The sequence below is a fragment of the Brachionichthys hirsutus genome, chromosome 2, assembly GCF_040956055.1.
Source record: "Brachionichthys hirsutus isolate HB-005 chromosome 2, CSIRO-AGI_Bhir_v1, whole genome shotgun sequence".
NCBI classification, from domain to species: domain Eukaryota; kingdom Metazoa; phylum Chordata; class Actinopteri; order Lophiiformes; family Brachionichthyidae; genus Brachionichthys; species Brachionichthys hirsutus.
Genome location: NC_090898.1, coordinates 3236216 through 3367215, shown reverse-complemented (window position 1 = coordinate 3367215; position 131000 = coordinate 3236216). Strand labels below are relative to the sequence as shown.

The 131000-nt window shown below is 43.9% G+C and overlaps 3 protein-coding genes across 3 annotated transcripts in view; 2 read left to right on the top strand and 1 right to left on the bottom strand.

Annotated features, from left to right (window-relative positions):
• The first annotated feature begins 15648 nt into the window (after positions 1-15648).
• mtor (mechanistic target of rapamycin kinase) lies at positions 15649-91053 on the top strand. The gene is made up of 58 exons (XM_068752653.1): positions 15649-15670; positions 16100-16242; positions 16428-16536; positions 16617-16849; positions 18073-18273; positions 18356-18490; positions 18573-18848; positions 21582-21690; positions 21872-22055; positions 22274-22402; positions 22590-22834; positions 23688-23897; positions 24100-24305; positions 25953-26075; positions 26568-26651; positions 27433-27525; positions 27915-28049; positions 28901-29030; positions 33597-33847; positions 33951-34037; positions 35561-35728; positions 39137-39249; positions 39672-39834; positions 40274-40366; positions 40715-40861; positions 41364-41506; positions 41883-42045; positions 43738-43883; positions 59567-59642; positions 61245-61384; positions 64177-64277; positions 64748-64863; positions 67088-67165; positions 67872-67979; positions 72452-72577; positions 73030-73161; positions 74049-74164; positions 77618-77735; positions 78015-78212; positions 78362-78462; positions 78630-78726; positions 78930-79028; positions 79106-79228; positions 79520-79702; positions 80258-80392; positions 82568-82742; positions 83908-84043; positions 84148-84295; positions 85829-85951; positions 86205-86287; positions 87411-87483; positions 87565-87639; positions 88078-88213; positions 88468-88533; positions 88629-88709; positions 88927-89007; positions 89844-89949; positions 90621-91053. The coding sequence occupies exons 2-58, from the start codon at positions 16114-16116 to the stop codon at positions 90634-90636; spliced, it is 7551 nt and encodes a 2516-aa protein (XP_068608754.1). The 5' UTR covers positions 15649-15670; positions 16100-16113; the 3' UTR covers positions 90637-91053.
• Positions 46609-49082, bottom strand: angptl7 (angiopoietin-like 7). The gene is made up of 5 exons (XM_068752818.1): positions 48722-49082; positions 47563-47663; positions 47283-47477; positions 46877-47072; positions 46609-46778 (listed from the first exon to the last, which is right to left on the bottom strand). The coding sequence occupies exons 1-5, from the start codon at positions 49080-49082 to the stop codon at positions 46609-46611; spliced, it is 1023 nt and encodes a 340-aa protein (XP_068608919.1).
• A 23905-nt stretch (positions 91054-114958) lies between the features above and the next one.
• The window catches only part of tafa5l (TAFA chemokine like family member 5, like), a 22710-nt gene continuing 6668 nt past the window's right edge, over positions 114959-131000 (top strand). Inside the window, exons 1-2 of the mRNA XM_068750592.1 lie at positions 114959-115055; positions 127044-127193. Coding sequence (XP_068606693.1) covers positions 114959-115055; positions 127044-127193 — 247 coding nt within the window. The remainder of the gene's footprint in view (positions 115056-127043; positions 127194-131000) is intronic.

Below are 131000 nucleotides of genomic sequence, written 5' to 3'. Positions count from 1 at the left end.
AAAAAAAAAAAGTATTATGGCCACGCCCCCAGACACACAGGAAGGCGGCCATATTGGATTGAAACTTAAAAACTCCTGACGGCAGATGGCCATATAATCCAAATAACGATTTGACTAAACTGTGAGCTACTCATGCAGCTCAAATCTAAACACTTGTGAAGCACTCAGGACAAAAGCGGCGTGCGTCGGCGGGTCAGCTCAACGGCCTGTCGGCCGGCGAGGGCCTACAACGCCGCTTGCGGCTTTAATTAGGCCCGAGCGCCTATCCTAGGCGTAAGGGGCTATTGCTTTGCAACGCAGAAGACGGCAAGTTGACGTGCGCAGCTCGTCAACCCTCGGCATCCAACTTTGCCATGCTGTTGAGGACGACCAACACACCCACGCACACACACACCGACACTCAACAGCACACACACACACCCCGACACTAAACAACACACACATACAGACACACACAAACACGAGTTGACGAGCGCAGCGGGTCAACTCGTGTTTGTGTGTGTCTGTGTGCCCCCACAGACGCGTAGCCCTCGTCGAGACCATTCCGAAAATGTATTTTGTGTAATAATCGGGCACTCAGAAAAAAAGCTATATTGTTTTTGCAACAATTCTTTATTAGGCCCGAGCGCCTATCCTAGGCTTTTGCAACGCAGAAGACGACAAGTTGACAAGCGCAGCTCGTCAACCCTCAACAAAGTTGACGAGCTCGGCATCCAACTTTGCCATGCTGTTGAGGATGACCAACACACTCACGCACACACACACCGACACTCAACAGCACACACACACACACAGACATCCACAAACACGAGTTGACGAGCGCAGCGAGTCAACCATCGGGCGACCAACACACCCACGCCCACACACACGACACTCAACAGCACACACCCTGACACAAACATACGTGTTTGTGTGTGTCTGTGTGCACCCACAGACGCGTAGCCCTTGTCAAGACCATTCCGAAAATGTATTTTGTGTAGAAATCGCACACTCAGAAAAAAAGTTCTATTGTTTTTGCAAAAGTCTTTATTGTTTGTTCTGCTGTTTAAACGGCAATTTGACCCCCTGAACATGCTCGAAAACTCACCAAACTTTGAACCAAGCTCAGAACCGGCAAAAAATTAATTATTTTATGTGTTTCAAAATTGGGCATGAAAAAGTGGCGCGCTAGCGCCACCTACAAAAATCACAATGCATTGTGCCTATGGAGGTCCGACGCCAACTTTTTCGGACAGCCACGAAATTAGGTACACACATGCGTCAAGTCAGGGCAAAAAAAAAAAAAATTATGGCCACGCCCCCAGACACACAGGAAGGCGGCCATATTGGATTGAAACTTAAAAACTGCCAAGTCAGCGTTTGCACACACACTCCAATCCAAACCAAATTTTAAACACTTATTGACCCTTCCTCCCTGGACACTTTAAACGGGAAACTTTGACAATCGGCCTTACAGTGCCCCCTAGAGAACAATAACAAAAATTGAATGGGAATTTAAAAAATAGTTTGCCAGAAATGTTTGAAACTAACCAGAAAAGTCCCTCATGTGGTCCCGATCAAAAACCACAATTGTAACCATGTTGTTGTTTTTACGGTGTTGCCGTGGCAATGGCAACCCCTCCTATGGGGAGGGGTCCAACGCCAACTTTGTCGGACAGCCACGAAATTCAGTACAGACACAATTTCATATGGAGGATACTGCTGCACTGGCTTTTTTTTGTATGCATAAAGAAGCCCAGTGCTTTTTACTCAAACTCAAAATAACACTAAATGAGTAGCACTAATTAGTTAGACACATACAGATCTGCTAATTGGATCATGTTCTCATCAAGCTGCTGGATAAATGGTCTAAACTAGGACGTCAAAAAAATTAATCGGCTTCGTATGCAGCAAGGTTATAATAGTTCTGGATCTTTTATTATAGTTTAGTTTTAGTTAGTTTTGAATTAGTTTTCTCTAATTCAGTTAGTTTTAGTTAGTTTTTAGAGTGGATTTGTTCGTTCTTATTAGTTTTAGTGTCACACCTTGAGGCGGGCCTGGCTTCATTCCCCCCAGAGTTCAGCCACACTTTTTGATTAATACTTAATTTGCCGCTGATGATTTATTTGCTCACAGCGTGGACGAGCTTTCTTGCTCTTGATATCAACGAGTCAGTATATTTGGGTGCTTTAGGACAGCGTTCAGGGTGAGCTCAAGGGTGTGAGCCAGACATGGCATCCTCTGGAACTTGTTATCTCCATCGTCAGGTCAAGCTCTGAGCAAAAAGGAGTCAAACAGTTCCACCCTTGGGTGGCAGTATTGTAAAAGGACACTGCAGAAAGTGAGAATAGAAAGCTAAGCTGCGTGTAGGGAATTTCTGTATTAGATGGGATTCCACAACGTAATTACATGCCGACATGACAACATTTAGTTTGCTATTGCTATGACTGATTTTCATTTAACGTCTCACAACAGTGACGTCACACAACACAGATAAACATGGGCTTAGATTGGCTATGGGATTTGCCCCGGCCAAATCAGTCACAGCAATAGCAAGCTAAATGTGGTGCGTTCCTGTTGTCATGTCGGCATGTAATTACGTTGTGGAATCCCATCTAATACGGAAATTCCCGACAACTGGCAACGCATTTTGTGTGTGTGTGTAATGATGAGAGCTCTATGTCATTTTACACTATGCTGCACTACACGCCTTTGGGCCGGTTTATGAGTTCAAGCTGTTCCCCAGGAGGACGTTCACGTGTCCTGAAAGTATCGGTAAGCTCCCAAGGGGGGGGGGCTTCCAGGCTTGGACCACCCGCTGCTATTTGTCACTCTGCTGGGCGGGGCACTCATAGATCGGTTGTGTGTGGTAACACTCAATCTAAGTCCATGTTTATACATGTGCTTAGATTGGCTGGGGAAAAATCCCGCCTTCAGGGGACGGGAATGACGTGTGACGGAGCAGGAAGCGTCTTCATTCTGCCATGAGGCACCTACAAGAAACATGGTGGAATCTCAGCGCTCAATAACACGCACCCACAATGAGAACAAGAACCGGAAGAGGGGTTTAGAAAACCCTTACACAAGGGAGCTGACATAGTATTGGCCCGAATATAACACGGTGTTTTTTGCATTGAAATTAGGCTGAAAAAGTCGGGTCGTGTTATATTCGGGGTCTAGACATTATACCCATTCTGAACGCTAGATGGCGCCAGATATCGTTACAACAAATGGTGAACTGAACTCCCCAGGCCAAAGCGAACACTTATCATTAGTTTATTGCGATGTTTTTCCTTATTCATATGTGGTGAGATTTGTCTGTGTGGATGTGTGTGTGTGTGTGTGTGTGTGTGTGCGCGCGCGCGTCCAGCTGGGGCGTGTCCCGCCAGAGCAAGCGAGTGTGTGAGAGCGCGCAGAGCAGACACAGAGAGAACTCGGAGACAGATATGCGAGCGATAGGAGGAAACAGAGTTTTGTTTAACAGTGCAAGTAAAATAAAGCAGCTTCAGTGATTCAGCACGTCTGGCCGGCGTCCATCTTGTGTTGCTGCCCTTCAGCCTTCGTCCCCAGAGTGAAGTCTGGAAGTTAACCCCGGAGGCGCTGGAGAACAACGATCTCCCCAGTTATACTTCACTTTGATGGTTAATGCAGTTATTGCAATTTTGTTGTTTTGTCACAGTAGATTGGTTTATTTACATTTTAAAAACGAGAAGCCATTCATTTACAAATGTGATTGCACTTTAGTTCACATATTTAAATGTTCAGATATTAAGATGTGAGACAGTTTTTGCATGATTTGATTGAGGCAAAATAACATGCTTTTTCTCTCGAATATATTGTTAGAATCATTTGTTTCAGATGTACTGTAATTATTTTCTGTATAAAAGTTGAATTTGGTCTTCAAAAAGTATTTTCTCAAACTTGAGTCTTGAAAAAGAGGGGGTGGTATTATATCCGGGGTCGTGTTATATTCGGGCCAATACGGTAGTCTGAACCCTGCGATGGGGTTTAATAAAAGACTTGTGTATATTATATACATGTATTTGTTTTCTACTAAGTCTTTTCCACCAAACACGGAACAAAGCCTCTCACAATGATAAAGCGGCCGGTGTCGGGGCGGCAGTGTTCAGGCTCACCACATATTCAAAGACCAGCGTCAGCGTCTCCTTGGTGTGGATGATGTCATGGAGCAGCACGATGTTGGCATGCTTCAGGCCTTTCAGAAGAGACGCTGCAGAGAGAACAGCGAGATAACGCAGCATCCAATCCGACAGGGAACGCAGAGGATGGATTTAATGCGGAATTTTCTCACATCGTATAACACACGGGAAGACACAGGATCGTGTGCCACGTTTAAAGTGACGTTTGACATTGACATTGTTTTTTGTCAACAGGGTCTCCCCCCCAATGGGTGACGGGTCACTAAGACCAGTTCTAAAACCCCTATGATTCACGAAGGTCTTGGGGGAGGGGAGACAGGGGAGACTGGTCTTGAGAGGACAGTGGATCATCCACTATCATCTCAAGAACAGGAGAGGACAGTGGATCTTCCACTGTCATCTCAAGAACGGGAGAGGACAGTGGATCATCCACTGTCATCCCAAGAGCTGTCTCCCCTATGAGCAGAGACTGGCTTGTCTCAATTCACTGGTCTGCATTCTGCAGCATGCTCGCAGGGACTTTCCCATCACCCTTTGTCTTCTTTGCTGTTTTCCGAGTAAATCCGGCCATATTCACATAGTCTATCTTTTTTTTGTGAGGTGTGATGTGCATATGTTTAGCAATCATCAGGTTTTTGGCTGGAGAGGGCTTCTCTGTTATTTGTACCATCGTCCCCGTACCATACTTCTTGGGCTGCTCAATAGGAGGGAGACGTGTCTTCTCAGGAACAATCTTCCCTGTGAGCAGAGACTGGCTTGTCTTAATTGGCTGGTCTGCGTTCTGCAGCATGCTCGCAGGGACTTTCCCATCACCCTTTGTCTTCTTTGCTGTTTTCCGAGTAAATCCGGCCATATTCACATAGTCTATCTTTTTTTTGCGGGGTGTGATGTGCATACATTTAGCAATCAGGTTGTTGGGCTGCTTAATAGGAGGGAGACGTACAGGCCGCAAATTGTTGCGTGGTATGTCGGATATTCTGGGCACTAAAACCTCTTCTTGGGCTGCCTTCACAAAATTCTTCTCTTTGTGAATTATCAGAGGTTTGATGTCCGTGCGCTTGGGAACAGGTGGTTTCCGGACTCTTGGAGACGATGCCACCTCAGGTAACTCAAACTCCTTTGCGTGCTTCTTCAGGTGGTTGGCTGGAGAAGGCTTCTCTGTTATTCGTCCCATTTTCCCCGTATTATACGTCTTGGGCTGCTCAATAGGAGGGAGACGTACAGGCTGCAAATTGGTGCGTGGCATGTAGGTTATTCTGGGCACAACACTGAGATCCCTCAGTTTTTCTCTGGCGGTAATGGTTTTAGAAGTGCCCTGTTCCTCCTTCATCCCAAACAGCCTTTCATTGTGCCTTAGCAGGTACTGAGGAACTTTCCCATAACTCTTCATCGTAATATATTTGGCCGTAATTGCAGGTGGCTTTCCTGTTGCCAAAACCTGTTCTTGGGCTGCCTTCACAAAGTTCTTCTCTTTGTGAATTATAGGTGCGATGTCCGTATGTTTGGGAACAGGTGGTTTTCTGATGGCAAGGGGGTCTAAGACTCTTGGAGACAATTTCACCTCAGGTAACTTGAACTCCTTTGAGTGCTTCTTAAGGTAGTTGGCTGGAGAGGGTTTCTCACCCTTTCGTGGTCCCATTGTCTTAATTTCACACTTCATTAGCTTATCCTGTGGGCTTTTGTTGGTCAGCATTTCCTCGTGTGGACTGACAAGCATATGATGTTTTCAAAATTTGCAGTTGGACAGGTTCAGCATTAATATAAGAAATGGTGGCCTGCCAAGATGAAACCATCACATGATCTTTGATCTTTAATGCAGTATATCCTCCCAGGTGAAGTTGGCTTTGATGTTCCTCTCAAATTCCAGGGCTGTGGCTTTGTTCTTTTTAAATCCGTAAATAATGGTTTTCAACGTTAAAAGTAACAAACGTTTCTGGATTTGATCTGGACGAAATTTGGTTGTAAGATAGAGATCCCCAACCTACACAACTGTGTCAAATTCTATAAATGTCAGTCAATAATCAACCAAGATATTGCAGAATACATTTTGATGCTCCATTGACTGGAATGTTATTGACATTTTCAAACTGCTCTATAATCCAGGATCTCTTCTTTCAATGCTTTGCAATACAGAATTCTGATTAATTGAGCACATATTGTGTGAAATAATTATACTGTTCATTAATTCATAATGGCTTACTGAATGGCCTTATTATCATAGTTGGTCAAATGTAATATATCATGCTGACTGTACCAATGGATTAGATTGACCTTTTTTTTCTTCAAGGTGCTCAGTAATATTCAAAGCACTGCCCATTCTTCTTTCAGTACTTCTTCTATGTACTGTATCTATCTATATGTGTGCCACCTGCAGAGGTGGTCAGTAACAAAGTACATTTACTTAAGAACTGTTGGGCTGCCCTGTCGTACCCCTCTCTTTATGTGGAAAAAATCGGAGCAGTGACCGTTTACACGTATTCTCGACACCGGATCTTTGTTCAGAGTATTGATCCAGTTGATGAAAGTAGAGAACCAACCAATGTTTTTCATTGTCAAGGATCTGAAAAATTGAAGACAATCACTTTTGTAGTTCTCTCCCTTTCTCCTAAGATACAGTATATATGATTGCTGGTTTGTAAACGGCAAAACTACTACTACTACTGTACTTTCGGCTTGTCCTGTGAGGGGTCGCAACAGCAACCCAATGTCTCCACTTCACCCCATCCTTTGCATCGTCCTCCCCAACACCAGCCACTCTCATGTCCTCCCTCACTACGTCCATGTCTCTTCTCCTGGGTCCGTCCTCTAGCCCCATCCTTTGCATCGTCCTCCCCAACACCAGCCACTCTCATGTCCTCCCTCACTACGTCCATGTCTCTTCTCCTGGGTCGTCCTCTAGCCCTGTCCTTTGCTTCGTCCTCCCCAACACCAGCCACTCTCATGTCCTCACTCACTACGTCCGTGTCTCTTCTGGGTCATCCTCTAGTCCTGTTCCCTGGCGGTTCCATCCTCAGCATCCTCAGAGCCACTGTCTCTAAGCCGTCCACCATGGCTGTCCTCACCACTGTCTCTAAGCCGTCCATCATGGCTGTCCTCACCACTGTCTTGTAGACCTGTCCCTTCGTCCTATCACAGAGCACACCCCTGATACTTTCCTCCCCCCGTTCCAGCCTGCCTGCACACGATTCTTCACCTCCTTTCCACATTCTCTCCATCACTCTGCTCTGTTGACCCAGGGTACCTGAAGTCCTCTACCTTCTTTACGTCTATTCCTTGTAGCTTCACTGTCCCCCCTGGGACCTTCTCATTTACACACATGTACTCCCTTTTACTCCTGCTCACCTTCATCCCTCTCTTTTCTAGAGCAGACCTCCACTTCTCTAGATTCTCCTCTACCTGCTCCCTGCTCTCACTGCAGATCACAATGTCATCTGCAAACATCATAGGAATATGATGTTTGATTCAAAAACATGGTTTAAGCAGTCAATAAAAATTCCAACAGTGAAATTATACAGTAAAAGCAATTTCAAACAGATACGTTTTAAAATCTTTTTTAAATGAATTTAGATCCGGGCAGGCTTGTACCAGTTGTGGCAATGTGTTCCAAAGTGTGGGTGCAGCAAGACAAAATATTAAAATCTGTAAACATGTAATGGCTGCAGGTAAAGCCTTGTGTCGCTTTGACGTTTTCTCGTGAGGAGCGACCGAAGCAAAACTTTCATTGGAGATTTGTCGTGTTTCCTCTCAACGTCGCTGCTGTTTTTCAGCATGACTTTCAAATAACTTGTGTCTGTGATTCATCTTGTGCTGTAAAACCAAAGTAGTCACACATTCCGGAGGTGCAGTGTCTTTTATAAACGAGTGGCTCCCTGCTTTCGTATCTTCGTCTCCCTCCATGCTTGTTTTTCCTATGGTGTAGTAGTGTGTACTCCGTACGGAGGACGTAGCGAAGCCGCACCTTCAGACCCATTTAATTAAGGTTGCGCCAGATCGTTCAAAGTGCGTATGTAAATAAATGTGTGATTTATACGTAAATCATTTGAAATTATTGCGCATATTTTTGACATGGATATTGCACGTGCCATTAAAGCCAGAACGATATTTTTTCAATATATCGTGCAGCCCTATCGCTGACTGCATTTTGGTGCCGAAGCCGGATAACCTATTGATTTTGTTTGTTTTGTAAGGTAAATAGCATAACAAAACCAGATGCCCTTGCCCAGAATAGATGACTGATCTCGTCTGCGATCTATAATTTGCGAGCAAATTTGATTTGTTAAATGGGTACTATCACCAGATATTGCTTCATTCGTTAGACCAACTCGACTTTATTCCATTAAACCTGTAACTGTATCTGTGAATTGAAAATTCCTTCACATCACTATTGTATGTGATGTCACAGAATGAGTGCGTGGAGGAAAAAAATGCCATTCATGTGCATGGGGGGGGGGGGGGGGGGCATGGAGACACACGGCGTGACTTGGGCCGACATTCAGGTTGCTTGGTCACTTGGCCTCCGTAGCGCTCGACTCCTCAGCTCCATGACTTCACCTTTGTTGGACATCCTCCTTTTCAAGCGCTGAAGCATCTGCTTTCTGTGTTCTGCCACGTTGCCTGTATCACTCCGCTTCTCCATTGTGTTTCCTCCTACTCTGTGCCCTTCCAGAACCTGCTCCGCGTTAAATAGTAATATAACTTGATCAACCACACGCTTGTAAGTCCTCATTACAGTGTAGGAGAGGACTGATATTTACTGTAGACCTGCGCATCCTTCACGTATATCCTCCTGAGACCCAGCCCGTTGACATGCGTCCTCTGTAATGGACAAATGGATCCATTATACCCTCTGACCTGGATCACCTGGACCCGTTCTACTGGGTTCTGCATCCTTTTTGCATCCTTTTGTTAACGAGCGCAGCGAGTTAACCATCGGGCGACCAACACACCCACGCCCACACACACGACACTCAACAGCACACACACACACACACCCTGACACACAAACACGAGTTGACGAGCGCAGCCCTCGTCTAGACCATTCCGAAAATGTACAGCCACGAAATTCGGTACACACATGCGTCAAGTCAGGGCAAAAAAATATATATATTATGGCCACGCCCCCAGACACACAGGAAGGCGGCCATATTGGATTAAAACTTAAAAACTGCTGAGTCAGCGTTTGCACACATACACTCCAATCCAAACCAGATTTTAAACACTTATTGACCCTTCCTACCTGGACACTAGGGAAACTTTGACAATCAGCCTTACAGCGCCCCCTAGAGAACGATAACAAAAATTGAATGGGAATTTAAAAAATAGTTTGCCAGAAATGATTGAAATTTTCCAGAAAATTCCCTCATGTGGTCCCGATCAAAAAACATAATCGTAACCATGTTGTTGTTTTTATGCTGTTGCCATGGCGATGGCAACCCCTCCTATGGGGAGGGGTCCGACGCCAACTTTGTCGGACAGCCACGAAATTCGGTACAGACATGCGTCATGTCAGGGCAAAAAAAAAAAGTATTATGGCCACGCCCCCAGACACACAGGAAGGCGGCCACATTGGATTGAAACTTAAAAACTGCTGAGTCAGCGTTTGCACACACACACTCCAATCCAAACCAGATTTTAAACACTTATTGACCCTTCCTACCTGGACACTTTAAAAGGGAAACTTTGACAATCGGCTTTACAGCGCCCCCTAGAGAACAATAACAAAAATTGAATGGGAATTTAAAAAATAGTTTGCCAGAAATGATTGAAATTTTCCAGAAAATTCCCTCATGTGGTCCCGATCAAAAAACACAATCGTAACCATGTTGTTGTTTTTACGGTGCTGCCGTGGCGATGCCAACCCCTCCTATGGGGAGGGGTCCGACGCCAACTTTGTCGGACAGCCATGAAATTCGGTACAGACATGCGTCATGTCAGGGCAAAAAAAAAAAGTATTATGGCCACGCCCCCAGACACACAGGAAGGCGACCATATTGGATTGAAACTTAAAAACTCCTGATGGCAGATGGCCATATAATCCAAATAACGATTTGACTAAACTGTGAGCTACTCATGCAGCTCAAATCTAAACACTTGTGAAGCACTCAGGACAAAAGCGGCGTGCGTCGGCAGGTCAGCTCAACGACCTGTCGGCCAGCGAGGGCCTACAACGCCGCTTGCTGCTTTAATTTTATTACTTGTTGCATGCAAATGAAAAGTGAACATGGGCTGCAGTGGGCCCACGCCCCCCCCACCCCCCAAGGTAGATGCCAGAAACGATGAGTGGCGCCTCGGCGGATCCACCAGCCTTCAGTGCTGCGCTCTTCTATTCATGACCTTTTGATGGATAGGAGCTCAGTCACAGAAACGATCCTCATATCCATAGGTCGGACCAAGGTTTCTCTAAAAGTGAATCCTCCAAGAGAAGGACGCATGATTAATAGTTGGACTCTGTGGGCGTATGTGCGTTCTGTCATTTCGGGATCCGATCACTGTGCCAAAGACAACTAGAAAGACAATCAGAGATTGCAGACCCTCGCCTCCAAAAGACTATTCGATCTTGTGAGACAGCAAACAGGGCGTCCGGATCAGAGGGGCCAAACCTGCTCTAGCTTGCTGCTCCGGAATGTACTACAAGCCATCTTCTGGACTCTTTTTCCCATCATGCCATTCGTGTCCTTCCCTCTTAAAGTGACACTCCCATGTTACAGCACAGGCACAATTCCAGATGTAACTAGAAAACGACAATCAGAGATTGCAGACCCTCGCCTCCAAAAGACTGTTGGATCTTGTGAGACAGTAAACAGGGCTTCCGGATCAGAGGGGCCAAACCTGCTCTAGCTTGCTGCTCCAGAACGTACTACAAGACTCCTTCTGGACTCTTTTTCCCATCCTGCCATTTGTGTCCCTCCCTCTTAAAGTGGCAGTTTACAGCACAGGCACAATTCCAGATGTAAAAATAATTCCAGAATCTGGATCCAGATCCGGATCAACGCCATTCTCGGGGAGGACCGAGCCACGAACAGAACCTTGCTTGTTTAAAAATTTCAAGTCGATTGGGTTACTAGTTTTTGATTTATGCGCCCGGACAAACAAACAAACAAACAGCCAGACAGACAAACAAACGCACCGAATTGCAATACCCTCGCCTCCGCTTTGGCGAGGGTAAAAATAATTCTAGAATCTGGATCCAGATCAGGATCAACGCCATTCTCGGGGCCAAGGACAGAACCTTGCTGGTGTAAAAATGTCAAGTCGATTGGGTTACTAGTTTCTGAGTTATGCGCTCGGACAGACAAACAGACAGACAGACAGACAGACAAACAGACAGACAAACAAACAGACAAACGGACCCAATTGTAATACCCTCGCCTCCCCATCGGCGAGGGTAAAAAAAGGACGATGTGGCAGGAAAATGCAGCATCATCACTGCTTCCTCTTTTGCAGTCATGGTACGACCCAAACTGACTGTCCACTTGCATTAGCTAATTGGAGCCCCCACCCCGCCCACACACACACACACACACACACACACACACACACACACACACACATTGTCACCATCCAATTTAATCAGGGCAAGCACTTAATTCTACTGTTACTAATAACCAGAGACTCAGCTGAATCCATAAAAGGACATTTAATATTGATCATCAAACAACCAGCCCGTTGGGTGCAGACTGTTGTGCTATGACTCACATGGTGCTGAAGCTAAAATGTGAGAGGGCTTCATGTTGGCACAATGTCTGTAGAGTGGCAGGAATGGGAAACCTTATATTCCGGGATACAGAGCTGGAATGCAGCCAGGTTAAGGAGGAGAGCCGCCCTCAGCATCAAGAAGCAGAGCTTGATGTGCGTGACAGAGCTCCGGAATGGTGAATGTGGAAAGGATTAAGGGACTGGATGGATAGTTGATGAGTCAACTCCCTAATCCTTTAGTTACCCTCGCCAAAAAGGAGGCGAGGGTATTGCAATTGGGTGCGTTTGTTTGTTTGTTTGTCTGTGTGTTTGTTTGTCTGTCCGAGCGCATAAATCAAAAACTAGTAACCCAATCGACTTGAAATGTTTACACAAGCAAGGTTCTGTCCGTGGCTCGGTCCTCCCCGAGAATGGCGTTGATCTGGATCTGGATCCAGATTCTAGAATTATTTTTACATCTGGAATCGTGCCTGTGCTGTAAACTGCCACTTTAAGAGGGAGGGACACGAATGGCATGATGGGAAAAAGAGTCCAGAAGGAGTCTTGTCGTACGTTCCGGAGCAGCAAGCTAGAGCAGGTTTGGCCCCTCTGATCCGGAAGCCCCGTTTACTGTCTCACAAGATCAAATAGTCTTTTGGAGGCGAGGGTCTGCAATCTCTGATTGACTTTCTAGTTTGAGATAGAGTCCCATCGTAGGGAGCAATATTTCAAAAAGCCCAGCTGAGTGAAGAGGCAGAGCGGAGAAGAAACGGGAGTGATGTCAGGAATGGGAGGATGAAATCGCTCCCAGCGTCTCGTCTGTCACTGAGCAATGGGACGGCCCGTTAGGACAAGGGCCCTTTGCGGCCGCTGCGAGTGGGCATGCGTTTGAGTCGACTGGCTTCCTGCGCGTGTTGAAGTCAGGCGAGTGCATGTGTGCTTCATCTGCTTAAAACACCCCCCTCACTGTTTCCTTTCCCCAGTGAGCGTTCGAGTTGAAGGAGACGGTGAGCGCTGCCGTGGGAGGGACTTGATATCTCATCTGAGAAATAGGTCTGGTTCGGGCAGGCCTGTGAGAGGCAGAGGGGCCCTCGAGTAAAAAAAGAAAGGGATCTTCTCCCCTTCCCCAATGTTGTTACATTTCACCCCCCCCCCCCCCCCCCCATCTCCCTCGCTCTCCCTCTCTCATTTTCTCCATGTAAAGTGCTGTAGGGCTGATGGGACTCTCCTCAGTGTAAAAAACATGTATTGGTGTGGTATGAACGAGACACTGAAAAACACACTTCATTCCTACTGCAGCACCTCCAGAGACTCGACATGTAAGAACCGTCACACATCGAGTCTCTAGAGGTGCTGCGAGACGGGACTGTGTTGTCCCACTAAAAGGAAAAGCAAATGTGCTCAATCTGCCTTTTCCTTTAAAGCTGCACATGAGTGGAATTCCCTCCCAGTGACTGTCAGAAATCCAGACTAAATTTCTACTTAAGCAATGGCTCATTAGCAAACAGTTGTGTCACCACTGAAAGAAGCTCTGCTGTTCAGTTTGTTGTTGTTTACTTGTCACCTACTCTGCTGCTGTTTGGCTACACAATGTTTTAAAATGTTCTCTAAATGTGTATCGTGTGTTTTATGGTTTTAGTTACTATATAAATTGTAAGTCAGGAGACATCATGTTTTAGTGTGACTTGAAAATGTTTTATTTAATATCGTTTTTAATTGTGTGGTTGTTTATTAATGTACACGGTCCCTGTTAAATAAATGAACAAAAATAAAATAAATAAATTCACTGTCGAAGACTGCAAGAAGGTGTATTTTACATACTGGTGGTGTCATACAGTCGTACAATAAAATAAAACATTGCCACCTTTTAAACGTGTAGCGTTTGGCTATTATACTTCACAAGTCCTCCCAGGATGCCGTAGGAGGAATTAGAAATGCATAGATTCATATCTCAGGAGGTTAAAAAAAATACAAATACAAATAAAAGAAGATGATTACCGGTTCTCCACAATTGGAAACATCAACAGCATTTATCTGCGTCTATGAATCAGCAAAGGCAACGTTTGTCGGAGGATACCACATCATGACCTCGATCCAAAGACGGCAGAAATGTCAAAGGAGTTACTAATCATGGTTCAGCTTAATGATGAAAACGCTTTTGACATTTAGGGTCCAATTTCCTTCATCTGACAAATAAGAGGGTGTGTGGCTCTAATTGGTGCTTTGCATTGTGGTAAATGTCAGACATGTTGAGCTCCATGGGAGGTTGCGTCCATCAGCCGGAGTCCGTTGTTTACCGGAACCGTGCTTCCCCCTTCAGGCTGAGAATTCACCGTGGAAGAGAGACAGCCACAGGTGAACGTTCCCTGTTTCACGCAGAAACAACATGACTCTGTCTTCTGCAGAAGAGTAGTGTATGTGTACTTCATGTCTACTGTTTATCATCAATAAATGTATTTTAAATTATTATTCAATTCATGATATTTTACTCTTACTTTTTGGCACTTCTTTTCTGTTTCGTTTCGTTTTATACTGCTGAGTATGTCTTTGATGTCGCCACATACTTCATTCATGACTGCATAACTGGCGCTTTCGGCCAGGAAAAGGTGTCTTCAGGTGGTGTCCAGATATTACTGGAGGTTGCTGGTGATGGAGGCGTGTCGCACGCTGCAGGGAACAGGAACGACATGCAATAGGGATCCAGCCTCCAGAGTTTAGGCCAGGTGAGCTTCTGTTTTGGCAGGTCTGTTTAGTCCAGGCTCCTTGTAATCCAAGTTCCACTGCTCGATACCTCCTCTTCTCCTCCTCCAGGTACCAGACCTAGGCTTGGATTGCGTTTCTTCTCCACCTTGGTTCTGCTCTACCCCACTGCAAGAAATACATGTGAAGGATGAGGCAGAGAGCTAAAAACATCAACGACAGCTTCGTTATAACTAGTTATTTTGCTGTCAATTTTTTAAATCCTTTATACTGGATATATATATATTTTTTTATAGCTAACTGAGATTGGTAACCCTGTGGTGAAAGGCGGCTTGTCCGGGGTGTACCCCGCCTCTTCCCCGTTAACTGCTGGGATAGGCTCCAGAACAACCCGGTAACGGACAAAGCAGTTTGGAAAATGAATGAATGAATGAATGAATGAATGAATGAATGAGCTTCGTAACTGTGGTGTGTTGTATTGAACAGCAGTACATGTTATATTAACTGCAATCTAAAATCATTGCAGGTGAACAAAATGAAAAAAAGATGGAAAAACTCGCATGCTGTAAACCCAACATTAGCCTGTGAAATAATATTTAATCTTTATTCAATTGCTCGTCTCTTACTTAAACTATGATCATCTTTGTATAATATCATTTTATCCACTTGTTTGCTGAGTGAAGTTGTTCATGCAGGGTTCAAATGTTGCTTGTTTGTGTACATGTTTGTGTACATGTTTGTGTACACACTAAAAATGGATTCATTCACACATTTCCGAGAACGATCCATGAATGGGAGCAAAGCGGAAATTCCCTTGGGCGACAGCAAACAATGTAATCTCCATCCACGAACCCGCAACAAGTCGATACATTTTGTTTCCTTTTTGTCGCGGCACATCCGGACGACACGACTCCTGTATCGGTCACGTGGGTTTTTGTTAAAGCGGTACGCACCAATACGGGGTTTCACGCATGCGCCCTCGACACAGTGATGACGCGCCAGTGTTGTTCGTCCCATCTCTCGGAGGGAGGTCTGGCTTAGCATAGCGATACCGTAGCTAACTCACAGTACCCCAGGCGAGCCCGGTTTTCGTGAAATGAGAAATATTCCGCAAAAGCTGAATAGCAACTAGGTGGCCGATATATTCATATAAACACGTAAGTTACGCAAAGCGTCTTTGCTATCTTGCTAATTTGTCACACGAAGTTATCTCGCTTAATTAGCATTAGCTGACTTTGGCAAGGCGCACCAACGCGATGCATTTTAAGGTTCCGGGCTGCTTGTAGTGTACTTACCTGACGTGGAGCACATTGTTGTGTTATTCTATTGTTTTGGACAGAAGGTTGCATTTTCTTTCTCGCTGCTAACTAGCCATGTTGACGATTTGTTTTTGCTAAGGTTAGCAAACTCGACACCATAGCTAGCTATAGCATTAGCTAACAACAACAACAACATTGCCCTGTGTAAACAAACATCACAAAGTGGAGTACTTACGTGGTCCCTGTATTGTATTTTCTGCATCGTATTTGTGTGGACCAGAACGTTTTGTTAATGACAGCACATTTATTTGCTTTCACTGGTTACAGATCGGGCCATCCAAATGGTGATCATGTCGGGCACAGCCACTGTGCTGCAACAGTTTGTCAGCGGGTTGAAGAGTCGAAATGAAGATACCAGAGCGAAATCTGCCAAAGACCTACAGCATTATGTGACGACCGAGCTCAGAGAGGTAACGGCAACAGTACACGTATATCTGAGGGCTGTAGAATTGATTTGATTCTTTACGTACAGGAGAGGGCATGAACCCATAACCCGTCGGTATTGCTTTAATTAGGCAGGGTCCATAGGGAATGCCTTTTTGCAGTAACATTGCATGCAGTTGCTGTCATTGATCTATTTTTGTACCTTCTACAGCTAAGCCAAGACGAAGCCACTACATTCTATGATGAATTAAACCACCACATATTTGAGCTGGTATCCAGCTCAGATGTGAATGAGAAGAAAGGAGGGATCCTTGCTATTGGTGAGACACAAGTACTTTAGTTTATACAGAATATGCGTAATTTAAGAGCATATTGTTCTTAATAAATGCTTTCGTTCCAGTGAGTCTGATCGGAGTCGAGGGTGGAAATGCCACCAGGATCAGCCGCTTTGCGAACTACCTCCGCAACCTGCTTCCCTCCAGTGACCCCGTAGTCATGGAGATGGCCTCTAAAGCTATGGGGCATCTTTCTATGGCGGGGGACACCTTTACTGCTGAGTATGTGGAGTTTGAGGTGAAGAGGGCCCTGGAGTGGCTGGGAGCAGACCGAAACGAAGGCAGACGTCACGCTGCAGTAAGTCGACCACAGACGGCACAGCCTGTAATGTTTGTTGTTGAAATGGCTTCACGACTTGGTGGAGTTTTATGTGGGATGGGATGAGGGAACAGGACAGGTCAACAGGAATAACTTGTGAAGTCTAAAGCAGGAAACATTTTGGTGTTCCAGTAGTTCTTAAATTCAATGAGAGCGTCTCTGATGAGCACTGATTACAAGCATTAGCATTATTAGCATTTATTGGCAGCAAGCAGTAAAATAGAAACAATGACAGTATCATGTTTATATACAGTAGTCCCTCATTTTCCGCGGGGGTTACGTTCCAAAAACAACCCGCAATAAGTGAAATCCGCAATGTAGTAATCTTTATTTATTTTTTAGTTATTATACATGTACATAAATGTTTTAAGGCTGTTAAACCCCTCACCACACACTTTATACACTTTTAACAGTCAGGCATTAATCTAAATAGATTGTTTCAGTATTATAGAATGAAACCAAAGATCAAAACCTTTTCAGAACGAAACATTTGTTGGAGAAATATAAATATATAGTACGTACAGTAAATGTTTTCCTATTAATAATGTTAAGGCGTGCAGGTCGAGGAAAGAGCCGCTTGGAGTGCAGAAGAACAAATATTCTACTCGTGCTGTCTTTAGCCTCTCGTGGGCTGCTTTATTGGATAGCTTAGCACGGCGGAACGGCAGCGGGGCTAGCCGGCTACATATATAAACAGGAAGAACGATACCCATAAGGGACGTGACGTTTATGCTCCTACAAAATAAAAGCTTCTTTTTACACAGAGAATAAGAGCGCTATTAAACAAACGCTTAACAAATAAACATGATAGCTTTTAGAAATAACGAATTTAATTTTAATGATCAACCTCGCGCGTATTTCACAGTTCCTCCGACCGTGCCCCTTCGTCTTGCGTCGTTTCAAGGCGCGTTCAAGTGCAAAAAAAAAATCTGAAATTGCACTAAAAAACTCAGCGAAGCAGCGAAGTCGCGGAAAATGAACCGCATTATATCGAGGGACTACTGTATTTATAACTGGAAGCTCATTTAATAATGCAGCAGGGCAAAACCTTTCCAGTAAAGATTATTTATAAATTAACATTTAGAATACGTGAACAATGTAAGCCCTTTATCTGAATTCACAGATGTGTTTGCATTTCAAAGAAGCAAACTCAACAAGGACGTTTAACGAGGAGTTCTGAATGGATGTTCTGCCTCTTCCAGGTGTTGGTGTTGAGGGAACTCGCAGTGAGTGCCCCCACCTTCTTCTTTCAGCAAGTGCAGCCTTTCTTTGACAACATCTTTTACGCAGTATGGGACCCGAAACAAGCCATTCGAGAAGGCGCCGTGTCTGCACTGAGGGCCTGTCTCATCCTCACCACGCAGAGGGAGACCAAGGAAATGCAGAAACCACAGTGGTACAAAGTAAGGCATTCCGCTGTGTCATGCCGGAACGCATTGCATTGTCCGGGTGGAAAACCAACTTGAAGGTCTGTATCTTTGACAGCAAACGTTTGAGGAGGCGGAGAAAGGCTTTGATGAGACGCTAGCCAAAGAGAAAGGGATGAATCGTGACGACAGGGTCCACGGAGCCCTTCTGATCCTGAATGAGCTGGTCCGGATCAGCAGCATGGAGGGGGAGGTGAGGGTCTGAATTCACTGTGGAAACATTCTCACATTTGCAAGTGACGCCTTCCTCTCACCCGTCGTGCTCCGTGTGGCAGCGCATGCGTGAGGAGATGGAGGAGATCACGCAGCAGCAGCTGGTCCATGATAAGTACTGCAAGGAGCTGATGGGCTTTGGAACCAAGCCCCGACACATCACGCCCTTCACCAGCTTCCAGTCTGTGCAGCCGCAGCAGTCCAACGCCCTCCTGGGCCTGCTGGGCTACAGCACGCCTCAGGGCTTCCTCACCTTCGGAGCCACGCCTGCGCCTGCCAAGAGCTCGCTGGTGGAGAGTCGGTACTGTCGTGAGCTGATGGAAGAGCGATTTGACCAGGTACGTTTGGCAGCAGCAGCAATACGTTTTGCTAGATCCTTGTAGAAGCCAAATGCGTGATGGAATGCGTTTCCAGTGTTGTGCACGGTGTGGCGCTGTGGCCAGAAAGCGGTATATAAGGCAGGGCCAATCAGGCGGTACACAGGTGTTGACCCGGAAGGGCATACAGGTTTTGACCGCTGTGGCGGGATTGTTTTGCCCAGATACGCATGTTTTATTGATTATACTTTTGTTGTGTTTTGTAATAAATGAGGATCATTTTACCTTCTTAAACCGCTTCTGGACTCTCCCTGTTTGGACACGGAGAGACGAAACACGACTTAGCCGCTGGAGCGCGTCTAACCGAGCACTGCCGGCAACACCACAATAGCCCAGCATTGGGCCGGCTATTATAATGCTGATTTGACATTTTTCTTCTAGCTCGAGTGGAAATTGTGCCATTTTCTTTTTTTGTTATGTGTTGCAATCTGGAATTATGGTTATTATGGTTATTGATTTTATATTAGCAGCAGTAAAACTAGCGTAATCACGCAGTGCAAATAGAACAGTGCAAGTTATCGGTTATGAAATGTTCAAGAGTTCGGGACAGAGTTATTAAGTGTTCATGAGTCTTACAGCCGAGGGGAAGAAGCTGTTCTTGTGGCAGGAGGTTCTGGTCCGGATGGACCTTAGCCTCCTGCCTGAGGGGAGAGGGTCAAAGAATCCATGTCCAGGGTGAGAAGGGTCGGCTGTGATCCGACCTGCACGCCTCCGAGTCCTGGAGACATACAGGTCCTGGAGGGATGGCAGCTTGCAGCCGATCACCTTCTCCGCAGCAACTGTGACAAAAGAGTTTTGAACAAAGTTAATGCCATAACTTGTGTTGGATGATATTTTAATTTATTTATTATTTAATATTATTTACTTGATTAAGTTTGATTATCGATCGATGGAATCGTGTGGTTTTATTAACCTGATCAATTGAAATGATTTATGTTATAATAACTGCAATAATCTATCCATATATCTTTACAACTACCGTAATTGCTGAACTATTATGCGCACCCGTGAAAAAGCCGCACCCACTGAATTAAAAAAAATATATATTTTGTACTAAAATAAGCCGCACATATTCGTAAGCCGCAAGTGCATTGAGACAAATGATATTTAACGGAACACGGCTCGTAACGATATCCGCAGCAGGTCTCCAAGGTGAACAGCGTCTGGCATGTTAGAATAAGGGAAGTCGGCAAATCAGATCCGTAACTTCGGGATAAGGATTGGCTCTAAGGGCTGGGTCGGTCGGGCTGGGGTGCGAAGCGGGGCTGGGCTCGAGCCGCGGCTGGGGGAGCAGTCGCCCCGTCGCCCTCCCCTCTCCGCCCGCCGGAGGCTGCGCGGCGCGCGCGCGCCTGGCGGGGTGTCCCCGTCCCCCTTGCCCCCGTGCCCCTCATCCTCCGTCCGCGGGAGCGTGGTGCGGCAGGGGTGGGGACGCCCGGGAGGTCGAGGGGGTGGGTTCCTTCCCCGCTACGCGGCGTCGGACAGGCGGCGGGGACCGGGTACGGCGGTCCGGCGGCGGCGACTCTGGACGAGCGCCGGGCCCTTCTCGCGGATCTCCCCAGCTACCGCAAGCGGGGCTTTCCCTCCGGGCGGGCGGGCGTTAATTTTGTAACGAAAATAAATAGGCTTTAACGAAACACGGCTCGTAAAGAAAGTGGGAAAATATACGTAAATTTGCCGCGTCGTTGCATAAACCGCAAGGTTCAAAATATTGGAAAAAAGTAGCGGCTTGTACACCGGGAATTACGGTATACAATTGAATATGCAATGTTTGTAACTTAAGTAGGGAACTGATCAAACGGAAAAATTCAGCAACATGGCAATAACAATAGCAACACGCTGCAGTCAGGAATTAATAATCTGCTGGAGGTGACTATTGAAAGTTATTTGAACTTTTTTGTTTTTTCCAGCATGTGCTGACATGTTGATCCCGGCTACATATGGCGCTCAGGATCAGCACTGGACAGCTCCACAGGTAGTCGGCTACATATGAGATGTCCAGTGCTGATACTGAAAGTGACGTCTTTTCCGCAGCATTGACTCGGGAATGTTCTTTATCTTGCCCACTTCAGTTTTTTTTTTGGTTTCTGCATGTCCATGACAAGACAAGGTGGTGGCTTTTTGCTTTTGCTTTGATTTTGTATCGATTATCTTTGTTCCTGCGTGATGATTGCATTTGAATGGAACTTTTCCACATTATTAGATGTGTTAATTTATTCCCATCACAAACTTTGGTTCATAATTATGATTTGTCTCATTTACAGTAAGGCTTTATCTCTAACAATTTTTAAGTTACAACCTTTTCAAAAAGTGATATCAAAACTTAATATTTTATTGTAATTACTGAGTTAAATAAAATAAACAAATAGTTATTTAACAGCATGTTAAGGAGTATTTACATTTATTTTACATTAAATTACATTACATTTAGTTACATTTTTACTGTGTTACGGTTTGCATTTGGCCTTTGGAGGGCAAACATAATGCTAATGTCGCCCTTGGAGAAAATGAGTTTGACACCCCTGCCTTATAGAATTAGTCAGATGCTTCGTATCGCTGCATCATAGATTATTGAATAGAAATATTATTTTTTGTTAGTTAAACTTGAGAACCTGGTGGGAGGGTTAACGACACGAGACAGTCCCGATACAGGATCGATCGGCTTTAACATAAACCTTTATTGTGTGTTCTGTTCAGGTGTGTCGGTGGGTACTGAAATACAAAGCCAGTAAAAACCCTCTGATCCAGATGACCATTCTCAACCTGCTGCCGCGCCTGGCTGCCTTTCAGCCGCATATCTTTACAGGTGGGAGTAGCTAATGTCTAACTGTGGCTAGGTCCATTTGAACCTCTCTTTAATACAGTAACATGGAGCTGTTCAATATCACCAGTCAATGTAACCACCGGCTTCTGCCGTTGTTACAAAAAAAAGATCTGTCAAAGGTTCATAGAGCCCCAATGAATAGTTAACCCTTTGCTCTGTGCAGATCAGTACCTCTCTGACACCATGGGCTACCTGCTGGCCTGTCTGAAGAAGGAGAAAGAGAGGACAGCGGCTTTCCAGGCGCTGGGGCTGTTGGTGGTGGCCGTCAGGGTGGAAATTAAGCCGTACCTCAGCAAGATCCTTGAGATCATCAAGGCCGCCCTGCCACCAAAGGACTTTGCACACAAGTCAGTTTTTAACAAACATGGTTGTCTCCCTTATCATCTTCACTTCTGTTATCACACACACATTGTTGTCACAAATGTTGACATGTCATCTTTTCCATCCTGCCCTGATTAATTTAGTTAAGAGTCATTATTTAAATAATCTGAATACTTTTTGGTGGTGTTGTGCTCAGTGAGCGAGACGCTGCTTTTCCAAACCCTGCCGTCTGTCCTGTGTGCAGGAGGCAGAAGACCATGCAGGTGGACGCCACGGTGTTCACCTGCATCAGCATGCTGTCCAGAGCTATGGGACCCAGCATCCAACCGGACATCAAGGAGCTGCTGGAGCCGATGTTGGCTGTGGGACTCAGGTAGGACGCCATTGGTTCCTCAGCATGCTAAAAATGTTTCTGTGGAATGAATGTTGCTTTTTATGTTTTTATTCCAGTCCAGTGTTGTGATTAAAGTTGTAATCATTGATGAACACACCCTTTGCACCCATCTATAAATGGTATCATGAATGATCTGTGGTTGGTTTGTTTTTTCTTCATCATTTAGTCCTGCACTGACGGCGGTGCTGTATGACTTGAGCCGCCAAATCCCCCAGTTGAAGAAGGACATCCAGGACGGTCTCCTGAAGATGCTGTCTCTAGTGTTGATGCATAAGCCGCTGCGGCATCCCGGCATGCCCAAAGGCCTGGCTTACCAGCTGTCGTCGCCAAGCCTCACAAACATCCCCGAAGCCAGTGATGTCGGCAGCATCACCCTGGCTCTACGCACGCTGGGAAGCTTCGAATTCGAAGGCAAGATTCTGGCAAAAGATGCAGCTTTATAGCAGCGCTACTCTCTCTCTCTCTCTCTCTCTTATATATATATATATTATTTATTTCACAAGAATGGAAAAATACAGTGATAAACATGCAAACAATTGACAATGAATGATCTTAAATTTGGTTCTCAATAAAGTGTCGGTAGTAGCGTGCCCAGCCGAACAGAAACACGGCGCATTATGAAAGGAGGGCTGATGGATTTCAGGGCTCGGTGCCTCGTGATGAATGGAGCAAGAACTGGCTAAATTGGTGCTTAATCGTGAGACTTATCTGTTTGTTTTGAAGATATTCCTCTTTAAATTAAGTTCTTATAACCTTTTGTGTGTGTGTGTGTGTGTGTGTGTGTACGCACGCATACACACACACACACACACACACACACACACACACTATTGACAATGACAAGGAATTGGACAATTTCCGTTGCTCTGCCACAAACGGCCTTAGTTGTCTTTGGCATTGAGTGCCGGTTGACAGCTCGGTGCACGTCTCATGGCCTTGACTGTTTGTTACCAAGGTTCGACGATTCCGTGACATTTTTACATGCATGTATATAAAATTGGTTGCCCAGAAGGCTTACTTTCTGTTGCCAGCACCTGGTGCACTGATTAGGATTCTGAATTGGCATTTCCTGGCCTTGAGGTAGGACTCTTACCCGTCATGCAAAAAAAAAGGTCTCCATTTATATCTTTGCATTCATGGTGAAACATTGAAACTTGAAGGGCGGCCATTGCCATGCTGAAAGTTGATTTACTCTTGAAGGCCAAGGATCACAAATGCACCCACCCCAAGTTTTGGAATAATTTTCACTTTGTTCATTCACCAGGACACTCCCTCACTCAGTTTGTGCGTCACTGTGCTGATCACTTCCTGAACAGCGAGCACAAAGAGGTCCGGATGGAGGCAGCTCGGACCTGCTCGCGCCTCCTCACCCCATCCAATCACCTGATCAACGGCCACGTCGTCAGCCAGACTGCTGTGCAGGTCGTTGCAGATGTGCTCAGCAAGCTGCTAGTTGTTGGCATCACTGACCCAGGTATTCCCTTTTTCATTGATAAATGATGTGTTAAGGTCTCTGTAAGAAATGCAAACACAAGTTTCTAAGAATGAGCATTTGACTCAAACATAATAGTGCCTCTGTGGCATGAGAATGGAGATCTGCCGACTTGTTGTTCGCCCATGATGTGTCGATTGAGTGTGGAAATCTCTCAGTTCTTCTCGTCCCACTTCCCCTGTAGATCCAGACATTCGATACTGTGTGCTGGCATCTCTAGATGAGCGTTTCGACACGCACCTCGCCCAGGCCGAGAACTTGCAGGCACTTTTTGTTGCACTGAATGATGAGGTGTTTGAGATCAGAGAGCTGGCCATCTGCACAATCGGCCGGCTGAGCAGCATGAACCCTGCTTTTGTCATGCCCTTCCTACGCAAGATGCTCATCCAGGTAGGGAAAGGCACGGCACGAGACGCAGTCCGGGTCGCCTGGTGATTTAGCCTTTTTCTTTTTCTTTTTCTGTGAATCATCTTGTGTATTAGGGTTGGGCGATATGGACCTCAGCATGTATCACGATATGAAGATATAATTAAATTGGGTGGAGTATTCTATAAAAAGTTACAAATATATTATAATACATATAATTAAATATGGTACACTTGTCTCAAATTGTAAAGCACATTTATTGATTTATTGGTAAAAACTGCCACACAGCAAGTGCATCGTGTTTACCAAACTAGATCAGTGCAAAGTATTCAGAATTCAAGTACCGGTATACAGTTTTGTAGCGACTGCAAATTTCAAAACAGTAATGCAGCTAAATATTGTTTGAACTAACTCCGTAAACTCAACATGAGTTTCAGACTTTATTTAGTATTTTTGACTGGCTCAGTGTCGACGACGTGCTCGCTGACTCCGTCTCACGCATCACGACACACTCTTCGTACTCAACTCTGTGTTTGCGCTTGAGATGGATGAACGATTTTCCCACCTTTTCCCGTCACTGCTGTTTTGCCAAACTTTTGATATTAAGGTTTCTTGCTCCACATCTGTTCTATTAAAACCAAACCACTTCCATATTACAGCGGTACCTCCCCGTTTAGCAACAATTTCTTTGTCCACATTCTCCGCTTCTCCGCCGCTATGCTTTTCTCCGCCACCGCTGGACCATGCCGGCATCAACTCTGCTTTTTTGCCATTTTAAATGATCATTTATACCGGTATAAGTCATTTTCTTATCATTGGAAGAACTTATACAGGTATAGAAAAATTATCGTTCAACCCTATTGTGTATACGTTTGTCTGTAAATTCTGAGTTTTCTGTGGGATTAAAATGGATTACATTGACACTCAACATGTTTGACTTCTAGAATTGCTACTCTCACACGCCAGAAGTCAATGACGGCTGTTAAACAGCAGCAGCAAAGTGATGCATTTTCATTATTACCGGTCATTTTTAGGTCAGGATTATAATTATTACAGTTAATTTACGCAGAGATGGTGAACAAAGCCTCCTTTGGTAAATAATGGGACAAAGTTATGGGTGATATTTTTTGATCCTTGATTTCAGGAAAGTAAAATTAAGGTGAGGTTGCTTAAGAGAAAGAAAAATATTGTATGTCCCGGCTTTGATTCCTGTCTGTCTGGAGTTTGTACGTTCTCCCCATGTCTATGTGGGTTTTGTCCATGTTCTCCGGTTTCCTTCCAACAGCTGTAGACGAGATGATTGAGGTGGTTTCGTCTGCAAGAAAATGGATGGATGGGAGTCCATGTGCACGTTTTTACCAATGACTTGTCTGTCGTTTCAATTAGTCGCCATTAGAGGGCAGCAAAGGATGTTGTATGCTGTCAGACTCCAGTTTGTAAGCCTGAAGTGTCTCTCTTTAAAACTTTATTCCCTATGTCTCCTACATGTGCAAACATTAAGACACTGTAACTTGGAGACTGTTGTCTCTTTGCGTTTTTCATGATTTGGTCTTTCTCCACAAGACGATGATCAACTGTCGTGAACCACTTGCGAGGTCTCAGCCAGGTTTAAATGTATTCTGGGGTTTGGGTTTGTTGTTATTATTAATCGGATTTGAAATTCTGTTGCAGATCTTGACAGAGCTGGAGCACAGTGGCGTTGGCAGGAACAAAGAGCAGAGTGCCCGGATGCTCGGTCACCTCGTCTCCAATGCCCCTCGCCTCATAAGGCCCTACATGGAGCCCATCCTTAAGGTGCAACTCTGCTATAGTTTAAATGTTCTACATATCCTGCTGTTACCTGAGAGGAACACGAGCACTGTCTTTGGACGCGCCCGATGTTTAGTAATAAGTCCATATCTTTTATTGGATTTCAATTGGTGGAGCTGGAGGGTGCCTTCTGTTCCCTCTGATGTAAATGCATATTGTGATGTCATGCTGAGTGAGCCTGAGGACAAGAAGCTTGATAAAGGGGGGAGGAAGCTATGAGCGTAAAACGTTTGCTTGAACCTCGTGGCTGCATTAACATCTGTTAGCATAGCATATTTGAATATGTGACAGAACTGGCATCAGGTAGGAAGTTTGGGTCTTGATAGTCATTTCTTTAACCTCTAAAAACATTCTTCTCTGATTACAAGTTTGTACATTCAGAAATGCTAATTATTTACAAAGAAGGGGAACACTGGGGTTTCATGAGATAATTCGCTTAGTGTAGTTACTTTTTTATTTTTATTTTTATTTTTGCAGGCACTCATCCTGAAGCTTAAAGACCCAGACCCCAACCCTGGAGTGGTTATTAGTGTCCTTGCAACCATTGGTGAATTAGCTCAGGTAAGGTCATCTTTATTGTTTGAAGATTCATTCCAACAATATTAGCCTGTATATAAAAATGTTCTCTACTTAAAAAAACAAACTGGCCGTAACCATTAAGCTTACTTCTTGTATTCTCTTAACTTAATACTTTTAATGCAGACAATCTCAGTCTGTCTTCTCCGGAGGTAGAAAGTTCAGCCTGTCCATGTGGTTCAGCAGTCCCCACAGATGAATTCGGAAAGCCCGGTTAGGGCCAGACAGACTCTGGATTTCAGACAAAGTGTAGAGATTCTCAGGTGGAACAGATGTTCAGGGTCGACTCAGTGCAGGAAGAGGCGAATTTCCAGCTGCCCAGGAACCGACACCAGAGAAACCAAGAGAAAGTAGGAAATACAAAACCGAAACTGATACGCAAGCCTTCAGTCCCATTGTGTCGAGTTCAAACTAATAATATTGCACGGATCAAAAAGGATGCTGTGACCTAATGAATTCAATCCAGTGGGACAGGGACGAATGGACAGAAGCCAAAAGACACATTTTTAGAAACAAATCAAGGTAATTTGAGTCATTTCCCAAGACCTTTAATGGCCTTGACAGAGAGAGGCTGGTGCTGGATCAGGACCCACAGAGTACCTGGGTCTCTCTTCTGTATGTACGTAGCAGGTTGGGTGGGAGTATGGTTTATCCAGGTGTTCTTGGAAAACCAACAGACATAGTTTTAGGTCATGTTAATATTAGTGACAGGAAATTCCCAAGTTTTTCAAACGTTTTGAAGGGTCTCCTGTTCCTACCTTTTCAGGTGAGTGGCCTGGAAATGAGAAAATGGATGGATGAGCTTTTTCCCATCATCATGGACATGCTGCAGGACTCCTCCTCATTGGCCAAACGCCAAGTAAGTCCCAAACAGGAACATCTCTTTCACACGGTTCCAGGTTATATAGCCCCCCCCCCCCCCCACCCAGTACTACTGACAGTTCTCAAAAATATTTTATTTCCTACATTAATGTTTACAGTATCTGTAAGTCACTTTGAAAGCATGTTGAGAATCGTTGTGCTTCTGGTATGCGTTATTTAAACCGGATTGCGTGCCAGGACCGAACAATGAGGTCCAGAAAATAAACCTGAACTGAGAAAAGAGTTTAAGTTTGTGTGTTAGTTTAAACCTGATAATAAATGACTTTTGACACATTCTTTGCATTTTATTACAAGAGCAGGTAAATTAATTCTGCCTCTATATTGCCGGCTTTATTGAAAGGAGACGTGCTTGTGACTCTCCATCAGGTGGCGCTGTGGACGCTGGGCCAGCAGGTGGCCAGTACAGGTTATGTAGTGGAGCCATATCGCAAGTACCCCTCCCTTCTAGAGGTGCTGCTCAACTTCCTCAAGACGGAACAAAACCAGGGCATCAGGAGAGAGGTATGCATGGGCGGCTCAATCTCAGCTCCCAAACGCTTATTTCCCACCGACAGTTTATATCGGCAGCAATTAGGATTCTGTCAGATGCCATGAGGCCAGAATCCTTTCCTGTCAACACACGCTGCAAAAGATGGAGGTCTGTTTACATGAATTATAATCATATGAACACACAGGCTGTGTGAGTGTACACATTTTCCTTTTAGTTAAAAGTAACTTTTTCCTGTAACATTTCCTGTAAACTATTATTGTCCCCCAAAGATTCTTCCCCTGCTGGTAAATTATATCCCATAGAGAACACTGGCTTTGTGTGCTGTGGGTGGTATCTGGACATAAAGTTGTTCCTTTTATCTCACAGATTTAAAATCCTGTTAGGCTCATCGACCATTGGTGGATGCCCCCTTGAATATTTACTCTGGCTCATTCATTTACTCACGTCGTGACATTTTCCATTAAGAAAATAGCCCCCACCAAAGATCGATGCTTTTATTATCATGCGTTCTCCGTCTGCAGGCCTGAACGGTTGCTCTGCTTACTGCTTTGAAGAGGACAGCAGCTGTAGTCAACCTGGATTTACAGCACTATATATCGATTCCAGCGGAAGTCTCAGAACAAAAAAAAAACCCCACAATATCCGCAAAGACCTCATACTCATGAAATCTAGTCTGCATTTTGGGTCTAAAATTAATTAGTGAAACACACTACTTCAGCAAAACGTCACAACCCGGAGCAGGAAAAAGCATCTTGCAACTCAACAAATGTCCGTCCGAAAGTCTTGAGGCTGACAGTATATTCTCGTAGAGGGCAAACAGACAGTTGCTGACGGAGTGTGCTGTGCTGTGTGTCTCCAACAGGCCATCCGTGTGCTGGGTCTCCTTGGAGCCCTCGACCCCTATAAGCACAAGGTGAACATCGGCATGATCGACCAGTCGCGCGACGCCTCCGCTGTCAGTCTGTCTGAGTCCAAGTGCAGCCAGGACTCTGGTAGGCCCATTTATTTCCAATCGCAACTTTGGGGATCAATGTGTTGATCACTTTTCTTCAAGCCTTTTTGTGTTCAGTAACAGGGGTCCTTTAATTCATAGCATAGCATCTGAAAAGTCTCTGAAACTATATTGACTTTTTTACAAGCTTGCTCTGTGGCCATTGAGGACATTGAGCTTGTGTTTGTTTGTGTTTGTTTGTGTGTGTATGTGTGCGCACACACATGTCAAGGCCTCCAGGATGGTATTATATTGTCTGTGTTCAGAGGGCCTGATAGAGTTTTGGATAATACTTAATTTCCTGTTTTGTAACTGATGTTATGCTGCTTTTATAGTAAAACCTATATGTGGGGTCTACAGAGAGACGATCAGATGAGACCTTGACGTGTACATATCTGCAACAAGCAGTCTAGACAGTAACACACATCTTAAATATGAACTGTGAGGTAACTTTAACTCTATCAGTGCCAGCCATTTTCAACTCGGCTCTATACTGAGTGCCCCAGTTTTAGCTCATTTTGCCTGATTTTCCAAGCCCCACAGAATATTCTTTACAATGTCTATGCAAACACCGAGCCTAATGAATCCAAATGAAAGATTAAAGTCTCTTCATTCATCAGGAAAAGAAAGTGTGTTCCGACCATTTTTCGGTCCGGAGTTATTGGCCGTTGAAGAGAGACCGATTTCAATGTCGGGGTTGGCAATGAATGTTAGGGTTATATAAAAAACGTCTTTAGATGTTAATGCCACTGAATGAGTTAAACACACTTGATTTTTTTAGGTCACAGATTTTCAGAAGGGGTTGTGCATTTTAGAACATCATTAAAAAAAAAGCCATCTAACATGAAAAACAAGGCATACGGATTCATCAGTTCTTCTGCCACATTTAGGTTTTGATAAACTGACATTGCATCCACTTAACAACATTTATATAACAACAATTCCGTGTGATTTGATAATTCAACATAACTCGTGCAAATAGAGCAGCCATTTGTGCAGATGTGATCTGTATGCATATTTTCAAGCATGACTGTGCAGACTTCTCCATTAGCTACAACTTAGTGCTCTGGAAAGAGTACAACACCCCTTTGAAGTCCTGCAGGTTTGAACGCACTCGCTCCAGAGAGGATCAGGTTTCATCTTCATTTATTGGAGTTGCTGAATCTGGCTTGAATGAACCAGTGATATTTCTGTCTGCCGACAGCTTGGCTGTTCCACTTTTTAAGTCAACACTTAATTTGAAATAGAGTACAGTGAGGTCATTCCGTATGTCTGCACCTTCAAGTTCAAGCACAATTTCTCAGCAGCTATGCTGTTAGGTTTTTAATTACTTTCAATCCATTTTCTGTCTGACCTGAGCACCAAGTTATAAACCACCCCAATGAGCATCTGCAAGTTTCGAGGGTCATACAATTGCTAAGAATGGAGTGGAGATCTTTAATTCAAGGCGAGCGATGGAAATCGCTTTAATCTCATGCATGGCCTAATAATGATTGATGTGGGATAATTTAACTCTCTGAGTGCCATTCACGTCTAAAGACGTTTTTTGAGCGTGTAAACTGGGGCACTGAATGAGTTAAAAGATATTCAATATTGTTTCACAAATCTTTCGGCACACAACAACCAGACCCTAAAATGGTGGTATTTAATAATATTTTGTTTTTATGTCTCCAAGGTTACAATTTGAGAGTTTCTATGTTGCATAGCTTTTGGTGAAATATACCGTAATATACACATCTTTTTAATATTTTTAGAATAAAATGTACTTTGAAAATTAAGTGTTTTCGCACATGCAGATGGCAAGATTAAAAATTAAATTAAAGACAATTTCATGCCCATATTTATAAATTGACTTGACAAATGCCAGGAATTCCCACATATTCGTGCACAATTTTTGGAGTTCTGCACCGCGCTATTTTCTTTCTCACTCAGATGGGCTCAAATCTACTTTGGCACATGTTAATATAGCTGGACTAAGTCTGTGTGTTTCTTATATGATGAATTCACCCTGCTCACAATCAAATCATTGATACATTGGCATTGTAAAATCCTTTTGGTCAATGAAGAAATGTAACGTCGAAGAGGCCTTGGAAATGGCTGGTAGTGTAGTCGGAGACCAGATGTGTTGACGTCTGCGTGCCGCAACCTGAGCAGATTCAAATGATTTGTCATCAAACATTAGAATCAAACAGAAAATGAAGTACGATATAAATGTGGTAGTAAGATAAAATATCTGCAAGTATGGGAAACGAGGGATGAGTAAGACTGAGAGGTCTGAGGGTGTCATTTTAGCCGGGACCACATCATTTATATTCTGCTGACTGTGATTGCATTGAGACACCCAGTAATTCAAGAAGCTCTGACAATCTTTGAAAGGTGTCTTCCTCTGAAGAGCGTCTGACTTCGGTCGTGTGTGCTGCGTACGGAGCGTACGGGTCTGAACTTGTGTCCTCCGGTCACGTGTCTCAGAATGTGGCCTCGGACAAGATGGTAATGGCTTTACCAGTTTGTTCTGCAGCTAAATGAACTGTGGCCAGACGTGGAGATTGTATGTCTGTTGAGAGACTTGTCAGGGTCACCGTCTGGGGTGCTCGCAGTATTTAACAGCATATTCTTTTTTCGTTACGTGGGAGGTCAACCGATTGCCACCCCCCACCTGACTTCAAACATGGCCAATCACGTCACACCAGTGTCATAAAACCAAGTTGCTGTATTTACATCTATAATTCTAGCTCTTCTTACACAGCTGAGGTCAGGATTACTGCAGTGCTCCTGTTTCAGTCGGCAAACACTAAAGCCTGCTTGTTGGCTGCACAGCTGCATGTGTGGCGATTCATCACTGTCACTTTGTGAAGGCCAGCATGATAAAATATCCAAAAGCAACGCAAACCTCTTAAGTCTGCAAACTGTGCCAGTCTGTTATGCCTCGAGTCCAGACTCCTCTGGAAGACAACTGGAGCAGCTGAAACTGTACTCCTGCAGGCCAGTGAATCGTTGAATACCAGACGTCTACTTTCTCTGATGCCTTGTAAAAACGTAAGAGTTCTCCACACAGACTGACCCCCCATTTATTGATTCTCACAAAAAATTATCTTAAAACCATTCCAAATACTCCTGATCATAAACTTGTGATGCCACAAGTATTTCGGCTCCTCAGAATGTCTTATACTTGAATTTTAAATAGACCCATCACAAACGCTGACAATCAAGTTCGTCTTTCTAGCCAAAAACTTTAAGCTTGAATAGTTACATTTGTCATATTCAGGTTGTTGCTGCGAAGTGTTCCACGTTTACAGCTCTAACTTGTGTATTTGTAATTTTATTAAGATTTTTAAACTGTTACAATAGTTTTCAAAACTCAGAACTCTAGTAGAACTCATGGCTTTGTTTAATAGTTATGGTAAAAAAAACATTTCTATACACAAAGAGAACTCCAAGGATTGGGACTAAACCAGAAGTTATCAGAAGAGCAAGGAAAGGGTCACATAGGCTGAGTCCATATTTACCCTGTTCCAGACTAACGGGCATCAGTGTAAGAAGACAGGTGGATGAAGTAAGGGTGTAAGGTGACTTAACAGGTACCCGAAGGTAGATTTGGCTTACAGCAGTTACACTCTGCTGCTGGTCGCAGCGTGCGCATGCGCCCGGGCAACGCGGGTGAAGTGTCTTGCCTAAGGACACAACGACAGTGTACACATGTGCCCGAGCCGGGCATCAAACCGCCAACCTCTCGGTCGTAGGACGACCCTCTCAACCACTGCGCCACCGTCGCCCCAGTGTTGCACCCGTTATGCCCTAGGCATGATGGGTGGATGAAGTGTTGCACCTGTTATGCCCTAGGCATGATGGGTGGATGAAGTGTTGCGCCCGTTATACCCGTTATGCCCTAGACATGATGGGTGGATGAAGTGTTGCACCTGTTATGCCCTAGACATGATGGGTGGATGAAGTGTTGCACCTGTTAGGCCCTAGGCATGATGGGTGGATGAAGTGTTGCGCCCGTTAGGCCCTAGGCATGATGGGTGGATGAAGTGTTGCGCCCGTTATACCCGTTAGGCCCTAGGCATGATGGGGTGCATGAATCTGTTCAAATGATCAGGTCTACAGCAAATTCAGCAATGCTAGGTGCCTAAAAAACTTTGTGAATCTGACAACCTGAGTACTACCACATTCTAGACCACAACCTTGTCGGAGAAGACTTAATGCAGCAGCCCGAAGCGCCCCTCATCAATACCAAAGCTTGGCCAAATACTAATGCAACTCTGGATGGAAATAAAATGTTGTGTCCTTGCCTAAATTTAAGAACATGATGCCTTGGTGAAATTCAGGACATAATAAAAGCTAAAGGTGGTCCAACAAAACCTCAGTGCGAATTCCTCCCACCTTCCAAAACGTGCACTGTAGATGAATCGATCACTCCAAATTGTCTGTAGTTGTGAGTGTGTGCATGAGTCGTCTGCGTGGCTCCGTCTGTGGGTGGTTCAGTGCTGATCATATCAATTTCCTTTCCTTATGATTAATGTGTAGAAAAAATGAAAACCGAGTCCCTGTTTTTCCCTCCACGCAGCGGACTACAGTACGAGTGAGATGCTAGTCAACATGGGCAACCTGCCCCTGGACGAGTTTTACCCTGCAGTGGCGATTGTCACTCTGATGCGCATCCTAAGGGACCCTTCACTGTCCAACCACCACACTATGGTGGTCCAGGCTGTCACCTTCATATTCAAGTCTCTGGGGCTCAAGTGTGTCCAGTTCCTGCCCCAGGTCATGCCCACTTTCCTGAATGTCATCCGGGTCTGCGACGCCAGTATCCGAGAGGTGGGTCTCACGGTGGAATATCTCTCTACCTTTTCATCAATAAATGACAGTTATTCTCAAAGCAGATCTCTTACCCTTTTTTTGACCCCCCCCCTTTCTCCAGTTCCTTTTCCAACAGATGGGAATGGTGGTGTGCTTTGTGAAGATCCACATCCGTCCCTACATGGATGACATCTTCACCCTCATCAGAGTGAGTCACTGCGTCAACACCTTCCACCCAACTCTAATCCCCAAACATAGAGATCATCCAGCCCTTAGGAAAACGATGTGTGCAGGGCCTTTGAACGGAGCCCCCCCCGCCCCCCCGAATGAGGAATGCTGACATTCAGTTGCATCACATGCTATGGAACAACTGCTTAAGCCATAGCCCTTGCACAAACACTCGTTTCCTACCAACGAGTCGTATAACGAGGCATAAAATATCGTATGACTGTCCTCGTATTGGAATTGTAGGAACACAGTTACAGACTTTTGCGATGGCCATAACTCCTCCGAGCGCCAAAGTAATTGAGCGGGCTGGACCGCTCCGGCCGAGTCCCTTTGAGTTAATAAATGGTAGGTAAAACAAAGAATCTATTCATTTTTGCTCCAGCTCAGCTCCTGCATCCAGATGAGGTGGCTGGAATAGCCATTCAGGATGTACACTCACTTGCTCTCTAGGCAGCTGCCACAGGCAAGGAAAGCAGGAAGTTGGGGGGGGGTGGGGGCTGGTTGAGACTTCTTGTCCCTGACAAAACACCCCTGCCAGATCGTGCAGCTGAAGCCCATTGACTGATTGCGTGACCAAGTATTTAGACGTACTCCAGTTGCTGTTATCTCTAATTTACACACGTTAACTGCGCCTTGATTTTTCAATACGGTGTCCTGAGTCTCAGCGGCGCATAATGTCAGTCCCAGATGACAGGAAATTGTCTTCATTCCTTGCCATCACGTATTGTGACGCTCTTTCATTGCCTCTGGCACATCACAGCGGTGCATTTCTCAGGAGAACAGAGAGTCCAAATGTCTCCCTCACACTCACCTCCTCAACTGTGACACATTTTGACCTAAATTCTAAGATGCACAAAAATCCTCATTACTATACAAGTAAAAAATGGCAGGACATAGTGCCTTTTAAGTGTTTTAGCCTCTGAATTCTGTAAAAACTTAACTTCCAACATTGGAATTGCTTTAATTCTGTAACCTTTTTAGGACAGATTGTAAGTTGACTTACTTTTGTGGGGTGGAAAACAGACATGCCAGCTTCATGCATGCATTACGATGCCATTTGGAAATAGACTGGGCTTACATGCATTGCCAGCTGGCAAAACGGCACTAAAACCTCAGAGAAGACGATAATAATCTAATAAATAATCTAATCTATTCTTAGATTAGATTATTAGACTTAAAAAAAGCAGACAAATGTCTTTGTATAGCTATTTTCAATTTTAGCCCTGAACTATTGAGTTTGACCTTTAAGCATCAACAATAAAAAAAAAAAATGTAATAAAATTATTGATAAAACAGAATGAAAAAAAGATAATGTATGTATTTATTTTGTCTGGTATTGTTCAGGGGGCCGGGCCAAATGTGGAGGCGGGCCGTAGTTTGGGGACCACTGATTTATAGCGTACCATCATTATCTGACAATATTTAAATGCCAGTATGAGCTGTGTATCCTTTTTCAAAGAAATATATTTAATTCATGCAACCATGTTATGTTTTGACCTCTAGGAGTACTGGACACCCAACAACCCCATGCAGAACACCATTATCCTCCTGATCGAGCAGATCGTAGTGGCCTTAGGCGGGGAGTTCAAGCTCTACCTGCCACAACTTATCCCACACATGCTGCGTGTCTTCATGCATGACAACAGCACCGGCCGCAGTGTCAACATGAAGGTGAGTGCGACTCAGATGACAAAAAGGTATCTGTGAATGCATCTGGATTTCCCCCATTTACTTATAATGGAGGCTTTTTCAAAACATAATATATTTTGAAATATTTATTCAATTAATTCACCAAAAATCACAGTCATAAAGGGGTCTGATATGCACCATCATGAAAAAAAGTATTCTGGATCTGAAGTTTTTTTAATTTCAACATTAAACCCCATTTGTGAGGGTTGCTATGGTGACTTTGCTGCAGGTTGATTTCTGCTCCTGCACAGCTGCAGAGGCATCGTTGAACTAAATGAGACGCACCTGTTACACATCTCACCCAATCAGCTCCTGCCTCTCTGGACAGTTCTCTGCCAGAACATCCTCTGTTTCCTCCGTGATTTCAGGCTCTCCCGTATTCCTTCGTCGTCTTGTATTCCCTAGTTCTATCTTTAATACCTGAGGAAACAGATCCAGTTGAAATCGGGTTATATTTTCACAACAAAGCAATTTTATTTTTGGACACGTTCAATAATATCTCTCTGCATTTCCTCTCCACAAAGGAGGTTCTGTTTATGCTGGCCTTTACCAAGACACTGTGGAATTAGTAGTGGAAAAACGGATTTGTTGTTTCATCAAAAGCTACGGATCTGGATCCAGAAGAAACCGCCATTACTGAAAGTGTTCTTCTAAACTAATAATGTGAATCTAATTGCTAAAGGGTTGTTTTCATGGTTAAGGAATCTAAAAATAGAGACAAAATAAATATAGGGCCATTATTTTTGGTGTAAATCACGATATCGGGAGACTGAGGTGCTCGGCGGAGGTCTGCGCTCTGAGTGCTTTTATATATATTTTTTGTGTAACAATTTAAGGCTTAGCCTAACTTTTGTGATTTTTCATATCTTAATATCTTGGCTAAAGTCTAGCCACATCTCAAAAAAATGCTCAATAGAGTGAAGTTTCCCACATTTTGTCGTGAGTCTAAAAGCGTTTATCATTAGTTTCTTCAATTTGCCTATTTTTTACTTTTTTGATTGAGACACTTGAATATAATGAGTGTCGTGTCAGTTTGCCAAATTCATGGGTTTTTCTAGCATCTTTGATTTAACATAACGTTTCTACCTTCTTTAACATTGCAAGAAAAAAAATGTGGTTAAATTCGATAAAAGGGTTTTGTAAGTGTTAGGAAGGACCCATTATATTTTGGAGAGGATCGTGATAAATGTTTCAGAATATTTTTCTGCTTTTTCAATCATTGCAAAATAGGTCTTTTTGCATGCTTAATCTTCTTGAACGTTTACGTGACACTATCTGTGGGTGTGTGGAAGAGTGAAGATTATAACAAAGAGAGAACCACTGAATTTTGGAGTATTTGCACCTTTGCTTTTTTTCTTGGTTGAGGAATATGCTCTTAAGTTCCTATCCATTAATTATTGTTTGTCATAAAACCAGTAAAAGCTGCTGGAGATGACTATGCAGCAAGCAGGGGGCTTTTAGTTTTAATTTGTGTCCCTTCAAATCTCTGTCAAGGTCAAATTTATTTAGAAAGCATGTTTAAATTCCTGAAGGATAACCAAAGTGCTGTACAATTTTGTCTAAAGCAAAGAAATATAGCTATAACATAGAAAGTACACTGTTTAAACACATAGTACATAAAACGTTCCAGTATATATATATATATAAAGTACAAAAAAAAAAAAACTGAAGTAATATGCAGCTCAACCTATTAATAAAATAACAAATCTAGAGTAGAACATGATTGAATTGATTAGGTATGATTTGAGCTATAGGCCGTTTCATTTTCTGTGCGTTGCCGTGACGAGCGTGTGGCTAAACGCTACGCTTCTGGTTCTTTCAGAAGCACTGGGGTTCAGCCCCGAGTTGATTTACAGTAATGGTGTTTTCTGTTTGTGGTTTTCTTCGACATCCATCGAGGCCCTTCAGGTTTCAGACCTTCACTTGTAGCGCAGTGGTGCAGAGACAGAGTAGACGTGTAGCTGACGCCGGCTCGTGTTTCCACGGCCGCAGCCAGCAGCGGTTGCGTTCGCCCTCAAACCCCTAAATCATGGTTTTTGGAGCAGGATATAAAAGCAGAATGGTAAGAAGCATAGTCTTTGAGTGTCTTCTCCCTTGCTGCTGGTTTGTTTCAGAGTCTACAGTATTAGATAACCCATCAACCCACAGTCTGGCCTAAAACTTCGGGGTCTGGAGCCTAATCGTAACCATCATGAAATGTAGGACCTGAGAATCAGGTTTCCCTCCAGGATGAAGAAGAAAAGAAAACACAAGTCCATCATTTTGAGGAGCTGATCTGTCCAGCGAGCAGCACGAGTCGCTGACCCCCCCATCCTTGGATTTGTATTTTGGCACATTCATATAGAGTCAATATAGAATAAATAAGAATAAATAAATACTCAGTTCAGCTTTTTGAGCCAGTATCAAACCGTAGTTTTAGGTCTTCCTCAAACGGCACCCTTTCATATCACACAGTTCATCACGCCTGCACTGTTTTCAGAGTATCTTCTCTAGACACCCTGTGTAAAAAATAATTATACGCCCTCAAAATGCATCAGGCAGACAAACTTCGACACTTTACCGATCGGGAGAGGACGGTCCGGCCAGCAGCTACGTACGATGACCTCTGCCAATCTCCCGTCCCTCAGGACTATTTATTGGTACAGTAGAAGTAGGCGTTTCTTAGCTATTTGCATAGACCCCTACCCCCACAGTAACTGGTAATCTCTGGAGAAGCCCGCGTGGCTCCACCATTTTTAAAGACTCTACTATGTGTGACAATGTAAATGAAAAAATAATTATTCTAACAACTGTCTGCCATGGCATCGCTCTTCATCTTCATCATACACTCATGCATTCACTTTTTATGGCGTACATATTTCCATTATTAACTCATACAATGTCGCCGTTGGATGAGTCGCCAGTGATGTGAGGATGTGTTCAGTCACGGTGATGTTTGCTGACACCATGCTGTCTCACTGTTTTTTTCCAAACAGCGGCGTTCAGGTTGCGTTCAGGTGCTGACTGTCAACGTCGGGTCAATATGCAGCTGCATCGTTTCCTCGCTAAATTGTCTTGCTCAACAACCTGGTTGATTTAGTCTTTTTTTTAATATTTGAATGGAATTTGTTCCTCATTTTGCTTTGCTTTCTTCTCACTACCGTGACAGTATCCCTCCTCCTATCTTCGTCCTTCCTGCTTCGTCTTCCTCATTACATTGTAACAGACTGTGACCACCCACCCTAAAACAGCAATGCTGCCCACAACGCCGTGTGGGTCGTCATTACAGCGTAGGAGAGGTCTGATATTCCCTGAGGACATTTGCAATAAAAGCTTTGGAGTGAGTTAAAATGAACGAGTCGTGCAAACGTTGCGCTACGTGCGACTCAGCACTGTGCATTCTCTTTGCAGCTGCTCAACGCCATACAGCTATTCGGTGCTAACCTAGACGACTACCTGCACTTGCTACTGCCCCCCATCGTCAAGCTCTTTGATGTCTCAGACGTGCCCCTGCTGGCCCGCAGGTCAGTACCACACGTGACCCTCCCACAAAGTCGTAGTTTTTAGTATACCATCTATTCTCACTGCATTTCAGAGTGACTGTTGATTCATATATGATAAATGTGATCTTCTATATCTGATGTGACATGTCGATGAGGCCTGCTGCTATTTATCATCAATGTCTAACTATACTTTATTTCCACCATTTATTATTTTGTCTATCAACTTACTATTGTTTGTGAATTTTCCTTTTTTTATTATTATATATTTAACACATTTTGTCTTAACCAACATTTAGAAAATCCTAACATTTCAAACTCTGAACATTTTGTGACCAATAATCAAAAATATATTGTTGTCCTTTTCACACATTATCGCTGCTATTTCTCAGTGGTTGGAGCTCCGCCTCTCTGTCCTACTACTGTTTTTCCTCTGTCTGGCTCAGGGTTGCCTTGGAGACACTGGACCGCCTTACAGAGTCCCTGGACTTTACCGATTATGCTTCACGCATCATCCACCCGATTGTTCGGACGCTCGACAACACGCCTGAACTGCGCTCCACCTCGATGGACACTCTGTCCTCGCTGGTGTTCCAGTTGGGCAAGAAGGTAACTGCTGTCCCCAGGGTGTCCTTTAGATGTAGCTCTTACTCAGTAGAATGTTTCCAGCCTCCTCCCACTGGCTTCACATGAACAGCGTTTCAGTAATCGGCCCCTCTTCCAGTCTTTATTGCTTCCTACCAGACTGCTGATGTCATTGAGCATTCAGTGACGGGTGGGGTGGGGGGGGGGGGGTGTTTATGGGAGTGTGTGAGGCCATATTAACCCTTCCACTCCCTTATGCTAAACCCTCCCATCGTTTTCTGGCCTGACCTCAGGCACACGTGCAAAGGGAGCGTTTGATCCGTGACTGGTGTCTGCGAGTTACAACTGTAGGATGCTGCTTGTATTTGCTTCTGGTGTGGCGACAAGAGTGAGCCGGACCAAACCACATGAAGGACCCTTACACCCTTTTATTTATATAACTTCTCCGCCCTCTCATTTCCAGTACCAGATCTTCATCCCCATGGTGAACAAAGTGATGCTGAAGCACAGGATCAACCACCAACGTTATGACATTCTAATATGTCGTATTGTCAAGGTAACGCCCGTCCAGTACAACATTAAACCAGTACCTATGTACACAATATACACAAACGGCGTTGTCTTTTCTCTCTTGCCACGTCGCACCAAAGACATTACGAGCTTTCGTCACGGAGCATGGTTGCACACGGTCAGGCAGCGAACGACATCATCACGTATACGTTAAACTTTTTGTTTTATGCACTGCGCCCCATAAGAAAGTCATTATCACGCTCCGTTCATCAACACCTACCCCTCAGGAAGCAAGTTGCTTTTTTGAAGCCCTGACTCCAAAGTTTAAGTATGTGTGGGCCGTGTGTGTGTGTGTGGTCTCTCTGTATATGTGTGTGTGTGTGTGCCAATATAGGGCTACACTTTGGCAGAGGAGGAAGAGGACCCTCTAATCTTCCAACATCGCCAGCTTCGCAGCAGCCAAAGTGACACCCTGGTCAGCGGGCCAGTGGAGTCGGGGCCGATGAAGAAGCTCCATGTTAGCACTACAGCGCTTCAGAAAGTAAGGCGGGCTTACTGGCTTTTTACAGTTTAAAACTCGCCTCAGATTTGTGTTTATTTTCCGCTACCAAAGTAAAAGGTAACACACAAGTCCACTGTTTGTTTCCCTGTACAGCCGTAGATTGTAAATATTGATATGATGTGCAGTTGACTGCTCTGTGTACAAGACTATGGCTTTCTTGTGGCGATGGCACCAACAGATCGGTGACGAGAGAAAGAATAAACATGGACAAATCAGCAAAGGAGCACAATGAATGCCGATTCCCCCCTGGCCAGTCACGGGGGGCCAGTGGGGGGTTCTCTGAGCCAATCGTGACATTGTTCACCACGGACAGTAAATCAGGGTCATATACTTGGACCGTTTAATTCCTTCGAGTCTTCGATGAGTAGTCATAAAGTGTTGGTGTTTATATCTCAGCCAGATCGTCCCACACACACGACTCTTATTCTGCTCCCATGTAGTTCCCAGTGACTTCTGATTTCAATGACTCGTGTCTCTTCAGGCTTGGGGCGCTGCCAGGAAGGTGTCCAAAGACGACTGGCTGGAATGGCTGAGGCGCTTAAGCGTGGTCCTGCTGAAGGAGTCGTCTTCTCCAGCCTTGCGATCATGCTGGTCACTGGCACAGACGTACATTCCTCTCGCCAGGTACACCGGCTCACTTCCCTCCCTGAGTCCTTCCTCCGCGTTCTTCTCGTGTCTGTCCTTAAACGCTCCACAGCTCTTAAATATCTGAGCGTGATTCCACATTTGAACCCAGAATATGAAGCACAGCTGGACAGAGCGGCAGCAGCACTTGCAAGCCTGATTGGATCAGCTTCTAATGTCCAGCTGTGACACAGTGTTAACTGTAAATCCTCTGATATGCAAAGCAGGCTGTTACGGAAAAATACAATAAATGCTTGTCGTGATCAAAGCTGTAAAATAGCATTCAGTTCTTCTCACAGTCTGCTTCTGGCAAATACCCTAATGCTATTACGATATCCTGGCTTTACCTTCTAAGTTGTGTTTCTGCGGTGCACAGGGATCTTTTCAATGCAGCCTTCCTCTCTTGCTGGTCCGAGCTGAACGAAGACCAGCAGGACGAGCTCATCCGCAGCATCGAGTTAGCGCTCACCTCCCAGGACATCGCCGAGGTCACGCAGACGCTGCTTAATCTGGCAGAGTTCATGGAGCACAGCGACAAGGTTAGCGCTGAGCCGCACCGTCTCCACTCGACTACAGGACCAGTGCCATGATTTGGACTGAAGGGGTACACAATAATGTAAATGTTCCGCTTTAGGGTGTTTGTCAGATTTATACGATAGGATTTTGAAGGATAACTGGTGCATTTTAAAAGGAAGATAAGTAAGGCAAATTATGATCTAAAACCACCCATCATGAATTCAGAAGGATGGATTTCATTACCGACCGTGACTTTAACGTTTGCTATTTTTATTATAGTAACTGTTCAGACCCTTTGTGGGGTGGAAAAGAGAAATGCCAGCTTCATGCATGCATTAAGATGCCATTTGGAAATAGACTGGGCTTACATGCATTGCCAGCTGGCAAAGCAGCACTGAAACCTCAGAGAAGACGATAAAAAGGGTTTAAATATTTATATGGAAACTGTGATGGTTGTTCTCTTGGCTCAATCGATTTAATGCCTGCCTTTATCATCAGCACATCTTCACACTATGTTGTTTAAGCATCGTCCAGAAAGGTCAAATGATCGACTTGACCCAAAGCAGAGTGTAGGATAACCAGTTAGAGATAGTTAAAACTCACTTTCCCCGTGTTTCTACACGACTCGTTTTGTGGGTTTGGATCATTATTAACCCCAAAACAGCGAAGTAAAGCATCCAGTCAATCCTGTGTAGTTCTGTAATCAAGTACAGAAACACTTAGGGAAGAAATCTCTCTTACTGTGATGTCACAGTACGAAAACGTGCACAAGAAGTGCGTGCACATGCATGCACATTCATTGCAATGAACTTAGTTTCGTTTTCGTTTTCAGAGGCTTTTCTGAGAGAGCTGTTTGAGACAGAAGAGGAACGCTGTCCTGCAGCATCTGTTTGCTACTTTGACCAAAGACTGTCACAGATATTTCATATAAGTGTTAACTTGTGTAAAAAGGGTATAATATGTGATCTTTAACGTACTCGTGCAACAACAAGAGCCTTCCAAGTCTTCCTGTTTTCCCCCAAATTGTGCAAAGTCACCCAATACTGCTATTTATTACACTATCAATGCTTAATTAGAAGTTATTAGCGAGGTTATTAGAAAACAGCCTGAGTGCTGTTGCTGGATGCAAAAATAAGAGCAGACTCGCGCCTTCCTGCCGCGAGTCTGCTTTAGAAGCACACATAAAATGTCTGATTCTAAGCCAGTGGAAAGAAGAAAATTCTTTCTGCAGACTGCTAGACTTTCGCACATTAACAGTCACGTTAATGTGACATCTGAATGCTACATCAAATTACCTTCTCCTGCTGAGACACAGTAAATGAATTATAACATACATTCAAGTTTTTAATTGTTATTGTTGGAGGACGGCAGAGGTCACACACAGCTGTTGATTCCAGCTAACTCATCGAGTGCCGGCCATTTTCAACTCGGCTATATGCTGAGTGCCCCAGTTTTCTCACAATTTTCCAAGCCCCACAGAATATTCTTTACTATGAATATGCAAACTTCGAACATACCAAATGAAAGATCAAAGTGTGTTCCTCTCATTTTTTGTTCCGCAGTTATTGAGAGACAGATTTCAATGTCAGGGTTGGCAGTGAATGCTTGGGTTTCAAAAAACGTCTTTAGGCGTGAATGGCACTCAAAGAGTTAAAATTCAAGTTGTTTCTGGTCCAACCTTGGTTATTTTCAAACCATTCAATTATTTTTTCCAGGGCCCGCTGCCCCTCAGGGATGACAATGGCATCGTGCTGCTCGGCGAGAGAGCTGCAAAGTGTCGTGCCTACGCCAAAGCTCTGCATTACAAAGAGCTGGAGTTTCAGAAAGGCCCGTCTCCTCTCATTCTGGAGTCTCTCATCAGGTAGGAGTTCTGGAATCCCCAGGAACCAACCGTCATTTTGTATTTTTTCCGAGTGACCTTTACAAATGCTCAGTATTTGACTGAAAGCAAAAAAAAAAAAAAAAACCCTTGTCTTCTTTACATTAGCTTGTCAGTTGAAGTGTTTAAGTTGCAGTGTCAAAATAATATGCAGTGTTCCGTCTGGCTCATAATGAATAATATGGTGATCATTTTGAGATCGTATTTAGTTTTTCTGATTGTTGGAAGTTATTGTTAAAGAGCGAGAGCCATTCTCCCAAAGTAAATATTTAATCTATAAATAAATAAGTAAAGAAATGATATGATGCATATCCTCTTATCCCGTAAAGATGAGATATCTTCGGTCATCTTTTCCATCCCTTTTTCTCGTCCATATTTATTTCTGTGTCTTTGGAATGGCATGTAGAAATCTGTTTTCCAGACATCTAATTGGATGCTTGCCTCCTTTTCATCCGCGAGTGTCTGGACTTGTGTTTCTTAGGGGCCTGTTTTCAATTTCTCAGGAGCCTTGATGATGATGAATGATGGGAGCCGGCTCTCTGGTGTTTTCAATATCCCCATCTGGTTCTCACCTCTCCAGGATTTCCCATAAAAGATCTAGACGCTGGTGTGCAAAGAGCACTTTGCCTGGCTCTACTGAATTGGCATGGCTTTTTTGAGAAAATAAGGAAAAGAAAATGGTCATGCTTTATGCACGGTTTTTAACGATGGTGCGTTTTAACACCTGATGAGTCGCGGTGTTTGTGGATGAGTTGGTTAAGGAATACTCATACAGATCCTCACATTAAAATCCAGAGTATTGAATCTGAATAAGTAGCATAGCCTTAAAAGTACACATTTTACGAGTTCTCCCTGGTTTGAAAAGTGTGTGAAGGAATTGGTTTGTGGACTGACTGTGTTTTTAGGGCCAGGAAATTGGTTATGATTTCCTCTTTCTTCTCTGAAATGAAGGAAAACTGTCAATTTCACATTTAACCTACGGCGTTATCGCTACATCATGGTGTGTCTTTAAATGGATAAGTAAATAGTTTATTTTTGGTTTGGTTTCTGTTGGATATGTCAGTGTCTCTCGTGGTGTTGTAAGAATGTAATAACGCGGGTGAATGCTATGTGACCGGTGTTTAAAGCATCTCTAAAAGGGAGGTAACTCTAAATTTCGAGGGTCTCTCACCATTAAAATGACTGGAGCTAGGTCTTATTGTTATGTGAACCACATTCTAATCCTAAATCTTTAGCTGGAGTCGTATTTTAAATAAACTAGAGTATCTTTATTTGATATTTTTCTGCAAACTGTCCTTATACGAACCATTTTTGTTTCTATGGCAGTAATTATTTTTTATTTTTTTATTATGAAAAATGGAAATGAGTGAAAGCCTCTCCCAATAAAAACTATTATATACATATATATATATATATATATTCATTAGTTTACTGTAATTGTAGACTTGCAAGACGTGTTTATAAATGCACATGATGAGCTATTCTTTGCCAAAGCTGAATCAATTCCATCAAAGATATTTTGATCCTCTTAAAATGGTGCGATCAGTATATTCTAATAACTGCCGAAGGAACCTGAGTCATCAGTTCAACCGCCACAGAATATCTTCACCATTGTTGTAAACCTGCTTTTGTGGTCGGGTACACAAAGGTGATAAATGTCAGAATCTAAAAACCGGTCAAAAGTCTTCTTTATTCTATTGCCCTATATTTCACTCTGGCCATGCCTTTCAAAGGAAGGTGATCCATGTTTAGCATTAATTACACGTTTGGCCCGATAGAATGTGCCATCCCATAAAATGAAGAACATCCGACAAAGCCTATCATTGAGCCTGTGCAGACAGTGCTCCTCACCAACAGGTATTTAAACGCTCTCAGGATTTCTTGGTTGTATTCAAAGCTCAGCAAAAATGTTAAGGCCATTGGGTTTTAGCCTCGAGGCGGTTAAATTGCACGTGGTCTAGCGTCTCGTGTTTGGCTTAGGTGCCCTACGACCTTTGGTCAGAATGTCGAGACTTGACCCATGAGTCAGATGTCAAAGAAGTTGCTATTATTGAACCTGAAAGGACACAAGACCGAAGCTTGCGTTGAGAATTCCATTGACTTTGGCATTTCAACGAGCTAATGAGGTAATTATCTGATTGAGTTCTGCACCTTGTTTCTTTTAAAAAATATGTTTTTATTTTCCATCACATGAAACAAGTTAATTACAGAGCTGTACACATTTTACAAATTACACACCTCCACAGGCAATGGTTAGGGTTTTACAATAATGCAGTGTAATTTATATGAAATACTTTTGGTGGTTGGTCCCATTCCAGCAACTCTCAAAGATGCTTTGTAATTAGTTCCTGCTAGTCCTTGATGACTCAGAACTGAACCAGACCAGTCTGGACTGATTTTCAGCGCTACCCACACCCGCTTTCAAGACAAATGGAGAAGTGGTAAAAGAGCATCTATCAAAGCTTTTTAAAAAATAAAACATTTTACCGATAAATACACAAAACGAATGACAATTTACAGTCGGCGACAATGAAACCGTTACACGTTAATCTGTATGAAGTTTAATTAGACTATCACAAACATTTGCATTCCTTGCGTAGTCCAGGAAAAGCCGCTATTTGTTTGAGCAGGTATTAGCGAGATCTCTTAGCCCTCCGTGTGTGTATGTGTGTGTGTGATCTTGGTCCAAGGCAAACAGCTGACGCACTCATGGTTGAAAATCCACTGGTCGGACCTTCATTTCCACTCTCTTGAGGGAGTAGTTGGAGCCATGCCACCCATACCAAGTGATTCCGTCTGAGCTCTTTGTGTGCTCACCGTAGCGATAAAAAACGCCATTCAGGTTTGAGTCGGTGCAGCAGTTGTACCAGTAACCACCTAGAAAGAAACGAGGCAAAGAAGTAGACTGGACCGTCAACTGCAGGGACATACATGACCCGTAAGGGTAATTCATTACGAGGGCTCTCTTCATTTACCTTTGCGCAGAGAAGCACAGTGATCCACGCATTTATCGTTGTCCTTGTCAATGGTGCTGAAGTTGGTGTTGTTGTGGTAGCGCAGGGAATTCCCAGCGTTGCCGCTGTAGTTGGCAAGGAAGAGCTTGAAGCTGTTGAGCTCATTTTTCACCGTGAAAAAACCGTACTCAGCGTAGCGCGTCTGTCCTTCCCAGTCCTGCATTGGAAAAGGCATCAAACGTGATTAAGAGGCAGAATAAGTACGAATATTAGCTCTGGTGGTCAGCCTAGCATCTCTATAAGTTTGTTTGCTTTATTATTAATTTTCTTAGGGACGAATCGCATTTGGCCATGAAGTGATGCATGGTTTGCATTTTGTTGCTCTATGACCCAAATGTATGCGAGTGTTCCGTTTTCCAAGGCGTACCTCCATCTCAACCCTGAGGACACTGGGCCTCCTTGTTAGGCGGAAGATGTGTTCATTTCCCAGCCAGAAGTCCCCACGGATGGACCCAAATCCACTTTTGTACTGCTTCCAGTCACGGCTGAATGATGTCAGGCCAATCTTGCGCCTTTGGATCAGGGTCCATCCACCTCCATGCGTCTCCATGTCGCAGAAGACCTGGAAGTATTTACTTCATTTAGTAGTTTGCAGAGAGAAGACTCCAAAAAGTCCATTCTGTGGACGAAGCGCGAGCATGACTTACGCTCAGCTCAGGCGTAGCCAGAAAGTCATCCTTCGGCAGTTTGTACTCGCCAGAGATCTTGTAGCTCTTGCTGTAGAGCGTTGCACAGTCATAGATGGCATCTGAAGGAAGAAAAAAAAAAGAAAAAGAATGCCCCCTGTCATGCCAAAACCGTGTGCAGCTCTATGTGCAGTTGTTACAAATGTTACTGTCAATTAATCTCAGTATCATGGATGGCTGAGGAAAATGTACTTTCTTCCGCCACTAAAAGCAAAATAGATCAAAACAGAGGGGAGTTTCACACAGTTTGCACATTTCCACTCGATCACAGTATAATGATCCCATTATTAAACCTGTGAGATCACTATGAGGTAATTAGCCCAATACTTGTAGAAATCCGCATAAAAGAAACCAACGTGGAATCCGACCGCTTCTTCTAATCTTTGCGTCCCTTCCTGTTCTGCTCGCGCCTCTAATTTGCTCACGTTTTGAAAAGGCCTCTGTGCTCCCTTTGCCCGTGGATTAAATGTGCCCCCCCGCCCCCCGTTTGACCATACAGTTAAGGCTTTGGAATAATAAACTGTGTCATGCCTGGTTGAACTCTCTGCCGCAGCCAGCCCTGCTTGTTGAAGTTAATTCGGTTTTTATTGACACCCCTGTAGCTCCAAATGAATGCTTCTGACTGCTCCGAGATAACACTGTGATCAACCCCCCCATCCCACCCACAGCAGTTTATCTTAAACCCATGAATCAATGCGTTTGGAACTATTTTTGTTACTTTTATTCACGCAAAATAACAACTGTTTCTTTTCTGAAGAGGTCATTTGCTGGAATGGAATGTAAAGTAAAACATCGGCGCAGGAAGGAAGGAAGCTCTTGCAACGTATTCAAATTGAGCTCCGCAGTTTCAAAACGGCTGCTTTTCATTAGGCTACACAGGTTAGAAAGGTTGGTAGACAATCAGTGCATATAAAATACAGTCGTGTGTAAAGGCTCTGTGCTTGTGTGGAAATGCGTTTTACTCCTGGCGTATAAATTTGACAACAGCTGCTTAATAGTTAAAGAAAGAAATCGGCACCTGAGTTATGACCACAGCTAGCAGCACACAGAACTTTAGAAAAAACAAAGCACTTCCACTTTCTGCTCGATTTAAGAGCAAGTCCAAAGTGTTACTGCTCACCTGCTGAAGTCTGGGGAGCGGACTGTAGCGTCTGCAGCTGCATGATCTCCACGCGGTTGTTGATCTCCGAGTACTTGCTCTCGGCTTCCGTGACCCGGGCTTCTTGTTGCCGGTTGTGCTTGTCCAGCTCCATTATTTGCCTCACGACACTCATCACGTCGGTCTCCTGCTTGCGGCTCAGCTCCTCAAGGAGGCTGGACAGATTGGCCACCTGCACCTTGAGAGAGCGCACCTCATCACAGCACTGGGCTTTGAGACCCTTCGGAGATGCTTGTCGCTTCCTCGGTTTTTGGGCCCACGTCTCTGCCAACAGCAGCAGGATGACCCCGAAAACCACTGCGCTCAAATGCACCTTTGGCATTCTTTCTGCAAGCGTCAGGCAGTCCCACGATTTCTGTTTTTTTTCTTTTTGATTGCTTTCGATGTTCTAAAGCAGGCTGCCGCTGGAGAGGGTCTGTGCTGGAAATATCAGACCGACGGGATGGGTTGGAGTTCTTCTTTGTTCAGATTCTTACTCCCACATTGAAGCCCTCCTCTGCCTGACCATCTTAAATATCTTGCATATGGGTCCTCCCCTCTCCTGGCATGCGCCACTCAGTGTCCTGACCCTCTCCAACCTTCAGGGCGGAGGGCCCCTGTCACCCCTCCCCCTGCTGCCCTTTGCCTCTCCCCTGATCCTACTTTCACTTATTTCACAGAAAGCTCACCCACGTTTCTCCTCTTTTTCAGGTGTTGAAGGTTTCTGGGAAGTCATTTCTTTTTCTTTCTCTCTGCTAGGAAGAGCTGCTTAACCAAAAACCAAAAGGCTGCCTGGACTTGTTGTAATTCTAGTCGTGTGGCACCAGTTACAGTGAGAAAACTGAACTTGAGTTGTGTTCAATTTGAAATGATTTGGCTTTTCAAAAACATTTGAGAAGCTGTTTTTGGCTTCGGAACAGTTAGTAGGTTGTTTCCTTTCCTCTCTTCACACTTAAATTACCCTCGTACTTTTACTATATCCTTGGGGGTAACCATTTCTTCCGTGAATTTGGTCTCCACATGCCAAGAAGCATGTGAAATCACTAAGTACTCTTAATTCTAGGTTAAGTATTTTATTGATGCTCCCCTTTATGACAGATGTTGAGGCAGGCGTGTTTTCCACAGAGCCCTTCAGCATCAAATGTCAAAAGGGTGTTGATGGAGAGAGACAGCCTTAGCTAAGCATTTTGGAATAAAATTAGTCCAAAACAGTATATTTACAGGAAGGAATTTGTTCAGGAGCAGGCAAAGCCTGGATTTGAAACACTGTATTGAACGACTGTAATCAGTCTGTGTGTTTTTTTATTGGAAAGATGAAGAGATGAACAGATTAATCTGTCGTGTTTTTAACATTTAGTGGCTGTCAGTAAAAATAAAAGGAGTAGAAGACATTTTTCATTTAAAAATATTAATACTATTGTCCGTTAATAAATTCAAACTGCTGCTTTAAGTTGGGGTGTGTGCACATAGCTGAAGGCTTGTACAGTGTACTGTGCATATGAGTACATTGGTGAATGTAGACACGTGTATACATTGTTGTTTTATTTTTGTTAATTTTTTGTTGACCTGGGTCGCTTCATCCATCTAATTAGGCTATAAGCAGGGAGGATATAAGTTCCAAAGCGATACCTGAGGAGATTAGGTCACAACTGCATCATCTTTATGATACCAAGTATGAACATAACTGTGTAACAGAAGTATTACTGTATGCTGAATCTATAGCAGTTGAGTATAACGTCACTGAGACAGAATATTCCGGTCAGTTTTGATTTGAACGTTGTGGATTTTCCTCTCTCCACATGGACAAGAATGATGTAACAGGCAGCGTCAGAGTTCTGCTCACTTTCATAGACAATAAGTCAAATCAAAAACATGCAGTAATATGTATGAGACCACAATGAGGAGGAACTCGGTTCTTCAAAGTCTCAAATTCTGTAAGCAAGATTTGTGTTACCGGTAAACTCTTGTAATTGTGAGGCAATTTCAGACTCTGCACCCATTCCGACTATTGAACATTCTGTTTTTTTTTATTAAAGGAGACATATTATGAAAAACTGACTTTTCCCATGTTTCTACACTACTCTGTAGAAACCAAAAACAGCTAAATAAACCATTAAGCGAATCCTGCGTAGTTTACATAGTTCTGTAATCACCTACTGAAACGTGTCTGGCAGAAATCTCTCGCCCTGTGATGTTACAGAGGGGGAATATGCACATGCATGCACATGCATGCACACACGCAATGAACTTAGTTTTGTTTTTGTTTTCAGAGGCTTTTCTGACAGAGCTGTTTGAGACAGAAAAGAGACACATAATACCCAAACACGTTTTGCATTTAAATTTGGGGTTCCATCCGTTGATTTGAATTTAAATACTTCATGAATGCACAAACCGGAGCGCTGTTTGAATTGCGGAGCACAAATAATAGTTCTGATACCACTATTAAATAATACTGCTTCGCCAGTGACACAGCGTTAAGCTTTTTTGTGTCCCTTCAACCAAATGTCTGAAAAGAATTCCCCCCCCCCCAATCGGTTTGCAAACAAAAAAGATGGTTGTGGTCATTCTGCTCAGCATCATTTTTATATCAAGGGAAATGCGGTTTGGAGCAACTAATAAGAAGCGTGACTTTTCTCAAATTCTAAAATATTACCTAAGTATGAAACGATGTGTTTTTATTTGTTGGCTTTGGATTGTGTGCAGTACATGGATACGTAAACCTGTTTCTTTCCCCAGGCATTTTGTTTCCTGAATGTTTTTGGCTATCTTTCAGTTGATCTTAGTGCTGCAATTCCACCGTTACTTAACGCATGCTTTTTTTTCTCTCATGTATTTTGAGATATGTTAAATTTGTATGAGAATAACAACATATTTGTCGTATTTACCTAAACATAATATTCTGTCTCACATTCAGTTTTCTGAGCTTTGATCACCATGTAAATTCTGAACCCTGATTAGGTCCTGAGCATGAGCCTTCTCTTCAGTGTTTCGATTCACAACAGATGTGATCAGTCATGCAGAGCAGATTACACACAATATTTAAATATCTCCAGAACTTATAATCATGTCAAGCAGACATTAATTGTAAGGTAAGGTAAGATAAGTATTTTTTACTACCACATTTATTACAATAAAGACAATTTCCGATTATTATATACATTTTTCTTGCACTAAAAATAGTCTAAAGGTTTTTACCTTATCTCCTTTCTCAATATGTCTGCAGGTGACACATGTTTCTCTTCATTTTTTTGCTGGTGCTTTATGTAAAGCTTAACTGTAAGACATTGAATTAAATGTTCTGTGACAGCAGCACCATATTTCATTACATCGCCATTCAGCGCTGATACAAGTAAAGCTGGACGCTGTTTTATGTGTTTACTGTCCCCCCCCCCCTTCAAAACAGCCTCTTTAAGCACCATTTAGACCATTAAACCATGCCTCATCAGGCGCTGTGCATAGAATGAATGTTTCTTTCTAACAGTGGAAGAATTCACTAAATGCCACTAAAACCTCCTCCTTTATGTGACTTCCCCAGGAAGCCCACGCAGTTCGAGGAGACATTTTCCTTTGCTGTCCAAGACAAACACCCCACTGTACTAATTACGCCACTTGTCTATCTTTGATGAGTACGCGCTGGCAAAACAAAGTATTTTTAGCCAGAATATGCTCACAGTCTTTGTGTCTCTAAACACACTGGAAAAACCATCTATAATCAGTGTCCACCTGGGCCAAGCTGTCAGCGAAGGACTCATGTGTTCAATTACAGGGAAGGCAGGAGGTGAAAGTCAGGCTGCGGATGCCAGACCTTCTATCTCGGTTTGAATTACGTAATAGTTGCTTACAGTAACCTCTTCCACCTGTTGGCTTGGCATGCACATAAGATCCTCATTTGGAATTGTGCAAATCTTGGTTTGGCTTAGGGAAAGCTTTACATTTCCTTTAGGTACTGAGATTAACGAAACAGATCAAGCCAAAGGTAACTGTTCCCTTTTTTTATATATTGTTGCTATGGCCATGTGATCTTGATTGGTCTTTGTTACATGAAACTTTGCCATCTAAATGAGTCAATGGATGTGAAAAGTGGTGTTTATTCATTTTAGAACAGGGAGAGAACTCAGTAGGCAAAGTCTGGGTGAGGTCGGGCAACATTAGGTATTCCACAAAAATAGAAAGATGAATGCGCATAACAAGAACATCTTACTATTACAATTTTCTGAAAAAAGTGGCTTTGAGAAAATGTTTAAATATTACCCTCTTTATTATATTCATTCTATTCAACAGACCTTTCAGAGGGGCATTCACCTTTCAGGACTCTCTCCTGATCAACCCCCCCCCCCCCCTTTTTTTTTTAATAAAAAAATAAATATTCTATTTGTTTTATTGGTATTGGTGAGTTTTATTTGTATTGTTAAATGTCGATGATTTATGTACTAAGGACTTTCAACGGAAACAAGACCGCAAGGGCTTTTTTGAAATGCTCCTCTTAGACAGGATGTTTGACTGTATTTGTACTGTAATACATGCTACTGTTTGACTGTACCTGTACTCTAAAATTCTATCTAATAAATATATTCATCATCATCATCACAGACCGCATTAACCCTAAACTTTCATATTGTCCTGGGGGCCACGAATCATCATCCTGCGGGCCGCGAGTTTGAGATCCCTTCTTTGGAACAATGGTTTAAGCCAGTGGTGTGCAAACTGTGCGAAGGAGGTCCGAGACGCTGCAGGATTTCCCTCCAGCCGGTCACTAAAGCAGGTGATTTTAATTATCAACACCTCCTTCAATTTGAGAGAAGGAGCTCTTTCGTGAGATCAGCTGCTGGAGAGATGTTTGGAACGAAAACCTGGAGTGTCTCGGCCCTCCGTGCCACGGTTTGGACACCTCCGGTTTAGACTGCAAAGACAGGGTCTTGAAATACTGCATGTAAATTACCATGAGGCCTTTTCACCATAGCATTAGCATTACTCTCAAAATGCACCATGTTGTTTCTAGTGCAGAAAAGTCTGCTGTATTACGTCATAAAGCGAATACCTTGCGCTGCAGAAAGTTATTTCCCACAGTCTACATTGATTTTATTTTCAGTGTCTGACGATGCCTATTACTTTAATTTTAGAAGCCTAAGGCAAGCAGCTGGTCTAAAAATTTCAAAGTCACCCACCGTCGAGTGATATGTAAATTAGTCAAACCAGGACACGTATAAGAACGAAACAAGCTGTTCCGTGCTTCCCCTAATGAAGGGGACAGTATGCACCAAGGCGTCGTCCGGCTCGATGACTGGCAGCGCTCATGCCTTGGCAGGGAGCTGGTTCTATAGCTAGCAGGCTTTGTCAGTAGCCGTCTGCGAACCGGGAGCGGCGACAAACGGTCTCATGTGCTTTATGTGAGTGCAGCTTAACATGTGGCGCTGCACTCTGTGCTTCTCATTCCTTGTTCACGTAGCAACAGCAACATTCTGACTTGTTGGCTGCTGGAGACCCTTTGCTCTCTTGGCCTGTTGACCTGGAGGTGAGGAACCCAGGAGACACATTCTGCAGCCATGTCCCAGTGTGGGGACAGCTGGGTGTCAGTACTGGTGCAATGGTTTCTGTTCTGGTGTCTCACTGGCCTACTTATTACATTGTTTGAACACAAAAAACCATGTGAAATTGTGTATTTGACAGATGAACTTTTTTATTTATACCAGTTAAACAGCTTTCATTCTGTTTGTTACGGTACATATTATATGAAAGTTTTGAATGTCTAATCTATCATTTAACCACGGCGCATTCCAAAACACAGCGTTTCATGATAAGCCTCAGTGAGAGCGCTTACTTTGGTAATCTCAAAAGCAAGGGATGATAAGTGTTTCCCCATGCTGCAGCATCTGCTCGGTAACGAAACAGTCACCTTCTTGTCTTCCGATTCCGCTGTAACAGAAATCACAGACAAAGGGCTAGTCAGATGGAATCAGAGATGAGTTCAACCCCTTTTTCTGCCACACATCCAAGGACAATCTGGATGAGACGGGTGGCTGAGGTAACCACTTCCTTTGCAGCCAAGCTTATCGCATGCAGTGAGGCGTGTGATGTTGCGTTCGTTCCAAGGGGTATGCAGACATGGAGCCGTTTTTTGATCGCAATATGCTACGCATTACGTGGAAGCATTGCACATGTTGTCCTTGAAGAATGATCTCGATGTATTACAAGGTTGAGGCTTGGGTCTTCATTTTTAATGGTGTTGACTGACACTGGTCCGATGTTGTTGGAGAGTTACGAAGCATTTATGTCACAACACTTTTCAAAGCACATGATTGCCTGCCGTTTAAATGCCTCAGTGATGAGATGAGATCGTTCAATCATTTGGGTTTTATGTCCTTTAGTTTCATGACCAGGAAAATGTAAGCTCAACTGGCAGTAATTTAGTTTTTTATTCAAATGTTTGCGTGCTTCAAGGCGTGTCAGTTTTACATTGATTTCATTTATCTTGTTTACGTTGGGCCTGATCCAGCCCAGAAGCAAAGTCTTAGTGTACTGAATTTTAAATGAATTGAAATGCAAGGGGGGGGGGGGGGGGGTTGACCCATGAAGAACAGGCATGGCAAAATTGCTTTCTTCTTTCTCAAGTGGTTTAACAGAAAACAGTTGAGAAACAATGGCAACATTTACATGGACACATTTAATCGGATTAAAAGCCTGATCGGAATAAAAATGCTTCATGTACACACCCAAATCAGAATAGTCTGACCCGATCAAGCTCAATCCGATCAAGATTCTATTCCGATCGAGAGGGGTGGTTTATTCCGATTGATAATCCGATCAGTGCGCATGAAAACACTTATTCTGAAGTGTTGGTACAAACTGTCCTGTCCTTACTGCGCATGTCTGTGACGTCAGCTAAACGCGCTTCTGTTATTGGCTGGATTTGTGTTGTCTGGAGGACACAGTGCTGCTCCATTAGGAAGCGTTAACGCAAAGTAACAGCGCAAACGGGAAAAATGCGCCAAATAACCCTGATGTTTCAAGCAGAAAAGGGCGGAGCTATGTTTTGTTTACAATGGAAGTCGCTACGGCTTCTTCTTGTACTACTGTTTCCAGTATATTTGGTAAATTGCGCATGTCAAAATAATTTATTCCGATTGAAAGTGCGATGCATGAACCTAATCGGATCAATATTTTTCGGGTCCATGAACGCAGTGCATCCGATTACCGTCTTATGTTTTCAACGGGACCCTGAAAATGTACTGCATTTTTTTGGGGACCGTTGAATCTGTAATGAAATAACCCTGCCATATGAAAAGTATACTGATTTGTCCCTGTTTGAATGTCGTCAGACATAAACCTGCCATAGGTTTGTTTGTCTTCTGATTCACATGTCAAAAGTGAGCAGTACGATATAATTTTCATTGCTACTCAGTCATGCTGCTAAAGAAAATAGATGCAGTTTTAAAAATGCAGCAGTTTCATAAATCCATTTCTGTCAATCATTTTTATTTTCCAATGCAAATCATCCTGCTAATTCAGATTAAAATTCCTCATCTGTTTTGATCCTGGATTTATGGGTTTACCGCTGCCTGTTAGCTGAACGTTTTGTGAAGGAGATTGTCAAAGCTCTAGGTCAATACTACTTACTGCTAGATAAATATTCTCTAGCTGAGCCTTGGTTGAACTGTTGGTTTGCTCTTATTATTTTTCATGCTGCCTTGGGAAGTGTTTGGCTCAGAGACCACGGTCAGTTGAAGCAGTGTTTTCTACAGTGTACTCCCTCCACCCATTTCCTCTGTAGCCTGCTTCGTCTGCTTCGCCAAAGCTTTTGCAGTGGAAAGAAACCAACGTGTCAGATGGTTGGGCTCATTCTGCATGGGAATATTGTTGATTGCATTTTGGCTACGCCACAAATGAGCAGCTTTTCAAGCACAAAGGTCAGACTCACACAATCGGTGAAAGACCTGCCATAGTAATTCACCAGCAGACTGGACTAGCCTCAGTCACATGTTGTCTTATTTGACAGTTACTTTAATATGTATTTTTTTTACATGCCACAATTGACCTTTAGTTAATTGTCTGTATTTCCCTGAAATAGTGCTTTTTGAAGCACCAACCCAAAGATGTGGATGCATGAGTCTATGACGCGAATGGCAGACTGGTGTAGTTCCGTCGTCTACAGATCCATTGCATGTCTGCGCATTGCCGTGATGTCACTTCCTTAGTAGTTGTTACTCTGGATTTCAGCAGAAAGGTTAGCTCCACTTGAATTTTCCCTTTTTTTTTTTGGTATATTTCATCAATTAACTTAATTAACTTATTCAATGCCATTAGGTCTAAAGATGTTAATCTAAATCCAAACATTCGCTGCCAATTGACCTCAATTAGGTTTGAAATTTAATTATGCCTCTCTTCAACGGCCAATAACTCCCGAACGAAAAACGGTAGGAATGCACCTTTTGTTTTTCCTGATGAAAGAAGAGATTTGAATCTTTAATTTGGTAGGTTTGGTGTTTACATAGTTTTGCTACATAATAGTCTGTGGGTCTTGTAAAATAAGGCAAAATGAGCAAAAGCTGCTGGCACTGAATGATTTAAAAAGCATTGATACTGAGAAACTGTGATTCAAAAAGTGTGATGCGTCCACCGCTTGCAGTGTCCTGCCATAAAACTAGTACCGGTAATACCACTGTACCAATAGGGTTAAAATTTTACGACACATTGTACGTATTTCAATTGCATCATTTTCTTGATTTATTTTATTGCATTTCTTTAATCAGTATCAGCCAAGGTCTTCCACCTGTTGGTAACCTTTTTTAATATCATATATACATGTCTTCAGGAAATATTTAAACTATCCAATATGTTGACTCAAAAAAACCCTGTAGTTAATCAATCCAGTTGATCCAGAACAGTGTTTGGATACAAGTTTGCATTTTGAAGTTATTATGTTCAATATTAGGGAATGCAGGCAGCACTTGGCAAGCAAGAGGCCCAAAAATCAGTGCGAGCCAAGTGGATATATTCCTGATTAGATTAGATTAGGTCCAGGACTGATTTTCCTTCTTTGTGAGATTCACACACGTCTTTCCATTTGTGGAGAGACATATCTAATTTCCTCAGGGATAATGCTTTCTCTTTGGTGAAACAGCCAATCCGCTTGAAGGTATTTGAGAGAGGCTCATATTGCTGGAGCAGAGGGTATTTTCCTGTGCATTCTAGTCCCTCTTGGTGGTTTCACTGAAAAAACACACCGCTGGCCATGGCGGCGACGCCCTCACCCTATACTATATTTTTACTACGCCTGCCTCTTGAAAAGTATTGTAATATCCGGGGTGAATAATTTTCCTTCCGCTGTTGAATTGTTCTGGCAAATTCATGTTTAAGAAGTAAACCTCCACAGTCTGATTCAGGACACACACACCATATTTTCTAACTTTCACGCTGAGATTTCATGGCGGCTTTACGGTGGATGTTTTCAAAGCTTGTGCTGTTTTCTGCAACTTGTTCATGTCTCACAGGAGCAAATCAGGAAGTGATGCATGTAGCATAGCCCTGTTTTCACGTTAAATGCTTCAAAGTTCAAATCTCTGGGGTCTGGTTGTGATTTTATTATATTTTTTCTTTGCTCAGATGCTACCACACTTGGGCAGCACTAGAATGCCTCTGCAACTTGTGCACGGTGGAACCAGGTGGACTTAGTCAGAAATTGGTTGGGTGTGGTTTATTGAAGACTGAGTCTCATTTAATTGCTTCAACGATGCATGGCTCTTCATCAAGCCCTGGGAGAGTTGCAGACACGCTTATTTATTTACTAAAGTGAGCTCACTTTCTCATGTTACGTAATCACTTTCTGTCAAGCTTGATTTCCTTCTGGTCGTTCAGTCTTGCGCCCTCCGTCTTTGGTTTACACCAGCATTCTTTGGAAAAACCACTTCAAACGTAGGGGGTAAAAGGACAGTATTCACTGTCACGCAAGTGCAAATACTACCTGTGATTCACGACTGACCTCTAATGATTGTACCCCGCCTCTCACGCCATATGTATCGGAGCACCAGCCGCTGGCAACCTTCTAATTATTGAACAGTATATGCGGATTGTGAATTTATAGCTGATTAAAATGTTTGATGTTAAGTATGAAAGACATATTTTACTTTTTAAGCACAGGTTTGAGAGAATATGTACGACTGAGCATTTGGGTTTTTTGACCCGATGATCCATTTACCTAAGAAGTGTTGTATATCAAGAGGATATGTCTGATAAGACTGGCGTCACAAACAAATCACTGAGATGGACCGCATTCGACATCGGTGAAATGCAGTGAGGCTTATTCGAGGCAGTTCAGTTGTCAGGCAGCGTTTCCAAATGCTTTTTTCTGTATTCTACTAATGCCAGTTTTGTGTCCGGGCAAAGCCAGTGAACCATTCCTGCTGGTTGGTTTGCACCTACGTGGACGTGGACGGGGGGGGGGGGGGCAGGGTTTAGGAAGGAACGATAACACCCTCCATGGGTCAACGTTGGAGGTCAGCAGCAACAATATTCACGGTGGTGAAATAATTACATTACAAGTTTAAGGGGGAGTAAATAAAAAAGAATGGACTGGGAGATGGGGCCTCAAAGCTATCAATGTAAGCACGTTGTGTGTACACTTTGTGCTCCCGACACCTTCTCAGCTGCCTGCCTGTGTGTAATCACTCGCGTCATATTGTATTTGTAGAGTACGTTGACAGCTTGAGGTATACATGTACCTGCTTTTTAATAACAGTCGTACCTCGTTATATACATGTCTGGAGTACATATAGCGTTGAACCAAAGGTTCTGTTTCTTAAAGCTTGCTGTTATTTTTCACACATCTTGCAGCATCAACAATAAACTGCAGCAACCGGAAGCAGCCTCTGGGGTTCTGGAGTATGCCATGAAGCACTTTAGTGAGCTGGTGAGTGTGTTGTTGTTGTTGTTTTTTCATACATGTAAACACATTGCAATATCTTTGCAAATGAATAGTTTTTAACCTACTGTAGCCTACAAAGGTAGAATTTTAAATATGTTCTCAGTGGGATGTGGTCTCGTATCTGTGTACTCAGTATAGCACTGTGATTGGGGGGGGGGGGGGGATTTGAAACGCATATCCCTGAACGCTCCGTTCTTAAAGGCAGCCTCTGGAAATCCATCTGCTCAGCTGATTAGTTGTTAAAGTCAAAGAGCAGAATTCTGGACTGTTTCATCCAGTTGACAGGATGCTTGTTTTTTGCTGAATATTTACACACACCAGAGTTATGTGACTGCATTTTAGAGTTTTCCAAAGGTACTGTGGACGACTACTGGAATGGATGTTGTATGTTATACCAAAACTCCAAAATGTAATTATGTTCTGATGCCCAGCTGTAATGACGCATGAAACTTTTGAATGTATAATTTTGTGGTTCAGATATGAAATAACTGTCAAATGAAGGACATGCATTAGACTCGTCACATTAAGTAAAAATAAGTTATTACTTTCATCAAAATCTTTTTCTGCCTCAATTGTGTCATGTCGTATCTTTGATAAGTGGTTGGTCAAAGATACGAATAATTGATTAAACTGATCACCATTGATTTGCTTTATTACTTCATTACAATAATTATAATTATTATTTGCTTTTTGGAATACAAAAAGCAAAAAGCTGTCAAATTCTAGCAGACTGAATACACACACGCACACATACATGCATAGATCTATTGAGATTCAAAAGTACAACACACGAAATTAATCCAATATGAACAAATCAAATGAATAAAACTTGCATAGACCAAAAAAATCAAGCATGGTTGATTCTGTCAATGAGTATATTTTGAAACTAAAAGAAGATGCTGTCGTTCCACAGTAAATGTATATTTTTTTATTTAGCCCTTGGTTGCCACAGATACAATGGGAAGATGCAGAGAAATAAAACTGTATTCATAAATTTACGAGGGGGCAATTTTAATCCAAAGGACAAGTCAAAATGTTTTTTCCATTCATTTGAACTTCTATGGAAAACATATTTTTTGCTTCTTTTTGTGAACTGCATTCATGTTTCTCTATTAAAACAGGGTCAAATTGAAACCAGTTTCACTGTGTGCTTCCAGGAACCTTGTTTATGAGGTGACTGTTTGGAAAGTTTTCCTGTGGGAGGATGCAAGGCTTCCCTGCTTAATATACCATTCAGGAATCACCAGTTTAACCCACATTTGGAAGAGATGGATGCACTTAGTCATCGTTTGATTATTTCTAAAATAAGTTAATAGTTAGAAGTTACTATTACTGGAGGGCAACATTAAGATGTAAGGAGTTTAGTATTGATATATTATTTAAGTTTGGAAGCTATGAAATATTATAGGGACAGTTAGACATTAGAAAAGGAAGGCTTGAACTAAAAGTGATGTATCCAGTTGTGGTCGAGACATCAGATGGGCTCTTGCTAGGTAATTCAATGCACAGAGGTTCATGGTAAACGTAGACTCATGGACTCATTTTCACAATTTAGAAATGTTTTTGGGCTGTTTTATTTTTTTCTAGGAGATTCAAGCAACTTGGTATGAGAAGTTACATGAGTGGGAGGATGCCCTGGTGGCATACGACAAGAAGATCGACATGAACAAAGAGGATCCAGAGCTCATTCTGGGCAGGATGCGCTGCTTGGAGGCCCTGGGAGAGTGGTAAGTGCGGTCAGGATTCTGGTGGGCTCACTCGGGATACTTTCAAATCAGCTCCAACCTTCAGGTCTCAGATTTATTGATGCTTATTTTTTATGCACATAAATAAACACACATGGTCAGTATTAGAGAGATTTGCTGATGGTATTCGTATCCTTATTTCGTTTTCTGCTCTGAAGTGAAAAGTACAGAAACAATTTTAACCTTGGCTCTGTCGGACAAAGACGGTGTCTCAGTAGGTGTACCTGCTGTGAGCATTTCCTTGTCCTGCTTCTCATTAGCTCAATCTACGCAGGCAGCCTTGTTCATTGGGTCGTGACAAGTCTCTCAAAAACAAAAACAAAAAGAGACCAAAAAGAGGTTCCTCTGCGATGACTCCATTTTTCCAAGATACACAAACAGGCATCTAATTGTAGGAAAAGATGCCACAGTACCAGTGAAAACGCGTCACATTTGAGGGTTCGCTCCGTAATGACTGCCCCTGTTCAATGAGTATTTTTAGGGAAAAAGAAAGTAATTCGATGCCACAACGATCCAAGTATGTGGCTCGTCATAGAGCCCGTGACGTCAAACAGATGTTCATTTGCTTATGCGATCTGTTGTCAAGGTCGCTGCTGAATTTCAGAAGAAAACGATTTAGCTGTACAGAGGCTTTGCGGTTATGTTCCTATTTTGTTGGTTACGGCAGTACATGACCTCTAAAAGTTGACCGGATCTTGACTCAACAGAGATCAGACTCGTGTGAACACATTGTTCCCTGTTAAGGTAAAGAGATATTCTGCCAGTCCTCTCTGTAGTAATCCAAAACTGGTGAGAGAGAATATTAAAAGTGCAGTTGATGTTTTTGCCATTCAAACTGTAACCCTAGTTTTGCACTGAAGTAACCATTAGTCGAGAAATGTCCATCTTAAGTTATTTAATCGTGATGATTGACAAAAATGTAAATGCTACTTTAAGATACTCCATTTACAGAATAATTATATGGATATTTGTTTCCTGCCATATCATACAGTCTGCAATTTTTTTTAATTTAAACATTCATTTTCTTTCCTGGCAGTGTTTAGGAATAAGAATATTCAATTCCATTAGATTTTTTTTCTATAGCACCAGATCATAACAGAAAGTTATGTCAAGACACTTTACAGGCGCAGCAGGGAAACACAGAACCCAACTTGACCCACAATAGCAAGAACTTTGGTGTGGGAGGCGAGGAAACACTTCCCTTTATCAGGCAGAAATCTTGGACAGAACCTAGGCTCATGGTGGGCGACCATCTGTCTAGACCGGTTAGGTTGAGATGGAGAGAGAGAGGTAGAAAGACAGCGAGACAATGACAGTGATGGAGAGACAGAGACAAGGATGAGAGTCAAAAACGCAGAGAGCAGGAGCAGACAAAAACATAACGTAACAAAATACTGACTAAAGAGCTGCTATATAAAACTATAAATGCTAATGCTAGCGATAGGGACATCAGTGTTGAAGGCCACAGGTCCAGGTTCTGCAGCACCACGGACAGAAGGACCTGCAGACTGAGACAGAAAGAGGGACAATTAACAATATGATAACATTTCAAGGTTTCAATTTGTTTCTTTACATTTTACTGATAGAGATGCTAGCCATTGAGGAATCTTTCGAATATTTTTCCTTGAGATGAAGATTGGGTTTTGGCAACAGGTAACTACACAAAAAAACAAACACACGCACACACAAAATAACAATGCCATTTCCAGGTGTTGGACACATGTTGTGTTCCATTATAATATGACACCAGTGTGTCACTGTAACTGCCCCATGCCTCCTTTGAGGTAATTCCAGTAGATGTTGCACTGATGGATTTTTCAATAGAAATTCCAAAGATAGGAATGGTGGTCTCCCGAGCCAAACTGGGAGTTCATACTGGATTGTGTTTGTGTCTGCTCGAGACACACACAGGCCTGGCGTCTCTGAGCTGCTTGCACTTATTGCTTTGACATTATACGATACCCAGGATGCTGGAGAATGGCTTCACTCCAATGACCCTCCCCCCCCCCCCATCTAAAAGCGGCCATCTCTTTCTGTCTGTCCCTCCCACGTTCCCGCCCTCCTCCTCTAGCATCCTGAACGTAGACCACATGTGGTGGCTTTGATCCCCCCCGGACAATGCAGCGCTGATTGTTGTTAATGAAGACCCGTTCTTGGTTAGGTGCCCCCCCCCCTCCCCCAGGGAAACATCCGTCTGTTTGTTGGGTGACTTGATTTTATCAGACTGGTGGGGCAGAACATTTTATTTCAGATATTCATCTAAGGAAAGAATGAAGAAATAAACAGATGCTGATGTGATGGAAATTAGTTCTTATCTCCTTCCCGTCCTGTGCCAGACGTATTCTGGTGAAGGATTTATTTTTGTTGTCGTCTGGGACAGGGAAAACCAAAGTAATGTCTTGACTTGTATTTAATATCCTCAGATCTAGGCTGAAGGAGAGCTTTTTTTTAAAAGAGTGACCAGATGAAGGACTTATTTATTTATTTACGTGCTATTGCTGTGGTTGTCAAACTCAGCGAGTCACTCGGGATTGAGCTCCACTCTTCTTTACCAATGGTCCAAGTCTTTTTTTTTTTGCACAGTGTCTCTTAGCAGCTTGTACAGCCACAGTTCAGCGTGCATGACAATAACATGGCCTCTTCTTACGGGATCATCCTGGGAACACGACAGTAGCTGAGTTTCAGTTTCGGATTAACGGACGTCCACATTGGCTGCACAGTTTTTTTGGTTTGGTCTCTTCTGCAGTCTGAATCCTGTGGCTATTGTTTTGCAGGGGGCAGCTGCACCAGCAGTGCTGCGAGGAATGGACGCTGGTGAGCGAGGAAACCCAGGCCAAGATGGCTCGTATGGCTGCCGCCGCCGCCTGGGGTCTAGGTGACTGCTCAAATACTTTAAGTCCGAAATGAGTAGTAACATAGTAACAGTCAGTGGGGCTTCCTGTGTGGAGCATTTAGGTCAGCCTCCGTCTGACTCAGGGCTATAATGCAATCAAGCCGAGCAGAAATAAATACGGTAAGAGCTCTTACCAAATCCCCCCCCCCCCTTATAATCAGATGCAAGTGATATCCAGTCATAACACTGACAATATACATGAAATGGTGGAGAAAAGCATGGATCACGCTGCAGAGACATCCCGAGAGGTCTGTGGTTTGTGGTCGAGATTTTCCTAACACCCCTCAGACGGCACTAAGACAGCAGGCTTTTCCTTTAATTATTATCTTTGGAACGCAACAGATTGAAATTGCAAGTTGACTTGGAGTTGGGGTCGTAACAGTGGGCGACAGGCTGCTTTACCATGCAAACGTGAGCCTTTAGTTGTTTTCTTGTGACGTTCCTGTCTCCAGGGCAGTGGGACAGCATGGAGGAGTACACGTGCATGATCCCAAGAGATACACATGATGGAGCATTTTATAGAGCAGTGCTGGCCCTGCATCAGGACCTCTTCTCATTGGCCCAACAGGTAGGTTTACATCACCACTCACAAAGTCCCTCAATGCCAAAGTGCTCCCCTGTTCGACATGCATCATAAGTCCATTGTATAGACGTTACGTGAATCATGACTTCACCTCGCTTCATGGTTTCTGGAATTTTTATTGTTATTCATGACAAAGAATGAACGTTTAGTCATTTAAACCAAGGCTGCAAGGAAGGAAAAAAATAAAATAATTCCATGGTTTTTCCAGACGGCATCGGATTTGTTCATCAACTCAGGTTTTTCATTAAACCCAATAAAACGCGCCGGCCTTTGTTTTCTTTTACTATGTGATACCTTCTTAGTATGGAAAAAATATGTAACTCTTGAAATGGTAAATTGTCGCAGCAGTTAGCCTCAAGCAAATAAGGAGCCTGTTACCCCCTCCTGTCTGCCTGTCAGCAAGGTCTGGCGGAGGTCAGGATGGTGTTTTCCTCATTTGATGAAGCTTGGAATTTCGGATGAGCTCATTGGCCCTGGAGATTGATTTGTTTGAGCTGGATGCCAGTAAACACCTGCTTCAAGTCCAGTTCCTCCGGTTTCTCCGGGGTCATCCTCCAAGCTCTCTGTGCCCTTTCATTCCTCCACAGCTGTCCTTCCTCCTGTACATTTGAGATAAGATCCAGGTGTGGTCCATAGGATTATCCATCAACTGAAGAGGAAAAGCAGACTTTTGGCGACAAAGAGGCTGCTGAAAATGGAAAGCAGATGGGAGTGAGGGTGAAAGCTTAAATGTCCAAATGCGCTCAGACGTGGTTGATAATCCTCACACTTTAGCGCTTTTGATTCTGTCGGGCCGTCCTTTTCCATTTCTCTATGCCCCTAACAACCAGCTGTGCTCCAGTGAGTCTGGCCATGCATGTTAGTTCAAGGTTTCACTGTTTCAGCAATGATTTGTAGACAGGCAGGCATGCTCCTACTAGTAAAGCGAGTCCTCCAGTGCCCGATTTCACGGCGTCTTCACTTTACAGTCGTGTTTTGCTTGGTTTTAACTGTATTGGGTGGTATGGCTTCAAGCATCACAGACACCAAGCAGCATCATGGGACTTTTTGACCGATGGTCGTACACAAGTACAACCTCTAAGATAGTTTGAGATTGGCTTGTGGGTGGGGGGTTCAGACGCTGCCTTTATCAGGAGTCGTCAGGGCTGCAGGTTTCCAGTGGAAGATATAAAAGAAGCAGTTTTGTCGTCACCTCATCCCAAGCACTCCCCCATAACCCCTTCTTCTCCTTATGTGAGGTGCTGGTGCAAAAACACAAACAAAAAATTGGTTTAATTGGAGGGAGTTGGTTTGAACCAGCTGTGTGTCCTGGCCTCAGAACTTCCTCAGTCATCTGCCTTCGTATTATCTCCCCACTAAAAACAGTTCCCAAAAAACATTTGGTGTAGAAAACCCACAAAAACGGCTCACTTCAATCCACAAAATGTGTCCTTGTTTGTCCCTTTTGCTGCTCTGGATTGGGGGGGGGGGGGGGGGGGCACGCTGTTTTTCAATCCCACCAGGTTCTCTCTTGTGTTGGGATGTCTGTCGTGTTATGGAACATAGCAAGCAATCCTTTTAAACAATTTAGGGAACTGGAACAAAAATGTAGGAACGAAAAGATATTTATCTAATTATTGCAGGTGAATGTAATTGAGTTCTAGAAGTTGTTTGAACATCACGAAAATATTTGAAAATGTTTCACTTGTCATGTAATGAACAAACCTAAAACACTCAAATCTTCTTTATCTCCCTTGAATCTCTCTTTTCAGGATGTTTTAAAGACACATTTTACATCCACAGCCATGGATATTTAACTTTCACAGTATGGATTTCAACAGTTTATTCATCGCTCCTCTTGACGATCAGCAAGGCCTTAAACCATTCTAGTTCGTTTAGCCACGCTGAAGTGAGAAGCAACGTGCTTTCATTGCTCTGCTCAGTGTTTTTATTACCTGGGTTTAAACCACAAGCAGCTCGTCACCATGAGGTTTTAAAGCAACACAACATTGTGTCTTGGTGCATTCTGGGGTGGGGGGGGTCATGCTATTAACATTATTGCTATTTAGCACTTCTGAAGAACAGTACCTAAGTTGCGTTCCTCATGTTGATGCTATCTAACAGTTACACCATAATTGGCCAATGCCAGGCAATTAAAAAAAAAAAAAAACAGAAGAAGCACTTCATGTTTCATGAAAATGATCTCTCATTTGTATTTTATTTCTTGCAGTGTATTGACAAAGCAAGAGACCTGCTGGATGCTGAGCTAACGGCCATGGCTGGAGAGAGCTACAGTCGAGCTTATGGGGTAAGTGTTTCTTTGAGACAACAAAAATGATCAACACATGGCACATTTGATCACCTCATTGATCAAAGGGTTCTGCCATAGCAAGACAGCTAATGTTTACATGTTATTATATATCAGTCTGATCAAACTTCTTTAAAAGTCCGAGGCCACGATGTCTAGGCGGAAGTTCAGAGGCGACAGAGCCTGACCACTGCAATCAGACAATCCCCTCCTCTATTCGCCTTTAAGAGACTGAAAACCCGATTTTATTTATTGGCGTTCGAGACGGCGTTGAGGCAGCGGCCTTAGGAGCGTTCTGTATTTATTCTATATTTGTTTCCTGTGTTTATTTATTATTCTTATAAATAAATAAATATGTTCCACTTATTTATGTTTTAATCTATGCATGTACAGCACTACTCTCCTGCAAATCTAGCTAAGCAATGACTTTGGGTCCCTGTTTGATCTCGTGTACACACCTTAGCTGCAGTAGCCAACACGTTTCTGCAGGAATTGTGTTATGAATTACTTAAATACAGCCATCAGCCTTCCGACAAATGATGACAGGTCTACCGGGCTGCTGAAAACATTCATTTGCAGAGCTGCTTACAAGAATTGTGCTCTATTAATTTCACGCAAAACAACTTTGCATTTTACAAATATATGAATGAGTGCATGTGTAAAAAAATAATAACATTCCCGTGCCTGTTGTGGGTTTGCTTCGTAGGCCATGGTGTCTTGCCAAATGCTGTCAGAGCTGGAGGAGGTGATCCAGTATAAGCTGGTCCCAGAGAGGAGGGACATCATTAGGGAAACATGGTGGGAGAGGCTTCAGGTAAGCACACGATAAACGGACAAGCACACACGGGTTCACCTATAGATGAAAGCAGATGCTGGCTTCCGTGTCCATCAAACAAGAGAAGAAAAACAAATGGAAGTAGAAATACATTTGTAGTGAGGAGAAGATGAGAATATATTTTTAATGGCAGTGGGATCTGATGAAAAAAAAAATTAAACCCCTGAAACATTTGATTTACGTTCATTGAACTTACCTTGTTTTAAATGAGGATATGAGAACAACCTGAAGATAAGGGAAACTCAGACGAACAGTTTATAAAGGTGCATGATGGCGTCAGAAAAAGTGGTGTGTCTCCAAATGACGGGGACAATTTTCCTTTCTAAGAAGGAGACCCTTTCCTTGAATGAAGTCAGCTGGTCTTGTAGGAAAAGCTTGAATACATTTTGCTGGAGAATCCCCACGGACATCTTTCTGGGATGATTTGGAAAGAATTCTGGGTAATCAAGCGTCCAGTGTTGGGAGATCATGCACGGTACATGATCTTGAGGGACTCTGAAACCAAAACTAACAACTATCAAAATTATACAATGGAACCGAACCCCAATCCCTGGTTTGGATCCGCGGATGTGAAACCGCCCCTCAGGTTGCGACCACAGGACAGAGTTGGGGGCATACAGTCAGTGAACTGAGCCATAATCAGAAAGCAGAACTGAACCTCAAACACAACCACTGTATATACACTGTGAAAGAAAATACTAAAACAAAATGTATTACAGTATTGTACATGCTTAGATAACGAGACAGGAGGTTGTGCGAACCACAAACCCTAAGAAATAGACAAATGCAATCTGATCTCGTATAATAATGTTGAAGTTCCCGAGTTTCATGCTGAATGAAATATGAATGTAGGTTGAGGAAAGAATTAAATCAGATTAATTGATGATCTTTCGATCTGTGATGCAGATGCACCATTCCTAACCCTTGATGCCATGATGTCTAGGCTTCTCATGTTAATACAGCATGCATAATGCATTTTACTAATCCAATCTCCTCCCCAGGCCTTTGGAAAACCCAATAATAATAACCCTGTTTAATAACCGGACAGAACTGGTCAATATCTGAGACAAACACGTTACTAGAGATGTTAAAGTACCGTAAAGTATCAGCGCAAACGGGAAAAATGAGCGAAATAACACTGACGTTTCAAGCAGAAAAGGGCGGAGCGATGTTTTGTTTACAACGGAAGTCGCTACGGCTTCTTCTACTACTATGTCTGGTATATTTGGTAAAGTTGTGCATGTCAAAATAATTTATTCTGATCGAAAGTGTGATGCATGAACTCCTAATCGGATCAACATTTTTAGGGTCCATGAACACAGTGCATCCGATCATAATTTTAATCCGAACTCTGATCGGATTAATGAAATTGTGTCCATGTAAACGCAGCCAGTGTCTGTGAAACCTCCCTGGCTACAAGTGCAAGACAAATGTTCTGCACGGCAGATTCAGCCAGAGACCATGAAGGTTGTATTTGTCTGACCCACAGGACTCCACTATACACAGACGAGGTATCCATGACACGCAGCAGAATGTCAGTGATGAGTCTGAATGAAGTAATGGCAACACTGGATTTGGCTGTTTGGGAAAATGACTCAACTCATTTTGAAAGCATAAATAAAGCAGGAAACAAAATGGCACGTTTTCAAACATTGGCTGTAGATTTATGCCAGACAGTTTGATGATCTTCAAAAAGAAGCAACCATCCATCGTTGAGCAATTCAGTGCATAGAGGAAGCATTGTGCTCACATGATTAAAGCTAGGGCGCTGACAGATGCACAAACTGCAAAAGCTGAGACTTTTTTTTTAGGTGTCGTATATGTCTTGCCTTTTCAGAGAAGCTTGTCAAAGACAGAATGAAGCTGATTGTTTTCAATCCAACTCTTTTTTTCTTTATAGTAATTTGCTCCCCTTCCTTGGGACATTTCAAAGGTTTCTCTAAAATGATGGTAACCGTTAAGAAGGAAACCGCACACACACTCTCAAATCCCTCTGCAGTAAAATGAAGATACTCTTGATCGTCTTGACTTTTCCCATTTAAATCAGATGGCGGTTGGTTGGTGAAGGTGTTTTGGATCAAAAAGGGGGGGGCATCCTCCTGAGCAAACAGACAGGGACCATTATGCCAGCACCAGAGCTGGAGCTTTGGCAGTTCTTGACACTTTTCTTTTCTCTGTGGTGCTTTATTGGAAGCTGACCTCACACATCTGTCAAGGAATTGCTGCCTGCCTTCCTTTACTCCCCCACCCCCCCCAGCACAGGATCAGACGCATGGCAAAGAGCATATGAAAACACCGCAGCCCACCACTTGTGGGTAAATGTGTCAAAGCTGTTCCTGTGAGAACCTGGCTGATGTTCAAGACTTGGGCTGCTTTTATAAATGTGCCCTTTTACACCACAGTTTGCCTCTAACTTTAATAGGATGTGTTCCATATACGAACTCATTCTCTAGCACCTTTCACAGAGATGGCCCTAATTACCCTCGCCGAAGGGGAGGCGAGCGTATTGCAATTGGGTCTGTTTGTCTGTCCACGCGCATAACTCAAAAACTAGTAACCCAATCGACTTGAAATTTCTACAGAAGCAAGGTTCGGTCCGTGGCTCAGTCCTCCCCGAGAATGGCGTTGATCCGGATCTGGATCCAGATTCTAGAATTTTTTAAAGGATTCTTTAACATTGCGAGATAGGGCACTTTTTTGACACTTTTCTTAATTTCTTCAAAACATATGGCAGTATGGATCTGAAAAAAATCACACATAAGTACTCCTTAAAGGTCTATGACCATGACTAATTTTGGCCGGATCCGGATCACAATCCGGATCTAAGAGCTAATTTTTTCTAAAATCTGCATTTTCCAGGAGTCCATCCTGACCTAAATTTTGGAGCTAGAGACTTCAGATTTGGTGTGCACACTCATAGTTCATTCTAGTTTAATTTATGTTACATTTGTAGTTGTATCTTTTCCCGTTCCGGAGCAGCAAGCTAGCGCAGGTTTGGCCCCTCTGATCCGGAAGCCCTGTTTACTGTCTCACAAGATCCAATAGTCTATTGGAGGCGAGGGTCTGCAATCTCTGATTGTCTCTTGTTTGAAAATGCTTCATTAATGAATTTTAATTAAGTTTTATAATATTTGAAACATTCAAATGAAGTGATATGTGGGTGGAAGTTCCTCATGGGCAAACGAAAAAAGCACTCGGAGAGCGCAGGCCTCTGCCAAGCAGCTCATTCCCCTCCTAATTGGATTGATTGATCTGGATCATCACCAAAAGGTTCTAAATTTTTCTTGGTATCTTTATACACCAAACATGAAAAGTAAAAGTGAATTTCAGTTTTTTGTATTTTTATATATTTTCCTGACCTCATTCTGGATCCGATCCAGATGAAATTTGGTGGTGAGAGAGAGGCCCCCCCTCCCTACGTGACTGTGTCAAATTCCCTAAACATCGGTCAATAATCAACCGAGATATTGGGGAACAAATCTTGAACCTCCATTGACTGCAATGTTTACAAACATTCCCAAGTGATCCAGGATCCAGAATCTTTTCTGGATCATCACCAACCTTTCCGGAATATTTCATCAAGATCCGTCCGTTGCACTTTTTTGAGTTATCTTACTAACAGACAGACAACCAAATTCAAACCAGCAGTCACATGGTTACGCAGTAAACATTTGAGATTACATTCCACCAGGGAACCCAGTTGCTCTTTTCGGTCTTGCTGTCCGAGCTTTGGCACTTCCTCCAAGCTTCTCGGCAGAACGTCGTCATTGATGTCTCAAAGGCGAAGTCTTTGGGATCTCTGCACGTCATTTCTTTCGGGCTTTTAAATCTGCGCTCAGGCTCTTATCCCCGCCATATGAAGCCTGCTTATGAAACTGCAGTATTTGATTCCAACCCCAGATTCCAACAGCCTACTCAAAGGCTTGTCTTGTCTTGCCATCTAAGGGAAGCGGCAAGAGTAAAACATTACAGATGAAGTCATCTCTTAATGAAAGGGTTTGAAGTGCCTGAAACCATCATGGCTGACACATCGTCTTGTAAGAGTGTTTCCAGTGAGATACTGAGCTCTATATTTGTCGTTGCTAGTGGCCATCAGAGTTAGTTTGGCGCTACCTTGTAGTGGTGTTTGTAATTAGAATCACGTTTCACCACTGTCCTCCTTTGTGAAACAGACCAGGTTAGCTGCGATGTCTTGTCTGTGTCTAAGACAATGCTTAATAGAAGGAGTCGGCTGTTACACATACACTTGTCCGTGTGTGGTTTGGTGGCATGTGGACATAAATGGAGACCAGGATTGCCAGTAGCACTAGTAGCCCCCCCAGGGTTTAGGCTGCACCCCCCCCTCCTTCACACGAGTTTTACAGCCGGGGCTCCACTCTTTGAGGGCAGTAACAGAAGAGCAGTGCGTTTAACCTGTTTAACCCGTGTTCCTGTTATGTCTGTCCCTCCAGGGCTGTCAGCGCATCGTAGAGGACTGGCAAAGGATCCTGATGGTCAGATCGCTGGTCATCAGCCCCCACGAAGACATGAGGACTTGGCTGAAGTACGCCAGCCTATGTGGCAAGAATGGGCGCCTGGTCAGTGCGTTGGATCCATGTGTTCAAACCGTTCTGCCAATCCCATAACGTTCAGGAGGAATCAGTCATTGACAATTAGATCAGGCCAGCCAATGTGAAAAGGGTAGTCGCCCCGTTTAGGGGTGGAGTAGATGAAGGTAACCTGAGCCTGCAAGTATGTGGAATTAAAAGCAGCGCAGTGTTCCATCTTTCTGTCCACACCGTTCTGTTTGATTAAGAGGGACGCCACATAATTGGCCAATTTTTCTTTCCTCACTTTTTTCACACACACACACAGCAAGAGTCGTGAGGGACTGATAAACAAGATGCTCTTAGACAACATCAATCAACAAACTTAACTACATAGTAACAAGTACAAGTTTCATCAAGTTCTGTAAGAAGCCCGCTGAAGATGATTATGCCCCCCCCCCCCCCCCCCCCTTTGCCTCTGTCGCCCTTCTTCATCCTGACAGGCACTGGCCCATAAGACCCTGGTGCTCCTGCTGGGCGTCGACCCCTCCAAGCAACTCGATCACCCTCTGCCAACAGCCCACCCCCACGTCACCTACGCTTATATGAAGTACATGTGGAAGAGCGCCCGCAAGGTAGGAGCGCACAGACGTTCTGTGTTCAGCTGAAGGAGAACGACTCGTGTTTGTAAATATTTGCTGCTTTTTTGTTTCGTCGTCATACTTGACGAACGGACAGGGAAATGTTCTGTTGTTCCCATTCGTGACACAAACAACCACGAAAATCCAAACATGAGCAAGCAGTAGGAATGTTGTCTAGCAACCTGCTCAACAGGACAGCTGTTGTCATAGCAACTCTAGGGTTATGTCAAGAGCTAGGAGGGATAAGAGTGCAGCCAAAGGGCCTCGCCACCAGCAGCGCGCTGGCATCATATACCGTATGTTTCAATACACGTGCATCTATTCACACATTGTCCTCCTTACAATCCTGAACACAGATACACACACGTGTATTGTGTTGAGCTGTGCTCCAGAGCTCCAGTTCTCATTTAGGGGGCTTTGGTGAGTGGGAGTGTAAGCTCTACTGCTGCTCAGGCCAGCTGCGGTACCGGTCCCATTATGAAAATAAAAACCAAAGAAATAAAGGCCAGACGGGTATTTTCACATTCATTTCCAGAATGAGAATTTCTGTCCGTCGATCTCACAGCCTTTTTTCATGGGAAAATAATAGAACATTAGACAAAATGAGCTCATAGAATAAAAAAAAAAAACAGCGTGACCATGACAACAGAAGATTCCCTCTGAGTGCGCGGACATCAATGAAAAAGCATAAATCTGTGCCACATCTGGCAAAGCTTCACCAGCACGCCGGTGATGTCTGAGAGGACGGCGTGTTGGTCAGCATAGATATGAATCTGTTCACGTTATCACTGATCGTTTTCAGGCAGTTATTTTAGAATCCCAATGTCCAAACATTTCCTCTAAATGATCCTTTACCTCCCATCAATATTTGTTTCCTCCAGATCGATGCCTTCCAGCACATGCAGCACTTTGTGCAGGGGATGCAGCAGCAGGCCCAGCACGCCATCGCAGCTGAAGATCAACAGCATAAGCTGGAGCTCCACAAGCTCATGGCCAGGTTCGTCCTATTCTGCAGCCATTAAGCACCTTTTATACAGGAAGTGCGCCCAAATGTAACTACATTTAGATGAACCACAATTGGTTATCCCTTTAAATACTTAAGATTTCCCATAATTATTTTTTTCCCAAGGAGAGTTTTGACTCTGAAGTCTTTTCATATTTGCCATTGTATATAAAAAAAATAGGGGCCATGATTCTAGAGTCATAAAAGTGCTGCAGAGTCATAAACGATACTGTATGTTCAGGGTCCGGAGGATGGGATATGTTGTTGACTCTTGATTTTATTACCTGCTCCAAGAAGGTTCTGTTTTTTCTGGTGTTTTTCTGTCTGTCAGCAAGATAACTCAAAAAGTTAGATGGATGTTGAGGAAATTTTCAGGAAGTGTTGGGAATGTTACCTGGAACAGATGATTACATTTTGGTGTTGATCCAGAAGAGATCCTCGATTCTGGATCACTTTGAAATGTTCATTAATATTACAGTCAATGGAGCTTCAAAATATGTTTCTCAGTTGATTGACCTATGTTTATAGAATTTTACACAATCGTGTAGGATGACGTTCTCTATCTTACCACCAAATGTCATCTAGATTGGAACCGGATTGTGTATAGTATCGCATTTTAGATGGGGGGGGGGGGGGGGGTACACTTGCGTTTCCACCTACTGTGTATTATAACAGTGATAGAGATTTCTAATAAGCACCGTCTCATAGCTGAGTCGATTCCTCCACCAAGGAGGTTCTGCTTTTGTTAGTAGGAATTCGGATGAATGTTGATGAATAAGAATCGGAAGATGGGTCTTGGTCTAACTTAAATCCCATTAAAGTTTGAGAGCGCTCTGGATAACCATTTGGATGCAAAAAAAATCCTGATTTTCCCATTTACTTATAATGGAGGCTTTTTTTTCACTAAAAATCACAGTCATAAAGAGGTCCGATATGAACTATCATGCAAAATGCCTTCGGGATCTGATCCAGAATGAGGTCAGGAAAAAATATTCAATTTTAACATTGAAAACCCATTTATGGATTCAAAAATCAGTTAAAAATGCACATCGACTCTGATACTTGTACTTTTCATGGCTGGTGTATAAAGACACCAAGAACAATTTAGAACCTTTTGATGATGATCCAGATCACCATGTGGACGGTGTGAATCCAATTACGAGGGGAATGAGCTGCTTGGCGGAGGTCTGCGCTCTCCGATGGCTTTTCTAATTCTTTATAAACAAACTTGAAAGGACCTTTTGTTTTGTTTCTAATAATTCAGGTATTCCCTTGCTGAATTTGCACAAAAAGTATTATTTTGATATTGGATAATATAAGCACTGCAATAAATACAAATGCAATGTTTTTAAAAAAAGAAAAAAACAATCCTCAGTTTTCCTAAATCTAAAAGTATCATGCAGCATTCTTGTCAATGCACAGTCCTAGTTGTTTGCAAAGATCTAGTTGAGATGTGCTCAATTTCTGACATATCATTTACCAGCAGTCGCACACAGAAAACACCAAGCAGCATGCCAGATTGAGGGAGAAGCCTTTTCTGCCCGTGCATTGTAAACACTTGGGGTCATGTTCGGGCAGTCGGCTTCTTTTCCATTCGCATGACTCAGTCTGGCATAGCAATGCCTTTTACATGTCATCCTGTGGTCTCTCTTAAAGCTTGCCAGGTTTTTTAAATGTCTCACCTCAAGTATCCCAATTAAAGAATCGCTGTTGGCAGCTACTTATCACTGTCGTACCAGGGCACGGCGCCTGCAGGTATCACGGACCAGGTGCCTCTCCTGCACGCCGCTGGTGGGTTGCACTTAAACCCGTGGCAGATTTACTCTATCATCAGTCATCACTCAGCGAGCTGCTTTAAGGTGTTGTCAGCGCATCCCTAGATAAATAAAAAAACAACAACTTGAGATTAAAATACCTATCATGTGATTCATGCTCATTTACAATATTATGTAATGAAACATTTTGGTTCTCCAATTAACCCCCCCAAAAAAGAAGTTTGCGTGCTTTACTGGGTTCTCTAATATTTAAAGAGATACACAATGCCAGTTGAACATTTACTACGTGCCAGTGCAGGATACGGGGTGATTGCCGGGTTGCGCTGGTCGTAGCCTTCAGAGTAAGCAACGACTCGGAGGAGCAGACACATATAGGTAGGCAGGTGTAACATATAGTCTCATCTGGCTTAGTGCACAAACACAGAGCAGTCGTGTGCAATGTTCCGTTTCATAAATCATACAGTAGCGTGACGATAGACACGAGGGGCTTTTTATTTATTTCTGCATCTCCCTGTCAGTGACCCTGGCTGACTGGGGAATGCAAACAGATGGCTAGCATGCCGTCAGGCTAGCAGCGTCTCTCCAGGCTTTCATGAAAGCAGGTCCAGTCGTGTGGTATGGAGCCATGCCTGCAGCGCCCAGTCAAACATACATTTCTGAAATCACATGGACCTGCCCACTTTCCCAAGAGTCCAGCGTAGCTTCACCTGTTTCCCTTCCCGCATGCGACCAGTGGCGCTGGCATCTACTGTTCGCTATTCTTAAGACCCGCCCCCTTCCAGCCTGTTAGCAGTTAACCGAAAACATCTCGGCGTAGACACGCTGAACTCAAACTGTATGGAAAAGCACTCTGGAGAAGGAATTTCATCATTCTTAGAGACGATTTATTGCAGTTGATCTGCTCACAATGTCTCGATTGATGTCAGATGGGTTGACTACACAATGGAACGCTCCGTTTGGTGTAGCTGTATGTTAATGAAGCGTTTGGCGTCTTGGGGCCCATCAAACACAACTAGTCTGTTTGTTTGTAACCACGTGTGTTTGTGAGGCGGGGATGAAAAGAGCTAAATGCCCCACAGGGGGGCCACAGATCTTACTGTCAGCTCAAATGAATCGAGACAGCGGTTTGGATAAGTGGGAATCTCCAGATGGAGTCTCAGGAACCTTCAGCAGATGAACACGCCGTCGCCTCGAGTCACGATACGTTTGAAAAATGCCTGCTTGATTTACAAGCCCTGTATCGTTCACTGTTTTTAACGGGGGGGGGGCTGCCTTTGGGTCAACTCGATGTCACAGCTCGACTTTTATAAGAGATATATATATAATTGATTATTTGTGATTTGACCCCACTAGTGTTTTATCCTTATTATATAGACATTGTATCATTTCATGAATCTTCACTTTACATTGATCTCAGCAACACGATGACCTTTAGGTTGAAATGATACAATTGAAGGTCAGAAAATCTGACTCAGTGCGTTTACGATTTGCCGAATTAAGTTGATAGGAGTCGACGCTCAACTTCATTTTTAGCTTTACATGCGTTGAATTAGAGGATTGAGTCCAAAATGGACTTGGCGGGGGTGGGGGGGGGGGATTTTTCTCACAAATGAAAGAGGAGGAAGGAGGAAACACCAATTGCCTCCTCTGTATTTATCACTCTTCCTTGTAGATGCTTCTTGAAGCTGGGCGAGTGGCAGCTCAGTCTGCAGGGCATCAATGAGAGCACCATCCCTAAAGTCCTGCAGTATTACAGCCATTCCACAGAGCATGACCGCAACTGGTACAAGGTCAGTTCCTCCCTTTCAAAGTCTAACCTTTCACTCCTGACTTCTCTCTGGCTGCAGTTAAACTTCAGCTGGCGGCGCGTGAGGAGGCTGACCTATCGATGCGTCATCGGCAAAGCGTCGGGCCCCATTTTACTGCCCCTGCAACCAAACATATCAGTCGCTTATTACGTTTTTGCTGACGTGTGCTAGAGCGTTAGATGTGGAAGTCATTCGCAGTCCCACTAATCCCGTTTCCCCCCCCCCCCCCCCACTTGATGCCGTCTTGTAAAAAAAAAAAAGGCCTGGCATGCCTGGGCGGTGATGAATTTTGAAGCAGTGCTGCACTACAAACACCAGAACCAAGGCCGTGACGAGAAGAAGAAGCTGAGGCATTCCAGCGTGAACAGCGCGAACAGCGAAGCCAGCAACAGCGACAGCGAGGTCGACAGCACTGACCACAGCCCCATTCCATCGCCGGGCCAGAAAAAGGTCAATGAGGTGAGAGTCCCACACAGAGAGAGAGAGAGAGAGAGGGAGGCCGTCTCCTCAGCCATACATGGTCCCCCAGCTCACCCAGTCCCTCGCTCCTTTAGCCGTTCTTTTAGTTCAACGAGAGAAAGTGTCTGATGGTTGCTTCCCCTCCGCAGGACCTCTCAAAGACGCTGCTCCTCTACACGGTTCCTGCTGTGCAGGGCTTCTTCCGCTCTATTTCCCTGTCCAGAGGCAATAACCTGCAGGACACACTCAGGTCAGTTAAAAGCCAGTAACCACACACACACTGGCTAGGATGTCCAAGCAAACACACAGCACATTCATAGATACCAAACTAAAGGGGCGTGTGGGGTTAGGAGGACCTCTAGTGGAGGAGGTGAATGAAGTTTCTGCTTATTAACGTCCATCTTCTGCTCTGCTCAGGGTTCTGACTCTGTGGTTTGACTATGGTCATTGGCCGGAGGTGAATGAAGCGCTGGTGGAGGGCATAAAGACAATTCAAATAGACACCTGGCTGCAGGTAACTCAAGCACGCACACACACACACACACACACACACACACACCGCATTTGATGTGATGTCAGCCTGGAGGTTATGCAGTGTGATGAATAGACTGTATTCATGCCAGAAGTTAGCGCTGGTAGATCATTCATGTTCACATAAATCAAAGCATGTCTGCGGATCTTGCAGTCGGTCTTTAGTTCATCTGTCTTCCGGTGCAGGTGATCCCTCAGCTCATCGCCCGGATCGACACTCCTCGAGCTCTGGTGGGTCGCCTCATCCATCAGCTGCTGACAGACATCGGGCGGTATCATCCACAGGTGCATCTGCTGACGTCGCCATGGAAACGCAAAGAGTGGCTCTTGTTTACCGTTGGATCTCTCCCCCCCCCCTCCAGGCTTTGATATACCCGCTGACTGTGGCCTCCAAGTCCACCACCACTGCCCGCCACAATGCTGCAAACAAGATCCTGAAGAACATGTGTGAACACTGCAACACGCTGGTTCAGCAGGCCATCATGGTACAGAAGGCTAGACTTCCTGTAATTCAGTTTAGAACAAGGCTCAAGGTTCTCTTCAGCTTTCATTTTTATATTTCTGTGTTGCCTTCTTTCATAGAAGACTAAAGTTCCTCACTACTTCCGCCAGCTCATATTCACTGGCTTTAACTTCTTGTTTCCTTTTCTTGAACGTAAACATGTCATATTTTTCATCTCAAAAGTTTTAAAATGGATATGGATATTATCCTTACACACCAGCTATTTTTTATTTTGTTGTCATTCTGATCTTTGCATCCCTTCGTCTTCATCAAGGTGAGCGAGGAGCTCATTCGAGTGGCCATCTTGTGGCATGAGATGTGGCACGAGGGCCTCGAAGAGGCGTCTCGACTTTATTTCGGTGAGCGTAACGTCAAGGGCATGTTTGCTGTGCTTGAGCCCCTCCATGCCATGATGGAGCGAGGACCGCAGACCCTCAAGGAGACGTCGTTTAACCAGGTGCGTGTCGGCTTTGATGGGAGTTTTGTCTCAGTTACTGTTGTTCTGTGGACTCTAACTGCTGCTTTGGACAAAAAAAAACAAAGCACCGGAACATTTTGTTCCCGATTGTGTTCCTTAAGGACGTTTTTACTTGATGTCAACCGGTGTAGATTTGATTAACAAGCCCGATCAGCATTATCTGGCCCATCTAACATCAGGCCAAGTCAGATTTGTGAAACGGCACAGCCCTGAACTTCGTGGAAAGGTTTAACCTTGTTATTCCATGTTAAGTGAAACACATTTATTTCATGGTCACAAATGAACAGTGAATTCTTGTATGGCTTGTCCTTTCTTACTTTATAGCCCCGAGTTATTCCAGATGTTTCCATTCATGCCTTTGCAGATGTTCACTCTTAAAATGCAAAATAGTTGCCGAAGTTCTTGTTTAATCGAGTTGGATATTGCTGTTTAGCGTTTGCTTTAAATCGACCGGCTTTGGCAAACCGGTTTTCCTGTAATTGGATGAATCACTGCACAGAAACAGAGGGTGATGATTTCCTCTTTGTGCTGCAGGCTTACGGCAGGGACCTGATGGAGGCTCAGGACTGGTGCAGGAAGTACATGCGTTCTGGGAACGTGAAAGACCTGACACAAGCCTGGGACCTCTACTACCACGTCTTCAGACGCATCTCCAAACAGCTGCCGCAGGTGGGCTTCTGCTGCCAACAGCATCATGTTGGTTGCTTCATCCGACGTAAAAGTCAAGCACACAGACTACTGTGAATCTGATAAATGCGGATCAGAATTTAAGCTTAGCCTTAGATTACAGCTGGCGTCCAGCCAGTTGTGCTTACTGCTTGTCCACATGCCCTAAATTGTTGTTTGATCTCATGACTCAGAAAACCAAACCCAACGATCCTGTGATGCAGCCGAACTGGACTTGTTTGATTTATTTCCGATCATTAAACAAGACACCAAAAAATGTGGTTGAAACATTAACTTTAATCCTGAGTTACCATGTAGGGTGACTGCGAGCAACTGTTTTCAAACCAGTTTGGAATCATAATTAAACGGTATTACAGGAGCAAATCTGAGGCTTTCATTTATATTAACTTTATGTTGACAGTAGATGCAAGCACCAGTTTGATATTTTCTTCTGGACCTGCAGCAGCAACTTGAGAAAGGTTTCATTCGGTTTGCTCTTCCTTCAAGTCTGTGTCATTGTTATTTGATATTTAAGCGTTTTTCTGTGAGCCCGGTGCATGTAAACAATCTGGATCGCCAGACTTAGGCTCTTCTGGGTAGGAGGTAGGAGCAAACATCCCACAATGCTAGCATCCTTTAAAAGGCTCTCGTTCCAATGATGATCCTCATCACCACCAAAAGATGAGGATTGTTCCAAGAACCACATCTTTCATCAATCTGTCCGTCCAATCAACAAACAAGCACATTAGTGCCATCGGAGACATGACCTCATTTTGTTGAGGTCATTATTTTTAAACATTTGTTACTGCAGATTTCATTCCTGGAGTTTATGAGTAGTAATGGTTCAAACATGTTGCATTTGTTTTGGCCTGGGTTCTCGTTTGCACGAGTACCTGAAGGATTATTTCAGCCTCTCGTGCAGCTAACTGTTACGATGATGAATTACTGTTTTATTCTGTCACTTTTTCAGCACCACCTAAATGCAATTAATCTGCTGAAAAACCGTGAAACAGCTGTTTCTTCCACAATTAAAGCACTTTTTATGTCATCAAAGATTCCAATAAAGTGTGTGGCTCAATACGTCAGTCTCCCAAAAATGTGGGTGTGATAATAGTCATTCCCTTTCCCATGGAAACGGAGTCCCAGAAGCTGTTTTAGCTGTTTCGTTTGTGAAGAAATATTTAAGATGCATTTGCTTTGGTGTTTACTCAAAGCCTGCTCGGTCAGTCCTCAGTAAATGGCTCCAATTTTACTGAGAGCACGTCTCACTGCTTCTGGAATGAAGATAAAATTTAAATGACTAATATCATGATGATGATGAATATATTTGTTAGATAGAATGTTAGAGTACAAGTACAGTCAAACAGTAGCATGTATTACAGTACAAGTACAGTCAAACATCCTGTCTAAGAGGAGCATTTCAAAAGAGCCCTTGCTCCGTCTCCAGGATGTGCGCATACAGGAGACCCAGAGCAGGTTGCAGCTGTGCTGAAGTAAGCAGACATTGGTGTCTGGACCTGAATGGTAGCCTGTAAGTAACCTGCAGCAGTCGAGTTTGATTGAGATCAAATCACTGATGGTTCAATGCATACAAGCATATGTATAAAAATCTTTTTTTCTTTTAAAGAGCACATATTATACACTTTTCCTCAAGTTAACACGGTTCCCAGACACTTGAGTGTCTGAAATATCTGCGACAGTCTTTGGTCAAAATAAACAGATGCTGCAGGACAGCATCCCTCTTTTCTGTCTCAAACTGCTCTGTCAGAAAACCCTCTGAAAACTAAAGTTGCCTTTGTGTGTGCATGTGCACGCACATCTTGTGCATCTCTGTGACATCACAGGGGGAGAGATTGCTACTCGTTTCTGTACTTGATTCCAGAACTACGAAGGATTGACTTGATGGTTTATTTTGCTGTTTTTGGGTTGATAATGACCCAAAGCCACCAAAATAGTGTAGAAACATGTGAACAGTGAGCGTTTCATAATATGTCTCCTTTAAAGATTGCATACAAGCACCTTTCTGCATCAAATATCTTAGTTTTGGTATGAGTTGAGCTCATAACAAAGCATAGTTCAACAGTTCTGGGTACATGCTGTTTTAGCGGTGCAGTTGTCTCCCCCAAGCAACTAGTCTTGATTATTTCCTCCTGTGCTCTCCCTCAATTTTCCACTCAGCTGACCTCCCTGGAGCTGCAATATGTGTCTCCAAAGTTGCTGATGTGCCGAGACCTGGAACTGGCCGTACCGGGCACATACGATCCCAACCAACCCATCATCCGCATCCAGTCCATCGCCCCCTCCCTGCAGGTTATCACCTCCAAGCAGCGTCCACGCAAGCTCACCATCATGGGTAAGGCTGGGAGGAAATCGCACATTCACGAACCCTATTAGATAAAATAGTTCAAAGAAATATCTGTCGTCACAAGTCATAATCTCTATGCTGGCATGAACGTTAGAATGTTCAGAATTAATAACCAAAACAACAAAATACCCGTGGACGTAATTTATCAGTGGTGATATAGTTCATTGTGTGCAAGAAACACCAGAGGGGGGGAAATGACAAGCAATATCAAACTTTGAAGGAAATTAATAGCAAAATCACCTCAAAAAAGACTGAAAATGAATTATGCCTGTTTTCTTTTTTTGGGTCTTCTTTTATTACCTCAAGACAAATGATGCATTCAGGCACAGATTGAATTCTGGGGTTCCACCCAACAGCATATCCTGTCCTTCTCAACATCGTGTGTCCTCTGCTTTGTTAAAAGCAGCCCTCCGTTGAGCAACCCCACGTGCTTCTCTGCATCGGCCTCACGCTGCACAACATGATGCCTCCACCTGATGTACCGTATTAGTGTTACACAGCGCACTCCTTAAAAGACTGGAGCCACTAAATCAACTGACACCTGAAGCCAGGCTTTACATTAAGACCTGTCATCAGCTGCAGGCTTCGATTTACCATCAGCGCTCTTTCCCCTTTACTGGGAAGGGACTGGAGACTCCGTCTTGTTCCACTGGATGCACAGGTTGCCCCAGTAAAAGTATGCCACCTTTACTCATTACAGTGTTGAGAAATCAGAACATTGTTTGTGTTCCACCATCAGATCCATTTTCTTCTTGTCATGCTGAAAATGAGATTTTGGTCTTGAGTGAGTTGATGCCACACGATGCTTGCCAAAAAGCACACGCCATTAGGGATTGAACTGCGCCTCAACTTTGGTGCTGCTAAAGGCCAGCATGGAGTCTGCTGCACAATCACGACAGGGCTCTTTTCTTTATGGCCCATAAAGTGATGGATTATTGGGATAAAGCCGACAGTCGGAGCGATGTGGTTCATATAAAGTAATTTACTGCCTGCTCTAACTCACTGGACGTCGCTTTTGGAGGAAGCAGTGGGGATGCAGCTGTGGAGCAGCAGCAGGAGAGCTCCCTGTAGAAAACAGCCGACGCTGCCAGATCCATAAACAGCTCCTTAGTACTTAAGACGCTCACTGTTGTTGTTGTGGCGCCCGCTACAGGCAGCAACGGCCACGAGTTCATGTTCCTGTTGAAGGGCCACGAGGACCTGAGGCAAGACGAGAGAGTCATGCAACTGTTCGGTCTGGTCAACACCCTGCTGGCCAACGACCCGGCGTCCTTACGCAAGAACCTCAGGTAGCGCTCAAATCATCTCCACGCACACACGAAGCACACAAATGTGAGGCTAATTGAAACAACGACGGACACCTTTACGAGTCATGCCTTTTCTTTGTGTTCAGCATTCAGCGCTACGCCGTCATCCCCTTGTCCACCAACTCGGGCCTGATTGGCTGGGTGCCTCACTGCGACACGCTGCACGCCCTCATCAGAGACTACAGAGAGAAGAAGAAGATTCTGCTCAATATCGAGCATCGCATCATGCTCAGGGTGAGGGGCCACTGACATCCGCTGAGGAGAGAAAACACTGAATATGTCCCGTTGCTCATTAGGTATTAAGTTGTGCTGGTTTTTTTGTGGGTAATTGAGCCGTTGAATTGCTCGTGGCTAATTACTGAAGAGCGACAGTTGGTCTCGCTGATGAAATGTTTGTAAATCTGTCATCTTCACAGATGACGTCTTTGCTAAATACTAAATTGATTCATCAAAGCTGAGGAAGCATCTGTTTCCAATGATGATACTGATGAATACCAATCACTCTTTAATGAAAATACAGGTCCTTAATTGTCAGAAATGAATTGCATACCTCTGCTCCGGAAAGCCCTATTAGTTAAAGCAGAGCATACGCACACACACACACACGCAGACACGCACACACACGCACCTAATTGTGCTCACTAAACCATCACTACAAGAAGCAAAGGAGCCCCGGATGGCTCATGGGAGAAGAGAATGAGCTCATTAGGACAATGGGAGAGGTTTAATTATGAGCAATACATAGAGAGAGGCAAAAGAAATGGCAAGGCTCCGGGAGAAAGGTAGGCTGAAGATCCAGTTCCACTGGTCCACGATGGGATGGGGGGCATTGTGTTCAACCAGGATTCAAGGAATAAAGGGATGAAAAACAACCAGCCTTGTCAGACTGCGTGCGGAGCGGCAGAAAATGTCACTCAAAATCAACAAGGATCGTTATATTGAACGTTCTGAAAAACTGACCTGTCGTTCCAGCAGTAATCCTGAAAACTGGACCTCAATACGACCTTTGTGTCCTGACTTCAGTTCAATAACCAACAACAAACTGAGGAGCGTCAACCATTGTGCAAATGTTGTCATGGCAGATTGAAATGTTCACTGATGCAGTTCAGTTTCAGCCTTCAAACAGCAGTCAGTCAGTCAGTCAGTCAAGCCATCCAGCAGTTTGAGATCAAAGATGAGGAGGATGGGACAGCGAGACGATGAATTGGATTGTATTTCTTCAGAGTGGAATGCAGCCTAATGGGTAGCACGGTTAGCAGGAGCTAAAGTAGCATTGCCAGTTCTCCCTTGTGAATGCAGAGAGTTGCGTCAGGAATTGCATCTGGCATAACATTTGCCCAAATTGTTTTTTTTTATGTAAATCAACATAAATAAGAAAGACATACCAGCATGGTCGAGGCCTGGGCTAACAGCGTTGTTAACCCACCGGACGCTGCTGCAAATTGGATGACTGTGGCTCGAAGACGGAGACGAAGAAGAGGAGGAAAACGGGTGCATCAGGAGCGGGAGAGGATGGAATGGAAATGTTTAGGAGTGGGTGACGCTGCTGCTCTGTAACCTGAAACACGACACTCCATCATAGCTAAAGGCTTATTCTGTCCATGCTCAGCTGCAGGGTGACCATGAATCTGATGCTGAACCCAAAACAAAAATCACTATCCTTCTAATGGATTCACTTCACTAAACGTGTCCCTGGTGTCCTTCTAAACACCTGCATATCTCTGGACCGCGAATGCAAAGCTCGAGTTGACACGCCTTTCCCTTCAGATGGCCCCAGACTACGACCATCTGACGCTGATGGAGAAGGTGGAGGTGTTTGAGCACGCCGTCAACAACACAGCTGGAGACGACCTGGCCAAGCTCCTGTGGCTGAAGAGCCCCAGCTCCGAGGTGAGGTGCTCTGCTCTTCTCCCAGCTTGGGGGAGCGGGTTATAGGGTGCGTTCAGGGGCTGTAGTCACTGTCTGTTCCTGAACACTCAGACCTTCAAACCGACTCCATGCCATAACGTTTGAAGCGTATTCTGCACATTCAAATGGAACTCTGTCTTCGCAGCCTTCCAGACGTTGTCATTTTGAATAACGCTGTACTGTAACACGATCGGCTCGAGGAGCGCTCGTAACGCAGAGCTCTTGTCTTCTCCAGGTGTGGTTTGATAGGAGGACCAATTACACCCGCTCCCTTGCTGTGATGTCCATGGTGGGCTATATCCTGGGACTGGGTGACAGGTGAGCTCTTCAGCAAAGACAGTTCTTCATCTATTTCACATGTGTCAAACTCAAGGCCCGGGGGTCAAATGTGGCCCTCCAAGTCATTTTTTATGGCCCCCGAGAACTGTGTGCAGACATGTGTTTTTGTAAAATGCTGCATCTCACACATGTTCTTAACAGCCCACATTTGTTGGTTGTTCTGCAGTTCTGTCCCTCTCAACTGTGACAAAAGAGTTTTGAACAAAGTAAATGCAATAACTTGTGTTGGATGATATTTTTCTTTATTTATTATTTAATATTATTTTCTTGAATAAGTTTGATTATTGATCAATGGAGGTTTTCTTAACCTGATCAATTGAAAGGATTTATGTTATAATAACAGCAATAATCTATCCATATATGTTTACAACTATACAATTGAATATGCAATGTTTGTAACTTAAATAGTGAACTGATCAAACGGAATATGCTGAAATATTGATCCCGGCTACATATGGTGCTCAGGATCAGCACTGGACAGCTCCATAGGCAGTCGCTATAAATGGAGCTGTCCAGTGCTGATCCTGAATGTGACGTCTTTTCCGCGGCATTGACTCGGGGAATGTTCTTTATCTTGCCCACTTCGGTTGTTTTTTTTTGGTTTGCTCATGTCCATAACAAGACAAGGTGGTGGCTTTTTGGTTTTGCTTTGATTTTGTATTGATTATCTTTGTTCCTGCGTGATGATTGTATTTGAATGGAACTTTTCCACATTATTAGATGTGTTAATTTATTCCCATCACAAACTTTGGTTCATACTTATGATTTTTCTCATTTACAGTATGGCTTTATCTCTAACAATTTTTAAGTTACAACCTTTTAAAAAAGTGATATCAAAACTGAATATTTTATTGTAATTACTGTGGTGGCTAAAGAGTCAAATAAAAAACCAAATAGTTATTTAACAGCATGTAAATAAGGAGTATTTACATTTATTATACATTAAATGACATTACATTTAGTTACATTTTTACTGTGTTACGGTTTACATTTGGCCTTTGGAGGGCAAACATAATGCTAATGTGGCCCTTGGAGAAAATGAGTTTGACACCCCTGATCTATTTTGTGTGCACTGTGAATAATACATGCTTATATCCTCAAGGCATCCGTCCAACCTGATGTTGGACCGGTTAAGTGGAAAGATCCTCCACATCGACTTCGGAGACTGTTTTGAGGTGAGAGAGGAGCTTTCCTTTCCTTTCCTTGATTTGATTTTCAATTTACCAGAGACCGACTGTCGTTAAAACCTTCAACAGGTTGCCATGACCAGAGAGAAGTTCCCTGAAAAGATCCCCTTCAGACTGACCAGGATGTTGACCAACGCCATGGAGGTACCAGCTCCGTGTTCACACGCTGTCCTCCACATCTAAAGTGTGGGAATCTTGCAGCAGCCAGGAAAATGTCCACGCCAGTTTCAGAAGTCAAAAGCAGAAACATATTCTGAGCGAGTTGTTGTTTTTCCACATTCATCAAGGCACCCCCCCCCCCCCCCCCCCACACACACACACACACACACACACATAAAGCAGGCTGAAAGCGAAGGCTGCTTCTGCTCTGCTTTCTCCATTTGAGTCAAAATAATCCTTTACCTTTTCCGAGCGTGCTCTGCTGGAAGCCGAAGCCGCTGCACCTTTTGTTGAAGGAGTCGAGAAGAAAAAAGAATTACAGACGACTTTACTATCACGCATTGGTTCTAGTTGCATCATGGCTAAAAGAAAGGACCTAAAAGAAGTTTGCTGCAGTTAGGTGTGTCTTTGATTGGCTGCCAGGTGACAGGTTTGGACGGGAACTACCGGATCACCTGCCACACCGTGATGGAGGTGCTGAGGGAGCACAGGGACAGCGTCATGGCCGTGCTGGAGGCCTTTGTCTACGACCCGCTGCTCAACTGGAGGCTCATGGACAGTAAGCGATCCTCAGCCAGCCGAGACATTCTGTAACGTAGAGTTCTGGGCGGGGTGCGACAGCTTGAACAGAGCTGTTTTTGTTTTTAGCAGAACAGTAACTCGTTGTAAAGGTTAAAGAAGAGCTTGATTTTTGTGCGTTTATAAAGGTCAGAGCAGAGCAATCTTGTTCAGCAGATGACGAATACAATATAAAGCGAGGAGGGGAAAAAAACAAAATCCTTGTTCTCACACATCTCCATGGTTTCACTGCAGCGATCACCAAAGGCAACAAGCGTTCCCGCACCAGGACCGACTCGTACACCGCGGGGCAGTCAGTGGGTGAGTCTGGGTCCGGGCTGCGGCTCCGTCTTCCTGTCTCCTGCTTAATAACGTACGAATGGGTTTAAATCCGTGACCGCGTTGTGTCCTCCCAGAGGCCCTCGAGGGAATAGACCTTGGAGAGACGACACACAAGAAACCCGGGACCACGGTGCCTGAGTCCATTCACTCTTTCAGTGAGTCACCACTTCCCTTCCGCAGTCTTCTTTTCATCTCTCGCCGCTCATTTCACCACGACGCCGAGGTCTCTGGCTGTCACGAGTGATCGGTGCAGCCGCCGTGCCGCTGCCAGGCAGCACTTATGCCCAATTTCCTGGCGCTGCAGAGAGACAAAGAGCTTTTAGTTTTCCTTAGAGTGTCTGTATTTGATGCAAGGATGTGTTTTCTTTCTAGTTGGAGATGGTTTGGTTCAACCTGAGGCCCTCAACAAGAAGGCCATTCAAATTATCAACAGGGTCAGAGATAAACTGACAGGTAAGGCCTGCAGCACTCGAAAAGCACCCGCGTCCGTGCACAAGAAGGAACGAAACCTGTGCACGTTGATTAAGAACTCAAGTCAGATCATTGTACTGCAGAAATTCCTTTAATAAAATATTGACTTGCAGTACTTTTTACTAGATACATTTATAGTACCGTATTTTTCGGATTATAAGTCGCAGTTTTTTTCATAGTTTGGTCGGGGGTGTGACTTATAAATCGGAGCGACTTATATATGCTTTTTTTTATTACCGTACCCATATCCGCAGCAGGTCTCCAAGGTGAACAGCCTCTGGCATGTTAGATCAAGGTAGCTGTAAGGGAAGTCGGCAAATCAGATCCGTAACTTCGGGATAAGGATTGGCTCTAAGGGCTGGGTCGGTCGGGCTGGGGTGCGAAGCGGGGCCGGGCTCGAGCCGCGGCTGGGGGAGCAGTCGCCCCGTCGCCCTCCCCTCCCCGCGCGGCGCGCGCGCCCGCCTGGCGGGGTTTCCCCGTCCCCTTGCCCCCATGCCCCTCATCCTCCGTCCGCGCGAGCGCGGTGCGGCGCCTTCGCCGGCGTCCGCCCGCGAGATGACATGTATGTTGTTTGGTGTTGGATTTTATCAAATAAATTTTCCCCAAAAATGCGACTTATCCTCCAGTGCGACCTATATATGTTTTTTTCTTCTTAATTATGCATTTTTTGGCTGGTGCGACCTATAATCCGGAGCGACGTATAATCCAAAAAATACGGTATATAATATTTTCCAAAGACAAAACAAGTCCTAAAAATGCTGGGCGGCTGCAGTTGTGGAATCTCAGTCTGGTGTGCTGTGTGGGTTTTGTCCCTGCAGGTCGAGACTTCGCTCATGACGAGACGCTGGATGTGCCGACACAAGTGGAGCTGCTGATCAAACAGGCCACGTCGCACGAAAACCTGTGCCAGTGTTACATCGGATGGTCAGTAATGCGGGGCCTCTTTAGACCCGCCGAGAGACTCTGCTTGATTTAAAGCATATGTGTCAAACTCAAGGCCCGGGGGCCAAATGTGGCCCTCCATGTCATTGTGTGTGGCCAACGAGAGCTGTGTGCAGACATGTGTTTTTGTAAAACGCTGCATCTGTCACACATGTTCTTATCAGCTCGCAATTGTTGGTTGTTCTGCAGTTCTGGCCCTCTCGACTGTGTTGGATGATATTTTTCTTCATTTATTATCTACTATTATTTACTTGGATAAGTTTGGTTATTGATTGATCTCTTCTGGATCGTCACCAAAATTTAATTGTCTGTTCCTGGTAACATTCCCAACATTTCCTGAAAATATCATCAAGGTCCGTATAGAAAGTTTTAAGTTGTCTCGCTAACAGACGGCGGCGATCACACAACCTCCGCCTCGCCTTGGCGGAGATAATTACAGCAGTAAGCTATCAAAATGTAATGTTTGTACATGTAGTAGTACTAAGTAATAAATACAGTTATTTAGCAGCATGTTAAGGAGTAGTTACATTTACTTTACATTACATTTAGTTACATTTACACTGTTTTACGTTGCAACTGGCCCTTTTTGGGCAACCATAATGCTGATGGGGCCCTCGGATTTAAAGTGACTCGTTCTTTTATTCTTTCTTCAGGTGCCCATTCTGGTGAAGAACTGTCTCCTGCATCCGGGCTTCGAGTTCAGTATTTCCTCACTGGTAAACCAGGAAGAAGTGACTCAACGCAGAAAGATATCCCACTGGAAAATGTACGGAACAGAAACGTATTATTATTATTATTATTATTGCTAAATGACACAATTTTCCAGTGGCATGTTTTATGAGAACGTGTCCCATCGGTCATAATTGACCTCTAAATGTCGCCATGGCTTCAAATGAATGTTCCTTCCTTCACACCGTTTGCTGGAAGCGCTCTTCTTAATAAGTTGACATTTCTTACTTCGCATATGCTTCATAGAAACCCATCAGTCTGTTGTATTTTTGTGTTAATAACTGTTAATAATGGCGGTTTAGCAGTCAGATGATCATAATGTGCTGTATGGACATTTGTGTGCCATTAAACCCTGTACAGAAACCATTGTGTTCCTTTGAGATTTTACAGTTTAAAAAAACAACAACGATTGAAACGTATTTCTGGAATCAGGTATTGTTTCTGTTCAATTCAAAGCTCCGCCCCCCATTTGTTTTTTCTTCTGGTGCCCACAGAGGGGCACTCTGACTCCTAAAATGATCCTCCTTCATCTTCTGCCCCTGTCGGACCTGTGATTGTGAGCCCCCCCCCCCCCCCCCAGAATAGAAACAGAAACACCTCGGATTCTGAACATCCTTCCCTCACACTGATGAAACACAGCTTGCTCTATATTTATCCTCCTTCGGCCACACGGGGACAAAACATAAGAGTCATCGACAAACATAACTGAACCTGATGGAGCAGAATGCGGGGGCGGCGTTTCATTCGGCCAACCCGAGGGAGCCCCTTCTTAAACTTGTGCTCATTGTCATTCCCGTCTTACTTCTCCATGTCTTACTTCCTTGCATTCTCCTCTGAAGGTTAATTACTTATAGATAGTTAAGGATTACACATCAACGAAAAGCATCCCATTGATCTGGTCGCAGCCAAGCTCAGCGCTGCAATGTCACAGTCAGGACAGAGGCCCGGTGATTATCTGTTCCTACCGATCAATTCCAGCTCTGTTTTCCTCCTCATCCTAACAGAGTTTTACTTTCACTCTGTTTCTTCCCTGCTGCTGCTGCCAAAAGCTCATTACGGAAAATGCTACTCTCCTCCTAAGTCTGCGCCTCCTTTTCTCCCATCTCGTGTGCTTTTTGTTTTTTCTCTCCAGCTGCTCCACTCTTGTGGGGCGCACCAGTCAATAACTCACGTTAAATAGGCTGCATTGATTGGGAGAGGGATTTAGCTGTTTACCAACTGTGGAAATGGGTGAGTGCCGCAGCAAAAACACCGCCAGTGTCTGTATGGAGTGAGTCAATGGTAGCGAATGGAGCTCATTGGAAGACAATGAGGGAAGATGAAGGGTTTGGCAGCCTTGGGTGCAGCAGCCCATGCTCCATCAGCCTTCAGAGCCGTCCAGGCCCGGCGCCAGGAGGCATGATGGGGTGCTGCGGTGCTTTCATGAGCGTGCGTTCCCCGACTGATCCAGACCTTTTCCTCCTGCACGTTGATGTTTGCCCCTTTGTGCATTGTTTCTCCCTCCTGGAGTCGTAACCCTTCCTTGTTATTTAGAACAGATCTGTGAAGAAGCCTTGTGATCATGGATGGGTGAAAAACATTTTCTTTATGGGGCTTTGTTCCCGTATTAAAGTGTTTTCATTGGCCGACCAGTTCCCTACTTGAATAAATCTGACCTCGATTTGTTACATCAGAAGTGAATCTCTTTCAAAGTCAAGTGAAATTCAGATCTAAGAGTGCAAGCATTGAATAAGCAGCAAAAATATCGATACTCGCATGGATACTCTGCACAAACAGGTTTCTCCTGAAGTTGGACCAAATTAAAGAGTGGGAAGCTCAGGTGTGAAGGAGGAGGAAGCTGCAGGGTGGTCTCTGTGCGAGCGGGAAGCTTTGACTTGTTTGTGGACGTTTCCTGAAACAATCCCTGCGGCTGTGAGGAGGCTCCGTCTCATACTACCTCCCTCTCTGGCTTGGTTTACAGCCGTCTGGAGGGGAAATTGATGACCAGCCAGAGGAGTCGATATGCAGCTCAGGAGTTAGTTTCAAGCTGCGTGGACTCTGGCTGTCGTTGTGCATTGTGGTGTAAAGACTGTGCTGATGAACCATGACAGCAGTTTAGCCCGCCTGAGATCAGCTGCTCTCTAAGGACGCTTCAAACATGTTCCCCATTCAGCTTGGGCCTTGTTATTGTTCCCGAGCTCGCGCCTCAGATGTGAGCAAAGATGCTCATTAATCACCTGTTTGTCAAAGAGTGCAGCGAGTCCAGTCCTCAGCACAAATGCAGAGTCGGTAGTTGAAATGCGCTTGATTTCTATTTGCAGTGCTGTGAACACAATGCAAGCAGAGGAGTGGCAAACGGGAACAAACGTGCAAAGGGGATTTTAGATGATTGCAGCTCTAAATGGCTCAATAGAGCACGTGGAAAAATAACAAAATTTAATATCTGGTGTCATGAGCCATCTGGTGGGTACGATTGTTTCTGATTGTAAGCAGAACAAACCTGAAGGAATACTTTATAAAAACAGCTTTGGCGTTGTGCGGAGAGACCGACCATCCAGCGGCGACTGAAGTGGTAGATGGTCTCATGGGGATGATCATTAAAGAAGACATATTATGGAAAACTCACTTTTCCAATGTTTCTACATCATGTTGGAGGTTTTGGGTCATTATCAACTCAAAAAGAGTGAAATAAACCATTTAAGTGAATCCTGCATAGTTCTCTAATCACCTACTGAAACGCGTCTAACAGAAATATCTCCCCCTGTGATGTCACAGACAGACCTTTCTGACAGCTGTTTGATAAAGAAATGACGGACGCTGTCCTGCAGCATCTGTTTGCTATTTTGACCATAGACCAGGGGGTGGGCAAACTTTTTTTTACTCGCGGGCCACAATGGGTCCTAAAATTTGACAAAGGGGCCGGGTCAGGAACAGATGGATGGAGTGTTTCTGTGAACTAATATAAATGACATTTAAAGGCGATGACATGAAAGGATTTGGCATTTTCCAGGTAGCATTACAGGGAAAAAGGTCAAATGAATGAGGTTTCTCATAACATTTTATTTAATAATATTATTTGGACAAATTTGGTGGGCCGTATATGGCCCCTGGACCTTAGTTTGCCCATGTCTTCCATAGATCATCACAGATATTTCATATAAGCGTCTGGGAACTGTGTTGACTTGAGGAAAAAGGGTATAATATGGGACCTTTATCACGTTGCATTGTTTATTTTTCTGTCAGTTTTGATGAAATACACACACACACACTCACGATAGAGCAGAGGAGAAACAAATCGACATGTCCCACTACATCTTTAGGCTGTTGTCCAAGCTCACATTCTCTCACTGGTGTCGCCAGGCAGGGACAGGCCTGTTACATCCCATAAGCACAAGAAGACAAAGCAGACACACCACATTGTCCTGCAGATCGTGTCAAACCCGGGGCGGCTGTGGCTCAAGGGGTCGAGCAAGACCTTCTGCTAATTGGACAGCTGGTTTGACCCTGGTCAGGGTGACTCTTCCACAGGTCTCTGAGTGTGGAAGTGAACGGCGGAGCGTGGAAATATCACGAGCAGCGCTGCAGCCGGCATTAGAGAGAGACACTGGGGAAGTCTAGAAAAAATATTTGAGAAAAGACATGGACTCCACAGAAACAATAAAATAGTTTGTTTAAATATCTTATGACTTAAAATATTCACAAGCAGACTTTGACATAATTCTCTGCGTGCCGTGTATCATGGCTGCGGATTCACATTTTGCATCTGACAGATGGGTGGATAAGCTGCTGCTCTGGCATTACACGGTTTAGGAGCGATGAAAAGACGGAGGTAAAGTGGATTTGGTCTTGCTGAACTGTCTTTATCTTAAATCTGAAAAGCCATTTCCGTCGTGCACACTGGGTCACCGGGACGAGTTCTTATGAAACGCCACGACAAGCCAGAATGATTGCTGTTACAGGAGTAACAGTAGTACTCTGTAGTAGTGAAAAGTAGTGAACTGATCAAACGGAAAAATTCAGCAACACGGCAATAACAATAGCAACACGCTGCAGTCAGGAAATCAATAATCTGCTGGCGGTGACTATTGAAAGTTATTTGGACTTTTTTGTTTTTTCCAGCATGTGCTGACATGTTGACGCCGGCGACAAATGGCACTCAGGATCAGCACTGGACAGCTCCATATGTAGTCGGCTACATATGGAGCTGTCCAGTGCTGATCCAGAAAGTGACGTCTTTTCCGCGGCATTGACTCGGGAATGTTCTTTATCTTGCCCATCACAAACTTTGGTTCATACTTATGATTTTTCTCATTTACAGTAAGGCTTTATCTCTAACAATATTTTAAGTTACAACCTTTTCAACAAGTGATATCAAAACTGAATATTATATTGTGATTACTGTGACGGCTAAAGAGTTAAATAAAAAATAAATAGTTATTTAACAGCATGTTAAGGTGTAGTTACATTTATTTTACATTAAATTACATTACAGTTAGTTACATTTTTTACTGTGTTACGGTTTACATTTGGCCTTTGGAGGGCAAACATAATGCTAAAATGGCCTTCGGAGAAAATGAGTTTGACACCCCTGCTCTAATAGAAGCAGTGGAGGGATCAAAAGGGTCTCTGTGCTGATTGATTTTCTAAGCCAGAGCAGATCTGCACTAATAAATGATACGTTTACCCTGCATGGGTTCTGGTGTTTGGTTTTTGACCAATGTCCCCCCCCCCCCCCCCACCAGGAACGTGAGGCGGGTCATGCAGCGGTAAAGGTCTCCGTTAGCCCTGAGCCTGGACTGTTGCGTCACAGATGCTGCAGTAACACAGTGTGTTGAGCATACACACACACACACACACACACACACACACACACACACAAATTGTTATTCATCGTTAGGCTCATTATGAGGTATGATAGAACTGATTCCAAGCTGCAGGTATGAGACCATCTGAACAAAAGTGACCCTAACTTTGGGGGGCCTCCAGCCGAGCCGCTGTGGTGCATTGTGGGCGTATGTCTGCAGTTGTGTGGGAACAGCTCCCAGGTGTGCGTGGAACTCTGTGAACATCTCAGAGAGGCTGCACGCTCTGCAGAAGCCTCCCCCATGCAGATAAATAAAGACTGTTCAACGCGGCTTGTCTCGGCGCTGACTCGAGATGCAGCTGTGGCAGCGGCTGCAGAGACCGTTGCTATTCCATTCGGCATCTATACTGCATTTTTGGATTGCTGGATTGCAGAAGGAGATGGGAGACAGATCGCCTCACCGGGAACAATCGGAGCACCTTGTCATTGTCTGGAAGTCGAAACAAACTGTGTGACAACGTTAATGCACACTCGCAGCTAAAAGGCTCATTGACTTTGCTCTTCACCAAGTCTGTGGTAGAAAACGATTCTTCTTCATTTTCTGGTGCGCTGACCACAATCATGAGCTGAAATTATAATTTAATTAAAGTTAACTCACTAATGTTTTCATCCCTGAACTAAAGCATGAATACTGTATACCTGCTGGAGCTGTCACCTCACCTCATTACAGGAGATCGGCGAGGCCCGTGGGGTCCGTGAATGCGTCCCTGCATCCAATCGTGGGAAATATCCACTGGAGAAAGAAGAGGCTGGTGGACAGATGCCTGGTCAGCGGCGCGGCTCGGGCGCACTGTGGCATTCCAATGATGCCATTATCTGTTTTCACGTGTGCCAAGAGAGCACTGACCGCACTATCGCACTCCACTTAGAGCCGGCCGAACGTCACGCAGAGCCACTAACCCTTGCAAAACATTTTCATTCTTAAGCACCTTTGGATCATAGTGGGTTTGTTATAAAACCGTATCCATCTGCAGAGTGTCCAGATGGATACGGTCCAAATGAATTCAACGAATCTGCGTCACTGGTCTGTTGTAACGTAAGGTGTTTGAGCGAACAAAGCGGCGTGGCCGATGTGGAGGGAAGACGCGCTCATGATGCGACGTGCTGCTGATGTCGACCCTTTATAATAATGACAAGGCGAACAGGCGGTGACGTCATCTCAGCACGCCAGAGTGGAAAGGAGACGCGATTCTTTTTAGCTGGAGCGCAAACAGAAGAAGAAACGGCGAGACTGGGGGTGAAGTTTTCCTTTTGCTGCACTGGCAGAGAAGTGTGAGGCTGTTCTGCAGCACCCACATTCTGGAGGTCATTACTAGTGAATGTGTTGAATTCAAGTCCATAATGAGGCTAGAACTTAAACATGGGTCAATCAGCACCTTCTCAGACGTGGTGCTGCAGCACTAAAATCTAGAAGCTCAAACATCTCAGCTGTTTGTGCTGCATCTCAAGCATCCAGAGCAGAATGTGAAAGAGAACTTAGTTTAATGAACTGAATTAAAATAGCATCCAGAAATAGTCTTGAAGTGTTTGGACCAGCCGATGCGTATAAAGTCAAAGCTGCAGGCGGGCGAGGACATCGACCCGGACAACGTGTCCAACCGTTGGAGACGTGAGAAGGACACAGGACAAATTTGGTTATATACTGTATTTTGCAGATGAGGAGTTCCAGGACTCTCTCCTGACCACAGTGCACACATGAATCATTGAATGAATGAATTTTAGGTTAAAAATGTAAGAATGTATAAAAATATGTAAGTATTTGTACTTACAAAAGAAAGAAATACTACTAAAAAAAAAAAACACATAACAAAACACAGCACATAGTTTGAAAAAGGAGTAGGAAGAAGTGGAATACTTATTTACAAAACATTCCTACCCCTTTCTAATTATTATTCAGTTCATAGCTAAATATTCAACATAAATACTCGTAAGAATAAACCATAAAATACTATCATATATAAATAAATAAAAATATATATACTCCTCATCCACATTTAACACCATTCCTCTTCCGTATACTTGTTTAAAAAAATGTTGTACCTCCCTTGCTTGTTAATTTTATCAGTTTTATTTGTTGATGTTATCTCTTGTTTTTATGTTTGCATCGGCCTCTCTCTCAAGGGAGGAAATTTATTTCATTTACGACATTTTCTGAAGACGTGTTTAAATAATCAGGTGTGAACCCGGGCCAAGCGCATTTCATCATCGTGTCCATGTGTGGTCAAACAAGGCGCTACAATCCACTTCCGTGTCAGCAGGTAAGTGACAAGCGGCCACTCAGTGGGATTAAAGCGGCGGTCATCATCAGAAGCAGACGTCACATGGGATTGTTGAATTGCCCCGAGGCGTCAGAGCCGTGCAACTAATGGTTCCGCTTAAGTAACTTGTTGACGTGGGAGCGTCCTCCAGTTGTCTCCCTGGTCAGATTTACTCGCAGGAGGGAACGGCTCTTACATCTCCTGTTATTATTAGCCATAAAAAAACTCCACTGGATGGTGACTAACGCAGAGCTGCTATAAAAAAAAAGCATCGGGGTGTGAGATGGGGGCCGCACGTCGTCAATCAGACACAGTGGTGAAACACTATTGAAAGTTATTTGAAATTTTTTGTTTTTTCCAGCACGTGCTGAAATGTTGATTTCCGGCTACATATGGTGCTCAGGATCAGCACTGGACAGCTCCATAGGTAGTCGGCTATATATGGATCAGGATCAGCACTGGAAAGCTCCATAGGTAGTCGGCTATATATGGATCAGGATCAGCACTGGAAAGCTCCATAGGTAGTCGGCTATATATGGATCAGGATCAGCACTGGACAGCTCCATAGGTAGTCGCTATATATGGAGCTGTCCAGTGCTGATCCTGAAAGTGACGTCTTTTCCGCGGCATTGACTCGGGGAATGTTCTTTATCTTGCCCACTTTGGTTGTTTTTTTTGGTTTGCGCATGTCCATAACAAGACAAGGGGGTGGTTTTTTGGTTTTGCTTTGATTTTGTATCGATTATCTTTGTTCCTGCGTGATGATTGCATTTGAATGGAACTTTTCCACATTATTAGATGTGTTCATTTATTCCCATCACAAACTTTGGTTCATACTTATGATTTTTCTCATTTACAGTTTGGCTTTATCTCTAACAATTTTTAAGTTACAACCTTTTCAAAAAGTGATATCAAAACTGAATATTTTATTGTAATTACTGAGTTAAATAAAAAAATAAATAGTTATTTAACAGCATGTTAAGGAGTAGTTACATTTATTTTACATTAAATGACATTACATTTAGTTAAATCTTTTCCTGTGCAAACTCCTCACAGAAAGGCCACAAGTTGGAATCAAGCCCACGACGTCCTTGCTGTGAGGCAACAGCGCTTACCACTGCGCCACCGGGCCACTCCAGGTGTGATTAATATCTGCAAATAATGGCTGCTTTCCATTAGCATTCCCTTTTCAAGACCTGGTGTTGTGCATGCACGGATCACTTGCTAGAACCCCCAGAACCCATGACGCTCCTCCAGACAGGTCGGAATGATTGCTGCAGCCTACAAACAGCGGGGGTTGGGTGACGGCACGGCAATTCCTCAGCAATTCTCAGCAGTGACAAAATTGATTGAATGAACTAACCCTTTTTTCCTTCATTCACAATTTGACACAACCATAATCTTTTTTCCTGGTGCAAAATATTGATGCTTGAAAATTTCAACGGTGAATCACATGAATTTTCAGCATTTAGAAGTACTGCAGGCGTACTTATAAAAACTTGTATGTAATCAAAAGCTTCGTGGTGGACTCGGCTCTTATAAATAATAAATTAGATTACAGATTATTTTACCGGCATGAAATCAGAAACAATTAAAAAAAAAATCTATTAACAAAACTGGCAACCCGCGGTAAGCATTGTGACCGCTAATGTCGTCCTGTGGGTGACATGCTGCTCTCTGCAGGCAGATGATCGGCTGCGCCTGCGGCACCCGGTGCTTCCTGGTTCACTGTTAGCCCGCAGTCTGATCGGTCCTTCCTGAAGGCACTCGGATTATATTATGTCCTGCCCTTTACAACATTAAGTTAAACTTAAACTGCGATTGAACACATTTCTACTGGAATTATTTTGGCACGTTGTCACCCGACGGTAAGCCAGTGATTGGAAAACATTTCACGTTGTAGGAAACAAAACAAAAAAAGCCTCTTACAGGAGAAATTAGGGGCAGGCAAACCTGTAATTCAGCCTCACATGCACCATTGAGCTTTGAAAATAAACAGCCCACAAACCAACACAAACATGGCCACGCCCCCTCGCTGTATCGGTTATTACGGTGTCGCTGCTGCATCCAGGACGTGCAGCTCCCCGGCCTCATCCTCCCTTCATTCACTACGCAGCACCATCCTCACGGGCTGCCACAGCAAGCTATGACAGCGGCACTCGTAGCCTTGGTTCGGTGACCCCCCCTTGCCTGTGCCCCCCAATAAGCATAACCATATCTGACAAGGCCAGAGCTATTGAAGGAGGAAAGATCCTTGCCTCTGTCAGATAGCCTTCCACCCCTCCGTTCTCTTGCCTTACTGTATTTCCATTGGTGCCCTGTGGACTCCTCCTCCTCCTCCTCCTCCTCTTCTTCTTCTTTAAATTGCAGCTGATTTATTTTTCTACATTGTTTGCTCAACCATTTTCCTTTAGTCTTCTCATCTGCATTATCGATAAGCAGATGAGTAAACGCCTTCGGCAAAGTCAGGCGAGAGGGGATTGGATCGAGAGATGGAGTCATACTGTGAAGCGATTGGATGCATAACTCCACCAATCATTCGTTACGTTCCCGTGAGAATGCTAATTGCTTTGAGAGGTCGATACCGGAGCCACACACACACACACACACACACACACATTAGAATGAATTTCATTTACAACTCGCACACGGCTTTTTTTTAGAGTCAATCCTGTGTCTACAAAACTAATGTGCATGCGTCCATTATCTCAAGAAGGGGCTGCTGGAGCGGGAGGGGCATCTCTCGGCTGGCTGGCTTTCATTTACAAAGTGGCGATGTTACTTTTGTGTGGGGAAATGAGATAGCACTGCAGCAGACAGGGGGCTACGTTATCCCGAGCCAGGCGCACATCCTTGCTCTCTTTCTTCGCTTTCCTTTATCAGCGCCGTTTTTTTCTCACATTGTTCATCAGCCCCCCGAGACACACACACACACACACAAAGGGCCTGTCTCCCAGGATCAATTAGTCACTTCCAGGGAGCTGAGGAAGCTGGGAGACAAAAGCCGCGTCCGTGTTGGCATCGCCGCGTGGTGATAAAGTGTCACGGCCGTCCTCCCGGGTCATTAACGTGGACGCATCCTGCGTCCAGGGAAGGTGGACCAGACAGCGGAGCGGTGCCCTGCCGGGACATGAAGAGCAGCCGCTGTCTTTGACACACTCTCTTTCCTTCTGAGAGATGCTGTCTTTTTATAAACTCCATCTCTGTCCTCTCCCTGGAGCTTCTTTCCTCCCTCCACTCCTCTCACTGTCTTAAAAGCCGTCTCTTCCTAAAGCTCCAAAGCCCTCCATGTTCCCGCTTCCAAATCTCTTATTTGTCATCTCGGACTGCAGCCACGTCTCCCTCCAGTCCCCCCCCCCCCCCCCCACACCCCCTTTTTTATTGTTTTTTACATCTTTCTTTGAATATATCACACATCTCGAGTCTTTGTTTCACGGCCACCCTTTGCTTTCAGCAACAATTCATCCGCTCACCCGATTCTTGAGCAAATTGAAGGCGACACTGGCAATGCAAAAACAATGAGCTGGCACAGAGTCGCAGCTAAACTCAGAAGAGCAAACACAAACTATTTTTAGGACGCTGTCCTCAAGAAGCCAAAAGCAGCATCGCTTCTGTGTACGAGCATAGAATGCAACAGAGCTGGGCTCAGACATGACTAAAGGCAACTTCCAGCATTTATATACCATTTGAATGTGCAGCTCCACGTTAGTCTGAATTGTGCAGCACGTGGTTTAATGCATGACGGTGTTTGCTCGTGTGTTTCATTTAGTCTCAAACAGATTGTTTCACTACCCACTTTTAGAATATGAGCTAGAATTCATTCACGCATTTGCGTCAGAAAACCGAGGAAATCTGGTTCAGCATCTCGGTCAAGGACACTTCAGGAGCCGCCGGCGGGGGGGGTGTGTGTCTAACTATTGACCTGAAGAGTGGATGAAAACTCTTCCTCCTGAGCTGCAGCTGCATGCGATTTGATTTTGTTTGCAGTCCTGTGAATAAAGCTTGCTGCCCTGTAAATAACGTCATAAGACTTGAAGGATTAACCAATATTCAACAAAATATTACTATATATATTATGCTTGTTTGCACTTGTTATACTCAAATAAATGAATTGGAATAATGTGACATATCGCCTGTTTTAAATGTGTTTTTTATGGGTGCCATTTCATTCAGAGTGAACTATCTATGGATGTGAAGACTGTGTGTGTGTGTGTGTGTGTGTGTGTGTGTGTGTGCGTGCATGCACAGCCTTTATTAGCGATGGCTCATCACACACTTATTCTAAATTGGGGAAATTGGTTGAAGAGGGCACAAATCTTGCAGCTTGTTTATTGTGCGTGGCGCGTTCGACCCAGTGAATGCAGTCTCTGAGCTTTGATGGGGACTTATTTGGCGTGTAAGTATTCTATGCCTTTGGCATTGGTCTCTAACTACGTGTGAAGTGATGAAAAAAAAAAAAGTCGTGACACTTCAGCACTGCCCCCCCACCCTCTCTGTCTCCTCCTGTCCAGCCGCTGAGCTCGGCCCTTGCACACTTTCTCTCCTGAGGAAACCTCTGACCTTTAGAAGGTGCCGTAGATTCCTGATTACGACTGTCGCCTCGGGGAACATGGACTTGCTTGTCTCCGGTAGTTTTATTTTGCCACCGTTTGGTTGGCCTCACATGAGAAAGCCCAATCCTCAGTCTCTCAAGCCTCTACTGGACGTTGAAGCTTCTCATCCTGAGCCCAGCCACACTATCTCGGGAGCTCCTCTTGGTCGCTTGTGTTTGGAACCGCGCTGACTTGGTCGCCACTTAGAGCTTCTGAGGCGAGGAGCAGAACTTGACTGGTGACCTGGTAACGAGACCTTTTCGGCTCCGCTTCCATGTTCACCACCTTGGTCCAATACAACATCTGCCTACCAATGCCAATGTCGTCCTCTGAAGGCCCCCAAACAGGCTGAGAAGTGAAGGGCCGCCTCCTCACGCGCCCCCAACCAAAGCATGCTTGACATTGTGCAGACAATATGGACACAACTTCTCACTTGTATAGGGGCAGCCCCAGTGCTCCATACTCCTACATCCTCCTGCAAGACCCCCCAGGTGACTAAATCATGCGTCCACTCCAAGTCCACAAATCATTTGGGAACCGGCTTGACAAGCTCCCGTGCAAGTGCTGCAAGAGTTGGTCAACTTTTTGTCAGGATAGAATTGGCAACGCTTCACCTGGATTGGCTTCCTTTCCAGCTCCCTGGAATGCCAACGTTTGAGTTCAAGTATAGTGAGTGCTTTATACACTCATAATACTGAAGACGGTGTTTTCTGACGCTTTAATCAACTTCTGGCAGATACAGTTTGGGTCTTTACAATACGTGACACACACACCTACACACGCACACACACACACTCTGTCTCCTCCACCCCCTTCATGCTGCTGTGGCAGCTTTGTCACAAAGATGAATTCATCGTCAGCGCCGCCGCCAAAACAAGTAATTTGATTGCCCCGACCGCAAATTAAGTTAGCGCGATTCAATTTTCGATTTGGGCTTCTCCTGCAGCAATGCATCAAGGGAGACATATTTCATTACGCAGCGAAACCACATGCGGCGGCGGGCCATGCTCTCCATAGGAAGACATCATAGGAGCATTTGTGGCATTTACTCAATGCTGCTACGGGGTCCGGTAAGTCCTGTGGTGGCGCTGGCTCCATGGCTTGGCTTGTTAGCCACAGAGCAGCACGGCCGGGGACTGTACAGCTGGCATATTTAAGCCGCGCTGTGACAACCTGGTGCCATCATCACAACACGCTGGTGCAGAAGCCCAGATGTTTTGTCTCTGAGCCGTTATAAGTGGTCTCACCTGCCTGAAGGAAAGGGCCACACAATCATGTGTTACAGGAAATGCTCTCTCATCATTCTTAGGATTCTGATACAATCACGCCCGTCTACTACTACTGTATTTCAAATGACTGATTGCCCATGCCAGACACATTTCAGCTGTCTGCTTATCTAAAAAGGACAAAGCTGTAGGTCTGTACACGCAGACTGCGTCTTCCATTCCATTAATTTCAGGTGTGCTTCATGCTGATTGCGGCCTCTTCATCTCCTGAACCGGTCAGCATCTCAGACTTGAGAAAAATGGAGATTGTTCTGTTAGGATTTACTGGACGATGTTGCTCTCGGTAAAGGATGCTACGGCTGCCAAAGTCTTGCTTGCAGAGGAGCGTTCAAGGGGGCGCTCAACTGGTTGAATAATACAAACTACTCTGGCATGGGTTGTGCGCTGAGACATATTAACGCATTTTAACGTGCAAACCTGCGAGCAATAATTTGCTTTGAGATGCGAGGACGTTTCCAGATGCTGACGCGCGATGGCTGATTTTCAGCGTAGTGGGCAGAGCTGCTGCCTAACAGCTAGAAGCTTCCGGGTTCCAGAGTCCTCTCTGAGTAGAGTTTGTATGTTCTCACTGTGTCTGCAAGGGTTCTCGTTGGGTTCTCTGGTTTCCTCCTTGATATTCTCCTCCTTTGAGTCCACTGTTCTGGCAGACAGCAGATTTCTTCTGTTTGGCTGGAATTGTCTGGTTGTAACTGTGCTACCAGATTTATCTCATTCGACTGAGCCCTCGTTGACTTTAGTTGTGCACGCCGTCGGCTTTCAGCACCTCATCTCTTTAAAAAGTCTGCAGAACGGCATTGGCTGCTGACCAACAGGTGCCGGGCTACGGAAATAAAATACATTTTGATGACTTCTGTAGCGAGCGGATATCTCTGCATCGCCGAACACATTTGGGATCTGTCCAACCGTAACGACCCGACCCAGAAACCCTTCGGGATATCTCAGAGATCTAGATTTATTCCTGGGATTCTGTGTGGATTCTGATAGAGCAGGTTGAATGTAATCTACTGGTCGAGCTCATTTCATAGTTAAAATGATAAATGCATGCATAATAGATGGGACAGTAAACTACCACTGTGCTCTCTGTCTCATGGTCTTAACAGGAACGCTGCTCATAAGTCTGGGCCTGACGGAAACTGCTCTCCTGGGGCCTGGAGAAAGGGCCTATCTATAATCCCTGGCTGCCGCACTCACACCTACAGGGCCTCCGAAAATGGGTAAAACAATATGCCCCAGAGAACATTTACACGTGGGGTGAATATGTTTGGAGGGGACTTAACATTCTCTCAAAGGAAAGCATTTTTCGTTTGTCCGCTGAAGACTATCAATTCACATTTTCCTTTCTTCCACCACAATTAGAGCGATCCCTCATAGTGTTGCGTTCAAGGCCGTCTGCTGAGGCACAGAGGAGATATGCTGCCTGTCATGAGAGGTCGGTTTCATTTGTGCTCTTTGCAGAATGGATATGCATTCCAGAGAGAGAGAGCCACCATGCATGGACTGTTTCTGCCCGGCCTGTGGGTTTACACATTCCAGCTGTAAATTCTGCTTCATGCTTGATTATCCCTGATCTGAGTTCTTGCTCTCCCTCTTTCATGGCTGCTCATTGTGCCTCCTTTAATTTTGTCTGGCTAATCTTTATTCTTCATTTCAATGTGGATTTATGTACTTGCTTTCATCCTTAATTCTGCCTTCTTTATGACATGAAACGTAATTGATCAAACGTTAGCGGAATTACACTGATTACTCCAATTTAGGATGCAATAATCCTTGAAATGAATGAATGAATGAATAAATTTTACATTTGTGCTGCGGCATCTTGTCTTGTCTATTCGTGCCCCAAAATAAATGGAGTCCACCTTTTAGAATGTAATAAATGGCTCAGATAAGGGATGAAGGCCAGGCCTACCTCTTAATATGTCCAACACACCAACGTCCTCTCATCTGTCTTCATGGGCACATTTGTGCCAAACGTCCTCGTGAAGTCTTAATGCGTTAATATTTCGTACAGTTCAAGGCCTTCTTTGTAATCTGCTGGCACAGCACTTTTCTGGACTCTATTTGAATGATGTGCCTGCTGGCCGTTCTGCGATTCAAGCAGGACACAGTCGTCTCCATGAAGAGAAATAGGGGTCACTTGCCATAATGGTGGAACACTTCTTTGCTAAATGGATGCTAAGATTAGCTCTCCTGAAAGAGGATGAGTCATTATAATCTCTATGCAAAGTAAAGGAAGCTGTGACTCCAGCAACGATGGCAAAGGAGCTCAGGAGGGAGGTTCAATGAGCCGGAGTAGCCAGCATCAGGATGTGGACATTTTCCCACTGTAAATCCCAATAATCTTTTTAGCCACATTGACTGATCTTCCACAAGATCTTAATCCAGACTGCTGAGTGAGGCAAGGCGAGGGGAAGCTGCAGACACGACTGCTGTCCCGTGACCGAGTGGAGGACGGCTGCATGCATGACTGACCGCCATTATGAATCCAAGCAAGGTAATTATGGCGTGCTCGAGGTGCACCCTGACCACAGGAGCTTTTAGAATCACAACCTTCCCAATCCCAGTTATTTCGGCGGCTGTTACTGACTGTGGATTTGGCAATGTTGTTTTATGAGCTTTAATTTCAGGATTTTTCTTGGAGTAAATTTCTATCAGAATTAATGAACAAAAATTCGTTTTTTGTTACCTTTTCCCCCAGGCCCTTTCCCTCTCTCTCTCTCTCTCTCTCTCTCTCTCTCTAAATGCAATTTCAGGAGGCCAGATTAAATTATGGCCACCATTTCAGCAGCTCTTACAGAGATAGATGGATTTTAAATTGGTCTAGAAAATCACAAATATCATCAAAAGTGTTCATAGCAATTCCCACTGGAGAAATTGACACCAGTGAAGCGAATACATTTTGCTCCACACCAGAGGTCTGGAGGGAGTTTACCTGCTGGCTGCTCCTGTTGTGGAGGAAATATGACCTGGACCATAATTTCTGTGTGACAGAGGGATTTCTGGAATCCCTTGTTCAATCTGCTGTCGACGAGACCCCACCGCGGAAAAGCAGAAGAAGGTAGATGCTAAATAGCTTTACCTGCTGACCGCACCTGATGCACCTGATGCACCTGATGCACCTGATGCACCTGTTGGAACCCAACAGCATTTAGTTGACTGTTTGCCTTAATGCATAATATATTTGACCTACAGTCTGTTATGAGGCAAACACTACATTTGGCCTGGAAGACAACGTGTTCCCTCACCATCACGTTCTTTATTATGGCGGGAGGATTCACATTTTTCAAATCAAGAAAAGCGACTAAATAAAAAGTAAGAGCGCTGTCGGTCCCCAGCAGCCTTTAGCAATTCATAGCTGGCCATTTTCCAACCTTTGTTGAAGAGGACCGCCATGGAGAGAAACATGAAGGCTTCCCATAATAACTCACGCACGAGGTCCAGTGATGTCATCGCTCCATCACTTCCAAAAGCCCGCACTGCCGTCACCCAGAGTTCCTTTCACTTTGCTGCAGCTCAGCTCTTTAATCAATTCATCTAAACAGAAATGATATCATTCAATAGTTGACTGTTGCGCTTGTTGACTCCCCTCCCGCTCTTTCTCCATGTACTTTGGACGTATCTGGATGAAATGTTGCGAATATTACCAGGAATAGATGATTAAACTGTGGCGATAATCCAGAAGAGATCCTGGATTCTGGATCACTTTAAAATGTTCAGTAACATTAATAATAATAATAATACATTTTAATAGAGCTTCAAGATTTGTTCCTCAATATCTGGCTGATTATTGACCGATGTTTTGCAGAATCACGTAGGGTGTGCACCTCTATCTCACCACTAAATCTCATCCGGATCAGAACCAGAATGACGTAAGGAAAAAAATATGACATTTTAACATTGAAAACTAAATTTACGGATTCAAAAATCAGTTATAAATACACTGCAACTCTGATTCACTTGTTATAGTTGGTGTATAAAGATACCAAGAACAATTTAGAACGTTTTGGTGATTATCCGGATCACCATGTGGATGGTGTAAATCCAATTAGGAGGGGAATGAGCTGCTCGGCGGAGGTCTGCGCTCTCTGAGTGCTTTTCTAGTTATATTAAGGAAATCAGACCCAGTCCTTCATTATACAGCGCATGCACAATAACCGTCATAGCCAAAGCAGCCAATATCTAAACAGGATATATCCTTTGACACTATGATGCATAATTTAGTCCCCATTTACGTAACTGTTTCCTGTTCAAAGACGTCACAGCTTCTTAATTCTCTGGGTGAAAAGTTCATTGATCGCGTTCGCAGCAACAACTCAACCAAGCAAGCCCCTTTCTCTCCTGCCCTACATTCCGCAGTCATATTGTTTGCATTCAAAGGCAGTGCCCACACAGCCCGAGGATAAGCCAAGCCTCTCAGCAGATGAAGTGCGGCTGCTGCTGCACCCTCTTTTCCTTTCCCTCTGTCTGCTGGGGTTGTCAGCGCTGCCGGCCACAGCTGGAAGACGAATAGTTTTGCACCACTCCCACTTTGTCATGTTGACCAGGAAGGCTCCAAACGCCATTGAGAGACTCTCAGTCTCTCAGAAGCGGGATATCGGCAAGACCTGTGTGACCTTGAGCGTACGGAACAGTTCGAATCTTTAAAGATGCTTCATACAAGCACCCCCAAGAAATTTCAAACATTCCTCTGGGTTGCCGTTGCATTAGACCTTTAAAATGATCAAGGATTATTGAGGACAAATCCTCTGTATCATCACATGCAGTAACTTTTGCATTTCCATAGCCATATTTATCTGTACAAATAAAGCCCTGCATGGAAATGCCTTGCTGTGCTTCGGCTGGAGAGACACAGATAGCAACAATCGTCTACTGCGGCTTCCTCTCTGCTCAGTTTGGTTGTTCCTACACCAGGGGCAACAACACCTACCTGCTCTGTCTTTCTGTTCTCATGGAAACACATCAAAGCCGTTGAGCGATAGACAGAAACAGAGAACGGGATGGAAAAACAAGCCTGAGACTCTTTAATGCTACACTGCGGCACGCTCGATTGTCCCTGTTACTTTTCTTGGCGCTGACGCCAGGTGCTTTCACAAATCTCTTTCCCCTTCCATTTGGAAGCGAACAGCAGAGTGTGCAGGAGCTCTCGCTCTGTGTTGATATTCAAGGCACCCAAATCACCCGCTCAACCAGCAACAAACTGCTCACTTTTGTTGCTTTCGGGTTAAGTTCATACATATTCCATTGGCTTTTAAGGTATTCCTCATGTCGAGTGTTGCCCCTTGTGATAAAACCCAGGCTGACACGTGGGAGAGCCCGGGGCCTGTTGAGTTCGGAACCAAGATTAAACCAGAGACGCCCGAAGGCTAACAGGCCGCGATTACAGCGGCTCCCATTAAAAGCGGCCTTGATGGAAATCTAAGGCGGCACTTCTCCACAGGGACGAGATGGCCCAAGATTCGTTTATGGCCGCCTCGCAGACACGAAGAGGTGAATGTTCCAGGGACGAGTGGGACGTATGCAGTAGCAACTAGTGCTGAATGCCACAACAGCTCATCCACGGCGGGAGAGGCGCCAGAGCTACAGTTGGTTGGGCGACGCTTTAAAGGTGCATAAATTGTGGCTAATTTCTTCTCCGCCAAGGTTGTTCACTCCATGGAAAATCCGACGCTCAAAGGAATATTGAGTTCTGACTACTCTGGTGATATGTTGCCAAAAAGGTTCAGTCTGTCTACATGAGAACCATCACCCTCTTTCACTTTCACTTGCTGTTACTCACACAACAACAACAACAACAACAACACTAATAACAATTAAAGTGCTATGTAACTGGAAAATGATACAATATACATATATTAAATAATACTATTGTTAACAAAAAGTTACATTTCAAGGCAATACAAAACTTGTTCAGTTTGATAGACTCGGGATTTGCTGACTCAGCTTTACTGATAAATCTACTTACTGCTGTCTAAGGCGTTACTGAGTCAGACCCCTCACGCTGCTGCTTTGTGTTTCAGACTGGTTGAGGTTCTGTGACCTATTTTTGTTTTTGATGATGAATATATTTATTAGATAGAATGTTAGAGTACAAGTACAGTCAAACAGTAGTATGTATGACAGTACAAGTACAGTCAAACATGCTGTCTAAGAGGACCATTTCAAAAAAGCCCTTGCGGTCTTGTTTCCGTTGAAAGTCCTTAGTACATAAATCATCGACATTTAACAATACAAATAAAATAAAAATAAATTACTCCATAGATGCAAAGTAACAATAAATTAAAAAGGCACATAGTATGTACAACGTAGGTGGACAAAAAAAGTGTGTGTGTGTGTGTGTGTGGGGAGGGGGGGGGGGGGGTGATTGATCCGGAGAGAGTCGTGTTGACTATCTCCGTTTCTGCCCTCCTGGAAGGTGAATTTTTAGGGCCGTTTTGAATGCAGCCAAAGAGGTGCATGTTTTGAGGGCAGGAGTCAAACAGCTCCACCCTTGGGTGGAAGTATTATAAAAATATGATTTACCCATGTTAGTCTTATAGGAGGGGGTAATCAGGTTGTTGTTTGAGCTCCCTCTAGTGTTGTGGCTGTGGGTGTTACTAAATCTTAGACCAGACAAGTATTTGTCAAGAACACAGCCCAAATACTTAATCTCTTCTTTGCTCGAGATTACTGTATTATCGACTTTGACCTTGAAATCATTAACATTTATCTTACTGAGAGAGTGTCTTGACTAGTCTCACATAAATATTTGTTGCTAATATGACTGTTTTGGGGTTATACTATCAGTATGAATGCTACTTAGTTAAATGTTTGTGAAGTTTCTTGTGGAGCTCGAAGGCCGACCGAGGAGGAGTTTAATTAGTTATCAGAATGAATAACAGTCCCACCATTTTCTCTCTGTGTCCTCGGCAATCAGTTCTGGGCCATTAATGTGAGGATGACTATCGACTGGCAGAGCAGGCAGCTGATAATTGAATGCATAGAGGCCATTTAACATTCCTAATCAAAAACAAACACTCCAGAGCCATAATTACTACAGAATAATACCACAATAAAGCACCTTTGTTTGGAAAATGGGATCTGTATCCATCCTTGTCGACAGGAATGCTGTTTGTTTGCTTTATCAGTGCCAACCGTTCAGGATGTGAACGGGAAGGGATCGTCTGAATTTCTTGGGGGGGGTGTTACTAAATTACGGATGGTGACTGTGGTGTGGTTATTGGAAATCACTGGCTTCCTATTGATTTGACTTCACCACAACTCATGAAGTCTGCACGTTGGGCTGGTAGGATTCCTGCTTGCAGACTGTGTGATAGTCAATCTTTACTACAGTGTTTAAGCCACACACACACACACACACCCCGGGTAAATGGTTTGGTGCTGTTATGCTGTTTAGTCAGGAGTGTACAGTCAAGCAGTTAGTGAGGTAAAGTTTGTTGAGTCAAATTCAGGTTTTCCATTTCTTTTAACCTGGCTGGCTCATCACTTGTGCTGCACACCTGACCTGAGGATTAAAATCAGACATGAAACACCGTTTCACTAATTCTTTAGTTGACAATCTGTTTGAGTGAAAGAGACTCGCTGTTAATCTTAAAGTTAGCAGTGTCTCCAAACAAGCGTGCTGCAGCCTTCGTGCTGTCAGCTGGTGAAGCAGAATGCTGTTGCCCCCCCCCCCCCCTTTTTCTGGAGGAAATATCAACATTTTATATCAACACATCATGCAGACGCTTGAACAATAATGAATGCACAGCTATACAGACTGGTGTAGGAGATGCTACTCTGATGAGTTGTAATTTTCTGGAGGGAGTCTAATGCAGCTAACAGAGCAATATATTATTCTACTGTTAATTATCACAGGTAATATTCAGTCAATAGATAATATCTCAAATGTCACATAATATTGGAAATAAATTACATGAACGCTCATATTCAAAGCTCTCCAATTTAACAACTAGTTCCTCTTGACCGAATTACACATCTGGCCTGATTAGTTGTGCAGAGGAAGAATCAAATGATGCAACCGATGACCCTTCCTGTCTGACGACCATGAGTTTATGCTGTTCACCATCAAATCTGATTGATTCATGGAGTGAGTCATTGTTGATCATGTGTCTGCTGTTCCATCTCAGCATCCCAACTAAGGAAGGTAAATGTTATCATATGTCTTTATTGTGGGCTGGGTAGATCATTGACCTCGGTTGTTTAGGGCAGGAAATGTAAGCACCCTCTTTAACTGTGTGGGATGATTGTGTTCTATTTATCAGCAGGTTGCTCCAGCAAAACCTTATTGAAGGTCCCATATTATACGATTTTTTCCACAAGTTAATGCAGTTTCCAGATGCTTGTATGAAATATCTGTGACAGTCTTTGGTCAAAATAGCAAACAGATGCTGCAGGACAGCGTCCCTCTCTTCTGTCTCAAACAGCTCTCTCAGAAAAGACTCTGAAAACGAGCACGAAACTAAATTCATTGCGTGCAGCTGCGTGCACGCACATCTTGCACGTTCCCCCTCTGTGGCATCACAGGGGGAGAGATTTCTGCCATTCTTATGTGTTTGTGTTGTTCTTTCAAGGTTTTCTTCGCCTTAAAAGGACAGGCGCCGCTTTGCTTTTCTGCAGGGACTTGCCATCACGAGTCGCTATGAAGTAGAGCAGAATGAGGCGGCTGGCCCCCCGCCTGTCTGACAGCCATGTTGCTCACGTTGTAGGCATGGTGGGAGCGAGAAAGGGGTTACACCTTAAAAATCCAGCGACAATCCAAAGAGCTGACGGAAGCTGTGAGCATAAAAGGTAAAGTCTATATATTGGCAGTTTCCCAAAGACTCACCCACTTTTGACATTTCAAACATATGAATAAAATAAAAGTGCAATCAGAAGCTCTTTATCTCTAGTTAAACACCATTCTTCATCACAAACCTGAATTTTATTTTCTCTCATTCAAATACTCTGATCTTGTATACAAAACCCTGCGGATGGAACAACTTTTATTTAAATTTTAATCTTTGAATCAGATCAATAGAGGCGGCTTGATGCAAAGTCGACAAAGTGTTAAATAAGAATAAATTTTAAGTCTGTATTATTTGAGCGGAAAGGAGAGATATATGAAAAGATGAACACAAGCAGAACGCAAACACACAACCTGCACGCCCTTAAATGTTCTGAATGGTTTACACAAATGTTCAAGTGATCCCGGCATTCTTGTATGAAGGACAAGGTCTGAAGGTAATTACAGTTATCTATGACAAAGAGCACCAAACACTGTGCTTGAAGTATTTATACTTATCTGAAGGGTTGTACCCTGCCGGTAAATGCTTGATAAGCACTGCAGTGAATTCCAACAGCAACACTTCGCATAAAAAGAAAAGAAATATGCGAACAATATTCAGTTGTCAGCTCTTATTTTCTTCACGTCTGATGCAAATGGTGTAGAAATAGACAATGTAATTGCAGATAAAGGTGTAAAGCCTACGACTGGCTGCAAAACAAGGGTTGTTGTTGGTCCGCATGGTTTTATGCCAACTAAATTGACCTGCTAACAATTTATATTCTTGCAATCTTGCAGAAGAAATATGGAATGTTCTAATTTGCTTTTCTCCTCACATTGATTTGCCAAATGTTGCATATTAACTATAACAAATTTGCCACCTGTTCCAATATGATAACCCCTAACCCAGGGGTCGGGAACCTTTTGGCTGAGAGAGCCATAAAATATGTTTAAAACTAAATACAAGTAAATGTGTGCATGTATAATAAGTCTCTGAATTATTTTAATAATATTGTTATGCTGTTTCTAACCAATGATGAGTATTTCTTACCATTAATGCAACTTCTGGTGCTGTGTGGTTTTGCTGATGGCTTTGTGACTACAAAGCGCACTTGAGACTTCATGTGATATTAAGCAATGTCTAACAATGTAAGTTCTGCTTTAGAGCTCCGAGGAGCTCCACAAGCTATGCAGCCCATTCTCTGATGGACCCCCCCCCCCCATAATGCCATGTGCTAAATGTTAATAGCAGTGAATGGTCAGATCCTGAAATCCCTCAAGGGCGTCTTCCACCTGTGAAAGAGGGCGCAGAAAAAGAGGAGGCTTGTTCTGCTTTGTAGCCGCTGCAGGTCAGGACGGGACGTCTTGCTGCGGATAAATCAGCTTCTTCATCAGTCTGAGATTTATAGCCTGGAAGGAATTAGGCCAGAGAGAGAGAGAGAGAGAGAGAGGGGGGGGGGGGGGGGGGGAGAGAGCGAGCGGCATCAACAGGATCGGCTGAAGATGGGAATCCTCTTCCTTCAGCATGCAAATGAGACGCTGCGTTTAACCCGCTGTTCTCCAGCCAACCCGTGACTTCTCGGGGTGGGGGGTGGGAGGTGTGGGGGGGGGGGGGGGGGGGGGCTGGTCCTCCAGCCCGAGGCGTCATCGTTGACAGTTTTCCAGGTCGCACAGGTGACAAGTCGACCCAACTTCACCGCACTGGCCGGCCGGGGCTGAGCGCGTCTTGTCCAGAGGCGTTGCGCGCGTCGGCTGCGCGCGTCGGCTGCGCGCGTCTCCTGCCGTTCTTCATCTGATGTGACAATTCGCTGCTGTGTGCGTGATGCGCGAGCGCAACATGACGCATTTGCGCCTTCGGCTGTTATCCGGACGCCTGGATTCTGGGTTGGCGGAGCGACGCGCCCTCGGACAAGTTTCCCTGCTGGTCGACATGCCCGTCGTGTCCGACTGGGTTCGACTGCGCGCTTCTTTGTAGAGGCGCACGGAGCCGGGCGCGCTGCAGAAGTTGCTGGGGGATAATACTACTACTACTACTACTAATAATACTACTATTAATAATAATAATATTAATAATAATAATAGCAGCACTGCGGAGCTCAGAGGAAGGGAGACAGGTGACAGCGGCGAGCGGCTTGAATTTGCTGCCAGCATCATCAGCATCGTCTCCATGTGAGGATAAAAACTGTGTGGGGGGGGGTTCTGCTGCTGCTCGCCCCCTCTTCCGCTGCTCACTTCCAATTCTCTTACAGAAGTCAGACAGTGCATTTCAGTTCCTTTAGCCCACAGCTGCGTAAACTTGGTGACTGCTCGACGCGTATCGTGGCGAGCAGCTTGGACGGAGAAGAGGCTCGCTGGGGGTGGGGGTGGGGGGGGGGGGGGGGGGGGGATTCATATCATTCCCGCTCCTATTATAACCTCAAAATGGATGCCGACGACAGGCTGCGGAGACACCCCTGGATTAGCCACTCTCCCGCTGACATCTGAACGCGCAAAGTTTGGATAAGCCGAAAGACCGAAGGCGCAGGATGCAGTCTGGATCCAAGGCGCTCTCCGCGGGAGGAGGTGCGTCGCTCTGCTGCCTGCTGCTCCTCTGGCTCCTCTACTCCCATCTGCTCCGAGAGGGTAAGGCTGCGTGGTACTTTGGCAGCAGCACCATTGTCTCTGAGGCTTCCTCACTGCAGCTGCAGCTCACGCTGCGGTCAGATTCGGTCACGCAGGGGAAACAAATCAATACAAATCAATCCCATCAGGGTTAATCAAACATGCCTACAGGGACCCGTAATGTGTCTGCACTCATCCTCATCCTCATCCTCAGCCGTGACCTTGCCCTCTATTCTGCTATTTCTCTCAAAATATTCCTGGAGTGGTCGACTGATGCTGAATATTGATTTGTGACATTATTGGACCTGTAACACGAACAATTTATACTTTGTTTGCATGCACTTGTAATATCCCTTGGAGCTTTAAATATTTAACGTTGACCTTTTTTTTAACAAAAACTTTGAACTGAATTTGGAATAGCTCCACCCCGCCACTTCTCCTGGTCTGAGTTCCCTGCTTGTTTGTGGGCTCAGCCGAGTGTCGGGGGGAAAGCAGCGCTGTTTGCGTCTTTTAATTCCGGGTACAAGGCAGGAAAAGGCCTGAATAACTTCACCGCTGTTCAGGCTGTCTTCATGCATGCTGTGTTTTCCTGTCGAAGAATACATTTGGTGGTGCAATCACACCTTCACCCTGACGGGGTAGAAAGCAAATGGTTGCCTCGCCGCACCTCAGTGGCCACTGTCTACAGCAGGGGTCTCAAACTCAAATTACCTGGGGGGGGTGCAGGATGCAAAGTCTGGGTGAGGTCGGGCCACATCAGGTATTCCGCAAAAGAAAGATGAATGCGGATTCACTTCTCGCCCATAAAAAACACATCTTACTTTTCAATTTTCTGAAAAAAAGTGGCTTTGAGAAAAAAAGAATCAGCATTTTTAGTTATCGAAAACTCAAAGGACATTCTTGAGATATTCATTCATTGAATAAAAAAAAGTTAAAACATTCATATAAAGCTTGCAGGCCGCATTAACCTTAAACTTTCATATCGTCCTGCGGGCCACAAATGATCATCCCGCGGGCCGCGAGTTTGAGATCCCTGGTCTACAGTGAAACATTTCAGATTTGGTGCTGTCAAGAGGCTCAGACAACGGGCTTAAAGCACTGGAACTTGTTGGGACATGCTGAACACCAAGTTTACAGATTAGATCGCTTAATCAAGCATTGGCCAGCAGCATAATTACCGCTGTGGAGGAGGGATAGTGCCTGCATCAGTGTCTTTGGCAGCTTGCCGGGAACAAAAGTAGACACTGATGTGAGAAATGAACTGCCTGTGCACTGAAATGTGCTCTCTGTGCCTTTAATTTGCATCACTTTCCGCTGAAAAGCCGCTGTCACCAGCCTTTTATCTCCGCCCCTCCACCGCCAGCCGAGCCGCTGCGTACTATCAGAGGAGTCGCCCTCTTTCCCCTCAGCCATTTGTTATTGACTTATTTTCATCTGAAATGATCTCATTAGTGCGTTATTGCACAGAATTGCTCCATCAATCTCCTGTGAACTTCATGCTTGGTATTCCGAGGATGGATATGTCGTCCTGGCCCGTTAAACCTGTGGATATGATTGGATGTTGGACCTGCTCCGTATGTTAATCACGCCTCTTTCCAGCTCTGAACTGTAAGAACGAAGAACATTTTATCTTCAAATCCTAAAGCCCCCCTCTGAGACTTCATCCAATCAGTGCTGCTGAAAAATTGGGGTTGACCACTGGTTTATTTTAGTGATTTCATCAGTAATTTAAATTTTTTTCATCACCTCCTCATTGAAGGCGTTTGTTCTGTAAAACTCCCCTTGGGGGCCCTGAAGGTGGTACTGTGGTTGAACCATGTGGGCTGGGGGTGGCGGGGTGACGCTTTGCAGTGGCGCGAGGCTGCGTCCCCTCCACCCTCTCTGTAACTCATCTATCATGGCGACCACAACAGGAAATCAAAGCGTGGCAGCCCTGTCTGGGTTTTGCCATTGCCACGATGAATGACCTGTCAGCTGCTCTCTGCGTTGTCAGTTTATTCAACGATAAATCTGGAAATGGCTGCATTTCCTAACCGGACCAGATTCCAGGTCATTGGTGCGGTCAGAGCGGTATAACTCCACCCTCCTTTGTGCAGACCTTTGGGTCTGCGTGCGTGTGGCCGAAGCAGAGGGAGATGCAGCTATTTATACGTGTGCTTATAAGTTGGTGGGAACTCAGCTCCGTGTATTCACCTTTCAGGAATTCAATCAAAAAAAGAACACGTGTGTGTGTGTGTGTGTGTGTGTGATGTATGATGTCGTTGTGCCTCTTAGGCGGATGTCCTGAAGACCTTGAGGCTTTTCCATTGCTATGGAGAATTCTCTGCTGAGCATTTTCAACCAAACAATTTGTTAAATTATTTTTGTTTTATTTCCTGTTGAAGAAGTTTGATTAAAATTGCATCAAACGACATTGTGATGGAACTGCAGTCAGTTGTCTTATCCCCCATCTCTGCAGCTGCCCTTGTTCAGTCGAGTCTTTCAGCGCCACGTAGCTAATTCTTTTGATTTTCCCGTCCTTTCAGATGCAAGGCGACCTTAGACGACCTGCCCATCAACAAATGGTTAGCAAAAGGATAGATGTTATATTTTAGAGTATTAGACTTACGTTCATCTGGTGAACGTCACAGCAATTGAATACTAATGTTTTCCACACGTCATTTCAGAATGAGCAGATGAATAAGTACAAAAATGTTTTGTTAAACTGTGTTACAATAAGTGTTTAAATGGATAACATGCCAGCATGTACAGTGGCCACATACGTCAATAGTTTTGATAGTTTAGGGCGATTACTGTTTATTTTCCTTGAGTCACAGTCACTATTAGCTTAACGTACTTACTTTTGCCAATGCACATTGCTGTCATCTAGAAATGTCCTCTAATGCAGTGGTCCCCAACCCCCGGTCCGTGGCCCGGTACCGGTCCGTGAGGCATTCGTTACCGGGCCGCACAGAAAGAATAACTAATTTATATAATTTCCGTTGCATCGATTAGCGTCTAAAAAAGACGCTAATCGATGTTTTATTTTGCTAAGTTTTATTTTGAAAAATGACCGGATTTTCTCCAACATAACATTCGCCTGTGAATTTTGTTGGTTCCCCTTAGCTTCTTTGCTAAGGGGAAAAGTCCAACTGAGGAGGAAGAAGAGGAGCCGACGACCTCCAAGAAAAGAACACTTATTTTAACAGACAAAGCAGGAGTCAGACTTAAAACACGGGTTTATCTACAGCTGCCTGGCTTCCTTAGCGAGGCAATGAAGGGTCAAAACTGCTTCGGAACATGGAGACCAATAACCAGGGATTAGAAAACAAGAATGTGGAATAAAAGACATGAATGTGGACTTTATGAAACAAAAAAACGTAAACATTAAGGACAGAAGCAATTACTGAGTGGTGTAATACTTGTTTAATTTACAAGTGCATAATACAAAGTTTATTGGTAAGATTCTATTCCTCTTTTTTAATTTAATTACCCCCCGGTCTCCGAAAAAATTGCCCGGAATGAAACCGGTCCATGGCAGGAAACAGGTTGGGGACCGCTGCTCTAGATCAAGTGTCATGAGCTGCATGGCTTGAATCCATTGGAGCAGTTTCCCAGACTCTTTGTCATATTAGCACAACAGATGGTGTCGCGGCTTTCTTTTTTTTTGCAGCAGCAGCAGCAGCACATGTCACATGTCATAACTAAAGTGTCACTTTGATTTGTTTGAAGAATTCAATCAGTGCTTCTGAACACAAATAACAGCGTCCTGAGGCTGAGGAGTAGACGCAACAATTTATCCTGTCATCCCGCACTGAGGTACGAGCTGTCGATGGAAATGACAGCGCACATTTCATGAAATATGTCTGCAGGCCGTGGCTCTAAATTTTGCAGTGAGTCAGTGTGGCTTTTACAATCAGCGCAGAGATCCATTGGCGACAGACTCACAGTTAGTTTTCTCTTTGTGCAGCCTGCGCCTTCTGACCACATGTCATCTACAAATCTACGGCCTACAATGGTCACATCTTCCAGTTTTAACAAATCGGCTCCCGTGTAAAAGACGGCGCGTCTTCATAGGGATGCCAGAATGGCAAATTGTAGAAACCGTGGTCTGGCACTCCCTTCGATCTCTGGGAGAACAGCCTATCTAGTCAAACATTAAACTGATCAGAGCAAAGAATTACCGGCCTTCTGACGAAAGGCGGGCAGGATTTCCATCGCGGCTATGCTGAGGGTGGCATTGAGTGAGCAACAGGAGACCACCCTTTCAGCATGACCTTGGTTGTAAATTGTAAGCAAACCACCAAAGCTGCTTCTAACGGCAGCGGAGCTGTAAAAGTATGAGCATCATTATGAAAATAATTTGTATCTCATAGCTTCCCGAGTGTTCATTATCAGCTTTAACCTCCCTTGTGTTTAAGTGTAGAGCAGCATCACGTGCATGTTCTGCATTATCTTGTTCTGCAAGAACCCAAGGGCTTGGATTACCTCCATTAACGGCAGCGTGGTAAATACGTTCTGTTATGTACACTCTGCTGTGTGTCCTGTTCTATTCTCAGATTTTCTGAGTGGGCTGCCTTCAGATATTAAAGCTGCAGGTCACACAATGCTTATCAGGTCATAATCATCTTCTGATACTCGCCATTTTCTCTGTGTTTGTGTTAAAATGGAGGGAGGGGGGCATTCTGGAGGACTCGTTGAGTAAAATGTGAAGTGAGTCACTGGCTTTTCGGTCCTCTCTGCATCACATTCAGCAGAGCTTCTGTTTGCTTTTAAAGGCATATTGCACATCCACTCTTCATGCCTCGGGCAATTGTTCTTCCACTATCATTGTCTGAGTCTACTTTGCATTCTAATATCTCTGCAGCTCAGAACCATGCTGCACCGCTGCAAATAAAAAATCTACCATAAGCCGACTCCATCGAGCTCGTCCGCGCAAGGCATGTTTTCAGAGCAGACCTGAATAACACTGTCAGTCCAAGCAGAGGATACAGGCAACAGGAATATATTCTATTCTAAAGGAGCCGTTGGCAATGTCACACAATGGCAGCTCTGAATGTTAAAGAGTGGCAACGTCAAAAAAAAGAGCTGCAAAGACCTCGAAGTCGGGTTACGCAAACTATAAAGCCTCTCCTGCTTTCCAGCAAGAAAGGAAACGACGCTGTTAAGTCTGGCTCTCTCCCGGGGGGGATTGCCATCCCATTGCTGCGCCGAGGAGTTTCAATTTGTCATTCCCTGTGGGAGGAGCGGCGCGCACACACCTGACACGAGAATTAAATTTGTCCAAATAGAGCACATCTCGGGTGTTTCAGCTGGTGGTGGTGGGGCGGGGGGGGAGGGGGGGCAGCGTGTTTCGCTTGTTCTCTGCAGGCCCGCCTGGTGCTTTTGATTGCACAGAAACCACGCCTGATGAAGGCCCGTGTACATGCGGGAGCGAAGAGCTTCTAACCATATCAGGACAGGAGAACTACTCCTCTGATCATAAAAATGTTCTGACAGAAAGTGTTTTTATTTATTTTTAACTGATGCAGGTGATTTAGAGTCATCTCTTATCATAGCATCCTCATCTCCAGAAGTTCAGAAGGCAGCTGCACGCTACCATGGTAACCAGTGAGGTGACTTTTTCAGCACACATTAAAACTTTTTTGCCAATTTTCGCCGGGACATTACCACCAAAAATAAACTCTTCACTCTTTTTTTTACCTTCTTCTTCTTCTTCTTTGACTCATGCATGAGCCACATGTGGAGTGTGGACGTGCGAACCGCAGACACGGGGAGAGTGCACATACATCATGTGACAGACATGTTTCAATTCTTGATTACAGAACTACGCAGGATTGACTGGATGGTTTAATTTTGAATTTTGTTGGCTGGTAATGACCCAAAACCACCAAAATATTAGTGTAGAAACATGGGGATGATTTTTTTTTCATATATTCCCCCTTTAATAAAGAGCCTCCCTATACTTGTTTAGCAGCAGAAGATCATGGTTGTGTCAAACAGCAAAAGGTCAGTCAGAGATCTGCCTCTCTCACCTGGTGTCCCCTTACACGCCACCACCGGCGCCACCAGCTCGTCAAACATCGCTAAGATGCGCTTGGCCACCAACTAGCATATCCACAGTGAAATAACATGGCTGTTTAATGTCCTGCGTCATTAATAACAGTCTTTGCTGTGAGATCGGAGCAGACGGGGAGGGAAGATTACTGCATATCTAGCACTGCAATCAGAATGAGAGCAGCGGAAACCCGGAGTAAACCAGATCACAATCGCTTTCAACCTTTTTATTTGCAGAAGCGGCATGATTAGCCTCCCTCTGTGGCTGAGTATTATCACAAAGTTATTAAAGCCAGCAAAGTTATTTATTTTTCAAGTGGATATGAAATCATTTGTACATTGATTAGTTATCAGAAAAGCTAAGGCTAATTATTTTGACAAGAGTTTTGTAGTTTTAAATAAATGGACTCATGCAAGAGCAGTGAAACAGTAGGGAACAGATTGAATTGATTTATTGGTCCTGTTCTTTATCAGAAATTTCAAGCATGTCCCACTGGAAGCTCCCAAACTGGAGATCTGAGGATTCTCTTTGTCACTTGTGTTAATAAATCACTTGTAGGACTTGGAAGGTTAGGGGGAAGAAAAGAAATTTAGTTAGTTTAAATTTAGTTATCATGTATGAAATCCGTGCCTTTCAAATGGTATATTCTTTCTCATGTTGTCTAGTTTCTACTGGACATAGGAGGATAGAAAAGCACACATTACAGTATATTTAAAATGGATCAGCTGTGATGTTTTTCCTTTCATGCGTTACATCCATAGACGTTTTGATGTCTGGTTCAGGTCATTGATTGGTTGGTTGACCACACAGTGTGCTCCTTCTTGATCAAAGTCCACACAGATCCATAATTAACTCATAATCAATGATGATAGTGATCATTAGTTGCAGCCTGACATGCAATACACATAAATCAAAGCAACATGAGTATGGATATAAGACTTAAGGGCAACATGGAGATATAATGAATGACCATTATGCATTCACATTTGATAACTGCAGCCTCTGCAAATCTATTTTGACTGATTACCTGCTCCATTAATATTTATGACGTCGCTCACTCTCGTGCATAAAAGATCAGTAGAATTTAGATCTGGATTGATGTGTGCTAATATGATCGTCATGCTCCCTCAACTGCTGCTTTGTTGGCAAGCCCTTTTTTTTTATCCTTGAGAATGACACTTGTGTCAGCACAGAAACACACAACAGAAAGGTAATCACACCGACTTATTATTCTTTGCCTCTGCAGTGATCTAAACCTGATTGGCTCTTATTAGGGGAGAACTGATTGAATTTAATGCCAGTAACCGAAAGCCAAATACAATGCATATTGTCTTGAATAATTAACTGTTATAGATTTCACGAGAAGTTGATCCCTCTCCCCAAAAATTACATTTTGCAGAGGAGCTTTTTTTTTTTTGCAATAAAACACTGATAAAACTGACTTCCATCTCCAGCAGTGCATGAGTAATTACAATATATAAAAGCAGATTGTTTTAATGTGGGTGGGATCCTTGTCATTAAAGAAATTGTTCATTCAGACCAGGATGTGATATAATTTTAGGACAAGACGTTTTATGAGAGGGAACTGCCGACATATATCCTGCAGAGCCTTAATTAAAGAGACACACTAGAAGAAAGATAAGATCGCATGAAGGGAATTGATAAGTGCAAAACAAGGAGAAGTAAATAATTGGCATAGTCGTTTAGATGCTAATGGAGTGTGCTGTTTGTTAAATGTATCTGCTGAGCAGCGCTCCCACTTGATCAGGGTAGGAATAAAGGTGTGTCTGTGCTCCTTGTGTTCTCCACTGTGTGCTCAAGCTTCTGACACGCGGAGCTCAGGCTCACGTCTTTGCTCAGAGCTGTGTGTGTGTTTGGACCTCTGAGTACGCGCTTGCCTCTTTGCACTTTGTCGAGTGTTGTGATTCAGCGATAAGGTCATCAGGCTGACAGCCGAGCTGAGCGCCTGTCTCTCTGCTCCGCATCGGCTTCCTGTAGCCCTCTAGACGTCCTCTCTGGCAGAATCCGGGTGGGGCCGGGGACGGCGACCAGGCACCATCCCTCATCCACTCGCCGCTGCAGCTCTGCGCCCATTTCATCACGCGAAATAGAGACAAGGCCAAGTGTCTCTGTGCTGCTGAGTGACAGGGACTCTCTGTCACATCAATTAAGTCCTGTATATGATAGAACTTCGTCTGGTGGCGCTCAGGGCACTACAAAGAACACTCACCCGTACAGTCCCCACTTAAACTCTCCCCTCTGCCTTACTATCCTTCTCCACCTTTGGGCTTGTTGCATGAAGCCCATTCATCTATACAGTGTTGAAACATAGCAGAGAGCAGTGAAATGTGATGGCGCCTCTGTCCTCCGAGCCAAAGTATGACTCGCCACGGCAAAAAGAGTTCGTAAGATGGGCTGTTTGGGGGGTAGTTGGTGGGTGGGTGGGTGGGGGGGGGGACGGGTAGCAAGGACTGATTGTATAAGTTCCAAAATCGGGACAATGTGATGTAAGAATACACCTATCTTATCGGCTTAAATCACAACGTGCGGCCGCTGTGGCGACCAGGAATCCATCTACTGATGAATTTATTGAACGATAGATTTGTGCTCGCGAAAGTTTGAGGTTGAGTGTGGAGAAAGATTTATAATAAAACTCCAAAGCCTGCCTAAGAGGATCTGAAAGCTGGTTCCTTTGAGGGGATGGGATTCGTAGAAAGCGAGAGTCAAAAATGTTACAGCATCGGGGAAAATGACATCTTATTGTGTAATTTTATTTCTGTGACGCTCGAAATAATACCCAGAGTGCCGAGCAAAATATATATAAAAAAATAAAAATACAAGGGAATAAATGCAGATAAACAAATAATTAAAAACAATTAATAATCATTAAGAACAAATAAAAACAACTAAACGAAAGTGTTTTGGTTACTTTTAATTTTAGCAATTGGAGAGCAATGACCTGGCCTCCACACAGAAAGCCTGGCTGGCCCTGAGCGCTGGGCATTGGTGAATGACCTGCGCAGGCGGGACATAAAGATGCAGCAGGCCTGAGCAGGATAGTCCAAAAGCCATCAATAAACTCCAGTGATTAATACGATGCTGAACAGGAAGCCAGTGCAAGAATTCCAGTAAATAGCCCATCCCATCATACGATGAGTTGTAAGTTGACATTTCCAGAAATAACCTTGTTGGTAGTTAGGTGAGAAGATTGATGCCACACCTGTTCCAGAGGCCGTGATTTAGTATTTGGTCAAATTACCACATCTCTCAGACATAATAATAATAATAATACATTTTATTTATATAGCGCTTTTCTGAAAACTCAAAGACGCTTGCAATAAATCGAGCCTCGACAGATTAAAGTTGACATGCGCTCAAAGGTTTTTCAGAGACAGTTGAGCCCCCCCAAAGATGCTTCTTTGGTCCTTGGTCTGCAGACGGGTCCATCCGGCCGTCGCGTGCTAAAAGCAAGGTCACGGGGTCACTGTGATGAGGCCGAATCCTTAGAACGTCTACCTGGCTTCTGACTCTTGGAAGACTCGCCGCCTGCTAAGGTAATTTTATGAGTCATTTATGTTGATCAACAGCCCTTTCAACCTTTGCCATTATTAATACAACCGCTTCACGCTGTAGAGCGTGTGGGGAGGAACTCGGTGTAAGCGAGCGGCGGTTGATGAATGCCAGGGATTGACCTTACAGGAGCTGCAGCTCAGACTCTTCTCTAATCTACCTTTGCTGAGTGGAATTTATTTCGGCTCGAGACTGAACGGCTTCCGCTGGCAGCTTTCCAGTCGTTAAAGGGAAAGGAAAAAAAGATGGCCGACTGTGTTACTTATTCCAGATCATTTCATCGGTAAAGTAAGTCCCCCCCCCCCCCCAACTTTCTCTGAGTCATATTTGACGTGCTGTATTGGTAGATGCACTTCGGCCCCCTCCCCCACCCCCCCTGATTTTAAGTGACAAATGTGATGCAGATGAAAAATGTTTCATCTGCATATATTGAAGCCTCTGCTCCACTAAATGTGTTTTTGAAAGCGGCAGACGCCCTTGAGCAGTTTGCTGTGACAAAAAGCCCATTTATCTATCAAACAGTAGACCATTAACAGTTAGCAAATTCCACTCGGGCGCTGCAGGAAGGCCGAAATGAAAGGCAATTAAATATGTTCCCTGCTGTTTCCAAAAAAACATTTACACACACAAAAGTGCTGCGTCACAAGTGTTCAATCAAACTGTCAAGTGCAACAAAAAGGCAATGCGTGCAGAGGCCCATTCAAAGCTACACATGACAAACACTTTTACAGTACATTGTATTTAATTTGAGTTCCATTTTACAGACTGAAACCTTTACAGATTTTATCAAGCAATTTGGTTGATTTCAACAACTGGCTTTATGTCCCTTGACAGGACATTTTTTTAATAAATATTTCCTCTCACTGCAAATTTTTCAGCTCAAAACACCCTTCTGAATTTTCCACGTTTGTGTAACGAAGTTGGAAATCCCATTCCGATAAGCACGGTTTCCCAATATGCCGGGGACTCTCATCCCTCAGCTCGGAGAGCTCAGAATTAAGGTTCTGTTCTTGGACAGAGGTTTAAAACTAACTTTTTCACATGCCCGAGGTTTCTGAGGAAGGCAATCATCACCCCGGGACTTCCTGTTCCTTTTCAGAGGAGCGTCCTTTGGCTCGGAAATTGGTGGGCTGCGTTGGCAGTGTGCCAATAGAGGCCCATATTTCATTAGCTGGTTTAAAGATGCAGTGTTTGAACTGCACAATGTCCTCACAGCAGCACATGTGGAGAATAACATTTCCTCCTGTAGCCCTACTTAGAGCTCCTGAATCTAAACCAGCAACCAGCAAGCAGTGACAAATGTGACCTCAAATTAAAGTTCCTTTGAGAAGCACAACGTGTTTTACATAATCAATAACCACTCTGATCGCTGTAATCTTGTAACAGCGTTCTGTCGAGGATGATTTCACCCTTGCCTTATTTTCTGCTATTGTGAGGTTCAAAACTCAGATCTGAGTCAAATTGGGGCAGAACTTTGAAGTACATAGTATTGCCGTTTTATATTGAGTTCTGGATGGAGCCTGACTGAATTTTCAGGATGTATTGAGAATGTTACCAGGAAACAGATGATGAAATGTTGGTGATGATCCAGAAGAGATCCTGGATTATGGATCAGTTTGAGATTCTCATTAACATTGCAGTCAATGGAGATTAAAAATGTGTTCCTCGATATCTCGGTTGATTATTGACCGATGTTTAAGGAGTTTGACACAGTCATGTAGGATGGGGACCTCTACCTCACCACCGAATTTCACCAGGATCTTATCTTAAAATATTTTATTTTAACATTGAAAACTCCATTTACGGATTAAAAAATCGGTTAAAAATACACATAAACTCCGATTCACCTTTACTTTTTCTGGCTGGTGTATAAAGATTCCAAGAACAATGTAGAACCTTTTGGTGATGATCCAGATCACCATGTGGATGGTGTAAATCTAATTAGGCAGAGGTCTGCGCTCTCTGAGTGCTTTTCTAGTTACATTAAGGAAATCATCCTGAAATTCTTCAAACATTAAATAGTGTTCATTCCCTGTTTGACTACTTGATGCTAATGAATGTTTTTATCCATGGAATAATCACTAGCTGTTTACGACTAGCCACGTAGAAACCGCGCAACAATAAAAGCTGAACTTCTTGCAGGGATCTTAGTTTTCCATGTGGACACAGGAAGACAGGAAGTCGAGCCGTCAGCTGTGTTGCATTCGATCTGAAGAAGCCTGCAGTTCCTAAAGCATTGAAATCAAGAGGATTTCACTGTTGAGGGCTGCTCGTCCCAAAACAATGGGCCCTGTATCCAGGCTGCCTGTTGTCGGATCACCAGTTGTTCCTCCTTAATATGTTCATTACAGCCTCATTATACTAATATGATTCACTTTGCTACTTGCTGCTGTGTTTTGCAGGCCAGTTGGCGGTGGGAACCTGCGAGATAGTGATGCTCAACAGAGACAGCAGCGTTCCCAGACGGACCATCGCCAGGCAGACGGCCCGATGTGCCTGCCGGAGAGGCCAGATCGCTGGGACGACCAGAGCGAGGCCAGCTTGTGTCGACGGTGAGCCGAACGACCTTTCGGTCCAGCGGAGGGTAGATTTCACAGATTTCATTCAGACTGAGTCAAACAGGCAAAATGGGACAGGAAAGCCAAATGTTTAGCTCATGAAGAAAATGTTTCCCAGATGGCCCAGTCTAATTTGACTGGAATTGAATTACCTCATCGTTAGCTCATCATTGATAGGGTAACTGTGACTTACTTATCTACCATTTATTAATACAATATAATGGTCAACATTCTGGCAGTGAATCAGAACCCTCCTGACATTTCTCCCACTGCATGATGCCGTTCTTGCAGCACTGCATACATTAACTACTCAATGAGCTGAATTTGGTTGAAACCACTGGGTAAGTGCTTAACTCAGCATTATTTTACTGGTTATAATGTTGATGATGTTCTTTGAAATATTTATCTTAGATTAAGGAAGAGTTTGATATTTGTTTCTTGACAAAATCTACGAACAATTTAGATAATTCCCATGTCAGAATTGTATTTATTTCTCCTCTGCTCTTAATAAGATGTGACCAGTATTTTAATTGAACGTGTAGCATCTTATTTCGGCCTCCCGGAGCAGATTTTATTGTTGGATTAAATTTTTTTAACTGACAGGTTGTGCAGGTTGGGGCATAGTTTAAAGGTTAGTGCAATGGAAATGGCATTTTATGTCCCATTTCTGACTTAACCCTTTACATCCCGTACCATGAAGTAATCGTCAGCACACTCTAATTGTTGGAAAATAAGGTCTTGAAGCCTTCTGATAAATTTGTCAAAAAAACAAACATATATTTTTATATAAGTGCTATAATTTATGTAACTTTTGCAAAATCGGGAATTGTTTTCATGGAAAATGCAGATGCATGTGTTGACTTGTGGGAGGGGGAAATTAAACATCTGAAGTAGAAGTCTCAAAATCCTGAAAGGCCATGTGTATCAAATATGATGCGTTTGGCAATAAAGGGTTAAACTGTTTGAACATATTGGAAAAAAATTAGAAAAATTGACCTGATAGCATTGTTAAGGGTCGTGCGACGAAGCTCATTATATGGCGTTGGTGTGGCTTGAACTGCCCGCTGTTAAATTCCTGCCATTAAATCTGCAACTCTTACACATTCCGCTTTCTCCAGAATTAACCAGTTCTAGCAGTCAGGACTGCAGCCACCTGTAACAGTCAAATAGCGACCTGTACCTTTAAGGAGGCGTTGCCTCTTATGACGTCTCCAGGCATGTTGTCATGGTTACCCTATGTTTTTCCGCTCTTCAAGCTGGTCGATCTAACTTTAAATACAAATGTTTTCTGTTACTTATTAATATTCGGTGGTGGTTTGAGTGCTGGCAAATATTATTTCATGTTTGAAATGTTACTCGCCGTACAACCGGGCTTGGTAAGGTTGGAGTTATTTTAATAAAAGACGAGCAGTTCGTGAAATCCCAGTACAAGTCTGGATGTGAGTTTCTGCGTCGCCTTTTTCTCTCCACGGCTTCAACCGAGCGACACGCACTCAAAACCGTTACACACCGTATGCTGAGCTGTATAAACAGGAAAATGTTATATGTGTTTCCTGCAATGGAAACAACAAAGCTTAGCTCTGTGGCGCTAAAAACTGAAGACTGCCTGTATGTCATGATGTCACTTGTTGAAATAAATTAGTTCGAGACATGCCATTATTTCCTTCACATAAAAAAAAAGAACTTTTGCAAACATGAGGTGTCTCTTTTCATGGTTCTCTCATAATAAAATGAGATGAAATGAGATGACATGATATGCTAATCCCATGCATACTTGAACACAGGATCAAATGCATGTTTATTATGTGAATAAAAGGTCACAACATGCTCACAATCCAGAATGCAAGTACAGCAGCATTTTAGAGGACTGCTCTTGTGAATTTTGACTTGCAAAACATCATTCTTCAAGGTCATCACAGAGGGCGTCATTTCCGCACATAACACACAGTCCCAGCGGGAAACTAATATAATACATAGCAAACAGGATGAGCTGAAACACTACAGCAAACATCAGGACAGTAAGAATAAAGCTTTGCCTAAAAATACATGAAATAAACAGCGATTGTAAACAAGTAATGCCGCCCGTAAAACCGGTAAATCCACTCCACCAGTATCAAGGGGCCTTTTTCTCATGTCATAAAGTTTGACATAACAGGAACATCATGAAAAATCAGGAGAGGGAAACGCAGCTGCATCCATTAACATCCCTGATAGAGCCGGCCCATTGTCTGTCCCATTCCAGTCGACTAGCACACATTTGCAAGCCTTGGCACGCCTGAGTTGGTCAGAGACCCTCATGTACAGGTACCGACGCCATATGCCTGAAAAAAAATATGCATGAATATTAAAACTAAATACAGCGCAGAAAATACAACATATGGAGCTGTAGCAGTAAACAAGAGCATGGGGGTGAACTGGAAATGCAAATATGAGCAGATCAATGAATGAATAAACAATTGTGCATGAACCTTATTTAAGGTAGAACTCGAATAACAACCAGTGCTGGCTGGTTTGTTTGTCTGTCTGTCTGTCTGTTAGCAACATGACTTTACAGACGGATATTGATGAAGTTTTCAGGAAATGTTGGGAATGTTACCTGGAACATATGATTACATTTTCCAGAAAAGATCCTGGATTATGCATCGCTTTGAATTTTTTTTTAACATTGAAGTTGTCATGGGCCAATGCAGGGGAGAACCCAAATGCAGGATAGGAGAAGGGGAATCCAGAAACTTTTGCTTTATTCATTTATTCCAGGCAGTCAGTCCAAACTGGCAGACAAATCAGAATGGTGGCAGGCAATGAGACAGATCCAGGAATCAGGTCACAAAGCGGGCAATCAGAACAAACAGGCAGACAGGCGACATCCAGAAACAGGCAGGGCAGGTATACGAGAATCAATAACAAGAATGGAGCGCTGGAAAGAAGGAACAAGTCACAAACAATCTGCCGGAGAGGTGTGGAATGAACAGAGAATAAGGAGAGTCAGGGCCGATGAAAGATGAGCTGCAGGTGATTCGAGGAGCAGGCGTTTCATGAATGAATAGATTGCAGGGGAAGGATCTGGGAAGACAGGAGAAGTTATTGGATGGAAAATACGAGTTATCATGATGTGACAAGAGTCAATGGACCTTCAAATGTTGTTCCTCCATATCTCGGTTGATTACTGACCAATGTTTATAGAATTTGACACAGTCATGTAGGGTGGGGTCCTTTACCTTACCACTCAATTTCATCTGGCTCAGATCTGGATTGATGATACTGTCGCGATTTGGGGGGTATAAATGGAGGTACACATTGTGTTTAGCAGGATTATGGAAAAGCTGCTGGATCTTGATGAAAAAAAGCCATTTACATTTATTTAGCATTAAATTTTCAGGAAATGTTTGAACCGATACAGAGTCCAGATCCGATACTTCTATGATACACGAGTGAAGAAACGGATTCAGGATGTCCCTTATTTTCTATTTTATGCCTCTTATTTCAACATTTAACTCTTAAACAGAGCACTTCTATGGCGCAGCTCAAACATTTAAGTAATAAATAAAATACTTTCTTCACTTTGGACTTGGACTAGTGCAACAGGAAATACTAAATACAAATATTTAAAATAAAATGAACAGCACCTCAATCGCCAGGTTCTTGTCATGCACTTCAAATACTTCCACACCGCAGACGTACTTCAAGCAGCTTCCGTGTTTAGCCCCAGTTGACGCCATTCAACCAATAGTGTCATAGGGAGTGACGTCACGCCGCACGCGCTGCTGTTTCTGTTGGAGTAGAGAGGTCTCACTCTGTACC

Excerpts from the sequence above, each read along its gene's own strand:
- mtor (XM_068752653.1), top strand. The coding sequence starts at position 16,114 with ATGGTGATCATGTCGGGCACAGCCACTGTGCTGCAACAGTTTGTCAGC. Across the intron at positions 79,229-79,519 it reads TGGTTCAGCAGGCCATCATG|GTGAGCGAGGAGCTCATTCG; the intron begins GTACAGAAGGCT and ends GTCTTCATCAAG. Across the intron at positions 80,393-82,567 it reads TCTCCAAACAGCTGCCGCAG|CTGACCTCCCTGGAGCTGCA; the intron begins GTGGGCTTCTGC and ends TTTTCCACTCAG.
- angptl7 (XM_068752818.1), bottom strand. The coding sequence starts at position 49,082 with ATGCCAAAGGTGCATTTGAGCGCAGTGGTTTTCGGGGTCATCCTGCTG. Across the intron at positions 47,664-48,721 it reads CGCTCCCCAGACTTCAGCAG|ATGCCATCTATGACTGTGCA; the intron begins GTGAGCAGTAAC and ends TTCTTCCTTCAG. Across the intron at positions 47,478-47,562 it reads TGGCTACGCCTGAGCTGAGC|GTCTTCTGCGACATGGAGAC; the intron begins GTAAGTCATGCT and ends AAATACTTCCAG.